This window comes from Haliotis asinina, chromosome 5 (genome assembly GCF_037392515.1).
Source record: "Haliotis asinina isolate JCU_RB_2024 chromosome 5, JCU_Hal_asi_v2, whole genome shotgun sequence".
Lineage (NCBI taxonomy): Eukaryota > Metazoa > Mollusca > Gastropoda > Lepetellida > Haliotidae > Haliotis > Haliotis asinina.
This window is the reverse complement of record NC_090284.1, coordinates 61,652,828-61,797,006: the sequence shown is the minus strand read 5'-3', so window position 1 is coordinate 61,797,006 and position 144,179 is coordinate 61,652,828. Positions and strand designations below refer to the sequence as shown.

General features: G+C 41.3%; 3 protein-coding genes across 4 annotated transcripts; 2 read left to right on the top strand and 1 right to left on the bottom strand.

Moving 5' to 3' along the window:
• The first annotated feature begins 75,312 nt into the window (after positions 1 to 75,312).
• Positions 75,313 to 93,027, top strand: LOC137284997 (calcium-activated chloride channel regulator 1-like). Its single transcript, XM_067817101.1, has 12 exons — positions 75,313 to 75,685; positions 77,837 to 78,122; positions 78,697 to 78,989; positions 79,766 to 80,011; positions 80,749 to 80,976; positions 81,553 to 81,739; positions 81,878 to 81,987; positions 82,150 to 82,377; positions 83,217 to 83,487; positions 90,090 to 90,263; positions 90,849 to 91,103; positions 91,626 to 93,027. The coding sequence occupies exons 1-12, from the start codon at positions 75,512 to 75,514 to the stop codon at positions 92,099 to 92,101; spliced, it is 2,928 nt and encodes a 975-aa protein (XP_067673202.1). The 5' UTR covers positions 75,313 to 75,511; the 3' UTR covers positions 92,102 to 93,027.
• Positions 93,028 to 101,083: 8,056 nt separating this feature from the next.
• Positions 101,084 to 106,425, bottom strand: LOC137284117 (major facilitator superfamily domain-containing protein 6-like protein B). Of its 2 annotated transcripts, none has more exons than XM_067815797.1 (2): positions 106,402 to 106,425; positions 101,084 to 105,733 (listed from the first exon to the last, which is right to left on the bottom strand). In XM_067815797.1, exon 2 carries the CDS (start codon positions 105,656 to 105,658, stop codon positions 103,691 to 103,693), a length of 1,968 nt encoding a protein of 655 aa, XP_067671898.1. In that variant the 5' UTR covers positions 105,659 to 105,733; positions 106,402 to 106,425; the 3' UTR covers positions 101,084 to 103,690. The 2 variants fall into 2 exon arrangements, with proteins under 2 accessions (XP_067671898.1, XP_067671899.1); XM_067815798.1 differs by having other exon boundaries at positions 103,677 to 105,733; positions 106,384 to 106,418.
• A 289-nt stretch (positions 106,426 to 106,714) lies between these two features.
• LOC137284995 (putative pyridoxal-dependent decarboxylase domain-containing protein 2) lies at positions 106,715 to 143,748 on the top strand. Its single transcript, XM_067817100.1, has 24 exons — positions 106,715 to 106,927; positions 108,831 to 108,907; positions 111,167 to 111,241; positions 112,092 to 112,169; positions 112,650 to 112,805; positions 113,137 to 113,326; positions 115,726 to 115,794; positions 116,093 to 116,171; positions 116,758 to 116,842; positions 117,812 to 117,932; positions 118,722 to 118,877; positions 119,090 to 119,140; positions 119,848 to 119,922; positions 120,336 to 120,399; positions 121,951 to 122,039; positions 122,547 to 122,652; positions 123,009 to 123,067; positions 123,240 to 123,352; positions 123,988 to 124,112; positions 124,538 to 124,656; positions 125,275 to 125,367; positions 125,759 to 125,855; positions 135,865 to 136,174; positions 139,212 to 143,748. Exons 1-24 carry the CDS (start codon positions 106,751 to 106,753, stop codon positions 139,255 to 139,257), a joined length of 2,610 nt encoding a protein of 869 aa, XP_067673201.1. The 5' UTR covers positions 106,715 to 106,750; the 3' UTR covers positions 139,258 to 143,748.
• The last annotated feature ends 431 nt before the right edge of the window (positions 143,749 to 144,179 follow it).

Sequence of the window (144,179 nt, the reverse complement as noted above, 5' to 3'; positions counted from 1 at the left end):
TTCCAAAGGGGTTGTGCATAGTATATCATTGGAAACATTGAAGAAGGTGTCCATTCCTCCTGGTATCTGCTTAGTGTTGGCCAATGGAGAAGCTAGCACTAGCAAATGCTAGAAGGAATGATCACCCCGAAGCAGCCTTTGTCCTCCACATGTCGTCTTTCAAGGAATCGAGTGATCTACCTGCAAGAGAAAATAGAATAGTTTGCAGACTGCTGTGACCAAAAGCCAGTGTGGATTGAATGTGTGCTTAGTATTTAATTCTTCACTCCACTGGACGTTATTCCTTGGCTATCATGCTAAGATAACAGATCCAATCAAGAGCTTTTGTCAGACGATCATCTTGTAGTCGGACACCACTCAATGTGCAGTGACATGTGCAGCTTATTGCCGTGTCAGCGTCTCCTCTCTGTCACGAGAGTGGACTATATCAGGAGAATGTATTTGCTACGTCCACAGTTGTATCTTGACTGCGATACAGACAAAGAGAGGAAGAATGGAGCTGGCTGATCAGACGTGCTACTTGATTCCTTGCATGTGTCTGGTGCTTGTTGGCTAAAGATGACTAGCACTAGCATATGCTGGGGGTTACTAGGCAACACTCCTCCTATTTTCTCCGAAGGCAGCAAGAAGAGGACCTTTGGAATTGTCAGCAAGGAAATGGGCCTGTATGCATCCCGCATCTGTTTTGTGCATGCTTGGATGATAGGCTAGCACTAGCACATGCTGGAGGTTTATATGCTCACTTATCAAGTCAACCATTGTGAACATTCCACAAAACTGATGCGGGAATCCATGGCTGCTTGACTTCCCCTTGCATCTGTTCTGTGCTGGTATATAAACCACAACTAGCACTAGCACATGCTGGGGGAAGTCAGCAGGCATTTCAACCGGTGTGCAGCTCCACCCTGCTTCAATACATTTAGTAGAAACCGAGGTCAAGTCACTGCTATTTGACATGTGCTTGCAAAAGTTATGGCTAGCACTATCAAATGCTGGGGATTTTTCAGGGTACTGTCTTCCAAAGGGGTTGTGCATAGTATATCATTGGAAACATTGAAGAAGGTGTCCATTCCTCCTGGTATCTGCTTAGTGTTGGCCAATGGAGAAGCTAGCACTAGCAAATGCTAGAAGGAATGATCACCCCGAAGCAGCCTTTGTCCTCCACATGTCGTCTTTCAAGGAATTGAGTGATCTACCTGCAAGAGAAAATAGAATAGTTTGCAGACTGCTGTGACCAAAAGCCAGTGTGGATTGAATGTGTGCTTAGTATTTAATTCTTCACTCCACTGGACGTTAATCCTTGGCTATCATGCTAAGATAACAGATCCAATCAAGAGCTTTTGTCAGACGATCATCTTGTAGTCGGACACCACTCAATGTGCAGTGACATGTGCAGCTTATTGCCGTGTCAGCGTCTCCTCTCTGTCACGAGAGTGGACTATATCAGGAGAATGTATTTGCTACGTCCACAGTTGTATCTTGACTGCGATACAGACAAAGAGAGGAAGAATGGAGCTGGCTGATCAGACGTGCTACTTGATTCCTTGCATGTGTCTGGTGCTTGTTGGCTAAAGATGACTAGCACTAGCATATGCTGGGGGTTACTAGGCAACACTCCTCCTATTTTCTCCGAAGGCAGCAAGAAGAGGACCTTTGGAATTGTCAGCAAGGAAATGGGCCTGTATGCATCCCGCATCTGTTTTGTGCATGCTTGGATGATAGGCTAGCACTAGCACATGCTGGAGGTTTATATGCTCACTTATCAAATCAACCATTGTGAACATTCCACAAAAAGAAGATGGAATCCATGGCTGCTTGACTTCCCCTTGCATCTGTTCTGTGCTGGTATATAAACCACAACTAGCACTAGCACATGCTGGGGGAAGTCAGCAGGCATTTCAACCGGTGTGCACCTCCACCCTGCTTCAATACATTTAGTAGAAACCGAGGTCAAGTCACTGCTATTTGACATGTGCTTGCAAAAGTTATGGCTAGCACTATCAAATGCTGGGGATTTTTCAGGGTACTGTCTTCCAAAGGGGTTGTGCATAGTATATCATTGGAAACATTGAAGAAGGTGTCCATTCCTCCTGGTATCTGCTTAGTGTTGGCCAATGGAGAAGCTAGCACTAGCAAATGCTAGAAGGAATGATCACCCCGAAGCAGCCTTTGTCCTCCACATGTCGTCATTCAAGGAATCGAGTGATCTACCTGCAAGAGAAAATAGAATAGTTTGCAGACTGCTGTGACCAAAAGCCAGTGTGGATTGAATGTGTGCTTAGTATTTAATTCTTCACTCCACTGGACGTTAATCCTTGGCTATCATGCTAAGATAACAGATCCAATCAAGAGCTTTTGTCAGACGATCATCTTGTAGTCGGACACCACTCAATGTGCAGTGACATGTGCAGCTTATTGCCGTGTCAGCGTCTCCTCTCTGTCACGAGAGTGGACTATATCAGGAGAATGTATTTGCTACGTCCACAGTTGTATCTTGACTGCGATACAGACAAAGAGAGGAAGAATGGAGCTGGCTGATCAGACGTGCTACTTGATTCCTTGCATGTGTCTGGTGCTTGTTGGCTAAAGATGACTAGCACTAGCATATGCTGGGGGTTACTAGGCAACACTCCTCCTATTTTCTCCGAAGGCAGCAAGAAGAGGACCTTTGGAATTGTCAGCAAGGAAATGGGCCTGTATGCATCCCGCATCTGTTTTGTGCATGCTTGGATGATAGGCTAGCACTAGCACATGCTGGAGGTTTATATGCTCACTTATCAAGTCAACCATTGTGAACATTCCACAAAAAGAAGATGGAATCCATGGCTGCTTGACTTCCCCTTGCATCTGTTCTGTGCTGGTATATAAACCACAACTAGCACTAGCACATGCTGGGGGAAGTCAGCAGGCATTTCAACCGGTGTGCACCTCCACCCTGCTTCAATACATTTAGTAGAAACCGAGGTCAAGTCACTGCTATTTGACATGTGCTTGCAAAAGTTATGGCTAGCACTATCAAATGCTGGGGATTTTTCAGGGTACTGTCTTCCAAAGGGGTTGTGCATAGTATATCATTGGAAACATTGAAGAAGGTGTCCATTCCTCCTGGTATCTGCTTAGTGTTGGCCAATGGAGAAGCTAGCACTAGCAAATGCTAGAAGGAATGATCACCCCGAAGCAGCCTTTGTCCTCCACATGTCGTCATTCAAGGAATCGAGTGATCTACCTGCAAGAGAAAATAGAATAGTTTGCAGACTGCTGTGACCAAAAGCCAGTGTGGATTGAATGTGTGCTTAGTATTTAATTCTTCACTCCACTGGACGTTAATCCTTGGCTATAATGCTAAGATAACAGATCCAATCAAGAGCTTTTGTCAGACGATCATCTTGTAGTCGGACACCACTCAATGTGCAGTGACATGTGCAGCTTATTGCCGTGTCAGCGTCTCCTCTCTGTCACGAGAGTGGACTATATCAGGAGAATGTATTTGCTACGTCCACAGTTGTATCTTGACTGCGATACAGACAAAGAGAGGAAGAATGGAGCTGGCTGATCAGACGTGCTACTTGATTCCTTGCATGTGTCTGGTGCTTGTTGGCTAAAGATGACTAGCACTAGCATATGCTGGGGGTTACTAGGCAACACTCCTCCTATTTTCTCCGAAGGCAGCAAGAAGAGGACCTTTGGAATTGTCAGCAAGGAAATGGGCCTGTATGCATCCCGCACCTGTTTTGTGCATACTTGGATGATAGGCTAGCACTAGCACATGCTGGAGGTTTATATGCTCACTTATCAAGTCAACCATTGTGAACATTCCACAAAAAGAAGATGGAATCCATGGCTGCTTGACTTCCCCTTGCATCTGTTCTGTGCTGGTATATAAACCACAACTAGCACTAGCACATGCTGGGGGAAGTCAGCAGGCATTTCAACCGGTGTGCAGCTCCACCCTGCTTCAATACATTTAGTAGAAACCGAGGTCAAGTCACTGCTATTTGACATGTGCTTGCAAAAGTTATGGCTAGCACTATCAAATGCTGGGGATTTTTCAGGGTACTGTCTTCCAAAGGGGTTGTGCATAGTATATCATTGGAAACATTGAAGAAGGTGTCCATTCCTCCTGGTATCTGCTTAGTGTTGGCCAATGGAGAAGCTAGCACTAGCAAATGCTAGAAGGAATGATCACCCCGAAGCAGCCTTTGTCCTCCACATGTCGTCTTTCAAGGAATCGAGTGATCTACCTGCAAGAGAAAATAGAATAGTTTGCAGACTGCTGTGACCAAAAGCCAGTGTGGATTGAATGTGTGCTTAGTATTTAATTCTTCACTCCACTGGACGTTATTCCTTGGCTATCATGCTAAGATAACAGATCCAATCAAGAGCTTTTGTCAGACGATCATCTTGTAGTCGGACACCACTCAATGTGCAGTGACATGTGCAGCTTATTGCCGTGTCAGCGTCTCCTCTCTGTCACGAGAGTGGACTATATCAGGAGAATGTATTTGCTACGTCCACAGTTGTATCTTGACTGCGATACAGACAAAGAGAGGAAGAATGGAGCTGGCTGATCAGACGTGCTACTTGATTCCTTGCATGTGTCTGGTGCTTGTTGGCTAAAGATGACTAGCACTAGCATATGCTGGGGGTTACTAGGCAACACTCCTCCTATTTTCTCCGAAGGCAGCAAGAAGAGGACCTTTGGAATTGTCAGCAAGGAAATGGGCCTGTATGCATCCCGCATCTGTTTTGTGCATGCTTGGATGATAGGCTAGCACTAGCACATGCTGGAGGTTTATATGCTCACTTATCAAGTCAACCATTGTGAACATTCCACAAAACTGATGCGGGAATCCATGGCTGCTTGACTTCCCCTTGCATCTGTTCTGTGCTGGTATATAAACCACAACTAGCACTAGCACATGCTGGGGGAAGTCAGCAGGCATTTCAACCGGTGTGCAGCTCCACCCTGCTTCAATACATTTAGTAGAAACCGAGGTCAAGTCACTGCTATTTGACATGTGCTTGCAAAAGTTATGGCTAGCACTATCAAATGCTGGGGATTTTTCAGGGTACTGTCTTCCAAAGGGGTTGTGCATAGTATATCATTGGAAACATTGAAGAAGGTGTCCATTCCTCCTCGTATCTGCTTAGTGTTGGCCAATGGAGAAGCTAGCACTAGCAAATGCTAGAAGGAATGATCACCCCGAAGCAGCCTTTGTCCTCCACATGTCGTCATTCAAGGAATTGAGTGATCTACCTGCAAGAGAAAATAGAATAGTTTGCAGACTGCTGTGACCAAAAGCCAGTGTGGATTGAATGTGTGCTTAGTATTTAATTCTTCACTCCACTGGACGTTAATCCTTGGCTATCATGCTAAGATAACAGATCCAATCAAGAGCTTTTGTCAGACGATCATCTTGTAGTCGGACACCACTCAATGTGCAGTGACATGTGCAGCTTATTGCCGTGTCAGCGTCTCCTCTCTGTCACGAGAGTGGACTATATCAGGAGAATGTATTTGCTACGTCCACAGTTGTATCTTGACTGCGATACAGACAAAGAGAGGAAGAATGGAGCTGGCTGATCAGACGTGCTACTTGATTCCTTGCATGTGTCTGGTGCTTGTTGGCTAAAGATGACTAGCACTAGCATATGCTGGGGGTTACTAGGCAACACTCCTCCTATTTTCTCCGAAGGCAGCAAGAAGAGGACCTTTGGAATTGTCAGCAAGGAAATGGGCCTGTATGCATCCCGCATCTGTTTTGTGCATGCTTGGATGATAGGCTAGCACTAGCACATGCTGGAGGTTTATATGCTCACTTATCAAGTCAACCATTGTGAACATTCCACAAAAAGAAGATGGAATCCATGGCTGCTTGACTTCCCCTTGCATCTGTTCTGTGCTGGTATATAAACCACAACTAGCACTAGCACATGCTGGGGGAAGTCAGCAGGCATTTCAACCGGTGTGCACCTCCACCCTGCTTCAATACATTTAGTAGAAACCGAGGTCAAGTCACTGCTATTTGACATGTGCTTGCAAAAGTTATGGCTAGCACTATCAAATGCTGGGGATTTTTCAGGGTACTGTCTTCCAAAGGGGTTGTGCATAGTATATCATTGGAAACATTGAAGAAGGTGTCCATTCCTCCTGGTATCTGCTTAGTGTTGGCCAATGGAGAAGCTAGCACTAGCAAATGCTAGAAGGAATGATCACCCCGAAGCAGCCTTTGTCCTCCACATGTCGTCATTCAAGGAATCGAGTGATCTACCTGCAAGAGAAAATAGAATAGTTTGCAGACTGCTGTGACCAAAAGCCAGTGTGGATTGAATGTGTGCTTAGTATTTAATTCTTCACTCCACTGGACGTTAATCCTTGGCTATCATGCTAAGATAACAGATCCAATCAAGAGCTTTTGTCAGACGATCATCTTGTAGTCGGACACCACTCAATGTGCAGTGACATGTGCAGCTTATTGCCGTGTCAGCGTCTCCTCTCTGTCACGAGAGTGGACTATATCAGGAGAATGTATTTGCTACGTCCACAGTTGTATCTTGACTGCGATACAGACAAAGAGAGGAAGAATGGAGCTGGCTGATCAGACGTGCTACTTGATTCCTTGCATGTGTCTGGTGCTTGTTGGCTAAAGATGACTAGCACTAGCATATGCTGGGGGTTACTAGGCAACACTCCTCCTATTTTCTCCGAAGGCAGCAAGAAGAGGACCTTTGGAATTGTCAGCAAGGAAATGGGCCTGTATGCATCCCGCACCTGTTTTGTGCATACTTGGATGATAGGCTAGCACTAGCACATGCTGGAGGTTTATATGCTCACTTATCAAGTCAACCATTGTGAACATTCCACAAAAAGAAGATGGAATCCATGGCTGCTTGACTTCCCCTTGCATCTGTTCTGTGCTGGTATATAAACCACAACTAGCACTAGCACATGCTGGGGGAAGTCAGCAGGCATTTCAACCGGTGTGCAGCTCCACCCTGCTTCAATACATTTAGTAGAAACCGAGGTCAAGTCACTGCTATTTGACATGTGCTTGCAAAAGTTATGGCTAGCACTATCAAATGCTGGGGATTTTTCAGGGTACTGTCTTCCAAAGGGGTTGTGCATAGTATATCATTGGAAACATTGAAGAAGGTGTCCATTCCTCCTGGTATCTGCTTAGTGTTGGCCAATGGAGAAGCTAGCACTAGCAAATGCTAGAAGGAATGATCACCCCGAAGCAGCCTTTGTCCTCCACATGTCGTCTTTCAAGGAATCGAGTGATCTACCTGCAAGAGAAAATAGAATAGTTTGCAGACTGCTGTGACCAAAAGCCAGTGTGGATTGAATGTGTGCTTAGTATTTAATTCTTCACTCCACTGGACGTTAATCCTTGGCTATCATGCTAAGATAACAGATCCAATCAAGAGCTTTTGTCAGACGATCATCTTGTAGTCGGACACCACTCAATGTGCAGTGACATGTGCAGCTTATTGCCGTGTCAGCGTCTCCTCTCTGTCACGAGAGTGGACTATATCAGGAGAATGTATTTGCTACGTCCACAGTTGTATCTTGACTGCGATACAGACAAAGAGAGGAAGAATGGAGCTGGCTGATCAGACGTGCTACTTGATTCCTTGCATGTGTCTGGTGCTTGTTGGCTAAAGATGACTAGCACTAGCATATGCTGGGGGTTACTAGGCAACACTCCTCCTATTTTCTCCGAAGGCAGCAAGAAGAGGACCTTTGGAATTGTCAGCAAGGAAATGGGCCTGTATGCATCCCGCATCTGTTTTGTGCATGCTTGGATGATAGGCTAGCACTAGCACATGCTGGAGGTTTATATGCTCACTTATCAAGTCAACCATTGTGAACATTCCACAAAACTGATGCGGGAATCCATGGCTGCTTGACTTCCCCTTGCATCTGTTCTGTGCTGGTATATAAACCACAACTAGCACTAGCACATGCTGGGGGAAGTCAGCAGGCATTTCAACCGGTGTGCAGCTCCACCCTGCTTCAATACATTTAGTAGAAACCGAGGTCAAGTCACTGCTATTTGACATGTGCTTGCAAAAGTTATGGCTAGCACTATCAAATGCTGGGGATTTTTCAGGGTACTGTCTTCCAAAGGGGTTGTGCATAGTATATCATTGGAAACATTGAAGAAGGTGTCCATTCCTCCTGGTATCTGCTTAGTGTTGGCCAATGGAGAAGCTAGTACTAGCAAATGCTAGAAGGAATGATCACCCCGAAGCAGCCTTTGTCCTCCACATGTCGTCTTTCAAGGAATTGAGTGATCTACCTGCAAGAGAAAATAGAATAGTTTGCAGACTGCTGTGACCAAAAGCCAGTGTGGATTGAATGTGTGCTTAGTATTTAATTGTTCACTCCACTGGACGTTAATCCTTGGCTATCATGCTAAGATAACAGATCCAATCAAGAGCTTTTGTCAGACGATCATCTTGTAGTCGGACACCACTCAATGTGCAGTGACATGTGCAGCTTATTGCCGTGTCAGCGTCTCCTCTCTGTCACGAGAGTGGACTATATCAGGAGAATGTATTTGCTACGTCCACAGTTGTATCTTGACTGCGATACAGACAAAGAGAGGAAGAATGGAGCTGGCTGATCAGACGTGCTACTTGATTCCTTGCATGTGTCTGGTGCTTGTTGGCTAAAGATGACTAGCACTAGCATATGCTGGGGGTTACTAGGCAACACTCCTCCTATTTTCTCCGAAGGCAGCAAGAAGAGGACCTTTGGAATTGTCAGCAAGGAAATGGGCCTGTATGCATCCCGCATCTGTTTTGTGCATGCTTGGATGATAGGCTAGCACTAGCACATGCTGGAGGTTTATATGCTCACTTATCAAGTCAACCATTGTGAACATTCCACAAAAAGAAGATGGAATCCATGGCTGCTTGACTTCCCCTTGCATCTGTTCTGTGCTGGTATATAAACCACAACTAGCACTAGCACATGCTGGGGGAAGTCAGCAGGCATTTCAACCGGTGTGCAGCTCCACCCTGCTTCAATACATTTAGTAGAAACCGAGGTCAAGTCACTGCTATTTGACATGTGCTTGCAAAAGTTATGGCTAGCACTATCAAATGCTGGGGATTTTTCAGGGTACTGTCTTCCAAAGGGGTTGTGCATAGTATATCATTGGAAACATTGAAGAAGGTGTCCATTCCTCCTCGTATCTGCTTAGTGTTGGCCAATGGAGAAGCTAGCACTAGCAAATGCTAGAAGGAATGATCACCCCGAAGCAGCCTTTGTCCTCCACATGTCGTCATTCAAGGAATCGAGTGATCTACCTGCAAGAGAAAATAGAATAGTTTGCAGACTGCTGTGACCAATGCCAGTGTGGATTGAATGTGTGCTTAGTATTTAATTCTTCACTCCACTGGACGTTAATCCTTGGCTATCATGCTAAGATAACAGATCCAATCAAGAGCTTTTGTCAGACGATCATCTTGTAGTCGGACACCACTCAATGTGCAGTGACATGTGCAGCTTATTGCCGTGTCAGCGTCTCCTCTCTGTCACGAGAGTGGACTATATCAGGAGAATGTATTTGCTACGTCCACAGTTGTATCTTGACTGCGATACAGACAAAGAGAGGAAGAATGAAGCTGGCTGATCAGACGTGCTACTTGATTCCTTGCATGTGTCTGGTGCTTGTTGGCTAAAGATGACTAGCACTAGCATATGCTGGGGGTTACTAGGCAACACTCCTCCTATTTTCTCCGAAGGCAGCAAGAAGAGGACCTTTGGAATTGTCAGCAAGGAAATGGGCCTGTATGCATCCCGCACCTGTTTTGTGCATACTTGGATGATAGGCTAGCACTAGCACATGCTGGAGGTTTATATGCTCACTTATCAAGTCAACCATTGTGAACATTCCACAAAAAGAAGATGGAATCCATGGCTGCTTGACTTCCCCTTGCATCTGTTCTGTGCTGGTATATAAACCACAACTAGCACTAGCACATGCTGGGGGAAGTCAGCAGGCATTTCAACCGGTGTGCAGCTCCACCCTGCTTCAATACATTTAGTAGAAACCGAGGTCAAGTCACTGCTATTTGACATGTGCTTGCAAAAGTTATGGCTAGCACTATCAAATGCTGGGGATTTTTCAGGGTACTGTCTTCCAAAGGGGTTGTGCATAGTATATCATTGGAAACATTGAAGAAGGTGTCCATTCCTCCTCGTATCTGCTTAGTGTTGGCCAATGGAGAAGCTAGCACTAGCAAATGCTAGAAGGAATGATCACCCCGAAGCAGCCTTTGTCCTCCACATGTCGTCTTTCAAGGAATCGAGTGATCTACCTGCAAGAGAAAATAGAATAGTTTGCAGACTGCTGTGACCAAAAGCCAGTGTGGATTGAATGTGTGCTTAGTATTTAATTCTTCACTCCACTGGACGTTAATCCTTGGCTATCATGCTAAGATAACAGATCCAATCAAGAGCTTTTGTCAGACGATCATCTTGTAGTCGGACACCACTCAATGTGCAGTGACATGTGCAGCTTATTGCCGTGTCAGCGTCTCCTCTCTGTCACGAGAGTGGACTATATCAGGAGAATGTATTTGCTACGTCCACAGTTGTATCTTGACTGCGATACAGACAAAGAGAGGAAGAATGGAGCTGGCTGATCAGACGTGCTACTTGATTCCTTGCATGTGTCTGGTGCTTGTTGGCTAAAGATGACTAGCACTAGCATATGCTGGGGGTTACTAGGCAACACTCCTCCTATTTTCTCCGAAGGCAGCAAGAAGAGGACCTTTGGAATTGTCAGCAAGGAAATGGGCCTGTATGCATCCCGCATCTGTTTTGTGCATGCTTGGATGATAGGCTAGCACTAGCACATGCTGGAGGTTTATATGCTTACTTATCAAGTCAACCATTGTGAACATTCCACAAAACTGATGCGGGAATACATGGCTGCTTGACTTCCCCTTGCATCTGTTCTGTGCTGGTATATAAACCACAACTAGCACTAGCACATGCTGGGGGAAGTCAGCAGGCATTTCAACCGGTGTGCAGCTCCACCCTGCTTCAATACATTTAGTAGAAACCGAGATCAAGTCACTGCTATTTGACATGTGCTTGCAAAAGTTATGGCTAGCACTATCAAATGCTGGGGATTTTTCAGGGTACTGTCTTCCAAAGGGGTTGTGCATAGTATATCATTGGAAACATTGAAGAAGGTGTCCATTCCTCCTCGTATCTGCTTAGTGTTGGCCAATGGAGAAGCTAGCACTAGCAAATGCTAGAAGGAATGATCACCCCGAAGCAGCCTTTGTCCTCCACATGTCGTCTTTCAAGGAATTGAGTGATCTACCTGCAAGAGAAAATAGAATAGTTTGCAGACTGCTGTGACCAAAAGCCAGTGTGGATTGAATGTGTGCTTAGTATTTAATTCTTCACTCCACTGGACGTTAATCCTTGGCTATCATGCTAAGATAACAGATCCAATCAAGAGCTTTTGTCAGACGATCATCTTGTAGTCGGACACCACTCAATGTGCAGTGACATGTGCAGCTTATTGCCGTGTCAGCGTCTCCTCTCTGTCACGAGAGTGGACTATATCAGGAGAATGTATTTGCTACGTCCACAGTTGTATCTTGACTGCGATACAGACAAAGAGAGGAAGAATGGAGCTGGCTGATCAGACGTGCTACTTGATTCCTTGCATGTGTCTGGTGCTTGTTGGCTAAAGATGACTAGCACTAGCATATGCTGGGGGTTACTAGGCAACACTCCTCCTATTTTCTCCGAAGGCAGCAAGAAGAGGACCTTTGGAATTGTCAGCAAGGAAATGGGCCTGTATGCATCCCGCATCTGTTTTGTGCATGCTTGGATGATAGGCTAGCACTAGCACATGCTGGAGGTTTATATGCTCACTTATCAAGTCAACCATTGTGAACATTCCACAAAAAGAAGATGGAATCCATGGCTGCTTGACTTCCCCTTGCATCTGTTCTGTGCTGGTATATAAACCACAACTAGCACTAGCACATGCTGGGGGAAGTCAGCAGGCATTTCAACCGGTGTGCAGCTCCACCCTGCTTCAATACATTTAGTAGAAACCGAGGTCAAGTCACTGCTATTTGACATGTGCTTGCAAAAGTTATGGCTAGCACTATCAAATGCTGGGGATTTTTCAGGGTACTGTCTTCCAAAGGGGTTGTGCATAGTATATCATTGGAAACATTGAAGAAGGTGTCCATTCCTCCTGGTATCTGCTTAGTGTTGGCCAATGGAGAAGCTAGCACTAGCAAATGCTAGAAGGAATGATCACCCCGAAGCAGCCTTTGTCCTCCACATGTCGTCATTCAAGGAATCGAGTGATCTACCTGCAAGAGAAAATAGAATAGTTTGCAGACTGCTGTGACCAAAAGCCAGTGTGGATTGAATGTGTGCTTAGTATTTAATTCTTCACTCCACTGGACGTTAATCCTTGGCTATCATGCTAAGATAACAGATCCAATCAAGAGCTTTTGTCAGACGATCATCTTGTAGTCGGACACCACTCAATGTGCAGTGACATGTGCAGCTTATTGCCGTGTCAGCGTCTCCTCTCTGTCACGAGAGTGGACTATATCAGGAGAATGTATTTGCTACGTCCACAGTTGTATCTTGACTGCGATACAGACAAAGAGAGGAAGAATGGAGCTGGCTGATCAGACGTGCTACTTGATTCCTTGCATGTGTCTGGTGCTTGTTGGCTAAAGATGACTAGCACTAGCATATGCTGGGGGTTACTAGGCAACACTCCTCCTATTTTCTCCGAAGGCAGCAAGAAGAGGACCTTTGGAATTGTCAGCAAGGAAATGGGCCTGTATGCATCCCGCATCTGTTTTGTGCATGCTTGGATGATAGGCTAGCACTAGCACATGCTGGAGGTTTATATGCTCACTTATCAAGTCAACCATTGTGAACATTCCACAAAAAGAAGGTGGAATCCATGGCTGCTTGACTTCCCCTTGCATCTGTTCTGTGCTGGTATATAAACCACAACTAGCACTAGCACATGCTGGGGGAAGTCAGCAGGCATTTCAACCGGTGTGCAGCTCCACCCTGCTTCAATACATTTAGTAGAAACCGAGGTCAAGTCACTGCTATTTGACATGTGCTTGCAAAAGTTATGGCTAGCACTATCAAATGCTGGGGATTTTTCAGGGTACTGTCTTCCAAAGGGGTTGTGCATAGTATATCATTGGAAACATTGAAGAAGGTGTCCATTCCTCCTGGTATCTGCTTAGTGTTGGCCGATGGAGAAGCTAGCACTAGCAAATGCTAAAAGGAATGATCACCCCGAAGCAGCCTTTGTCCTCCACATGTCGTCTTTCAAGGAATTGAGTGATCTACCTGCAAGAGAAAATAGAATAGTTTGCAGACTGCTGTGACCAAAAGCCAGTGTGGATTGAATGTGTGCTTAGTATTTAATTCTTCACTCCACTGGACGTTAATCCTTGGCTATCATGCTAAGATAACAGATCCAATCAAGAGCTTTTGTCAGACGATCATCTTGTAGTCGGACACCACTCAATGTGCAGTGACATGTGCAGCTTATTGCCGTGTCAGCGTCTCCTCTCTGTCACGAGAGTGGACTATATCAGGAGAATGTATTTGCTACGTCCACAGTTGTATCTTGACTGCGATACAGACAAAGAGAGGAAGAATGGAGCTGGCTGATCAGACGTGCTACTTGATTCCTTGCATGTGTCTGGTGCTTGTTGGCTAAAGATGACTAGCACTAGCATATGCTGGGGGTTACTAGGCAACACTCCTCCTATTTTCTCCGAAGGCAGCAAGAAGAGGACCTTTGGAATTGTCAGCAAGGAAATGGGCCTGTATGCATCCCGCATCTGTTTTGTGCATGCTTGGATGATAGGCTAGCACTAGCACATGCTGGAGGTTTATATGCTCACTTATCAAGTCAACCATTGTGAACATTCCACAAAAAGAAGATGGAATCCATGGCTGCTTGACTTCCCCTTGCATCTGTTCTGTGCTGGTATATAAACCACAACTAGCACTAGCACATGCTGGGGGAAGTCAGCAGGCATTTCAACCGGTGTGCAGCTCCACCCTGCTTCAATACATTTAGTAGAAACCGAGGTCAAGTCACTGCTATTTGACATGTGCTTGCAAAAGTTATGGCTAGCACTATCAAATGCTGGGGATTTTTCAGGGTACTGTCTTCCAAAGGGGTTGTGCATAGTATATCATTGGAAACATTGAAGAAGGTGTCCATTCCTCCTCGTATCTGCTTAGTGTTGGCCAATGGAGAAGCTAGCACTAGCAAATGCTAGAAGGAATGATCACCCCGAAGCAGCCTTTGTCCTCCACATGTCGTCTTTCAAGGAATCGAGTGATCTACCTGCAAGAGAAAATAGAATAGTTTGCAGACTGCTGTGACCAAAAGCCAGTGTGGATTGAATGTGTGCTTAGTATTTAATTCTTCACTCCACTGGACGTTAATCCTTGGCTATCATGCTAAGATAACAGATCCAATCAAGAGCTTTTGTCAGACGATCATCTTGTAGTCGGACACCACTCAATGTGCAGTGACATGTGCAGCTTATTGCCGTGTCAGCGTCTCCTCTCTGTCACGAGAGTGGACTATATCAGGAGAATGTATTTGCTACGTCCACAGTTGTATCTTGACTGCGATACAGACAAAGAGAGGAAGAATGGAGCTGGCTGATCAGACGTGCTACTTGATTCCTTGCATGTGTCTGGTGCTTGTTGGCTAAAGATGACTAGCACTAGCATATGCTGGGGGTTACTAGGCAACACTCCTCCTATTTTCTCCGAAGGCAGCAAGAAGAGGACCTTTGGAATTGTCAGCAAGGAAATGGGCCTGTATGCATCCCGCATCTGTTTTGTGCATGCTTGGATGATAGGCTAGCACTAGCACATGCTGGAGGTTTATATGCTTACTTATCAAGTCAACCATTGTGAACATTCCACAAAACTGATGCGGGAATACATGGCTGCTTGACTTCCCCTTGCATCTGTTCTGTGCTGGTATATAAACCACAACTAGCACTAGCACATGCTGGGGGAAGTCAGCAGGCATTTCAACCGGTGTGCAGCTCCACCCTGCTTCAATACATTTAGTAGAAACCGAGATCAAGTCACTGCTATTTGACATGTGCTTGCAAAAGTTATGGCTAGCACTATCAAATGCTGGGGATTTTTCAGGGTACTGTCTTCCAAAGGGGTTGTGCATAGTATATCATTGGAAACATTGAAGAAGGTGTCCATTCCTCCTCGTATCTGCTTAGTGTTGGCCAATGGAGAAGCTAGCACTAGCAAATGCTAGAAGGAATGATCACCCCGAAGCAGCCTTTGTCCTCCACATGTCGTCTTTCAAGGAATTGAGTGATCTACCTGCAAGAGAAAATAGAATAGTTTGCAGACTGCTGTGACCAAAAGCCAGTGTGGATTGAATGTGTGCTTAGTATTTAATTCTTCACTCCACTGGACGTTAATCCTTGGCTATCATGCTAAGATAACAGATCCAATCAAGAGCTTTTGTCAGACGATCATCTTGTAGTCGGACACCACTCAATGTGCAGTGACATGTGCAGCTTATTGCCGTGTCAGCGTCTCCTCTCTGTCACGAGAGTGGACTATATCAGGAGAATGTATTTGCTACGTCCACAGTTGTATCTTGACTGCGATACAGACAAAGAGAGGAAGAATGGAGCTGGCTGATCAGACGTGCTACTTGATTCCTTGCATGTGTCTGGTGCTTGTTGGCTAAAGATGACTAGCACTAGCATATGCTGGGGGTTACTAGGCAACACTCCTCCTATTTTCTCCGAAGGCAGCAAGAAGAGGACCTTTGGAATTGTCAGCAAGGAAATGGGCCTGTATGCATCCCGCATCTGTTTTGTGCATGCTTGGATGATAGGCTAGCACTAGCACATGCTGGAGGTTTATATGCTCACTTATCAAGTCAACCATTGTGAACATTCCACAAAAAGAAGATGGAATCCATGGCTGCTTGACTTCCCCTTGCATCTGTTCTGTGCTGGTATATAAACCACAACTAGCACTAGCACATGCTGGGGGAAGTCAGCAGGCATTTCAACCGGTGTGCAGCTCCACCCTGCTTCAATACATTTAGTAGAAACCGAGGTCAAGTCACTGCTATTTGACATGTGCTTGCAAAAGTTATGGCTAGCACTATCAAATGCTGGGGATTTTTCAGGGTACTGTCTTCCAAAGGGGTTGTGCATAGTATATCATTGGAAACATTGAAGAAGGTGTCCATTCCTCCTGGTATCTGCTTAGTGTTGGCCAATGGAGAAGCTAGCACTAGCAAATGCTAGAAGGAATGATCACCCCGAAGCAGCCTTTGTCCTCCACATGTCGTCATTCAAGGAATCGAGTGATCTACCTGCAAGAGAAAATAGAATAGTTTGCAGACTGCTGTGACCAAAAGCCAGTGTGGATTGAATGTGTGCTTAGTATTTAATTCTTCACTCCACTGGACGTTAATCCTTGGCTATCATGCTAAGATAACAGATCCAATCAAGAGCTTTTGTCAGACGATCATCTTGTAGTCGGACACCACTCAATGTGCAGTGACATGTGCAGCTTATTGCCGTGTCAGCGTCTCCTCTCTGTCACGAGAGTGGACTATATCAGGAGAATGTATTTGCTACGTCCACAGTTGTATCTTGACTGCGATACAGACAAAGAGAGGAAGAATGGAGCTGGCTGATCAGACGTGCTACTTGATTCCTTGCATGTGTCTGGTGCTTGTTGGCTAAAGATGACTAGCACTAGCATATGCTGGGGGTTACTAGGCAACACTCCTCCTATTTTCTCCGAAGGCAGCAAGAAGAGGACCTTTGGAATTGTCAGCAAGGAAATGGGCCTGTATGCATCCCGCATCTGTTTTGTGCATGCTTGGATGATAGGCTAGCACTAGCACATGCTGGAGGTTTATATGCTCACTTATCAAGTCAACCATTGTGAACATTCCACAAAAAGAAGGTGGAATCCATGGCTGCTTGACTTCCCCTTGCATCTGTTCTGTGCTGGTATATAAACCACAACTAGCACTAGCACATGCTGGGGGAAGTCAGCAGGCATTTCAACCGGTGTGCAGCTCCACCCTGCTTCAATACATTTAGTAGAAACCGAGGTCAAGTCACTGCTATTTGACATGTGCTTGCAAAAGTTATGGCTAGCACTATCAAATGCTGGGGATTTTTCAGGGTACTGTCTTCCAAAGGGGTTGTGCATAGTATATCATTGGAAACATTGAAGAAGGTGTCCATTCCTCCTGGTATCTGCTTAGTGTTGGCCGATGGAGAAGCTAGCACTAGCAAATGCTAAAAGGAATGATCACCCCGAAGCAGCCTTTGTCCTCCACATGTCGTCTTTCAAGGAATTGAGTGATCTACCTGCAAGAGAAAATAGAATAGTTTGCAGACTGCTGTGACCAAAAGCCAGTGTGGATTGAATGTGTGCTTAGTATTTAATTCTTCACTCCACTGGACGTTAATCCTTGGCTATCATGCTAAGATAACAGATCCAATCAAGAGCTTTTGTCAGACGATCATCTTGTAGTCGGACACCACTCAATGTGCAGTGACATGTGCAGCTTATTGCCGTGTCAGCGTCTCCTCTCTGTCACGAGAGTGGACTATATCAGGAGAATGTATTTGCTACGTCCACAGTTGTATCTTGACTGCGATACAGACAAAGAGAGGAAGAATGGAGCTGGCTGATCAGACGTGCTACTTGATTCCTTGCATGTGTCTGGTGCTTGTTGGCTAAAGATGACTAGCACTAGCATATGCTGGGGGTTACTAGGCAACACTCCTCCTATTTTCTCCGAAGGCAGCAAGAAGAGGACCTTTGGAATTGTCAGCAAGGAAATGGGCCTGTATGCATCCCGCATCTGTTTTGTGCATGCTTGGATGATAGGCTAGCACTAGCACATGCTGGAGGTTTATATGCTCACTTATCAAGTCAACCATTGTGAACATTCCACAAAAAGAAGATGGAATCCATGGCTGCTTGACTTCCCCTTGCATCTGTTCTGTGCTGGTATATAAACCACAACTAGCACTAGCACATGCTGGGGGAAGTCAGCAGGCATTTCAACCGGTGTGCAGCTCCACCCTGCTTCAATACATTTAGTAGAAACCGAGGTCAAGTCACTGCTATTTGACATGTGCTTGCAAAAGTTATGGCTAGCACTATCAAATGCTGGGGATTTTTCAGGGTACTGTCTTCCAAAGGGGTTGTGCATAGTATATCATTGGAAACATTGAAGAAGGTGTCCATTCCTCCTGGTATCTGCTTAGTGTTGGCCAATGGAGAAGCTAGCACTAGCAAATGCTAGAAGGAATGATCACCCCGAAGCAGCCTTTGTCCTCCACATGTCGTCTTTCAAGGAATTGAGTGATCTACCTGCAAGAGAAAATAGAATAGTTTGCAGACTGCTGTGACCAAAAGCCAGTGTGGATTGAATGTGTGCTTAGTATTTAATTGTTCACTCCACTGGACGTTAATCCTTGGCTATCATGCTAAGATAACAGATCCAATCAAGAGCTTTTGTCAGACGATCATCTTGTAGTCGGACACCACTCAATGTGCAGTGACATGTGCAGCTTATTGCCGTGTCAGCGTCTCCTCTCTGTCACGAGAGTGGACTATATCAGGAGAATGTATTTGCTACGTCCACAGTTGTATCTTGACTGCGATACAAACAAAGAGAGGAAGAATGAAGCTGGCTGATCAGACGTGCTACTTGATTCCTTGCATGTGTCTGGTGCTTGTTGGCTAAAGATGACTAGCACTAGCATATGCTGGGGGTTACTAGGCAACACTCCTCCTATTTTCTCCGAAGGCAGCAAGAAGAGGACCTTTGGTATTGTCAGCAAGGAAATGGGCCTGTATGCATCCCGCATCTGTTTTGTGCATGCTTGGATGATAGGCTAGCACTAGCACATGCTGGAGGTTTATATGCTCACTTATCAAGTCAACCTTTGTGAACATTCCACAAAAAGAAGATGGAATCCATGGCTGCTTGACTTCCCCTTGCATCTGTTCTGTGCTGGTATATAAACCACAACTAGCACTAGCACATGCTGGGGGAAGTCAGCAGGCATTTCAACCGGTGTGCAGCTCCACCCTGCTTCAATACATTTAGTAGAAACCGAGGTCAAGTCACTGCTATTTGACATGTGCTTGCAAAAGTTATGGCTAGCACTATCAAATGCTGTGGATTTTTCAGGGTACTGTCTTCCAAAGGGGTTGTGCATAGTATATCATTGGAAACATTGAAGAAGGTGTCCATTCCTCCTGGTATCTGCTTAGTGTTGGCCAATGGAGAAGCTAGCACTAGCAAATGCTAGAAGGAATGATCACCCCGAAGCAGCCTTTGTCCTCCACATGTCGTCATTCAAGGAATCGAGTGATCTACCTGCAAGAGAAAATAGAATAGTTTGCAGACTGCTGTGACCAAAAGCCAGTGTGGATTGAATGTGTGCTTAGTATTTAATTCTTCACTCCACTGGACGTTAATCCTTGGCTATCATGCTAAGATAACAGATCCAATCAAGAGCTTTTGTCAGACGATCATCTTGTAGTCGGACACCACTCAATGTGCAGTGACATGTGCAGCTTATTGCCGTGTCAGCGTCTCCTCTCTGTCACGAGAGTGGACTATATCAGGAGAATGTATTTGCTACGTCCACAGTTGTATCTTGACTGCGATACAGACAAAGAGAGGAAGAATGGAGCTGGCTGATCAGACGTGCTACTTGATTCCTTGCATGTGTCTGGTGCTTGTTGGCTAAAGATGACTAGCACTAGCATATGCTGGGGGTTACTAGGCAACACTCCTCCTATTTTCTCCGAAGGCAGCAAGAAGAGGACCTTTGGAATTGTCAGCAAGGAAATGGGCCTGTATGCATCCCGCATCTGTTTTGTGCATGCTTGGATGATAGGCTAGCACTAGCACATGCTGGAGGTTTATATGCTCACTTATCAAGTCAACCATTGTGAACATTCCACAAAAAGAAGGTGGAATCCATGGCTGCTTGACTTCCCCTTGCATCTGTTCTGTGCTGGTATATAAACCACAACTAGCACTAGCACATGCTGGGGGAAGTCAGCAGGCATTTCAACCGGTGTGCACCTCCACCCTGCTTCAATACATTTAGTAGAAACCGAGGTCAAGTCACTGCTATTTGACATGTGCTTGCAAAAGTTATGGCTAGCACTATCAAATGCTGGGGATCATTCAGGGTACTGTCTTCCAAAGGGGTTGTGCATAGTATATCATTGGAAACATTGAAGAAGGTGTCCATTCCTCCTGGTATCTGCTTAGTGTTGGCCGATGGAGAAGCTAGCACTAGCAAATGCTAGAAGGAATGATCACCCCGAAGCAGCCTTTGTCCTCCACATGTCGTCATTCAAGGAATCGAGTGATCTACCTGCAAGAGAAAATAGAATAGTTTGCAGACTGCTGTGACCAAAAGCCAGTGTGGATTGAATGTGTGCTTAGTATTTAATTCTTCACTCCACTGGACGTTAATCCTTGGCTATCATGCTAAGATAACAGATCCAATCAAGAGCTTTTGTCAGACGATCATCTTGTAGTCGGACACCACTCAATGTGCAGTGACATGTGCAGCTTATTGCCGTGTCAGCGTCTCCTCTCTGTCACGAGAGTGGACTATATCTGGAGAATGTATTTGCTACGTCCACAGTTGTATCTTGACTGCGATACAGACAAAGAGAGGAAGAATGGAGCTGGCTGATCAGACGTGCTACTTGATTCCTTGCATGTGTCTGGTGCTTGTTGGCTAAAGATGACTAGCACTAGCATATGCTGGGGGTTACTAGGCAACACTCCTCCTATTTTCTCCGAAGGCAGCAAGAAGAGGACCTTTGGAATTGTCAGCAAGGAAATGGGCCTGTATGCATCCCGCATCTGTTTTGTGCATGCTTGGATGATAGGCTAGCACTAGCACATGCTGGAGGTTTATATGCTCACTTATCAAGTCAACCATTGTGAACATTCCACAAAAAGAAGGTGGAATCCATTGCTGCTTGACTTCCCCTTGCATCTGTTCTGTGCTGGTATACAAACCACAACTAGCACTAGCACATGCTGGGGGAAGTCAGCAGGCATTTCAACCGGTGTGCAGCTCCACCCTGCTTCAATACATTTAGTAGAAACCGAGGTCAAGTCACTGCTATTTGACATGTGCTTCCAAAAGTTATGGCTAGCACTATCAAATGCTGGGGATTTTTCAGGGTACTGTCTTCCAAAGGGGTTGTGCATAGTATATCATTGGAAACATTGAAGAAGGTGTCCATTCCTCCTGGTATCTGCTTAGTGTTGGCCAATGGAGAAGCTAGCACTAGCAAATGCTAAAAGGAATGATCACCCCGAAGCAGCCTTTGTCCTCCACATGTCGTCATTCAAGGAATCGAGTGATCTACCTGCAAGAGAAAATAGAATAGTTTGCAGACTGCTGTGACCAAAAGCCAGTGTGGATTGAATGTGTGCTTAGTATTTAATTCTTCACTCCACTGGACGTTAATCCTTGGCTATCATGCTAAGATAACAGATCCAATCAAGAGCTTTTGTCAGACGATCATCTTGTAGTCGGACACCACTCAATGTGCAGTGACATGTGCAGCTTATTGCCGTGTCAGCGTCTCCTCTCTGTCACGAGAGTGGACTATATCAGGAGAATGTATTTGCTACGTCCACAGTTGTATCTTGACTGCGATACAGACAAAGAGAGGAAGAATGACGCTGGCTGATCAGACGTGCTACTTGATTCCTTGCATGTGTCTGGTGCTTGTTGGCTAAAGATGACTAGCACTAGCATATGCTGGGGGTTACTAGGCAACGCTCCTCCTATTTTCTCCGAAGGCAGCAAGAAGAGGACCTTTGGAATTGTCAGCAAGGAAATGGGCCTGTATGCATCCCGCATCTGTTTTGTGCATGCTTGGATGATAGGCTAGCACTAGCACATGCTGGAGGTTTATATGCTCACTTATCAAGTCAACCTTTCTCAACATTCCACAAAACAGATGCGGGAATCCATTGCTGCTTGACTTCCCCTTGCATCTGTTCTGTGCTGGTATACAAACCACAACTAGCACTAGCACATGCTGGGGGAAGTCAGCAGGCATTTCAACTGGTGTGCACCTCCACCCTGCTTCAATACATTTAGTAGAAACCGAGGTCAAGTCACTGGTATTTGACAAGTGCTTGCAAAAGTTATGGCTAGCACTATCAAATGCTGGGGATCTTTCAGGGTACTGTCTTCCAAAGGGGTTGTGCATAGTATATCATTGGAAACATTGAAGAAGGTGTCCATTCCTCCTGGTATCTGCTTAGTGTTGGCCGATGGAGAAGCTAGCACTAGCAAATGCTAGAAGGAATGATCACCCCGAAGCAGCCTTTGTCCTCCACATGTCGTCATTCAAGGAATCGAGTGATCTACCTGCAAGAGAAAATAGAATAGTTTGCAGACTGCTGTGACCAAAAGCCAGTGTGGATTGAATGTGTGCTTAGTATTTAATTCTTCACTCCACTGGACGTTAATCCTTGGCTATCATGCTAAGATAACAGATCCAATCAAGAGCTTTTGTCAGACGATCATCTTGTAGTCGGACACCACTCAATGTGCAGTGACATGTGCAGCTTATTGCCGTGTCAGCGTCTCCTCTCTGTCACGAGAGTGGACTATATCAGGAGAATGTATTTGCTACGTCCACAGTTGTATCTTGACTGCGATACAGACAAAGAGAGGAAGAATGGAGCTGGCTGATCAGACGTGCTACTTGATTCCTTGCATGTGTCTGGTGCTTGTTGGCTAAAGATGACTAGCACTAGCATATGCTGGGGGTTACTAGGCAACACTCCTCCTATTTTCTCCGAAGGCAGCAAGAAGAGGACCTTTGGAATTGTCAGCAAGGAAATGGGCCTGTATGCATCCCGCATCTGTTTTGTGCATGCTTGGATGATAGGCTAGCACTAGCACATGCTGGAGGTTTATATGCTCACTTATCAAGTCAACCATTGTGAACATTCCACAAAAAGAAGGTGGAATCCATGGCTGCTTGACTTCCCCTTGCATCTGTTCTGTGCTGGTATATAAACCACAACTAGCACTAGCACATGCTGGGGGAAGTCAGCAGGCATTTCAACCGGTGTGCAGCTCCACCCTGCTTCAATACATTTAGTAGAAACCGAGGTCAAGTCACTGCTATTTGACATGTGCTTGCAAAAGTTATGGCTAGCACTATCAAATGCTGGGGATTTTTCAGGGTACTGTCTTCCAAAGGGGTTGTGCATAGTATATCATTGGAAACATTGAAGAAGGTGTCCATTCCTCCTGGTATCTGCTTAGTGTTGGCCAATGGAGAAGCTAGCACTAGCAAATGCTAAAAGGAATGATCACCCCGAAGCAGCCTTTGTCCTCCACATGTCGTCATTCAAGGAATCGAGTGATCTACCTGCAAGAGAAAATAGAATAGTTTGCAGACTGCTGTGACCAAAAGCCAGTGTGGATTGAATGTGTGCTTAGTATTTAATTCTTCACTCCACTGGACGTTAATCCTTGGCTATCATGCTAAGATAACAGATCCAATCAAGAGCTTTTGTCAGACGATCATCTTGTAGTCGGACACCACTCAATGTGCAGTGACATGTGCAGCTTATTGCCGTGTCAGCGTCTCCTCTCTGTCACGAGAGTGGACTATATCAGGAGAATGTATTTGCTACGTCCACAGTTGTATCTTGACTGCGATACAGACAAAGAGAGGAAGAATGAAGCTGGCTGATCAGACGTGCTACTTGATTCCTTGCATGTGTCTGGTGCTTGTTGGCTAAAGATGACTAGCACTAGCATATGCTGGGGGTTACTAGGCAACACTCCTCCTATTTTCTCCGAAGGCAGCAAGAAGAGGACCTTTGGAATTGTCAGCAAGGAAATGGGCCTGTATGCATCCCGCATCTGTTTTGTGCATGCTTGGATGATAGGCTAGCACTAGCACATGCTGGAGGTTTATATGCTCACTTATCAAGTCAACCTTTGTGAACATTCCACAAAACAGATGCGGGAATCCATTGCTGCTTGACTTCCCCTTGCATCTGTTCTGTGCTGGTATACAAACCACAACTAGCACTAGCACATGCTGGGGGAAGTCAGCAGGCATTTCAACTGGTGTGCACCTCCACCCTGCTTCAATACATTTATTAGAAACCGAGGTCAAGTCACTGGTATTTGACAAGTGCTTGCAAAAGTTATGGCTAGCACTATCAAATGCTGGGGATTTTTCAGGGTACTGTCTTCCAAAGGGGTTGTGCATAGTATATCATTGGAAACATTGAAGAAGGTGTCCATTCCTCCTGGTATCTGCTTAGTGTTGGCCAATGGAGAAGCTAGCACTAGCAAATGCTAGAAGGAATGATCACCCCGAAGCAGACTTTGTCCTCCACATGTCGTCATTCAAGGAATCGAGTGATCTACCTGCAAGAGAAAATAGAATAGTTTGCAGACTGCTGTGACCAAATGCCAGTGTGGATTGAATGTGTGCTTAGTATTTAATTCTTCACTCCACTGGACGTTAATCCTTGGCTATCATGCTAAGATAACAGATCCAATCAAGAGCTTTTGTCAGACGATCATCTTGTAGTCGGACACCACTCAATGTGCAGTGACATGTGCAGCTTATTGCCGTGTCAGCGTCTCCTCTCTGTCACGAGAGTGGACTATATCAGGAGAATGTATTTGCTACGTCCACAGTTGTATCTTGACTGCGATACAGACAAAGAGAGGAAGAATGGAGCTGGCTGATCAGACGTGCTACTTGATTCCTTGCATGTGTCTGGTGCTTGTTGGCTAAAGATGACTAGCACTAGCATATGCTGGGGGTTACTAGGCAACACTCCTCCTATTTTCTCCGAAGGCAGCAAGAAGAGGACCTTTGGAATTGTCAGCAAGGAAATGGGCCTGTATGCATCCCGCATCTGTTTTGTGCATGCTTGGATGATAGGCTAGCACTAGCACATGCTGGAGGTTTATATGCTCACTTATCAAGTCAACCATTGTGAACATTCCACAAAAAGAAGATGGAATCCATGGCTGCTTGACTTCCCCTTGCATCTGTTCTGTGCTGGTATATAAACCACAACTAGCACTAGCACATGCTGGGGGAAGTCAGCAGGCATTTCAACCGGTGTGCAGCTCCACCCTGCTTCAATACATTTAGTAGAAACCGAGGTCAAGTCACTGCTATTTGACATGTGCTTGCAAAAGTTATGGCTAGCACTATCAAATGCTGGGGATTTTTCAGGGTACTGTCTTCCAAAGGGGTTGTGCATAGTATATCATTGGAAACATTGAAGAAGGTGTCCATTCCTCCTGGTATCTGCTTAGTGTTGGCCAATGGAGAAGCTAGCACTAGCAAATGCTAAAAGGAATGATCACCCCGAAGCAGCCTTTGTCCTCCACATGTCGTCATTCAAGGAATCGAGTGATCTACCTGCAAGAGAAAATAGAATAGTTTGCAGACTGCTGTGACCAAAAGCCAGTGTGGATTGAATGTGTGCTTAGTATTTAATTCTTCACTCCACTGGACACTAATCCTTGGCTATCATGCTAAGATTATAGATCCAATCAAGAGCTTTTGTCAGACGATCATCTTGTAGTCGGACACCACTCAATGTGCAGTGACATGTGCAGCTTATTGCCGTGTCAGCGTCTCCTCTCTGTCACGAGAGTGGACTATATCAGGAGAATGTATTTGCTACGTCCACAGTTGTATCTTGACTGCGATACAGACCAAGAGAGGAAGAATGAAGCTGGATGATCAGACGTGCTACTTGATTCCTTGCATGTGTCTGGTGCTTGTTGGCTAAAGATGACTAGCACTAGCATATGCTGGGGGTTACTAGGCAACACTCCTCCTATTTTCTCCGAAGGCAGCAAGAAGAGGACCTTTGGAATTGTCAGCAAGGAAATGGGCCTGTATGCATCCCGCATCTGTTTTGTGCATGCTTGGATGATAGGCTAGCACTAGCACATGCTGGAGGTTTATATGCTCACTTATCAAGTCAACCTTTCTCAACATTCCACAAAACAGATGCGGGAATCCATTGCTGCTTGACTTCCCCTTGCATCTGTTCTGTGCTGGTATACAAACCACAACTAGCACTAGCACATGCTGGGGGAAGTTAGCAGGCATTTCAACTGGTGTGCACCTCCACCCTGCTTCAATACATTTAGTAGAAACCGAGGTCAAGTCACTGGTATTTGACAAGTGCTTGCAAAAGTTATGGCTAGCACTATCAAATGCTGGGGATCTTTCAGCGTACTGTCTTCCAAAGGGGTTGTGCATAGTATATCATTGGAAACATTGAAGAAGGTGTCCATTCCTCCTGGTATCTGCTTAGTGTTGGCCGATGGAGAAGCTAGCACTAGCAAATGCTAGAAGGAATGATCACCCCGAAGCAGCCTTTGTCCTCCACATGTCGTCATTCAAGGAATCGAGTGATCTACCTGCAAGAGAAAATAGAATAGTTTGCAGACTGCTGTGACCAAAAGCCAGTGTGGATTGAATGTGTGCTTAGTATTTAATTCTTCACTCCACTGGACGTTAATCCTTGGCTATCATGCTAAGATAACAGATCCAATCAAGAGCTTTTGTCAGACGATCATCTTGTAGTCGGACACCACTCAATGTGCAGTGACATGTGCAGCTTATTGCCGTGTCAGCGTCTCCTCTCTGTCACGAGAGTGGACTATATCAGGAGAATGTATTTGCTACGTCCACAGTTGTATCTTGACTGCGATACAGACAAAGAGAGGAAGAATGGAGCTGGCTGATCAGACGTGCTACTTGATTCCTTGCATGTGTCTGGTGCTTGTTGGCTAAAGATGACTAGCACTAGCATATGCTGGGGGTTACTAGGCAACACTCCTCCTATTTTCTCCGAAGGCAGCAAGAAGAGGACCTTTGGAATTGTCAGCAAGGAAATGGGCCTGTATGCATCCCGCATCTGTTTTGTGCATGCTTGGATGATAGGCTAGCACTAGCACATGCTGGAGGTTTATATGCTCACTTATCAAGTCAACCTTTGTGAACATTCCACAAAACAGATGCGGGAATCCATTGCTGCTTGACTTCCCCTTGCATCTGTTCTGTGCTGGTATATAAACCACAACTAGCACTAGCACATGCTGGGGGAAGTTAGCAGGCATTTCAACTGGTGTGCACCTCCACCCTGCTTCAATACATTTATTAGAAACCGAGGTCAAGTCACTGGTATTTGACAAGTGCTTGCAAAAGTTATGGCTAGCACTATCAAATGCTGGGGATTTTTCAGGGTACTGTCTTCCAAAGGGGTTGTGCATAGTATATCATTGGAAACATTGAAGAAGGTGTCCATTCCTCCTGGTATCTGCTTAGTGTTGGCCAATGGAGAAGCTAGCACTAGCAAATGCTAGAAGGAATGATCACCCCGAAGCAGCCTTTGTCCTCCACATGTCGTCATTCAAGGAATCGAGTGATCTACCTGCAAGAGAAAATAGAATAGTTTGCAGACTGCTGTGACCAAAAGCCAGTGTGGATTGAATGTGTGCTTAGTATTTAATTCTTCACTCCACTGGACGTTAATCCTTGGCTATCATGCTAAGATAACAGATCCAATCAAGAGCTTTTGTCAGACGATCATCTTGTAGTCGGACACCACTCAATGTGCAGTGACATGTGCAGCTTATTGCCGTGTCAGCGTCTCCTCTCTGTCACGAGAGTGGACTATATCAGGAGAATGTATTTGCTACGTCCACAGTTGTATCTTGACTGCGATACAGACAAAGAGAGGAAGAATGGAGCTGGCTGATCAGACGTGCTACTTGATTCCTTGCATGTGACATGTGCTTGCAAAAGTTATGGCTAGCACTATCAAATGCTGGGGATTTTTCAGGGTACTGTCTTCCAAAGGGGTTGTGCATAGTATATCATTGGAAACATTGAAGAAGGTGTCCATTCCTCCTGGTATCTGCTTAGTGTTGGCCAATGGAGAAGCTAGCACTAGCAAATGCTAGAAGGAATGATCACCCCGAAGCAGCCTTTGTCCTCCACATGTCGTCATTCAAGGAATCGAGTGATCTACCTGCAAGAGAAAATAGAATAGTTTGCAGTGACATGTGCAGCTTATTGCCGTGTCAGCGTCTCCTCTCTGTCACGAGAGTGGACTATATCAGGAGAATGTATTTGCTACGTCCACAGTTGTATCTTGACTGCGATACAGACAAAGAGAGGAAGAATGGAGCTGGCTGATCAGACGTGCTACTTGATTCCTTGCATGTGTCTGGTGCTTGTTGGCTAAAGATGACTAGCACTAGCATATGCTGGGGGTTACTAGGCAACACTCCTCCTATTTTCTCCGAAGGCAGCAAGAAGAGGACCTTTGGAATTGTCAGCAAGGAAATGGGCCTGTATGCATCCCGCATCTGTTTTGTGCATGCTTGGATGATAGGCTAGCACTAGCACATGCTGGAGGTTTATATGCTCACTTATCAAGTCAACCATTGTGAACATTCCACAAAAAGAAGATGGAATCCATGGCTGCTTGACTTCCCCTTGCATCTGTTCTGTGCTGGTATATAAACCACAACTAGCACTAGCACATGCTGGGGGAAGTCAGCAGGCATTTCAACCGGTGTGCAGCTCCACCCTGCTTCAATACATTTAGTAGAAACCGAGGTCAAGTCACTGCTATTTGACATGTGCTTGCAAAAGTTATGGCTAGCACTATCAAATGCTGGGGATTTTTCAGGGTACTGTCTTCCAAAGGGGTTGTGCATAGTATATCATTGGAAACATTGAAGAAGGTGTCCATTCCTCCTGGTATCTGCTTAGTGTTGGCCAATGGAGAAGCTAGCACTAGCAAATGCTAGAAGGAATGATCACCCCGAAGCAGCCTTTGTCCTCCACATGTCGTCATTCAAGGAATCGAGTGATCTACCTGCAAGAGAAAATAGAATAGTTTGCAGACTGCTGTGACCAAAAGCCAGTGTGGATTGAATGTGTGCTTAGTATTTAATTGTTCACTCCACTGGACGTTAATCCTTGGCTATCATGCTAAGATAACAGATCCAATCAAGAGCTTTTGTCAGACGATCATCTTGTAGTCGGACACCACTCAATGTGCAGTGACATGTGCAGCTTATTGCCGTGTCAGCGTCTCCTCTCTGTCACGAGAGTGGACTATATCAGGAGAATGTATTTGCTACGTCCACAGTTGTATCTTGACTGCGATACAGACAAAGAGAGGAAGAATGGAGCTGGCTGATCAGACGTGCTACTTGATTCCTTGCATGTGTCTGGTGCTTGTTGGCTAAAGATGACTAGCACTAGCATATGCTGGGGGTTACTAGGCAACACTCCTCCTATTTTCTCCGAAGGCAGCAAGAAGAGGACCTTTGGAATTGTCAGCAAGGAAATGGGCCTGTATGCATCCCGCATCTGTTTTGTGCATGCTTGGATGATAGGCTAGCACTAGCACATGCTGGAGGTTTATATGCTCACTTATCAAGTCAACCTTTGTGAACATTCCACAAAAAGAAGATGGAATCCATGGCTGCTTGACTTCCCCTTGCATCTGTTCTGTGCTGGTATATAAACCACAACTAGCACTAGCACATGCTGGGGGAAGTCAGCAGGCATTTCAACCGGTGTGCAGCTCCACCCTGCTTCAATACATTTAGTAGAAACCGAGGTCAAGTCACTGGTATTTGACATGTGCTTGCAAAAGTTATGGCTAGCACTATCAAATGCTGGGAATTTTTCAGGGTACTGTCTTCCAAAGGGGTTGTGCATAGTATATCATTGGAAACATTGAAGAAGGTGTCCATTCCTCCTGGTATCTGCTTAGTGTTGGCCAATGGAGAAGCTAGCACTAGCAAATGCTAGAAGGAATGATCACCCCGAAGCAGCCTTTGTCCTCCACATGTCGTCATTCAAGGAATCGAGTGATCTACCTGCAAGAGAAAATAGAATAGTTTGCAGACTGCTGTGACCAAAAGTCAGTGTGGATTGAATGTGTGCTTAGTATTTAATTGTTCACTCCACTGGACGTTAATCCTTGGCTATCATGCTAAGATAACAGATCCAGTCAAGAGCTTTTGTCAGACGATCATCTTGTAGTCGGACACCACTCAATGTGCAGTGACATGTGCAGCTTATTGCCGTGTCAGCGTCTCCTCTCTGTCACGAGAGTGGACTATATCAGGAGAATGTATTTGCTACGTCCACAGTTGTATCTTGACTGCGATACAGACAAAGAGAGGAAGAATGGAGCTGGCTGATCAGACGTGCTACTTGATTCCTTGCATGTGTCTGGTGCTTGTTGGCTAAAGATGACTAGCACTAGCATATGCTGGGGGTTACTAGACAACACTCCTCCTATTTTCTCCGAAGGCAGCAAGAAGAGGACCTTTGGAATTGTCAGCAAGGAAATGGGCCTGTATGCATCCCGCATCTGTTTTGTGCATGCTTGGATGATAGGCTAGCACTAGCACATGCTGGAGGTTTATATGCTCACTTATCAAGCCAACCATTGTGAACATTCCACAAAAAGAAGATGGAATCCATGGCTGCTTGACTTCCCCTTGCATCTGTTCTGTGCTGGTATATAAACCACAACTAGCACTAGCACATGCTGGGGGAAGTCAGCAGGCATTTCAACCGGTGTGCAGCTCCACCCTGCTTCAATACATTTAGTAGAAACCGAGGTCAAGTCACTGGTATTTGACATGTGCTTGCAAAAGTTATGGCTAGCACTATCAAATGCTGGGAATTTTTCAGGGTACTGTCTTCCAAAGGGGTTGTGCACAGTATATCATTGGAAACATTGAAGAAGGTGTCCATTCCTCCTGGTATCTGCTTAGTGTTGGCCAATGGAGAAGCTAGCACTAGCAAATGCTAGAAGGAATGATCACTCCGAAGCAGCCTTTGTCCTCCACATGTCGTCATTCAAGGAATCGAGTGATCTACCTGCAAGAGAAAATAGAATAGTTTGCAGACTGCTGTGACCAAAAGCCAGTGTGGATTGAATGTGTGCTTAGTATTTAATTGTTCACTCCACTGGACGTTAATCCTTGGCTATCATGCTAAGATAACAGATCCAATCAAGAGCTTTTGTCAGACGATCATCTTGTAGTCGGACACCACTCAATGTGCAGTGACATGTGCAGCTTATTGCCGTGTCAGCGTCTCCTCTCTGTCACGAGAGTGGACTATATCAGGAGAATGTATTTGCTACGTCCACAGTTGTATCTTGACTGCGATACAGACAAAGAGAGGAAGAATGGAGCTGGCTGATCAGACGTGCTACTTGATTCCTTGCATGTGTCTGGTGCTTGTTGGCTAAAGATGACTAGCACCAGCATATTCTGGGGGTTACTAGGCAACACTCCTCCTATTTTCTCCGAAGGCAGCAAGAAGAGGACCTTTGGAATTGTCAGCAAGGAAATGGGCCTGTATGCATCCCGCATCTGTTTTGTGCATTCTTGGATGATAGGCTAGCACTAGCACATGCTGGAGGTTTATATGCTCACTTATCAAGTCAACCATTGTGAACATTCCACAAAAAGAAGATGGAATCCATGGCTGCTTGACTTCCCCTTGCATCTGTTCTGTGCTGGTATATAAACCACAACTAGCACTAGCACATGCTGGGGGAAGTCAGCAGGCATTTCAACCGGTGTGCAGCTCCACCCTGCTTCAATACATTTAGTAGAAACCGAGGTCAAGTCACTGCTATTTGACATGTGCTTGCAAAAGTTATGGCTAGCACTATCAAATGCTGGGGATTTTTCAGGGTACTGTCTTCCAAAGGGGTTGTGCATAGTATATCATTGGAAACATTGAAGAAGGTGTCCATTCCTCCTGGTATCTGCTTAGTGTTGGCCAATGGAGAAGCTAGCACTAGCAAATGCTAGAAGGAATGATCACCCCGAAGCAGCCTTTGTCCTCCACATGTCGTCATTCAAGGAATCGAGTGATCTACCTGCAAGAGAAAATAGAATAGTTTGCAGACTGCTGTGACCAAAAGCCAGTGTGGATTGAATGTGTGCTTAGTATTTAATTGTTCACTCCACTGGACGTTAATCCTTGGCTATCATGCTAAGATAACAGATCCAATCAAGAGCTTTTGTCAGACGATCATCTTGTAGTCGGACACCACTCAATGTGCAGTGACATGTGCAGCTTATTGCCGTGTCAGCGTCTCCTCTCTGTCACGAGAGTGGACTATATCAGGAGAATGTATTTGCTACGTCCACAGTTGTATCTTGACTGCGATACAGACAAAGAGAGGAAGAATGGAGCTGGCTGATCAGACGTGCTACTTGATTCCTTGCATGTGTCTGGTGCTTGTTGGCTAAAGATGACTAGCACCAGCATATGCTGGGGGTTACTAGGCAACACTCCTCCTATTTTCTCCGAAGGCAGCAAGAAGAGGACCTTTGGAATTGTCAGCAAGGAAATGGGCCTGTATGCATCCCGCATCTGTTTTGTGCATGCTTGGATGATAGGCTAGCACTAGCACATGCTGGAGGTTTATATGCTCACTTATCAAGTCAACCATTGTGAACATTCCACAAAAAGAAGATGGAATCCATGGCTGCCTGACTTCCCCTTGCATCTGTTCTGTGCTGGTATATAAACCACAACTAGCACTAGCACATGCTGGGGGAAGTCAGCAGGCATTTCAACCGGTGTGCAGCTCCACCCTGCTTCAATACATTTAGTAGAAACCGAGGTCAAGTCACTGCTATTTGACATGTGCTTGCAAAAGTTATGGCTAGCACTATCAAATGCTGGGGATTTTTCAGGGTACTGTCTTCCAAAGGGGTTGTGCATAGTATATCATTGGAAACATTGAAGAAGGTGTCCATTCCTCCTGGTATCTGCTTAGTGTTGGCCAATGGAGAAGCTAGCACTAGCAAATGCTAGAAGGAATGATCACCCCGAAGCAGCCTTTGTCCTCCACATGTCGTCATTCAAGGAATCGAGTGATCTACCTGCAAGAGAAAATAGAATAGTTTGCAGACTGCTGTGACCAAAAGCCAGTGTGGATTGAATGTGTGCTTAGTATTTAATTCTTCACTCCACTGGACGTTAATCCTTGGCTATCATGCTAAGATAACAGATCCAATCAAGAGCTTTTGTCAGACGATCATCTTGTAGTCGGACACCACTCAATGTGCAGTGACATGTGCAGCTTATTGCCGTGTCAGCGTCTCCTCTCTGTCACGAGAGTGGACTATATCAGGAGAATGTATTTGCTACGTCCACAGTTGTATCTTGACTGAGATACAGACAAAGAGAGGAAGAATGGAGCTGGCTGATCAGACGTGCTACTTGATTCCTTGCATGTGTCTGGTGCTTGTTGGCTAAAGATGACTAGCACTAGCATATGCTGGGGGTTACTAGGCAACACTCCTCCTATTTTCTCCGAAGGCAGCAAGAAGAGGACCTTTGGAATTGTCAGCAAGGAAATGGGCCTGTATGCATCCCGCATCTGTTTTGTGCATGCTTGGATGATAGGCTAGCACTAGCACATGCTGGAGGTTTATATGCTCACTTATCAAGTCAACCATTGTGAACATTCCACAAAAAGAAGATGGAATCCATGGCTGCTTGACTTCCCCTTGCATCTGTTCTGTGCTGGTATATAAACCACAACTAGCACTAGCACATGCTGGGGGAAGTCAGCAGGCATTTCAACCGGTGTGCAGCTCCACCCTGCTTCAATACATTTAGTAGAAACCGAGGTCAAGTCACTGCTATTTGACATGTGCTTGCAAAAGTTATGGCTAGCACTATCAAATGCTGGGGATTTTTCAGGGTACTGTCTTCCAAAGGGGTTGTGCATAGTATATCATTGGAAACATTGAAGAAGGTGTCCATTCCTCCTGGTATCTGCTTAGTGTTGGCCAATGGAGAAGCTAGCACTAGCAAATGCTAGAAGGAATGATCACCCCGAAGCAGCCTTTGTCCTCCACACGTCGTCATTCAAGGAATCGAGTGATCTACCTGCAAGAGAAAATAGAATAGTTTGCAGACTGCTGTGACCAAAAGCCAGTGTGGATTGAATGTGTGCTTAGTATTTAATTGTTCACTCCACTGGACGTTAATCCTTGGCTATCATGCTAAGATAACAGATCCAATCAAGAGCTTTTGTCAGACGATCATCTTGTAGTCGGACACCACTCAATCTGCAGTGACATGTGCAGCTTATTGCCGTGTCAGCGTCTCCTCTCTGTCACGAGAGTGGACTATATCAGGAGAATGTATTTGCTACGTCCACAGTTGTATCTTGACTGCGATACAGACAAAGAGAGGAAGAATGGAGCTGGCTGATCAGACGTGCTACTTGATTCCTTGCATGTGTCTGGTGCTTGTTGGCTAAAGATGACTAGCACCAGCATATGCTGGGGGTTACTAGGCAACACTCCTCCTATTTTCTCCGAAGGCAGCAAGAAGAGACCTTTGGAATTGTCAGCAAGGAAATGGGCCTGTATGCATCCCGCATCTGTTTTGTGCATGCTTGGATGATAGGCTAGCACTAGCACATGCTGGAGGTTTATATGCTCACTTATCAAGTCAACCATTGTGAACATTCCACAAAAAGAAGATGGAATCCATGGCTGCCTGACTTCCCCTTGCATCTGTTCTGTGCTGGTATATAAACCACAACTAGCACTAGCACATGCTGGGGGAAGTTAGCAGGCATTTCAACCGGTGTGCAGCTCCACCCTGCTTCAATACATTTAGTAGAAACCGAGGTCAAGTCACTGCTATTTGACATGTGCTTGCAAAAGTTATGGCTAGCACTATCAAATGCTGGGGATTTTTCAGGGTACTGTCTTCCAAAGGGGTTGTGCATAGTATATCATTGGAAACATTGAAGAAGGTGTCCATTCCTCCTGGTATCTGCTTAGTGTTGGCCAATGGAGAAGCTAGCACTAGCAAATGCTAGAAGGAATGATCACCCCGAAGCAGCCTTTGTCCTCCACACGTCGTCATTCAAGGAATCGAGTGATCTACCTGCAAGAGAAAATAGAATAGTTTGCAGACTGCTGTGACCAAAAGCCAGTGTGGATTGAATGTGTGCTTAGTATTTAATTCTTCACTCCACTGGACGTTAATCCTTGGCTATCATGCTAAGATAACAGATCCAATCAAGAGCTTTTGTCAGACGATCATCTTGTAGTCGGACACCACTCAATGTGCAGTGACATGTGCAGCTTATTGCCGTGTCAGCGTCTCCTCTCTGTCACGAGAGTGGACTATATCAGGAGAATGTATTTGCTACGTCCACAGTTGTATCTTGACTGCGATACAGACAAAGAGAGGAAGAATGGAGCTGGCTGATCAGACGTGCTACTTGATTCCTTGCATGTGTCTGGTGCTTGTTGGCTAAAGATGACTAGCACTAGCATATGCTGGGGGTTACTAGGCAACACTCCTCCTATTTTCTCCGAAGGCAGCAAGAAGAGGACCTTTGGAATTGTCAGCAAGGAAATGGGCCTGTATGCATCCCGCATCTGTTTTGTGCATGCTTGGATGATAGGCTAGCACTAGCACATGCTGGAGGTTTATATGCTCACTTATCAAGTCAACCATTGTGAACATTCCACAAAAAGAAGATGGAATCCATGGCTGCTTGACTTCCCCTTGCATCTGTTCTGTGCTGGTATATAAACCACAACTAGCACTAGCACATGCTGGGGGAAGTCAGCAGGCATTTCAACCGGTGTGCAGCTCCACCCTGCTTCAATACATTTAGTAGAAACCGAGGTCAAGTCACTGCTATTTGACATGTGCTTGCAAAAGTTATGGCTAGCACTATCAAATGCTGGGGATTTTTCAGGGTACTGTCTTCCAAAGGGGTTGTGCATAGTATATCATTGGAAACATTGAAGAAGGTGTCCATTCCTCCTGGTATCTGCTTAGTGTTGGCCAATGGAGAAGCTAGCACTAGCAAATGCTAGAAGGAATGATCACCCCGAAGCAGCCTTTGTCCTCCACACGTCGTCATTCAAGGAATCGAGTGATCTACCTGCAAGAGAAAATAGAATAGTTTGCAGACTGCTGTGACCAAAAGCCAGTGTGGATTGAATGTGTGCTTAGTATTTAATTCTTCACTCCACTGGACGTTAATCCTTGGCTATCATGCTAAGATAACAGATCCAATCAAGAGCTTTTGTCAGACGATCATCTTGTAGTCGGACACCACTCAATCTGCAGTGACATGTGCAGCTTATTGCCGTGTCAGCGTCTCCTCTCTGTCACGAGAGTGGACTATATCAGGAGAATGTATTTGCTACGTCCACAGTTGTATCTTGACTGCGATACAGACAAAGAGAGGAAGAATGGAGCTGGCTGATCAGACGTGCTACTTGATTCCTTGCATGTGTCTGGTGCTTGTTGGCTAAAGATGACTAGCACTAGCATATGCTGGGGGTTACTAGGCAACACTCCTCCTATTTTCTCCGAAGGCAGCAAGAAGAGGACCTTTGGAATTGTCAGCAAGGAAATGGGCCTGTATGCATCCCGCATCTGTTTTGTGCATTCTTGGATGATAGGCTAGCACTAGCACATGCTGGAGGTTTATATGCTCACTTATCAAGTCAACCATTGTGAACATTCCACAAAAAGAAGATGGAATCCATGGCTGCTTGACTTCCCCTTGCATCTGTTCTGTGCTGGTATATAAACCACAACTAGCACTAGCACATGCTGGGGGAAGTCAGCAGGCATTTCAACCGGTGTGCAGCTCCACCCTGCTTCAATACATTTAGTAGAAACCGAGGTCAAGTCACTGCTATTTGACATGTGCTTGCAAAAGTTATGGCTAGCACTATCAAATGCTGGGGATTTTTCAGAGTACTGTCTTCCAAAGGGGTTGTGCATAGTATATCATTGGAAACATTGAAGAAGGTGTCCATTCCTCCTGGTATCTGCTTAGTGTTGGCCAATGGAGAAGCTAGCACTAGCAAATGCTAGAAGGAATGATCACCCCGAAGCAGCCTTTGTCCTCCACATGTCGTCATTCAAGGAATCGAGTGATCTACCTGCAAGAGAAAATAGAATAGTTTGCAGACTGCTGTGACCAAAAGCCAGTGTGGATTGAATGTGTGCTTAGTATTTAATTCTTCACTCCACTGGACGTTAATCCTTGGCTATCATGCTAAGATAACAGATCCAATCAAGAGCTTTTGTCAGACGATCATCTTGTAGTCGGACACCACTCAATGTGCAGTGACATGTGCAGCTTATTGCCGTGTCAGCGTCTCCTCTCTGTCACGAGAGTGGACTATATCAGGAGAATGTATTTGCTACGTCCACAGTTGTATCTTGACTGCGATACAGAAAAAAAGAGAGGAAGAATGGAGCTGGCTGATCAGACGTGCTACTTGATTCCTTGCATGTGTCTGGTGCTTGTTGGCTAAAGATGACTAGCACTAGCATATGCTGGGGGTTACTAGGCAACACTCCTCCTATTTTCTCCGAAGGCAGCAAGAAGAGGACCTTTGGAATTGTCAGCAAGGAAATGGGCCTGTATGCATCCCGCATCTGTTTTGTGCATGCTTGGATGATAGGCTAGCACTAGCACATGCTGGAGGTTTATATGCTCACTTATCAAGTCAACCATTGTGAACATTCCACAAAAAGAAGATGGAATCCATGGCTGCTTGACTTCCCCTTGCATCTGTTCTGTGCTGGTATATAAACCACAACTAGCACTAGCACATGCTGGGGGAAGTCAGCAGGCATTTCAACCGGTGTGCAGCTCCACCCTGCTTCAATACATTTAGTAGAAACCGAGGTCAAGTCACTGCTATTTGACATGTGCTTGCAAAAGTTATGGCTAGCACTATCAAATGCTGGGGATTTTTCAGGGTACTGTCTTCCAAAGGGGTTGTGCATAGTATATCATTGGAAACATTGAAGAAGGTGTCCATTCCTCCTGGTATCTGCTTAGTGTTGGCCAATGGAGAAGCTAGCACTAGCAAATGCTAGAAGGAATGATCACCCCGAAGCAGCCTTTGTCCTCCACACGTCGTCATTCAAGGAATCGAGTGATCTACCTGCAAGAGAAAATAGAATAGTTTGCAGACTGCTGTGACCAAAAGCCAGTGTGGATTGAATGTGTGCTTAGTATTTAATTCTTCACTCCACTGGACGTTAATCCTTGGCTATCATGCTAAGATAACAGATCCAATCAAGAGCTTTTGTCAGACGATCATCTTGTAGTCGGACACCACTCAATGTGCAGTGACATGTGCAGCTTATTGCCGTGTCAGCGTCTCCTCTCTGTCACGAGAGTGGACTATATCAGGAGAATGCATTTGCTACGTCCACAGTTGTATCTTGACTGCGATACAGACAAAGAGAGGAAGAATGGAGCTGGCTGATCAGACGTGCTACTTGATTCCTTGCATGTGTCTGGTGCTTGTTGGCTAAAGATGACTAGCACTAGCATATGCTGGGGGTTACTAGGCAACACTCCTCCTATTTTCTCCGAAGGCAGCAAGAAGAGGACCTTTGGAATTGTCAGCAAGGAAATGGGCCTGTATGCATCCCGCATCTGTTTTGTGCATGCTTGGATGATAGGCTAGCACTAGCACATGCTGGAGGTTTATATGCTCACTTATCAAGTCAACCATTGTGAACATTCCACAAAAAGAAGATGGAATCCATGGCTGCTTGACTTCCCCTTGCATCTGTTCTGTGCTGGTATATAAACCACAACTAGCACTAGCACATGCTGGGGGAAGTCAGCAGGCATTTCAACCGGTGTGCAGCTCCACCCTGCTTCAATACATTTAGTAGAAACCGAGGTCAAGTCACTGCTATTTGACATGTGCTTGCAAAAGTTATGGCTAGCACTATCAAATGCTGGGGATTTTTCAGGGTACTGTCTTCCAAAGGGGTTGTGCATAGTATATCATTGGAAACATTGAAGAAGGTGTCCATTCCTCCTGGTATCTGCTTAGTGTTGGCCAATGGAGAAGCTAGCACTAGCAAATGCTAGAAGGAATGATCACCCCGAAGCAGCCTTTGTCCTCCACATGTCGTCATTCAAGGAATCGAGTGATCTACCTGCAAGAGAAAATAGAATAGTTTGCAGACTGCTGTGACCAAAAGCCAGTGTGGATTGAATGTGTGCTTAGTATTTAATTGTTCACTCCACTGGACGTTAATCCTTGGCTATCATGCTAAGATAACAGATCCAATCAAGAGCTTTTGTCAGACGATCATCTTGTAGTCGGACACCACTCAATGTGCAGTGACATGTGCAGCTTATTGCCGTGTCAGCGTCTCCTCTCTGTCACGAGAGTGGACTATATCAGGAGAATGTATTTGCTACGTCCACAGTTGTATCTTGACTGCGATACAGACAAAGAGAGGAAGAATGGAGCTGGCTGATCAGACGTGCTACTTGATTCCTTGCATGTGTCTGGTGCTTGTTGGCTAAAGATGACTAGCACTAGCATATGCTGGGGGTTACTAGGCAACACTCCTCCTATTTTCTCCGAAGGCAGCAAGAAGAGGACCTTTGGAATTGTCAGCAAGGAAATGGGCCTGTATGCATCCCGCATCTGTTTTGTGCATGCTTGGATGATAGGCTAGCACTAGCACATGCTGGAGGTTTATATGCTCACTTATCAAGTCAACCATTGTGAACATTCCACAAAAAGAAGATGGAATCCATGGCTGCTTGACTTCCCCTTGCATCTGTTCTGTGCTGGTATATAAACCACAACTAGCACTAGCACTAGCACATGCTGGGGGAAGTCAGCAGGCATTTCAACCGGTGTGCAGCTCCACCCTGCTTCAATACATTTAGTAGAAACCGAGGTCAAGTCACTGCTATTTGACATGTGCTTGCAAAAGTTATGGCTAGCACTATCAAATGCTGGGGATTTTTCAGGGTACTGTCTTCCAAAGGGGTTGTGCATAGCATGTCATTGGAAACATTGAAGAAGGTGTCCATTCCTCCTGGTATCTGCTTAGTGTTGGCCAATGGAGAAGCTAGCACTAGCAAATGCTAGAAGGAATGATCACCCCGAAGCAGCCTTTGTCCTCCACATGTCGTCATTCAAGGAATCGAGTGATCTACCTGCAAGAGAAAATAGAATAGTTTGCAGACTGCTGTGACCAAAAGCCAGTGTGGATTGAATGTGTGCTTAGTATTTAATTCTTCACTCCACTGGACGTTAATCCTTGGCTATCATGCTAAGATAACAGATCCAATCAAGAGCTTTTGTCAGACGATCATCTTGTAGTCGGACACCACTCAATGTGCAGTGACATGTGCAGCTTATTGCCGTGTCAGCGTCTCCTCTCTGTCACGAGAGTGGACTATATCAGGAGAATGTATTTGCTACGTCCACAGTTGTATCTTGACTGCGATACAGACAAAGAGAGGAAGAATGGAGCTGGCTGATCAGACGTGCTACTTGATTCCTTGCATGTGTCTGGTGCTTGTTGGCTAAAGATGACTAGCACTAGCATATGCTGGGGGTTACTAGGCAACACTCCTCCTATTTTCTCCGAAGGCAGCAAGAAGAGGACCTTTGGAATTGTCAGCAAGGAAATGGGCCTGTATGCATCCCGCATCTGTTTTGTGCATGCTTGGATGATAGGCTAGCACTAGCACATGCTGGAGGTTTATATGCTCACTTATCAAGTCAACCATTGTGAACATTCCACAAAACTGATGCGGGAATCCATGGCTGCTTGACTTCCCCTTGCATCTGTTCTGTGCTGGTATATAAACCACAACTAGCACTAGCACATGCTGGGGGAAGTCAGCAGGCATTTCAACCGGTGTGCAGCTCCACCCTGCTTCAATACATTTAGTAGAAACCGAGGTCAAGTCACTGCTATTTGACATGTGCTTGCAAAAGTTATGGCTAGCACTATCAAATGCTGGGGATTTTTCAGGGTACTGTCTTCCAAAGGGGTTGTGCATAGCATGTCATTGGAAACATTGAAGAAGGTGTCCATTCCTCCTGGTATCTGCTTAGTGTTGGCCAATGGAGAAGCTAGCACTAGCAAATGCTAGAAGGAATGATCACCCCGAAGCAGCCTTTGTCCTCCACATGTCGTCATTCAAGGAATCGAGTGATCTACCTGCAAGAGAAAATAGAATAGTTTGCAGACTGCTGTGACCAAAAGCCAGTGTGGATTGAATGTGTGCTTAGTATTTAATTCTTCACTCCACTGGACGTTAATCCTTGGCTATCATGCTAAGATAACAGATCCAATCAAGAGCTTTTGTCAGACGATCATCTTGTAGTCGGACACCACTCAATGTGCAGTGACATGTGCAGCTTATTGCCGTGTCAGCGTCTCCTCTCTGTCACGAGAGTGGACTATATCAGGAGAATGTATTTGCTACGTCCACAGTTGTATCTTGACTGCGATACAGACAAAGAGAGGAAGAATGGAGCTGGCTGATCAGACGTGCTACTTGATTCCTTGCATGTGTCTGGTGCTTGTTGGCTAAAGATGACTAGCACTAGCATATGCTGGGGGTTACTAGGCAACACTCCTCCTATTTTCTCCGAAGGCAGCAAGAAGAGGACCTTTGGAATTGTCAGCAAGGAAATGGGCCTGTATGCATCCCGCATCTGTTTTGTGCATGCTTGGATGATAGGCTAGCACTAGCACATGCTGGAGGTTTATATGCTCACTTATCAAGTCAACCATTGTGAACATTCCACAAAACTGATGCGGGAATCCATGGCTGCTTGACTTCCCCTTGCATCTGTTCTGTGCTGGTATATAAACCACAACTAGCACTAGCACATGCTGGGGGAAGTCAGCAGGCATTTCAACCGGTGTGCAGCTCCACCCTGCTTCAATACATTTAGTAGAAACCGAGGTCAAGTCACTGGTATTTGACATGTGCTTGCAAAAGTTATGGCTAGCACTATCAAATGCTGGGGATTTTTCAGGGTACTGTCTTCCAAAGGGGTTGTGCATAGTATATCATTGGAAACATTGAAGAAGGTGTCCATTCCTCCTGGTATCTGCTTAGTGTTGGCCAATGGAGAAGCTAGCACTAGCAAATGCTAGAAGGAATGATCACCCCGAAGCAGCCTTTGTCCTCCACATGTCGTCTTTCAAGGAATTGAGTGATCTACCTGCAAGAGAAAATAGAATAGTTTGCAGACTGCTGTGACCAAAAGCCAGTGTGGATTGAATGTGTGCTTAGTATTTAATTGTTCACTCCACTGGACGTTAATCCTTGGCTATCATGCTAAGATAACAGATCCAATCAAGAGCTTTTGTCAGACGATCATCTTGTAGTCGGACACCACTCAATGTGCAGTGACATGTGCAGCTTATTGCCGTGTCAGCGTCTCCTCTCTGTCACGAGAGTGGACTATATCAGGAGAATGTATTTGCTACGTCCACAGTTGTATCTTGACTGCGATACAGACAAAGAGAGGAAGAATGGAGCTGGCTGATCAGACGTGCTACTTGATTCCTTGCATGTGTCTGGTGCTTGTTGGCTAAAGATGACTAGCACTAGCATATGCTGGGGGTTACTAGGCAACACTCCTCCTATTTTCTCCGAAGGCAGCAAGAAGAGGACCTTTGGAATTGTCAGCAAGGAAATGGGCCTGTATGCATCCCGCATCTGTTTTGTGCATGCTTGGATGATAGGCTAGCACTAGCACATGCTGGAGGTTTATATGCTCACTTATCAAGTCAACCATTGTGAACATTCCACAAAAAGAAGATGGAATCCATGGCTGCTTGACTTCCCCTTGCATCTGTTCTGTGCTGGTATATAAACCACAACTAGCACTAGCACATGCTGGGGGAAGTCAGCAGGCATTTCAACCGGTGTGCACCTCCACCCTGCTTCAATACATTTAGTAGAAACCGAGGTCAAGTCACTGCTATTTGACATGTGCTTGCAAAAGTTATGGCTAGCACTATCAAATGCTGGGGATTTTTCAGGGTACTGTCTTCCAAAGGGGTTGTGCATAGTATATCATTGGAAACATTGAAGAAGGTGTCCATTCCTCCTGGTATCTGCTTAGTGTTGGCCAATGGAGAAGCTAGCACTAGCAAATGCTAGAAGGAATGATCACCCCGAAGCAGCCTTTGTCCTCCACATGTCGTCATTCAAGGAATCGAGTGATCTACCTGCAAGAGAAAATAGAATAGTTTGCAGACTGCTGTGACCAAAGCCAGTGTGGATTGAATGTGTGCTTAGTATTTAATTCTTCACTCCACTGGACGTTAATCCTTGGCTATCATGCTAAGATAACAGATCCAATCAAGAGCTTTTGTCAGACGATCATCTTGTAGTCGGACACCACTCAATGTGCAGTGACATGTGCAGCTTATTGCCGTGTCAGCGTCTCCTCTCTGTCACGAGAGTGGACTATATCAGGAGAATGTATTTGCTACGTCCACAGTTGTATCTTGACTGCGATACAGACAAAGAGAGGAAGAATGAAGCTGGCTGATCAGACGTGCTACTTGATTCCTTGCATGTCTCTGGTGCTTGTTGGCTAAAGATGACTAGCACTAGCATATGCTGGGGGTTACTAGGCAACACTCCTCCTATTTTCTCCGAAGGCAGCAAGAAGAGGACCTTTGGAATTGTCAGCAAGGAAATGGGCCTGTATGCATCCCGCATCTGTTTTGTGCATGCTTGGATGATAGGCTAGCACTAGCACATGCTGGAGGTTTATATGCTCACTTATCAAGTCAACCTTTGTGAACGTTCCACAAAAAGAAGATGGAATCCATGGCTGCTTGACTTCCCCTTGCATCTGTTCTGTGCTGGTATATAAACCACAACTAGCACTAGCACATGCTGGGGGAAGTCAGCAGGCATTTCAACCGGTGTGCAGCTCCACCCTGCTTCAATACATTTAGTAGAAACCGAGGTCAAGTCACTGCTATTTGACATGTGCTTGCAAAAGTTATGGCTAGCACTATCAAATGCTGGGGATTTTTCAGGGTACTGTCTTCCAAAGGGGTTGTGCATAGTATATCATTGGAAACATTGAAGAAGGTGTCCATTCCTCCTGGTATCTGCTTAGTGTTGGCCAATGGAGAAGCTAGCACTAGCAAATGCTAGAAGGAATGATCACCCCGAAGCAGCCTTTGTCCTCCACATGTCGTCTTTCAAGGAATTGAGTGATCTACCTGCAAGAGAAAATAGAATAGTTTGCAGACTGCTGTGACCAAAAGCCAGTGTGGATTGAATGTGTGCTTAGTATTTAATTGTTCACTCCACTGGACGTTAATCCTTGGCTATCATGCTAAGATAACAGATCCAATCAAGAGCTTTTGTCAGACGATCATCTTGTAGTCGGACACCACTCAATGTGCAGTGACATGTGCAGCTTATTGCCGTGTCAGCGTCTCCTCTCTGTCACGAGAGTGGACTATATCAGGAGAATGTATTTGCTACGTCCACAGTTGTATCTTGACTGCGATACAGACAAAGAGAGGAAGAATGGAGCTGGCTGATCAGACGTGCTACTTGATTCCTTGCATGTGTCTGGTGCTTGTTGGCTAAAGATGACTAGCACTAGCATATGCTGGGGGTTACTAGGCAACACTCCTCCTATTTTCTCCGAAGGCAGCAAGAAGAGGACCTTTGGAATTGTCAGCAAGGAAATGGGCCTGTATGCATCCCGCATCTGTTTTGTGCATGCTTGGATGATAGGCTAGCACTAGCACATGCTGGAGGTTTATATGCTCACTTATCAAGTCAACCATTGTGAACATTCCACAAAAAGAAGATGGAATCCATGGCTGCTTGACTTCCCCTTGCATCTGTTCTGTGCTGGTATATAAACCACAACTAGCACTAGCACATGCTGGGTGAAGTCAGCAGGCATTTCAACCGGTGTGCACCTCCACCCTGCTTCAATACATTTAGTAGAAACCGAGGTCAAGTCACTGCTATTTGACATGTGCTTGCAAAAGTTATGGCTAGCACTATCAAATGCTGGGGATTTTTCAGGGTACTGTCTTCCAAAGGGGTTGTGCATAGTATATCATTGGAAACATTGAAGAAGGTGTCCATTCCTCCTCGTATCTGCTTAGTGTTGGCCAATGGAGAAGCTAGCACTAGCAAATGCTAGAAGGAATGATCACCCCGAAGCAGCCTTTGTCCTCCACATGTCGTCATTCAAGGAATCGAGTGATCTACCTGCAAGAGAAAATAGAATAGTTTGCAGACTGCTGTGACCAAAGCCAGTGTGGATTGAATGTGTGCTTAGTATTTAATTCTTCACTCCACTGGACGTTAATCCTTGGCTATCATGCTAAGATAACAGATCCAATCAAGAGCTTTTGTCAGACGATCATCTTGTAGTCGGACACCACTCAATGTGCAGTGACATGTGCAGCTTATTGCCGTGTCAGCATCTCCTCTCTGTCACGAGAGTGGACTATATCAGGAGAATGTATTTGCTACGTCCACAGTTGTATCTTGACTGCGATACAGACAAAGAGAGGAAGAATGAAGCTGGCTGATCAGACGTGCTACTTGATTCCTTGCATGTCTCTGGTGCTTGTTGGCTAAAGATGACTAGCACTAGCATATGCTGGGGGTTACTAGGCAACACTCCTCCTATTTTCTCCGAAGGCAGCAAGAAGAGGACCTTTGGTATTGTCAGCAAGGAAATGGGCCTGTATGCATCCCGCATCTGTTTTGTGCATGCTTGGATGATAGGCTAGCACTAGCACATGCTGGAGGTTTATATGCTCACTTATCAAGTCAACCATTGTGAACATTCCACAAAAAGAAGATGGAATCCATGGCTGCTTGACTTCCCCTTGCATCTGTTCTGTGCTGGTATATAAACCACAACTAGCACTAGCACATGCTGGGGGAAGTCAGCAGGCATTTCAACCGGTGTGCAGCTCCACCCTGCTTCAATACATTTAGTAGAAACCGAGGTCAAGTCACTGCTATTTGACATGTGCTTGCAAACGTTATGGCTAGCACTATCAAATGCTGGGGATTTTTCAGGGTACTGTCTTCCAAAGGGGTTGTGCATAGTATATCATTGGAAACATTGAAGAAGGTGTCCATTCCTCCTCGTATCTGCTTAGTGTTGGCCAATGGAGAAGCTAGCACTAGCAAATGCTAGAAGGAATGATCACCCCGAAGCAGCCTTTGTCCTCCACATGTCGTCATTCAAGGAATCGAGTGATCTACCTGCAAGAGAAAATAGAATAGTTTGCAGACTGCTGTGACCAAAAGCCAGTGTGGATTGAATGTGTGCTTAGTATTTAATTCTTCACTCCACTGGACGTTAATCCTTGGCTATCATGCTAAGATAACAGATCCAATCAAGAGCTTTTGTCAGACGATCATCTTGTAGTCGGACACCACTCAATGTGCAGTGACATGTGCAGCTTATTGCCGTGTCAGCGTCTCCTCTCTGTCACGAGAGTGGACTATATCAGGAGAATGTATTTGCTACGTCCACAGTTGTATCTTGACTGCGATACAGACAAAGAGAGGAAGAATGGAGCTGGCTGATCAGACGTGCTACTTGATTCCTTGCATGTGTCTGGTGCTTGTTGGCTAAAGATGACTAGCACTAGCATATGCTGGGGGTTACTAGGCAACACTCCTCCTATTTTCTCCGAAGGCAGCAAGAAGAGGACCTTTGGAATTGTCAGCAAGGAAATGGGCCTGTATGCATCCCGCATCTGTTTTGTGCATGCTTGGATGATAGGCTAGCACTAGCACATGCTGGAGGTTTATATGTTCACTTATCAAGTCAACCATTGTGAACATTCCACAAAAAGAAGGTGGAATCCATGGCTGCTTGACTTCCCCTTGCATCTGTTCTGTGCTGGTATATAAACCACAACTAGCACTAGCACATGCTGGGGGAAGTCAGCAGGCATTTCAACCGGTGTGCAGCTCCACCCTGCTTCAATACATTTAGTAGAAACCGAGGTCAAGTCACTGGTATTTGACATGTGCTTGCAAAAGTTATGGCTAGCACTATCAAATGCTGGGGATTTTTCAGGGTACTGTCTTCCAAAGGGGTTGTGCATAGTATATCATTGGAAACATTGAAGAAGGTGTCCATTCCTCCTGGTATCTGCTTAGTGTTGGCCGATGGAGAAGCTAGCACTAGCAAATGCTAGAAGGAATGATCACCCCGAAGCAGCCTTTGTCCTCCACATGTCGTCTTTCAAGGAATTGAGTGATCTACCTGCAAGAGAAAATAGAATAGTTTGCAGACTGCTGTGACCAAAAGCCAGTGTGGATTGAATGTGTGCTTAGTATTTAATTCTTCACTCCACTGGACGTTAATCCTTGGCTATCATGCTAAGATAACAGATCCAATCAAGAGCTTTTGTCAGACGATCATCTTGTAGTCGGACACCACTCAATGTGCAGTGACATGTGCAGCTTATTGCCGTGTCAGCGTCTCCTCTCTGTCACGAGAGTGGACTATATCAGGAGAATGTATTTGCTACGTCCACAGTTGTATCTTGACTGCGATACAGACAAAGAGAGGAAGAATGGAGCTGGCTGATCAGACGTGCTACTTGATTCCTTGCATGTGTCTGGTGCTTGTTGGCTAAAGATGACTAGCACTAGCATATGCTGGGGGTTACTAGGCAACACTCCTCCTATTTTCTCCGAAGGCAGCAAGAAGAGGACCTTTGGAATTGTCAGCAAGGAAATGGGCCTGTATGCATCCCGCATCTGTTTTGTGCATGCTTGGATGATAGGCTAGCACTAGCACATGCTGGAGGTTTATATGCTCACTTATCAAGTCAACCATTGTGAACATTCCACAAAAAGAAGATGGAATCCATGGCTGCTTGACTTCCCCTTGCATCTGTTCTGTGCTGGTATATAAACCACAACTAGCACTAGCACATGCTGGGGGAAGTCAGCAGGCATTTCAACCGGTGTGCAGCTCCACCCTGCTTCAATACATTTAGTAGAAACCGAGGTCAAGTCACTGCTATTTGACATGTGCTTGCAAAAGTTATGGCTAGCACTATCAAATGCTGGGGATTTTTCAGGGTACTGTCTTCCAAAGGGGTTGTGCATAGTATATCATTGGAAACATTGAAGAAGGTGTCCATTCCTCCTGGTATCTGCTTAGTGTTGGCCAATGGAGAAGCTAGCACTAGCAAATGCTAGAAGGAATGATCACCCCGAAGCAGCCTTTGTCCTCCACATGTCGTCTTTCAAGGAATTGAGTGATCTACCTGCAAGAGAAAATAGAATAGTTTGCAGACTGCTGTGACCAAAAGCCAGTGTGGATTGAATGTGTGCTTAGTATTTAATTCTTCACTCCACTGGACGTTAATCCTTGGCTATCATGCTAAGATAACAGATCCAATCAAGAGCTTTTGTCAGACGATCATCTTGTAGTCGGACACCACTCAATGTGCAGTGACATGTGCAGCTTATTGCCGTGTCAGCGTCTCCTCTCTGTCACGAGAGTGGACTATATCAGGAGAATGTATTTGCTACGTCCACAGTTGTATCTTGACTGCGATACAGACAAAGAGAGGAAGAATGGAGCTGGCTGATCAGACGTGCTACTTGATTCCTTGCATGTGTCTGGTGCTTGTTGGCTAAAGATGACTAGCACTAGCATATGCTGGGGGTTACTAGGCAACACTCCTCCTATTTTCTCCGAAGGCAGCAAGAAGAGGACCTTTGGAATTGTCAGCAAGGAAATGGGCCTGTATGCATCCCGCATCTGTTTTGTGTATGCTTGGATGATAGGCTAGCACTAGCACATGCTGGAGGTTTATATGCTCACTTATCAAGTCAACCATTGTGAACATTCCACAAAAAGAAGATGGAATCCATGGCTGCTTGACTTCCCCTTGCATCTGTTCTGTGCTGGTATATAAACCACAACTAGCACTAGCACATGCTGGGGGAAGTCAGCAGGCATTTCAACCGGTGTGCACCTCCACCCTGCTTCAATACATTTAGTAGAAACCGAGGTCAAGTCACTGCTATTTGACATGTGCTTGCAAAAGTTATGGCTAGCACTATCAAATGCTGGGGATTTTTCAGGGTACTGTCTTCCAAAGGGGTTGTGCATAGTATATCATTGGAAACATTGAAGAAGGTGTCCATTCCTCCTGGTATCTGCTTAGTGTTGGCCAATGGAGAAGCTAGCACTAGCAAATGCTAGAAGGAATGATCACCCCGAAGCAGCCTTTGTCCTCCACATGTCGTCATTCAAGGAATCGAGTGATCTACCTGCAAGAGAAAATAGAATAGTTTGCAGACTGCTGTGACCAAAGCCAGTGTGGATTGAATGTGTGCTTAGTATTTAATTGTTCACTCCACTGGACGTTAATCCTTGGCTATCATGCTAAGATAACAGATCCAATCAAGAGCTTTTGTCAGACGATCATCTTGTAGTCGGACACCACTCAATGTGCAGTGACATGTGCAGCTTATTGCCGTGTCAGCGTCTCCTCTCTGTCACGAGAGTGGACTATATCAGGAGAATGTATTTGCTACGTCCACAGTTGTATCTTGACTGCGATACAGACAAAGAGAGGAAGAATGAAGCTGGCTGATCAGACGTGCTACTTGATTCCTTGCATGTCTCTGGTGCTTGTTGGCTAAAGATGACTAGCACTAGCATATGCTGGGGGTTACTAGGCAACACTCCTCCTATTTTCTCCGAAGGCAGCAAGAAGAGGACCTTTGGTATTGTCAGCAAGGAAATGGGCCTGTATGCATCCCGCATCTGTTTTGTGCATGCTTGGATGATAGGCTAGCACTAGCACATGCTGGAGGTTTATATGCTCACTTATCAAGTCAACCTTTCTCAACATTCCACAAAAAGAAGATGGAATCCATGGCTGCTTGACTTCCCCTTGCATCTGTTCTGTGCTGGTATATAAACCACAACTAGCACTAGCACATGCTGGGGGAAGTCAGCAGGCATTTCAACCGGTGTGCAGCTCCACCCTGCTTCAATACATTTAGTAGAAACCGAGGTCAAGTCACTGGTATTTGACATGTGCTTGCAAAAGTTATGGCTAGCACTATCAAATGCTGGGGATTTTTCAGGGTACTGTCTTCCAAAGGGGTTGTGCATAGTATATCATTGGAAACATTGAAGAAGGTGTCCATTCCTCCTGGTATCTGCTTAGTGTTGGCCAATGGAGAAGCTAGCACTAGCAAATGCTAGAAGGAATGATCACCCCGAAGCAGCCTTTGTCCTCCACATGTCGTCATTCAAGGAATCGAGTGATCTACCTGCAAGAGAAAATAGAATAGTTTGCAGACTGCTGTGACCAAAAGCCAGTGTGGATTGAATGTGTGCTTAGTATTTAATTCTTCACTCCACTGGACGTTAATCCTTGGCTATCATGCTAAGATAACAGATCCAATCAAGAGCTTTTGTCAGACGATCATCTTGTAGTCGGACACCACTCAATGTGCAGTGACATGTGCAGCTTATTGCCGTGTCAGCGTCTCCTCTCTGTCACGAGAGTGGACTATATCAGGAGAATGTATTTGCTACGTCCACAGTTGTATCTTGACTGCGATACAGACAAAGAGAGGAAGAATGGAGCTGGCTGATCAGACGTGCTACTTGATTCCTTGCATGTGTCTGGTGCTTGTTGGCTAAAGATGACTAGCACTAGCATATGCTGGGGGTTACTAGGCAACACTCCTCCTATTTTCTCCGAAGGCAGCAAGAAGAGGACCTTTGGAATTGTCAGCAAGGAAATGGGCCTGTATGCATCCCGCATCTGTTTTGTGCATGCTTGGATGATAGGCTAGCACTAGCACATGCTGGAGGTTTATATGCTCACTTATCAAGTCAACCATTGTGAACATTCCACAAAAAGAAGGTGGAATCCATGGCTGCTTGACTTCCCCTTGCATCTGTTCTGTGCTGGTATATAAACCACAACTAGCACTAGCACATGCTGGGGGAAGTCAGCAGGCATTTCAACCGGTGTGCACCTCCACCCTGCTTCAATACATTTAGTAGAAACCGAGGTCAAGTCACTGCTATTTGACATGTGCTTGCAAAAGTTATGGCTAGCACTATCAAATGCTGGGGATCTTTCAGGGTACTGTCTTCCAAAGGGGTTGTGCATAGTATATCATTGGAAACATTGAAGAAGGTGTCCATTCCTCCTCGTATCTGCTTAGTGTTGGCCAATGGAGAAGCTAGCACTAGCAAATGCTAGAAGGAATGATCACCCCGAAGCAGCCTTTGTCCTCCACATGTCGTCATTCAAGGAATCGAGTGATCTACCTGCAAGAGAAAATAGAATAGTTTGCAGACTGCTGTGACCAAAAGCCAGTGTGGATTGAATGTGTGCTTAGTATTTAATTCTTCACTCCACTGGACGTTAATCCTTGGCTATCATGCTAAGATAACAGATCCAATCAAGAGCTTTTGTCAGACGATCATCTTGTAGTCGGACACCACTCAATGTGCAGTGACATGTGCAGCTTATTGCCGTGTCAGCGTCTCCTCTCTGTCACGAGAGTGGACTATATCTGGAGAATGTATTTGCTACGTCCACAGTTGTATCTTGACTGCGATACAGACAAAGAGAGGAAGAATGGAGCTGGCTGATCAGACGTGCTACTTGATTCCTTGCATGTGTCTGGTGCTTGTTGGCTAAAGATGACTAGCACTAGCATATGCTGGGGGTTACTAGGCAACACTCCTCCTATTTTCTCCGAAGGCAGCAAGAAGAGGACCTTTGGAATTGTCAGCAAGGAAATGGGCCTGTATGCATCCCGCATCTGTTTTGTGCATGCTTGGATGATAGGCTAGCACTAGCACATGCTGGAGGTTTATATGCTCACTTATCAAGTCAACCATTGTGAACATTCCACAAAAAGAAGATGGAATCCATGGCTGCTTGACTTCCCCTTGCATCTGTTCTGTGCTGGTATATAAACCACAACTAGCACTAGCACATGCTGGGGGAAGTCAGCAGGCATTTCAACCGGTGTGCACCTCCACCCTGCTTCAATACATTTAGTAGAAACCGAGGTCAAGTCACTGCTATTTGACATGTGCTTGCAAAAGTTATGGCTAGCACTATCAAATGCTGGGGATCTTTCAGGGTACTGTCTTCCAAAGGGGTTGTGCATAGTATATCATTGGAAACATTGAAGAAGGTGTCCATTCCTCCTCGTATCTGCTTAGTGTTGGCCAATGGAGAAGCTAGCACTAGCAAATGCTAGAAGGAATGATCACCCCGAAGCAGCCTTTGTCCTCCACATGTCGTCATTCAAGGAATCGAGTGATCTACCTGCAAGAGAAAATAGAATAGTTTGCAGACTGCTGTGACCAAAAGCCAGTGTGGATTGAATGTGTGCTTAGTATTTAATTCTTCACTCCACTGGACGTTAATCCTTGGCTATCATGCTAAGATAACAGATCCAATCAAGAGCTTTTGTCAGACGATCATCTTGTAGTCGGACACCACTCAATGTGCAGTGACATGTGCAGCTTATTGCCGTGTCAGCGTCTCCTCTCTGTCACGAGAGTGGACTATATCAGGAGAATGTATTTGCTACGTCCACAGTTGTATCTTGCCTGCGATACAAACAAAGAGAGGAAGAATGGAGCTGGCTGATCAGACGTGCTACTTGATTCCTTGCATGTGTCTGGTGCTTGTTGGCTAAAGATGACTAGCACTAGCATATGCTGGGGGTTACTAGGCAACACTCCTCCTATTTTCTCCGAAGGCAGCAAGAAGAGGACCTTTGGAATTGTCAGCAAGGAAATGGGCCTGTATGCATCCCGCATCTGTTTTGTGCATGCTTGGATGATAGGCTAGCACTAGCACATGCTGGAGGTTTATATGCTCACTTATCAAGTCAACCATTGTGAACATTCCACAAAAAGAAGATGGAATCCATGGCTGCTTGACTTCCCCTTGCATCTGTTCTGTGCTGGTATATAAACCACAACTAGCACTAGCACATGCTGGGGGAAGTCAGCAGGCATTTCAACCGGTGTGCACCTCCACCCTGCTTCAATACATTTAGTAGAAACCGAGGTCAAGTCACTGCTATTTGACATGTGCTTGCAAAAGTTATGGCTAGCACTATCAAATGCTGGGGATTTTTCAGGGTACTGTCTTCCAAAGGGGTTGTGCATAGTATATCACTGGAAACATTGAAGAAGGTGTCCATTCCTCCTGGTATCTGCTTAGTGTTGGCCAATGGAGAAGCTAGCACTAGCAAATGCTAGAAGGAATGATCACCCCGAAGCAGCCTTTGTCCTCCACATGTCGTCATTCAAGGAATCGAGTGATCTACCTGCAAGAGAAAATAGAATAGTTTGCAGACTGCTGTGACCAAAAGCCAGTGTGGATTGAATGTGTGCTTAGTATTTAATTCTTCACTCCACTGGACGTTAATCCTTGGCTATCATGCTAAGATAACAGATCCAATCAAGAGCTTTTGTCAGACGATCATCTTGTAGTCGGACACCACTCAATGTGCAGTGACATGTGCAGCTTATTGCCGTGTCAGCGTCTCCTCTCTGTCACGAGAGTGGACTATATCAGGAGAATGTATTTGCTACGTCCACAGTTGTATCTTGACTGCGATACAAACAAAGAGAGGAAGAATGAAGCTGGCTGATCAGACGTGCTACTTGATTCCTTGCATGTCTCTGGTGCTTGTTGGCTAAAGATGACTAGCACTAGCATATGCTGGGGGTTACTAGGCAACACTCCTCCTATTTTCTCCGAAGGCAGCAAGAAGAGGACCTTTGGTATTGTCAGCAAGGAAATGGGCCTGTATGCATCCCGCATCTGTTTTGTGCATGCTTGGATGATAGGCTAGCACTAGCACATGCTGGAGGTTTATATGCTCACTTATCAAGTCAACCTTTCTCAACATTCCACAAAAAGAAGATGGAATCCATGGCTGCTTGACTTCCCCTTGCATCTGTTCTGTGCTGGTATATAAACCACAACTAGCACTAGCACATGCTGGGGGAAGTCAGCAGGCATTTCAACCGGTGTGCAGCTCCACCCTGCTTCAATACATTTAGTAGAAACCGAGGTCAAGTCACTGCTATTTGACATGTGCTTGCAAAAGTTATGGCTAGCACTATCAAATGCTGGGGATTTTTCAGGGTACTGTCTTCCAAAGGGGTTGTGCATAGTATATCATTGGAAACATTGAAGAAGGTGTCCATTCCTCCTGGTATCTGCTTAGTGTTGGCCAATGGAGAAGCTAGCACTAGCAAATGCTAGAAGGAATGATCACCCCGAAGCAGCCTTTGTCCTCCACATGTCGTCATTCAAGGAATCGAGTGATCTACCTGCAAGAGAAAATAGAATAGTTTGCAGACTGCTGTGACCAAAAGCCAGTGTGGATTGAATGTGTGCTTAGTATTTAATTCTTCACTCCACTGGACGTTAATCCTTGGCTATCATGCTAAGATAACAGATCCAATCAAGAGCTTTTGTCAGACGATCATCTTGTAGTCGGACACCACTCAATGTGCAGTGACATGTGCAGCTTATTGCCGTGTCAGCGTCTCCTCTCTGTCACGAGAGTGGACTATATCAGGAGAATGTATTTGCTACGTCCACAGTTGTATCTTGACTGCGATACAGACAAAGAGAGGAAGAATGGAGCTGGCTGATCAGACGTGCTACTTGATTCCTTGCATGTGTCTGGTGCTTGTTGGCTAAAGATGACTAGCACTAGCATATGCTGGGGGTTACTAGGCAACACTCCTCCTATTTTCTCCGAAGGCAGCAAGAAGAGGACCTTTGGAATTGTCAGCAAGGAAATGGGCCTGTATGCATCCCGCATCTGTTTTGTGCATGCTTGGATGATAGGCTAGCACTAGCACATGCTGGAGGTTTATATGCTCACTTATCAAGTCAACCATTGTGAACATTCCACAAAAAGAAGGTGGAATCCATGGCTGCTTGACTTCCCCTTGCATCTGTTCTGTGCTGGTATATAAACCACAACTAGCACTAGCACATGCTGGGGGAAGTCAGCAGGCATTTCAACCGGTGTGCACCTCCACCCTGCTTCAATACATTTAGTAGAAACCGAGGTCAAGTCACTGCTATTTGACATGTGCTTGCAAAAGTTATGGCTAGCACTATCAAATGCTGGGGATCTTTCAGGGTACTGTCTTCCAAAGGGGTTGTGCATAGTATATCATTGGAAACATTGAAGAAGGTGTCCATTCCTCCTCGTATCTGCTTAGTGTTGGCCAATGGAGAAGCTAGCACTAGCAAATGCTAGAAGGAATGATCACCCCGAAGCAGCCTTTGTCCTCCACATGTCGTCATTCAAGGAATCGAGTGATCTACCTGCAAGAGAAAATAGAATAGTTTGCAGACTGCTGTGACCAAAAGCCAGTGTGGATTGAATGTGTGCTTAGTATTTAATTCTTCACTCCACTGGACGTTAATCCTTGGCTATCATGCTAAGATAACAGATCCAATCAAGAGCTTTTGTCAGACGATCATCTTGTAGTCGGACACCACTCAATGTGCAGTGACATGTGCAGCTTATTGCCGTGTCAGCGTCTCCTCTCTGTCACGAGAGTGGACTATATCTGGAGAATGTATTTGCTACGTCCACAGTTGTATCTTGACTGCGATACAGACAAAGAGAGGAAGAATGGAGCTGGCTGATCAGACGTGCTACTTGATTCCTTGCATGTGTCTGGTGCTTGTTGGCTAAAGATGACTAGCACTAGCATATGCTGGGGGTTACTAGGCAACACTCCTCCTATTTTCTCCGAAGGCAGCAAGAAGAGGACCTTTGGAATTGTCAGCAAGGAAATGGGCCTGTATGCATCCCGCATCTGTTTTGTGCATGCTTGGATGATAGGCTAGCACTAGCACATGCTGGAGGTTTATATGCTCACTTATCAAGTCAACCATTGTGAACATTCCACAAAAAGAAGGTGGAATCCATTGCTGCTTGACTTCCCCTTGCATCTGTTCTGTGCTGGTATACAAACCACAACTAGCACTAGCACATGCTGGGGGAAGTCAGCAGGCATTTCAACTGGTGTGCACCTCCACCCTGCTTCAATACATTTAGTAGAAACCGAGGTCAAGTCACTGGTATTTGACAAGTGCTTGCAAAAGTTATGGCTAGCACTATCAAATGCTGGTGATCTTTCAGGGTACTGTCTTCCAAAGGGGTTGTGCATAGTATATCATTGGAAACATTGAAGAAGGTGTCCATTCCTCCTGGTATCTGCTTAGTGTTGGCCGATGGAGAAGCTAGCACTAGCAAATGCTAGAAGGAATGATCACCCCGAAGCAGCCTTTGTCCTCCACATGTCGTCATTCAAGGAATCGAGTGATCTACCTGCAAGAGAAAATAGAATAGTTTGCAGACTGCTGTGACCAAAAGCCAGTGTGGATTGAATGTGTGCTTAGTATTTAATTCTTCACTCCACTGGACGTTAATCCTTGGCTATCATGCTAAGATAACAGATCCAATCAAGAGCTTTTGTCAGACGATCATCTTGTAGTCGGACACCACTCAATGTGCAGTGACATGTGCAGCTTATTGCCGTGTCAGCGTCTCCTCTCTGTCACGAGAGTGGACTATATCAGGAGAATGTATTTGCTACGTCCACAGTTGTATCTTGACTGCGATACAGACAAAGAGAGGAAGAATGGAGCTGGCTGATCAGACGTGCTACTTGATTCCTTGCATGTGTCTGGTGCTTGTTGGCTAAAGATGACTAGCACTAGCATATGCTGGGGGTTACTAGGCAACACTCCTCCTATTTTCTCCGAAGGCAGCAAGAAGAGGACCTTTGGAATTGTCAGCAAGGAAATGGGCCTGTATGCATCCCGCATCTGTTTTGTGCATGCTTGGATGATAGGCTAGCACTAGCACATGCTGGAGGTTTATATGCTCACTTATCAAGTCAACCATTGTGAACATTCCACAAAAAGAAGGTGGAATCCATTGCTGCTTGACTTCCCCTTGCATCTGTTCTGTGCTGGTATATAAACCACAACTAGCACTAGCACATGCTGGGGGAAGTCAGCAGGCATTTCAACCGGTGTGCAGCTCCACCCTGCTTCAATACATTTAGTAGAAACCGAGGTCAAGTCACTAGTATTTGACATGTGCTTGCAAAACTTATGGCTAGCACTATCAAATGCTGGGGATTTTTCAGGGTACTGTCTTCCAAAGGGGTTGTGCATAGTATATCATTGGAAACATTGAAGAAGGTGTCCATTCCTCCTGGTATCTGCTTAGTGTTGGCCAATGGAGAAGCTAGCACTAGCAAATGCTAAAAGGAATGATCACCCCGAAGCAGCCTTTGTCCTCCACATGTCGTCATTCAAGGAATCGAGTGATCTACCTGCAAGAGAAAATAGAATAGTTTGCAGACTGCTGTGACCAAAAGCCAGTGTGGATTGAATGTGTGCTTAGTATTTAATTCTTCACTCCACTGGACGTTAATCCTTGGCTATCATGCTAAGATAACAGATCCAATCAAGAGCTTTTGTCAGACGATCATCTTGTAGTCGGACACCACTCAATGTGCAGTGACATGTGCAGCTTATTGCCGTGTCAGCGTCTCCTCTCTGTCACGAGAGTGGACTATATCAGGAGAATGTATTTGCTACGTCCACAGTTGTATCTTGACTGCGATACAGACAAAGAGAGGAAGAATGAAGCTGGCTGATCAGACGTGCTACTTGATTCCTTGCATGTGTCTGGTGCTTGTTGGCTAAAGATGACTAGCACTAGCATATGCTGGGGGTTACTAGGCAACACTCCTCCTATTTTCTCCGAAGGCAGCAAGAAGAGGACCTTTGGAATTGTCAGCAAGGAAATGGGCCTGTATGCATCCCGCATCTGTTTTGTGCATGCTTGGATGATAGGCTAGCACTAGCACATGCTGGAGGTTTATATGCTCACTTATCAAGTCAACCTTTCTCAACATTCCACAAAACAGATGCGGGAATCCATTGCTGCTTGACTTCCCCTTGCATCTGTTCTGTGCTGGTATACAAACCACAACTAGCACTAGCACATGCTGGGGGAAGTCAGCAGGCATTTCAACTGGTGTGCACCTCCACCCTGCTTCAATACATTTATTAGAAACCGAGGTCAAGTCACTGGTATTTGACAAGTGCTTGCAAAAGTTATGGCTAGCACTATCAAATGCTGGGGATTTTTCAGGGTACTGTCTTCCAAAGGGGTTGTGCATAGTATATCATTGGAAACATTGAAGAAGGTGTCCATTCCTCCTGGTATCTGCTTAGTGTTGGCCAATGGAGAAGCTAGCACTAGCAAATGCTAGAAGGAATGATCACCCCGAAGCAGACTTTGTCCTCCACATGTCGTCATTCAAGGAATCGAGTGATCTACCTGCAAGAGAAAATAGAATAGTTTGCAGACTGCTGTGACCAAAAGCCAGTGTGGATTGAATGTGTGCTTAGTATTTAATTCTTCACTCCACTGGACGTTAATCCTTGGCTATCATGCTAAGATAACAGATCCAATCAAGAGCTTTTGTCAGACGATCATCTTGTAGTCGGACACCACTCAATGTGCAGTGACATGTGCAGCTTATTGCCGTGTCAGCGTCTCCTCTCTGTCACGAGAGTGGACTATATCAGGAGAATGTATTTGCTACGTCCACAGTTGTATCTTGACTGCGATACAGACAAAGAGAGGAAGAATGGAGCTGGATGATCAGACGTGCTACTTGATTCCTTGCATGTGTCTGGTGCTTGTTGGCTAAAGATGACTAGCACTAGCATATGCTGGGGGTTACTAGGCAACACTCCTCCTATTTTCTCCGAAGGCAGCAAGAAGAGGACCTTTGGAATTGTCAGCAAGGAAATGGGCCTGTATGCATCCCGCATCTGTTTTGTGCATGCTTGGATGATAGGCTAGCACTAGCACATGCTGGAGGTTTATATGCTCACTTATCAAGTCAACCATTGTGAACATTCCACAAAAAGAAGATGGAATCCATGGCTGCTTGACTTCCCCTTGCATCTGTTCTGTGCTGGTATATAAACCACAACTAGCACTAGCACATGCTGGGGGAAGTCAGCAGGCATTTCAACCGGTGTGCAGCTCCACCCTGCTTCAATACATTTAGTAGAAACCGAGGTCAAGTCACTGCTATTTGACATGTGCTTGCAAAAGTTATGGCTAGCACTATCAAATGCTGGGGATTTTTCAGGGTACTGTCTTCCAAAGGGGTTGTGCATAGTATATCATTGGAAACATTGAAGAAGGTGTCCATTCCTCCTGGTATCTGCTTAGTGTTGGCCAATGGAGAAGCTAGCACTAGCAAATGCTAGAAGGAATGATCACCCCGAAGCAGCCTTTGTCCTCCACATGTCGTCATTCAAGGAATCGAGTGATCTACCTGCAAGAGAAAATAGAATAGTTTGCAGACTGCTGTGACCAAAAGCCAGTGTGGATTGAATGTGTGCTTAGTATTTAATTCTTCACTCCACTGGACACTAATCCTTGGCTATCATGCTAAGATTATAGATCCAATCAAGAGATTTTGTCAGACAATCATCTTGTAGTCGGACACCACTCAATGTGCAGTGACATGTGCAGCTTATTGCCGTGTCAGCGTCTCCTCTCTGTCACGAGAGTGGACTATATCAGGAGAATGTATTTGCTACGTCCACAGTTGTATCTTGACTGCGATACAGACCAAGAGAGGAAGAATGAAGCTGGATGATCAGACGTGCTACTTGATTCCTTGCATGTGTCTGGTGCTTGTTGGCTAAAGATGACTAGCACTAGCATATGCTGGGGGTTACTAGGCAACACTCCTCCTATTTTCTCCGAAGGCAGCAAGAAGAGGACCTTTGGAATTGTCAGCAAGGAAATGGGCCTGTATGCATCCCGCATCTGTTTTGTGCATGCTTGGATGATAGGCTAGCACTAGCACATGCTGGAGGTTTATATGCTCACTTATCAAGTCAACCTTTCTCAACATTCCACAAAACAGATGCGGGAATCCATTGCTGCTTGACTTCCCCTTGCATCTGTTCTGTGCTGGTATACAAACCACAACTAGCACTAGCACATGCTGGGGGAAGTTAGCAGGCATTTCAACTGGTGTGCAGCTCCACCCTGCTTCAATACATTTAGTAGAAACCGAGGTCAAGTCACTGGTATTTGACAAGTGCTTGCAAAAGTTATGGCTAGCACTATCAAATGCTGGGGATCTTTCAGCGTACTGTCTTCCAAAGGGGTTGTGCATAGTATATCATTGGAAACATTGAAGAAGGTGTCCATTCCTCCTGGTATCTGCTTAGTGTTGGCCGATGGAGAAGCTAGCACTAGCAAATGCTAGAAGGAATGATCACCCCGAAGCAGCCTTTGTCCTCCACATGTCGTCATTCAAGGAATCGAGTGATCTACCTGCAAGAGAAAATAGAATAGTTTGCAGACTGCTGTGACCAAAAGCCAGTGTGGATTGAATGTGTGCTTAGTATTTAATTCTTCACTCCACTGGACGTTAATCCTTGGCTATCATGCTAAGATAACAGATCCAATCAAGAGCTTTTGTCAGACGATCATCTTGTAGTCGGACACCACTCAATGTGCAGTGACATGTGCAGCTTATTGCCGTGTCAGCGTCTCCTCTCTGTCACGAGAGTGGACTATATCAGGAGAATGTATTTGCTACGTCCACAGTTGTATCTTGACTGCGATACAGACAAAGAGAGGAAGAATGGAGCTGGCTGATCAGACGTGCTACTTGATTCCTTGCATGTGTCTGGTGCTTGTTGGCTAAAGATGACTAGCACTAGCATATGCTGGGGGTTACTAGGCAACACTCCTCCTATTTTCTCCGAAGGCAGCAAGAAGAGGACCTTTGGAATTGTCAGCAAGGAAATGGGCCTGTATGCATCCCGCATCTGTTTTGTGCATGCTTGGATGATAGGCTAGCACTAGCACATGCTGGAGGTTTATATGCTCACTTATCAAGTCAACCTTTCTCAACATTCCACAAAACAGATGCGGGAATCCATTGCTGCTTGACTTCCCCTTGCATCTGTTCTGTGCTGGTATATAAACCACAACTAGCACTAGCACATGCTGGGGGAAGTTAGCAGGCATTTCAACTGGTGTGCACCTCCACCCTGCTTCAATACATTTATTAGAAACCGAGGTCAAGTCACTGGTATTTGACAAGTGCTTGCAAAAGTTATGGCTAGCACTATCAAATGCTGGGGATTTTTCAGGGTACTGTCTTCCAAAGGGGTTGTGCATAGTATATCATTGGAAACATTGAAGAAGGTGTCCATTCCTCCTGGTATCTGCTTAGTGTTGGCCAATGGAGAAGCTAGCACTAGCAAATGCTAGAAGGAATGATCACCCCGAAGCAGCCTTTGTCCTCCACATGTCGTCATTCAAGGAATCGAGTGATCTACCTGCAAGAGAAAATAGAATAGTTTGCAGACTGCTGTGACCAAAAGCCAGTGTGGATTGAATGTGTGCTTAGTATTTAATTCTTCACTCCACTGGACACTAATCCTTGGCTATCATGCTAAGATTATAGATCCAATCAAGAGATTTTGTCAGACGATCATCTTGTAGTCGGACACCACTCAATGTGCAGTGACATGTGCAGCTTATTGCCGTGTCAGCGTCTCCTCTCTGTCACGAGAGTGGACTATATCAGGAGAATGTATTTGCTACGTCCACAGTTGTATCTTGACTGCGATACAGACCAAGAGAGGAAGAATGAAGCTGGATGATCAGACGTGCTACTTGATTCCTTGCATGTGTCTGGTGCTTGTTGGCTAAAGATGACTAGCACTAGCATATGCTGGGGGTTACTAGGCAACACTCCTCCTATTTTCTCCGAAGGCAGCAAGAAGAGGACCTTTGGTATTGTCAGCAAGGAAATGGCCCTGTATACATCCCGCATCTGTTTTGTGCATGCTTGGATGATAGGCTAGCACTAGCACATGCTGGAGGTTTATATGCTCACTTATCAAGTCAACCTTTGTGAACATTCCACAAAGAGGAGATGGTATCCATGGCTGCTTGACTTCAACTTGCATCTGTTCTGTGCTGGTATATAAACCACAACTAGCACTAGCACATGCTGGGGGAAGTTAGCAGGCATTTCAACTGGTGTGCACCTCCACCCTGCTTCAATACATTTATTAGAAACCGAGGCCAAGTCACTGGCATGTGACAGGTGCTTGCAAAAATTATGGCTAGCACTATCAAATGATGGATATTTTCCAGGGTACTGTCTTCCAAAGGGGTTGTGCATAGTATATCATTGGAAACATTGAAGAAGGTGTCCATTCCTCCTGGTATCTGCTTAGTGTTGCCCGATGGAGAAGTTAGAACTAGCAAATGGTAGAAGGGGTGATCACCCCGAAACAGCCTCAAAAGTAGATGGAATCTACAAAAATGTTCTACAATAGTAGATGGACTCCATGATTGCTCGTTGGAGAATGATGAGTATGACTGCTTAACTCATCTGGAAATTTTAATACACGATTTGCACAAAATATATAATAAGCGGAATACTGTTCTGAAATGTCTGACTGCTCAAGGTAGAATATCAGGCTCCAAGATAATAGGACGGGAAATCCATTTCAGACAGTTGATATTTACTGATTGGTACGAGAACAACTGACTAACGATACAATGATTTATGTTTCGAGGTGATTGGTGAAATGAAAACGTCTGCCTGGAATCATTTCATAAAGTTAGATGTGACACCAACAGACAAGAAATGCGCTTCCACTTGGTCTTTTTTAATAATTTACACTGCAATAATTGCCCATTAATTCAAAGGTACCGCTGTGCCAGTACAAAATGGAGCGTCAGAACACATCTAAAGGTAGTATAATGACCGGACGAAGAGACCATAGCGTTGCCCAGGATATAGGGCATGTCATTTTTTATGACAAACAAAAATGACCAAATACTTTTTATTTTATTCCTTTTTGTAACAAAGGATATGCATTTTGTCATGTATCCGGGTGCAGAAATCTAACATCAGGTGTCTGCTGTGCGCGAAATGTCATTTACGAAAATATTGTTTCTGGAGCAGTTGAAAAGAATAGACCTTTTTCGAATTCCTGGCAGATATTTATGATTTTCAAGCTGAATTTTGAAGTAAAACACAATCTTTTTCTCTCGTATACAAGGAAATTGTCTTTCCTGTAACAGTTCCATAAAAGTATGAAATAATCAGTGATATCTCATCTTGTGACAGTGAAACTCCCTATCATGCTCATTAACAACTTGAACGTGCAAAACAAGACAAAACTTTTAAAGAAAATCAAGTAGAAAAGGTAAACATTTGCAAGTATTTTGTACGGGTCTCTTTAAAGTAACATCAATTAACAAAAGAAACAAACAATTTTCCAAATATATGTGTTTCTCTTTGCATTTGGAACCATGATTACAACACAAGGATGTTGTCTGAAATGGGAAAAAGGGATTAGCCATTATTTTTTTCTGAATTTACTTTTGCACTTTGTCTCTCAAATAACAGTCGTTTCTGTAACAGCTATTTTGTTATTGGAAAGACCATCAGTGTTACTTCAAAGAAAAATATCTTGATTAGTCACATACTCTTTTTATTTTAATGCCAATACCATTAACAGCTTAATTATGATAAAGATCTAAGGTGTATATATGCAGAAACTGAAACATGTTTTGTACTTTCTCTTCTGAATGCAGCTACACTTTTTTTTTTAAAAGGTTGTTACTGGAGAGACAAGTTATGTAACTTTAAAGACAATTCAATACAAATTTGAAAATACCCAATCTATCTAGGTCTTTGTTCATCTAGATTTGCTATGTCCTTACATTAGGACCATTTCCTTAACAATTTGTATGTTTCACACCTTTCAAAAATACCTGTAATGTAAAGGACTTATTTTGTTACAGCAAAGACAGTTTAATATAAATGATCTCTCATTTTTGTTTTTCTTTCCTGATTTATTCAGATGTGCACTAAGATATAAGACAAATTACCTTATGCATAACACAGAAGTCTGTTCTTGAAACTCCATTTTAAAGACTGTTATTTGAAAGACAGTGTGTGACTGATCATACTGATTATGACACTGTAATAATCAGTCTGCAAAAACAATCAAAGCTTTGAACATCCAGTTTCCAAAATAAAGTTAATTGGTGATAATCTAAAACAAAAAATCAGTGAAACATTTATTTCTGTATGTTTTTCAGAACTGGCAAAATGGGTATGACAAATACAGAAAGTAATTTTGTTGATTTATTTGTTACTTTGACAGCTTGAGGCAGATGATGAAACTTTGATACTTTATCAGTAGCAAGCCTGTTTAACAGTTTGACGCAGATGATCAACTCTTGGATTGTTTTGTTAGTTGTAAACCTAACTTTGATACATTTGTTACTTGTAAACCTGTTTGACAGTTTGGTAAATTCATGACAAATACTGTCAAACTTGTCACTAATTTCTATTTCCTGAGTTCCTAAAAGAAACAAATTTCAAGATGGTAACAGCTACTTTAATTGTTGTTTATTTAAAGCACGAAGTCTATAGTTTTTTAATTCTTCTTTGTCTGATATTAAATTGTTCTGAAATGTCTTTCCAGTAACAATGACATGCCTTTAGGCTAACAAATAGGCAAAGTTCTAAAACATAGACAATATGTTTTGGTCTACAAGTATGGTAAAGACAATACTGATTTATATGTACTAAGCTTATCATCAATGCCACTGATGTGTTCTTATCCTAACTAAATATACAATCGAATTGTCATTGTTAGTCACCCTATTTGGAGATATGGATACAACATGTAACACTTACTATACTTCTGAGGGTAACACGCAAAGAACTCTTTCTTTCATTACAGTTAGATCAAAGATTTCAAGGGGTTTTTTTTCAAATTTATTTCACATATTTTCTTTCCAATAACATAGAGTGTCTTTGGCATAACGATACTGTCTTTCATATAACAGGACTTGAAAGTAAATGTTTTATGATCTAAAGAGTAAGACATTGTCAGAAATCAATCAGAAATATCAAAATATTGTCTTCAAATCGCCTTCAGTGCAATATGTTTTTATGGCAGACAGTTGAGGTGATATCAAGAACATTGAAAAGTACCAGCAGGTTTCACTTTTTCATCTGACACAGTGTAGATCAGGTTTATTTCATAAACATGGAATCATAGAACTTAATTTTTTAATTTAAGTGTGTGTAACAAAATAACAGGTAAGGTAGAATTTACAATGCAATATCTTTAGGTATCAATTTATTTTTAAGAAAATATAAGTATTTCTGTTGTTACAGGAAAGACATTGTGGATTTGACCTTATTAGTTTAATTAGTCTTCATGACGATACTGAACATAATTAATCCTCAAATATTATTGATATGTGAACCTTAACAATGTAGTTTGCCATTTGTGAAAATAGTGATTGATTATTTTGTATTTGAATTATGTTGCCTTTTGTACATCAAATAGCAGCAACCTTTGAGAATGACACGACTCACGATGTGAATTGCTGTCCCAATGTACCGATATCTCGCTATTGCAGAACCATGAGTGTTTGGAAAGTTCTGGGCCTAACTACGATGGATTGCGTCGTAGTATCATGGTACTTAATTATGTTAGAAAGTGTCTGGGGCGGTAGGGTAGACTAGTAGTTAAAGCGTTTGTTCGTCACGTACGCCGAAGAACCGGGTTCGACTTCCCACAATGTACGAAGACCGTCTAGGGTGTCCCCCGTCGTGATATTACTGGAATATTGCTAAAAGCAGCGTAAGCCCATACTCATTCACTCACTCACTCGAAACAGTCTGTCAAAGATGATCGAATATCTGGAAACAATTTGCGCAGACAGGTTCTTCTTTCGTAAAACGCCTTTCTTGCCAGAGAGTTCTTTCTTCCATTTCGTGAGGTGAAAATCTGAAATGTCATGGTGAGAGATTTATGGCGTGGTGCTCTATCCTGAAAATCAACTCGTTCAGTGGGGTTTCTTCCTTAGAAACTGCCAGGCTGCACTCTGCATTCCTCTTAGTTTGGCCCGCACGATTCAGACACACCTCATGTTGCCAGTGAAGGATTATGTTGTTGGTGCTTAATGCCCAACTCAATATTGGGTACTCTTGAGAACTCACTCTGATGTAGATCTGAAAACGACACACATAGGTCTTTTAACCAAACTAAAGCATTGATGCTTTCCAGCAGATTTAATCATACCATTCTCAAAGATTTTATAAAAACATCAATTAAACTGAGTGAAGTATATTACAATTTGCTTTCTATACAGTTTCACAACGACTATATTGCAATTTGAAAAATATATAATGTTGTGTCCATTCCAATACTATACTCTCTCAACTGGAAAAAAGGGTGAGTGTGGTTATGCCCCTTTGTCCCCTGGCACTTCAACCAATATCCATGTTATAAACCACTTATTTGCTACTTCAGAGTCGCATATTCAGACTGTCTGCATGCGGGTGTTATATTGTTCACTGGTATACAAAGCAGATCCTCCCTCTCACATTCACATCTGTATAAGGCTTCACTGTAACCCGCTTACGTACCTGAGAAAATCTCCGAACAAACAAACCGCAGCACATTCTCCCGTACCTTTACAATTTACAGTACATAAACTGAAAAACATAACCATATGATTCTAATATGTGACACACCTGTATTGGTGAGACGGACATGTGTGGGAACACATCTTGGGTGGTTCTTCATCACTTTCTTCAACTGAAGGAACGCTAAAGTTGCTACGCTCACTGCAGACAAGATCGTGACCAACACTGCCACCACGAGGGCTGTGTGGACAGCATGGTTGGTTGGATCTAAAGAAAACGAGTATGCCCAATCAGGATAACCATCACCGCTATTGCGCAAAGTTTATATCCATTTATTGAGAGGGTTATCGGTCTGAACTGGTAAAGATATTGAATATCGGTATGCAGCGGAAATTAAACTAAAACATACACAAATTGTATCTTATCTTTCAAGCAAATAAACGTGAAATGCCCCTTTAGCCAACTAAACGTGTAATCTCATTTTAACCTGCTAAAGGTGTAATCTCCTTTTAGCCAACTGAACGTGTAATCTCCTTTTAACCAACTAAACGTGAAATCCCCTTTCAACTCAACGAAATGTAAAACATAACTACAAGCAATAAGCTTTAAACCTAATATGAAAAACTGTCTACTTATCAAACGTTAAATGTTAATATGTAACCCTCTCAAGTATGTCTTGTTTTTATTTCTCTTTCTATTTTATCTCTGCTATTACAGTTTAAAACATCAGTTCGAGAGAGCTACCCATTAATCTGTCACCAGCGCTTTCAACTTGTATCCTTGTCAAGGATACACCATCTCATGTTGCACAGGATCTCCTGCTGCACGAGAGGTTAATGAGAAGCGGTTGTATTTATGCTATGTAACAACGATATCGAGAACATCCGTTCTTCAGACCCTTCAGAACAAAATATGGTTTGCTAATGGATATACCTAAAACTTCATACTTCACACGTGTGAACACACGTAATGTGAAGCATTGCTACTTACCAGGCACCCATGAAGTGAGCACCTCTGCATCACTAAGCAAGCACCGCTCATTCAGACATAGACATGATGTGACAGTAACTTAAAAAATCGCCGAATCGCATCGTACATGAAATACACTTTCTTTCCTAGTTTATCGTGTGTCCTCCCCAAATATACTGTCACAACAATTGGCAACCGCCAAAATATACATGCATACACACATTACACACAATACACACATAGATTACACACAATACACACACATTACACACACCACACACGCACGCACAGGGGCACACTACAGACACACAAACACACAGAGAGAGAGAGAGAGAGAGAGAGGCACACATGGGAATCACTTTAACATTAACATTACTCAGAAGCGAAAACGTCTCAATTCTTCATAATCCATAAGACCTGGTGTTGATTGTTTCACATGTATAATTATATATTTAGAAAAGTGGAGATGTAATATATATTGATGTACATATATATGCATACGCAGTATGTCTGATATTGAAAATCATGATTTATATAATGAATTAATAAAACCTTAATTAATACCTCATGTTGTCTTTAATCTATCTGTGACATGTCATTATTATCAAGTGCACAGCTTAATTAAGCCATATGCAACCAACCATAAAATGTGTCGTTTTAAGGGCTCTGTCTTGTGGGAGGTCTGTCTTATGGGAAGATACCAACAAAACCCACTCACTCACCCTTACCGAATTTCTATAATGTAATCATCAAGAGGATTAATTCATTGACATGAAAGTATATTTACGTTCAGTTCTTCCGTCGTCTGCTGGGGCTGTTGACGGGACAGGTTGGGGGCTGTGTGTTGAACTCTTCGTCCGTGCTGTTTCAACTAAAATATAAGGACAAAAGTTTAGAAACCGTGGTGTTTACTGCCATGTGTTTTAATGGTAGAAATACACCAGTATGTGAGCATAAATATATTTCTGTGTTTAAATATACGTGTGTGTGTGCGTTTGTTTGTGTGTGCATGTGTGTGCGCAACGCGTATTTGTGCATGCGTGTGTGTTGTATATAGCATGCACCTTGTACACGTGTTCACTGCTAACATTTTGCGATGCAACCTTCCGTGTTTGCGGTATCATCACTGGTGAATTGACATAGCAGAATGTGTACCTGGGCATAAATCCATGCACTTCTTGAGCGTCCCATGAACTTCCGCCTGATGACAGAGCTCTGCACAACTTCGACATCCGCCCCAGTCAACGTCATAATAATAATCAGCATGGCAGGCTGTGGGATCATAAGTGACAACCACTGATAATATATAGCCTTTGGCAGCGGGGAGAGTGATAAACCATCAGTGAAAAGAAGACTAACTGGGTTTGTTTAAAACATTATTATTCATAAATATATACGATGGTTAATGGATGCAATTCAGATTTATGATTAAAATTCATAAGAGGCATTCGATTCGGAAAATTATCAGTTTATCCGTTTTGCTTTCAAGTTGGATTTTCAGATGATTTTATGAGCCTCATACATATATGCCTCAAAGAAACGTCTTTATGGGAAAGAAACGGTGAGCGAGCTAGGTACTGATTGTTATCATAATTACAGTAAGTGAAACAGTGGCGCCCATTGTGTGAACAAATATTTAGATAATGTTTCCAGTTAATAAACTCTACGTTTCGTAGCATAGCTGAGATGGAAGATATTATTGTAAATAAGAAAGAAACCAGAGGTATCTATTTCCCTGGTGATTCTACACGAGTACTTGAAACAGAACGATTCTGCTTTTAATACAACTGTACATTATGAAAATCAAACCAAACACAGAGGCCTGAAATAATATGTCACTACTTAGGTTAGCAATGCCTTGAATGATAATAATTCAAAACAGACTTCTATGACGTTCATGGGATTGACGAAGGTTTGTTCAACAAGCATGATATTATTGTGTATGATAGTAACAGTAACTCAAAATTATACATTTTGTCGAAACATTACATATTTGCAGACTTCGGGTGGAAACATGTATTACAGAAGAGGATCAAATTTGTAACTTGCACTCATACATTATTCCAAGCAAAGAAAAGAGCATCATAAATCCTCAGTGACGTGATTCAAATATATTTATTGTGTTTTTCTCATTGAGTAAACATGTAAACATGTGAAATACGAACTAAATTCGAAATACAATGTAGAGGGTACAAAACGAAACTACCATGGTGTAATAAATGCATTTAGATATATATTGGACAAATTGTGTACAATATAGAGTAGTATTAATATATACTGTACAAATTATTACACTATTCGTGTATGTTTACCTGTATTGAAAGACTTTCCTGACATATACGGTAATCTGGTTAATGAAAGTAAACAGAGATTTTTTTAATTTGTTTGGGTTTTTTTTTTGTTGTTGGTGTTTTTGTTTGTTTTTTGGTTTTTTGGGGGGTTTTTTGGCTTAATTTTATGCAAATCAGTTTTTAGTCTTTTCCAGGTGTCATTAATTTTAAAATGGATGACAGTTATGAAGATGTCATTCAGGAGATAAACATCATGTGTTGGCCCGGGTGTTATTTAGTATTTGAAGCTCGGTAATATTCATCATCGTTCATAACATAATGCCTTGTAAATGAACATTACTTCCAAATCAATCGTAAAGATTATATTTACTTTTCTGGTAAAATTGATATAACAGACTCAAAACTATTTTACTGTTCATGCATGACACCGTTACAAAGAAATGGGTCTAGATGAAAGCCTTTATAGCGGTGCTTTGGGAATGGTCTCAACTTTGTCTTCACTGTCGATAAATACTACTCTTACAAATAAAATGTTATGATGTACGTAAGTTTACCTAACTTTTATTCTCACTTCCAAGTATTTGAAGACAGAAACTTTAAAGGCGGAGATGCGATGATTACCACTCCAGAAGGTGATTAATGTACATCACAGTGCTTCTCCCTATTCCGACCAGCATGCCTTACACGTGGCAATGTGGACGAACACGTAACGGCATGGTTAACGTAACGTAAATCCATAACGAATGACTGCGAATGGAAGGTACTGGTGCCACGTTTTAAAGAATTTAGATCCTTCGTCTACGTAGAAGGCACTTTCTTCTCTAGGTGTGTGCCTGTTGGGTATACACCAAAAGACAGAATCACGAGTATGATAATAATAGTATACCCCGAGGTGAAATTACCTCCTACGATAGTATCATCAATGATGAAGTGTTTGGGTCTAAAAATAATCGGGTCGGGACCAGACAGTCCTGAGACCACGGTTCTATATGTGTCTGCGAGCCTGACCACCCGATCCCCCAATCCGAGCATGGGTTGAAGAAATGAATATCATACAGGCAGATGCTACGAATATGGCACCAATACGCTTCCGTACAATTCAGCTGCAGATACCCATATACAAAGTATGGTCGACAAAATGTATAATGACTCTTGTACTGAAAAGAGTTTCTGTCCCATTTCAATTTTTAATGCTATGTTTAAGTTTTAATTTTATTACATTCATTCTGAATTGAACTGTAGATCCATCGCTATTCGTCTCCATATTGCTATTGCATTTGCTCTCATACTGGCTAACTGCGTGAAATAAATCGATGGGACAACATCATCATTCGAATTTAAAGAAAACAATCACGATCCTTTTGTCAGAAATGGGTTAAACCCTGGCCGGACAGACACACAGCCAGGGTGCTACAACACAGCCTCCTTCAAATCCTGATTCTTCTTCAATCAGCATGTTTGCTTCTTACGACAGCGAGATCCATTTGACCTACATATTTGTGATATATATATCTAGCAGAAAAAAATCACAGTATCGATCGGATATATGTGTTTAACAACCTGAACGGACAATACAAATACGGTGTACATCTATGGTATGTTCGCCGATAACTCAAACTTTTGTTATATAGAGCTAATTATACCTACAGTATTCAAAATGACGGGCGGAAATCCAAGTATGATTGTCACTTGAGATATTTAATTGAAGATCTATGCATCAAATGTCCAACGTTGACGAGTAAGTGAGTTCCTGAAACGTTAGGGATGATATAATGATGGGTACAAAGCTAAACCCTTACAATTAGTGGATTTAATAAGTGGCAAATATTTTGTAAAGTTGTACAAAAAAGGAAAACGATACAAAATTCACAAAACTTTGCTTTGCAGTGTCAAAACACCTCATCCATGCAGCATCAGGTGTAGCTATTTATATCACCATTTCCTTCAACACCAGAGGGATGCCAACGCCCTTGAGTCAAGGTCACCCTGTTACACTAATGATAAGGGAACAGTACATGGCGAGGTCTTGTCCAGCAAGTTCAATAATGTCTAGAGTAACATTTATAGACCTAGTGGTTAGCTCATATAAAATATACGCATGGAAGACGAATAAGACATCCAACTGAACCCGAGAACGATAGCCTGCTCTGCTTCTATAAAACTAGCAATGTAGACTGGCCAAACCATTCTAAACCTAACCTGGACTCTTATTCAAGCTATCCTCTGGGGCCTGAGTCTAGATTTGGGAAATGATCTCAACCTCAGCGATAGCTCATGGGTTAATTAAATTATTGAAAGATAAATATTTGATGAGAGGTCATGTATCCTGAATGCAGAACTCCTGCTTAAGAATAATATCCTTCACTTTCGCCCTTGACTTGGTCACCGGAATAGTCACGAACATAGGTGCCACTGCGGGCAACCGGTAGCAGCCCCTCCCAGTGGGAAATCTAAGGCGTATCAACACAGCCAGGTAGTGAAATCAGTCATTTCGTGACATGACTAATGGGGTCAGCCATTTCTCGTCTTTCTTTTGTAACAACAATCAATATACTTAAGTCATTTCATGAAATGTCATTTCATCTATATGTGGTGGACATGCGTTTTTGAGGAGTGGCTGCTCTGGACACAGCATGTGTCAAACAAACAGGAGTACATGCTTCAAAACCAAGCTGAAGTGGAATAGTTTCTGACACAGTTTAAAAATGAGTGATGTTGCAATTGTGATCCATTTTTGTTGATTAAGCTTTTAACTAAAATTCCACGAAATGACTAAGTATATTGATTGTTGTTATACAAAATGACGCGACCCTGACCCTGTACGTCATTTCACGAAATGACTTGAACTTTTTAGTCATTTCACGAAATCACCGACTTCACAATGTGACTGTAACATAGCCAGCTGATCTTCGAGGGTACACATTGGTAACCCCAAACGGTGATACGCAAGTCGCCAACCTGTGGCAACCACAAACAATAATAAGCAAATTTTCAGGCACTACACCATAAACCAATTGGTACCGTGGGTAGACTACATACATTAATACAGTATATTGTTAGTGGCGGGAAATGCCCGTGACGAGGTAAGTGCCATAGCTTTGTACAATCGGAGACAGGTTCGGGACAATATCTTGGGCACTTTATTGAGATAAGGCTTTTTCACAGTAATCGAGTATTTGTTAGTATATTCCCTGAATTAGGTTAAGATTATCTAAAAACGTCTTGAAACCATCAATGAAATTTCAACAGCTAATTATTGTTTATAAAGACAATCAGTACTGTGAGGTGCAGTTTGGCTGCGTGTAATTAAACACTCCACAGTTAATGTGTAGGATCAAGTATCACGTGACATATGACGTCATATCGCTCCATGAGAATTATTTTGTTCTATCCACCAAATTTTAGGTAGGTAGAAATTTGAGTTTGAAGTTTGGACATAATGGTATTATGTAATTTTCAATACTATACCGTTGCAAATGGCTTTTTTGGTATTTATTCCTTTTGACATTAACAAAACTAATCTTCTTAACGCTCATTTAAACGTAATTTGAGGGAGACAGAACGCTTGAACTAAAATCTTAAACTATCCTACACTTTTTAAAGCATATTTTCACTATTATAGTGTTCTATTTCCTTCTTCATTATCTTTGTAATCTATAATTCAGAAATAATTGACTACACTGAAAGCATACGTATTGATAAATATGAGAATTACGTGGATTTGTTTGTTTTCTCCAAAGATGTCATTAATATTCGAGGCAAAGAATAAGATAAAGGTTCAAGTTTAGTTAATACTTTTATTTACAATACATTTACGTAAATAAAACAACTCAAAAACAAGAGATTATATGAATAATCTCAGCTCCTCAAACGTTTTGTTCGATGAAAAGGATAAACTTAAGTTAGGCATTTAACATTTCTAAACGATAACGAACATGGTGACTCAAACATAACCATCAACACCAAAATATCACTAAGCACTAATTACTGTACCACCTATGGCTGTATTACAATTTAGTTTTTTATATTAAGGTTTCTCACCAGATTTGCCTGGTTCAAGAGTTAAACACCCGGAAGAGACTGAATCAAAAGGACATGCATCTCTGAATGTTAATATTATAAGTTGCCTGGAACCGCAATCATTACCAACTACAGAGTGAAAGAGGTCTTGCAGATATATTGTAAAGCATTGTCTCATGAGATGTTGAAATACAATCCATAAAGACCGTTAACCTGTCCAAATTGTCATTAACTGGTCGGTTAAATTCTCATCGGCGACGTTATTTCTGAACAGACTTAAACGGAAATTACAGAACTATGAAATGATTAAGTCAGTTTGACCCGGTCTCCCCTAATTGACAGAGACTATGGATTCTGTTGTTAAGATTAATAGTTTCTAAAATCTAAAAGCTCGGAGAGATAGTCTTCAGGCCATACGTGTACGTTATATTGATACAGAGCTGGTATAGTATCTGCAAACCTTGTGACCTGCAACCGGGACAGTCGCCTCCAGTTGTGCACGATTCGGAGCAAGGTTGACAACTCTGTGTACTGCTATTAAAGTATTCTCCGGGGCTGCACGAATCATTGCTGTCACCCACACACACATACAAGCAGAAACACAGGCCAGAATAACGCAAATCCATGACGCAACTACTCGTTACATATTGCGCAGTTTGTTTGTAAACATGACCTAGATTCATTTCGGTTACGGAAAGAGGCGAGTGGTGCAGACTGGTTCCCTGGGTCTGATGCGCCGGCCTGCACATGGCGTCTGTCTGCAAATAATCGAGTTAGGACCAGACAATCTAGTCCAGCATTCCGACTTCAGCGACTCACACGTTCGAGTATTTGAGAACAATTTTATGTCCAACATCTTAAACGTTTGCATGTACATCATTCTGGGTGCCCGGGCTCGTTATGATCATGTGACTGGTCGATTGTGCAATGTCATATGTTATTCATTCATAATCAAATGGTTGTATTGTCTTTGAAAATTTTAGACATAATTCACAGTCCTTCCTTTGAATACAATAGATGGTTATGATAATGAAAAACTCAAGGATATATAGTCCGCCTTGAAGAATATATTTCCATTTGTTGCAAATTTGGTGTCAGGAATTAACATAATGGGTATCCGGGTAGGGTAGGGTGATAGTGGGTTGCGCAATCGCAATGTATCTTTCTTAAATGAATTCTTCATTCGAACTGATTCTTTGTTTGAAAATGTCATCAATCCTAAACAGTGACACTGATAGTGTGATGTCCTGAGCACGGCCTGTCACCTTCAACACAAGTGATGGTATGCGATGTGTTGTATCCCGCAACGAAGTACATCACCTTTATCATGATAAGTGTTATCATATGATGTGACATTTAATCCTGTCGGTGTAGTATATCCATCTAACACCGTCATCAGCAGAACTTTGATCGTATCGACACTGATAAAACCGCTCTGGTGGACAACGTAAATATACAATACACCGGTTGTCTTCGGAAGCTCTCCACCACAGAAAAAACAAAGGACCAATTTTTTCTATTGCGACATAATGTGAAGAAGTGGTTACATTGCGATGGAACCGCGTGTACTATCGATATTCCTGCTGCTGGTGTACCTATTCGTGAAGCAGACTCGAGCGATAACCCGTCCTACAGCTATAAAGCTAGAGAACAATGGATATACCAAGGTTTTGTTTGCTATCCACCAAGACGTCACAGAGAGCCAACAGCTGCTGGACGCTATCAAGGTGATGTGATGAATGATGTCAGCATGTCATGACATAATATGGATAGTATTACTATTCTCATTTATTCAGCCACTGTGGTATTTACTGAACTGTTTCGCAAATTTTTCACACACGAATGGACTGCACAGAGATATGTCTATTTTCATATAACGAATTGCTGCGAAGATCATAGGTAATTATTTTTAATGTTACCATGGTCTTTACAGTTTTCTTTCTGTCTTAATCGGGCGATTGGGTAGCCAAGTTGTTACAAAATTGATTCGTCGCGCTGAAGACCTAGGTTCGATTCCTCTACATATGTGTGAAATCCCGTATGGTCTCAGACCGAGATATTGCTGGAATACTGCATAAAACCAAACTCACTCACTACAAAGAATAAAGAATAACTATGGCCCGTCGCAGTTGCATTGCTTGTTCAGAATACGGAACATGAACAATCATCACTGGTAACAAGTGGCTATGGATGACTTAAGAACAGTATAATCCTGTTACAACATTGTTTTTGAACGAACTCGCTCGGTCTCAAACGTGTACGCGAATGCTAGCATATATCAATTTTATTCGACGTACATGATTTACTGTCAGTATTGTTAATTTGACCTTGACGCGTCCCGATCATCCATTTGTCCACTATAAGGGTGAATGTCTGTGAGAACGGGTGTGACTGAATCTACAACTCATTAACACGTGCTAAACATTCCAAGCTGTATTTTTGAGACACAAAAAATAAAAATGTGTTCCCCCCTCGTTACTTTTTTTTCCATAAAAAATTACAGAAGTCCTACCGCCCTCGTCACTTTTGAAAAAAATGTGCCCGAGAAACATTTAGTTATGTTTATGCAGCCTTAGGCACATCTGAATTGAGCTAATGCGTCATCCGACAACTCTCTGTTTTGATATGAAGCTGTCATTATAGATAACGTCACGCTTAGCTGATAGCGATAATCATAAAGATGACAATGCATAGCTTTCATAGTGTATGTTCATTAAGTAATCTAGTGTGAAAGTCGTTACTGTACACGTTCTCCATGTATATACTACTTAGGTTTCTCGGCTTGACTCCAGGCCACTGTTTACATGCGTACTTATAAACTTGTTAACCAACACAGTATGCATATAAGCCTCGCAAGCTGATCAAATTCGTATTTGAAAATAGAGTGTAATTTCCCATCAAACGAAAAAGAAAAAAACATAACTTTGTTAGAGAAAAATGGTCGACCGTTCTCAGAATCGAAAATACTTCTAGAAGGATTGCTTTCCTGGCTGGTACTGCGGATCCACTCATCTGTTAAGCAAAATCTCTTTAACTGAATGGGATTCTGAAATATGAATTTAAACCATTACATAATCCAGTGTTTTACACATTTTGCATCATTGGGATCCCGCGTAATAGTATTAAAATAAGAAGAGAAGAAATAACTTAATGCTTTATCAAATACTCAATTTTCCTGCACCTTTATCCGATGTCAGATCCGTAACACGATTACACTGCCAGCGCTTCATCAATACTGTCGACCCGTGAAGTTCCGGGATAGAAAAGGCCTTCAGCAACAAATGCTTGCTACGACTATGCTTGTCGGAAGGGGCAACTAACGGTATCGGGTGGTCAGGCTCGCTGGCTTGGTTGACACATATCATCGGTTCCCAGCTGCAGGTCGATGCTCATGATGTTGATCACTGTATTGTCTGGTCCAGACTCCATAATTTACAGTCCGCCTCCATATAGCTGTGATATTGCTGAGTGCAGCGTAAAATTAAACTCACTCACTCACTCATCAATACTGTGACCACAAGCATTTATTGCCACTGACGCTATTGATGCTATACGTTGATGGCGCCATCCTTCAAAGTTCGAATCCGTATTTGCCATGAGAGATATTCTTGGTTTGTTAACACTAGCGGGTTTTACGGAAGACTTAAGACATTCTCCTCGTTCGGATGGCAGGTAGTGACATACTGCTCAAAGCGGCGTTTAGTCAAACTCCTCACCCTACCAGCCAGTCAGACAGTCATGCACCAACTCGAATCACCCTGTTGCTCCAAAACAGTCACACCAATAATATACATTTGACTTGTAGTGATGTACCGATATATTTCTGCTGATATGTTAATACTTACCTACATGCCACTGAAGCTAAATTGTTTTGGTAGGACATGATAACGAAGTCCTCAGCCTTCATGTACACGGCAACACGTAAACGCGCGTACTTCAAAGAGGTTACCATCCTTGTGCCGTCGACATGGACGGGAACCTACAGCGACGCCACATCCGAAGTGTACACAAACGCCGACGTTGTTATCGAGAAGGCTAACAGTCGGTACGGCAGCGACCCCTACAGCCGGACATACAGTGGGTGTGGAAAGTCCGGCATCAGGGTATACCTAACGGAGTCATTCATGACGAGCTCTTCAGCAGTTAGACAGTATGGACCAAGAGGTGAGTGAGAACAATTTTACGACGCCATCAGTATCACAGGTGCGACAACTGGAATGGGCTTCACTGATTCAGCATTTGCCTCTTTGGTATGAAGTGTGAATGATGTAACCACCTGGTTTTCGCTGTTTTCGTAATATTCCAAAAGCAAAGCAAGAACAACAAAATCAATGGATTTCGTACAATTTACTAGCCACTGATACGGTTATACAGGCATATATATCGTGAACAAATATGCCTTTTGCTATATAATTCCTCTCGTTTCAACCGGTGATAAGCAATACTGCAACCAAATACGTATTTCGTGACTTAAGAGCTTATATAGAGAATCAATAATTCTCTGCCGATGTCAATGTGTGTTATGGTATTACTCGGGTACTATTCGGGAGGGGAACTCAACAAGTCAACATTCAAGCGTTATTAGCGTCATGGCGACCCAGCCATTTATGGGTGTGCTGGAATCTGTCTGGAACACTTTATTACATTAAAATTCAATAGCCATCATTTCCAAAGACTTTTGTGTTTTATTACTTTTTTCTTCACATTACCATCTACCATTTCATTGTCATGGTTACAGAAAAGGTTCTCGTTCACGAATGGGCCCACTTCCGGTGGGGTGTGTTTGACGAGTATCCACAGCTAGGAGAGCAGAAGTTCTATTTTTCTCCATCGACTGGTAAGATGGAGGCCGTGCGTTGCAACATCGAGATCTACGGTCAGATATATATACGATATCCCAACGGCACACTTGTCTTCTGTCGCGACCTTGACCCTCACACTGGCCGTTTCCCTGATGACTGTGCTTACAGACCAGATTATCGCAGAACTAAAAGTGTTTCTTCAATCATGGATAGAGTGTTCATCCGTTCGGTAAGCTTTAGCTTTGTAATTATTTTGAATCACGGACTGTTTATTATTACTATCATTCCATAAAACTGTATGAAAGGAAAGCAAAACGTGTTAAGAATTGTAAAATGTGAACGTCAGTTGTATAAGCTGATATGAGAATACACAATATAGAACAGCATACGAGTTTGAAGAACACGTTGTTTTTCTGTTTATGACATACCCTTTTCACGACATCTATCTGTAAACGCCAACTGAAAATTCTGCATTGTGCTTATCGTGACCTGAGTATCACTCCGCGCAAAGGACGCATCACTCAGATATACGTGAGTTTGCATTCCTGAACCAGCCATGTGCCAGGTAGTGATCACGAAAGAAACAGAACAGAATAACAACTTCCATTTAATAAACATGACTAATAACTCGGAGGCATCCGAGCTACGCCGAACATTAGAAATAGTAGATCGGGTAGCAGCGCAATACGAATATCGGGGTGCAAATTCACGGTATTGCTATCTTGAGTTTAAATGGGTATGTAAGGAAAAATAAAGTCCTTGAATCATTTTGTGACGAATAAGTATGTGCCTCTGAGTTCTCTTACCAACAGATGTTAGACGCCTGTTTTCAAGCTATCTTCACAATCAATGTTAGTGTGACAACTTACAGGGATATTACAAAACACATTTTTGCAATATATTTTAGATTTATAACAAATACCACTTAACCGTTGCGGAATAGCCCAGCAAATACCTAATGTCCGAGGTTGATATTGCCCTGATGACTGTCCAACTGTTATGCAGATCGTGGACTTCTGTGACGATGACCAAAGTAGCCCCACCAAGGTTCACAATAGGGAGGCCCCAAACAAACACAACAGGATGTGTGGTCAACGCAGCACGTGGGCGGTCATCTCAGAGACGGATGATTTCAAGGGGGGGAAAAATCCCCCAAGAGACGGGATAAATACCACGCCCAACATTATGATCGTCAAAGCAACCACAAAGAGACGTGTGGCGCTCGTGTTGGACACGTCAGGCAGCATGATGGTAATGTCTCAAACTACTAAAGAAAGTACAAATCTATGTTTGGTGATAGTTACAAATGAGTCAGTTTAGGTTTAAGGCGCTTTTAGCAATATTCCAGCAAATTCGCCGCGGGGAACACCAGAAATTGCGTGGGGAATTGAGCGATTCTTCAGTCAAACAAACGCTTTGATCACTTGGCCGTGAACACCGTGAACAGCACTGGCGTCATCTGGACACGACGACAAAACAGCCACAGATTCTGACCACTCTAATATTTGTAATAGGCTTTTACGCATGCGTGAATTAGAGGGAATTAATGCAACATCGGAATCACTTCATCTGTATATTAAGACTTTAACTAGGGCGGATGCTTTAGATAAGCTTACCCCTTGAAGATCCCAATTAGGATTGATCTTTAGTAACACCTGCTTGTCGTATGAGGTGACTAACGGGATCGGGTGGTCAGTTCGCTGACCTGGTTGACACATGTCATCGAATCTCAATTGCGAAATCGATGCTCATGCTGCTGCAAACCAGATTGTCCAAACTCTGTTATGTACAGACCACTGTCATATGAATGGAATATGGGTGGTCGTGCGTCTAGAGCTGAGACGCGTGTTTTCTGTACTAAATCGCGGATAGTTTTATTAAAGAAATGCAGTATAAATAAAGTAACACTGCCATGAAGTGGTGTTCCCTTATTTGTTTCCCTCAGTATACGTTTTCACGTTATCAAATTTTACATTTTGTTCTCAAAGAATGATGACAAGCTTACCCGACTACGGCAGACGGCATCCAATTTCATCATGAACGGCGTTGACAGTGACGCTGACGTCGGCATAGTCTCCTTCGGCAGCAGAGCTGACATCATCAGTCCCATGACGCCGATACTGAACAGCACAGCAAGACAAGACCTGAAACGATCCCTACCACGGTCTGCCCTTGGGGGCACCAGCATCGGTATGGGGGTCAGGACAGCGCTTAAGGTAAGTTATGTTGTCATTTCACAGTTAATCCATTTCTCAGATTATGTTCTTGAAGTATTAATAACATATAATTTGTATTTCCTTGTTCGACCAGAAGACCGTGGACATAATTATGTCTCAGTCACCAAACACATCCACTTAGAGTTGAATGTGCTTTCAGATTAGATCAGCTGCATATTGTATTTCTAATGTCATAATATATTCAGTCCAGTGTGTCAGTCCCTTTGTAATGTATTGGTTGGATAGATGGACAAATGCGCTGATAGAACCAGCTATACATCAACTGTGTGTTCTTTAAATGCATCTCGAGAAATGCTGAGGATGATGAAAACGGCAATTTCAGTTTCAAAGTTCATCGCCTGCTTGCTGTAAATAACAACGCTAGAGAAAGCTGAGGAAGGTACTACTTAGGCCATTTTCAAGAAGTCTTGTTGTGATTGTAATAGAAAATAGACTGTAGTCACATTGAACAGTTTCCTAGTTGCCACCGTATACCTTCTTATGTTGTGTAAGGTCACAATACATAGCTTTCTTTAGCTTTCTGTGTTTCTATTTTGTGAACTGTACCCCTGGTAGATGCTGAAGGACAACGGCGGGAACGCTAGTGGGTCTGTTATAGTGGTGTTGACCGACGGTGTAGAGACGGTGCCCCCTTTCCTGAAGGACGTTCTACCGGAAGTCAAGCAGGCAGGTGCAATTGTCAGTATCATGGCATTCAGCTCCAACCCCGATGACAACTTTGCCAGCTCCGCAACAGACACAGGTGACAATTTTATGGACATAAACATGATTTTGCCTAAGGCTTGAACGGTTCAGTTTCACTGAACTGATTATCTAAGAGCACGTCCGTATGTTTGAAAAACAACAACTTGGAGTTCTAGTCGACCTTTATGTCCGCCAGGGGGCAAGTTCTACTACGACAGCAACCAGGCTGGTTCTACCTCTCTTGGCGACGCCGTCTTTGACATCTACACCACCTTCAGGCACGACAGAAACGACAACGCTGTCCAGGTAACATGAAGGAACTATAAAGAAATATTATTAATTTATTAATTTGGAAATGTCCAACGATATTTTCTGGAGCTAGTAATAATTGGTTCAATCACAGTTTAAGGTTAACCTCACATAGACATGAAGCGAAAGCAATAAATGTACACTTTCCACCATTTACAGTTGCTGAGCAGAGCCGCTGGCTTGGTAAAAGGCGGTAATATTTCGGGTTCGATTAATGTTGACGTTGACATCGGCAGAGACACACATTTCTTTATGACGTACATAGAAAGTGAGCCTGACGTCACCATTACGTCACCAACTGGGAGGATATACAACAAACTATATCCCGAGTACTCGTGTGATCAAGAATTCAAGACTATAAAAGTTGCCATTCCTGAAATTGCTGAGGTAAGCGAAAGGACATCAAGTTACGGGACATTGTACAGTATCACTGAATTATCAATTATCGCAATTATCACAAATAACCACTGCTGCTGACGTAGAAAACGTAAGCTATGAAAGTTAATGTATAGATGGTACCTTTGAGTTTGAAGTGCAAAGAAAGCGACCAGCAGAAAGATGCAATGCTCACTGAACGACATTGCTTGTTGTACTCATATATATGAAGCTTTATCTGTTAGTATATAGCCCCACGACATTGTTTCACAGTGCGTTGCTGAACATATTGACGTCATGAATCAATTAACTAATCTCTCTGCAAAGAATCGACACATCTTTTCACACTCAAGGCAATTTTGCTGGTTATTACATGAACATATTGGAAGAATAATGTTGGATAAAATTGTCGATAGTTTCTATCTTCTCGACGAATGTCTGTGTTAATATCCGACACTCTGTCTGACCTACATTTGATCAAGGACATGACGACAGCCGTTGTATTGCCCGTATGGCCAGGTCTCTGATTGTCGACAATATGTGCGATCACATTGGACGCCATTGTGTTGCCTTATGGCCTCATGTCAAAGCACGGCATTCATTTGAAATAACGATCAAATTCTACAAAGCACACCTATTGGTCGTACAGAGAACTACTTTGAAGCGTAAATGGGATGCTAGAACCAATTTAAACAGTTTTGTTTAATTTCGAATTCGGGTTTGAGTAAATTTGTATCAGTTTCGGAAATGATGATTGGGTTCCAGCGACGGGACATAAGGAATCAGATATCACCATACGAATTTGAACTATGATAACGTCACACCCGTTCAACCATTCACTCTTTTCCCAGAGTGGTCGGTGGAAGTATTCGATTATCAACAGAGACTCCGACTATCAGAAGGTATCCATCATGGTTGTGTCCAGACCTGTTGATCCCAAGAGGACACCCATCAGAGTGGAGACGTCGATCACGTCCAGCAACACCAGCTGGCCAACACAGGTTATCCTGTACGCTGACGTGAAAAAATCTGTACATCCTGTAACTGGACTGAGAGTACAAGCAGTCGTTAATAGGCCTTTTGCAACGCCTTACGTTGTCCAGCTTTTGGACAATGGCGCAGGTAGGGGTTATATTTTGGTTTGTTACATTAGGCATTTGATAAGGCCATTCACTGTAATCCTACTGGTATGAAATCGAAAAAGTATAGGATGAAGCACGCCGAAAAAGTAAGGCTTTTTTCCCAGAGGGAAATGCCGTAGATGTAGAGACAAAGTCATATCAATCTTCAAAACAAGTAACAATTGAAAGTTCGGGGACAGAGGGACAATACTGAAATAAAATCCCGTGGCAGAGGGACAATATTGAATTAATATCTCGTGTTAAGGACGATAATAAAGTAATGCCCCCTCATGGATGGGTATCGGGATATGCCTAGAAATACTGCCTCGCGAGCACTACAGACTGACGTGACTGGAGGTTTATAAGTTTAGTTTACCTTACTCGCGACACCGTTGGGATTCCGAGTTGCAACAGGTCCCCAGGAAACTTTGATGATGATGATGTATAATACTGATTATAGTTGTCAGGTTCGGTGGAATGGTTCACAGCGTGTGATGGTAGGCTGTGGCTCACAGTATCACTTTTCTATATCCGTCTAAAGAAATCTAAATTAGGCAATAAATCAATGCATATCCATATTTAAAGGCACCCGTGAACGGCCACCTCCTCGTGGTGGGTGCTGGGTCACGCCAAGAGCCGTTCAAACCCCCGTGTGGACCCGGGTCAACTAGGTCCATAGCACCCCATTGCTGGTCGCAAGGAGTGACCGAATTGGGCAACCTGTTTGCCGTGGGTTGCGTCCCGTGTCGGTGGAGGACGGTAGTCTGGTGGTTGAGGGCAGTAGGAGCCTGAACCGTGTTCCTGCTGCTCAACACACCACTTTGGCCCTTACTTCACCTAGACGGGTGGTAGAATCGGCCCGATTCTATCAATCGGCTGGTCACGCCAAGCCCTGTGTATGGACTTGTATGTCATTACACACATTTAATTTGCAAATGTTTTACTTTTGGACTTGGTACATTTGTTTATATCAAATGTTCACGATTTTTCACACTGATGTTTTGAACTTTGCCTAGAGTCTTATGCCCAGAAGGCGGTGGCTCATGGGCCAATCTGGTGGATTTGTTATTTATAACTCTTCTGCTGGAGTATATCATCCGAGTATCCTTGGTGCTACAAGTTGGAGACACACTTGTTATTAGCATTGTCCTTGTGATACTCCGTGGTGGGTGGGGAGCTCGGATGATGAACCTTAAAGCACTAGCCATGGCTTACGAAACCCCTGTCACCAAGAAAAAACGTCCTCTTGACACAGAACCTGATATTAATGAACTCAGACCCTCCACATCTATTGACCATTGGCCACGTTTCATAGTACTTGAGACCGTTGACAAGACACCCCTGAAGCTGAACCCTTTTGCCATTTCAAAAGGCATACAAGGCATAGCAGGAGATGTTAAAAACGTTAGACGTTTGCGTTCAGGGTCTCTTCTCATTGAATGCAGTAAGAGACAACAAGCAACTAATCTCCTGTCAGCTAAATCTTTTGTCGGCATTCCCATATCAGTCTCTGCCCACCGAACACTTAACACCAGCAAAGGCATAGTGAGAGACCGAGACTGCCTTTTTGCTGATATGCTGGAGATTGATATTGCCTCAGAAATGAAGGAACAAGGTGTGCTATATGTAAAACGTTTCACTACCCGGAAAAACAATGAGATCCAACAAACAAACACATATTTGTTCTCTTTTTCTACTCCGACTGCTCCCACATCAATAAAGGCTGGTTACTGTCAACTCAAAGTGGAAACGTACATTCCAAATCCACTGAGATGCTTCAAGTGCCAAAAGTATGGGCATGGCGTAAATACTTGCACATTGTCTGTTGTGTGCGCTCACTGTGGTGAGAAAGCACACACAACAGAAGATTGTGACAGTGATTTTAAAAAATGCACCAACTGCTCAGGTGACCATTCATCTTCATCGAAACAGTGTCCAATATGGAGAGAGCAAATGGAAATAAACAGAATGAAGTATACCCAAAACATCTCTTTTTCTGAAGCGAAAAAACTGGTGAAGAGATCTGATCTTCCAGAAAGTTATGCTACAGTAGCAAACGCATCATCTGTGCGCAGCTCTAAAATCACAAAGTCATCTACAAGCTGCCAAACTACCTTGACTTGGGTCAACAGTGACTATCCACAACTTCTATATCCAGCTATGTCATCACAGACTGAAGAATCACTTCCTGGAACATCAAAGTCTTCTTCTGATCATAAATCATCTTCGCAGTCACGCACTGAGTCTCAATCTACAACTGATAGACAACAAACTGCTAAAGGTAAATCTAAGCCTAAGCCTGATGTTTCAAAACAACAAAGTGGCAGAGCTCCCAAGGGGTCACAAAATAAAGTTCAGTTGTTTAATACATACGGGTCTCTTGAAGACATGGACATTTCTGAAAACGTCCATTCTAGGGCACATAGCTTGTCGCCCTCCAAAAGAGTGCGGGGTAGATCCCCAATATCCCCCCAAAAGATAGTTTATTCCAATAATATTGTACAGTGGAACTGCAGAGGACTGAGGACTAATTTACATGAATTACAGCTATTAGTCCAAGATTTCACACCCTCAGCGATATGTCTCCAAGAGACATATTTAAAGCAAACAGATACGTTTGACCTTCGTCATTTTAATGCATATCATTCTTTTTCACCTCCGGGTGATAGAGCTACTGGCGGGTCTTCCGTTTTAGTCAGACAAAACGTTATTCAAAGCCCTGTTTCACTTAATACTAATATGCAGGCTGTTGCAGTGAGAATAAACTTACACGTGGCGTTTACGCTATGCTCTCAAATTGTTGGAGGACTTTTGTTCTGACAAGGACTTATGTATTTATAATGATGGTTCCAACACATATTTACATCCTGGTACAGGGACGTATTCTGCTCTCGACTTGTCATTGACAAATTCCGAACTATTAAATGAATTCGAATGGTCAGTCCACGATGACCTATGTGGAAGTGACCATTTTCCTACTATATTAAAAGCTGTAACTCCATCTGATGTTCCTCCATCATCAAGGCGGAATTTTAAAAAGGCTAACTGGGCTTTATATGAAACACTGTGTGCTGAAAAACTTAAACCCGAACGTTTTATTGACGTTCCTGATGCTATCAAATCTTTTTCTGATGAACTGAATTCCATAGCTGATGAGTGTATACCAAAGTCCTCTGCAGTTCCACACATAAGAAAATCATGGTTCAATGAGTGCAAACAAGCTAGGAACGCACGGAAAAAAGCAGAACATTATTTCCGTCGCCATCCTATGGTGCATAATTTAAATAAATTTAAGATTTTAAATGCTAAAGCACGGCGCACTTTTAAACAGAACAAACGCCAATCTTGGCAAAATTATGTATCCAAAATAAATTCTCGGACACCCATGTCCAAGGTATGGAACATGGTCCAGAAAATCAAAGGTAAAGGTACTAAATCTACTGTCCATCATCTTAAACATGGAGATCAATTGCTTACTGATAAATCAGATATTGCTAATAAACTGGGTGAAACCCTTGTTAAACACTCTTCCTCTTCAAATTATGTACCTAAATTTCAGCAATATCAAAAACAACAAGAAAAGAAAACTATTAATTTCAGTTCTGATAATGGGGAAGATTATAATGAAACGGTTTCTATTCATGAACTCCATACTGCTCTTGATCAAGCTCATGACACTGCTACAGGAGCTGATGACATACATTATCAACTCCTGAAGCACTTACCAGAATCCTGCCTAGAAACGCTTCTCAATATTTTTGATGATATTTGGACATCAGGTAACTTTCCTCCGTCATGGCGTGACGCCATAGTAGTACCAATACCTAAACCTGGACGTGATCATACGGATCCGTCCAATTATCGACCTATTTCACTAACTAGCTGTGTTTGCAAGACCATGGAACGCATGATAAATAATCGACTTGTTTGGTACTTGGAAACAAATAATCTTATCACAGATATACAGTGTGGTTTCCGTAAAAACAGAAGTACTGTCGATCACTTAGTGCGACTGGAATCATTTGTTAAAAACGCACTAATTAATAAACAACATGCTGTGTCTATCTTTTTTGATCTTGAAAAAGCATATGACACAACCTGGAAACATGGTATTTTGAGGGATTTACATGACTTTGATTTGCGAGGTCGTTTGCCTCAATTTATTGCCAACGTTTTAAATGACAGACAATTCCAGGTCCGTGTGGGTTCTACCCTGTCTGATCATTACAATCAGGATCAGGGTGTTCCACAAGGCAGTATTTTATCTGTCACTCTTTTTAGCATCAAGATCAACAGTTTATCAAAAGTTTTAAACGATTCAATTGATGGATCGCTTTTCGTGGATGATTTTAATATTTCTTGCCGAGGTAAAAATATGCATACTATTGAACGGCAACTGCAGTTGTGTTTAAACAAAATAAATAAATGGTGTCTTGAAAACGGCTTCAAATTTTCGAAGTCCAAAACTAATTGTATACATTTTTGCAGAACATATAAGCCACATAAGAACCCAGAACTATCTCTAGATGGCACTCCCATCAAAGTTGTAAAGGAGGCCAAGTTCTTGGGATTAATTTTTGACTCACATTTAACGTTTCTACCACATATCAAATCCCTCAAAACTAAATGCCTGAAGGCACTTGACTTGTTGAAAGTCGTTTCAAATTCTAAATGGGGAGGGGACCAAGCTACCCTCCTGCAACTTTATCGATCACTGATCCGGCGAAAACTTGATTATGGCTCCATTGTATATGGTGGAGCCTGTAAAAGCAACCTGAAACTTTTAGATTCTGTTCACCATCAAGGTCTAAGACTTTGTCTTGGCTCCTTTCGAACTTCACCTGTTGACAGCCTGTACGTTGAGGCCGATGAGCCATCTCTTGAGCAGCGACGTATCAAATTAGCTTTACAGTATGTAACAAAAGTATATTCCAGTGAGTCAAACCCTGCATATAACTGTGTTTTCAGTACTCTGTGTGAGGACTTGTACAATATGAAATCTTCGCTTGTACCGCCTCTTGGTTTAAGAATTAAACCATTTCTTGCTGCCGGCATTGAGCTGGAAAATATAGCTCCTTCCCGTCTTCTCTCTTCTCCTCCTTGGCAGTTGGTTAGGCCCCAAGTGGACCTAACACTGACAAAGTTTAAAAAATCAGAAACTAATGAATTACAGTATAAACAAGAATATAATGAATTGAAACATAAATATAGCAGTTATAAATCCTTATTTACAGATGGGTCCAAGGACGGTGGCGCAGTAGCTTGTGCCTCTGTCATTGGATCCAGAACAATATCTTCTAGATTACCAGACAACAGTTCTATTTTTACCGCTGAGGCTAACGCCATATTAACAGCTCTTAAATATATTCAAAGACGCCATAAACATAAACAATATATAATCTATTCCGACTCTCTTTCTTGCCTTCAGGCTATTAAAAATCTTTCTTGTAAACATCCACTTTTAATAGAAATCATTGAATTATATAATGATCTTGCTACTGGCCAATACGACATCGTCTTCTGTTGGTTACCCAGCCACGTTGGCATTTCCGGTAACGCAATGGCCGATCTTGCTGCTAAGGCAGAACTTAACAAATCTGTGACACCACTTCGTATTCCTTATTCTGACTACAAAGCTAGCATTAGAGCTTATACTCGTGATCTGATGCAGAAGAAGTGGGACACCCAAGTAGGTATAAATAAACTACATGAAATAAAACCCTACATTGGTTATACATACTTGGGTTGTCAGTCCAGATTTGAAGAAGTCATTTTGCGACGATGTCGTATTGGCCATACAAGATACACTCATGCATACCTTTTAAAAGGTGAGGATCCTCCGTTTTGTATCCCTTGTGATGAGAGAGTCACGGTCAAGCATATTCTGCTTGACTGTGTTGAATTCTCCATCACAAGGGATAATTTTTTCAATGTCAGAACTATCAAGGACCTTTTTAGCACTGTTAGTTGTCATTTAATCATTGGTTTTTTAAAAGAAATTGATTTTTTGTTGGAATTTTGAAAATTATGTTGTGTAAATAGATGCATTTTAATGATTGGTAGTTTGAATTAGTAACTTGAATTGTTGGTGGCTGTACCCTCAAAGGGGGTTGAAGTATTGTAAAATTATTGTCCTCCTGAGAGGGTACGTAAGTCCACAAACATTCACAGTAAATTTAAGTCTACCAGGATTTTAATCGTAGCATTTGTGTTCTTTTAATTTCGGCTAACTTTTCATACAATCGCCAGCAGCTGAAGGGATGGTGTAAATCCAACTAGGGACCATGCAGGTAGCAAAGGTACTGTAAGTCCCCATGGTTCCTAGTGTGGTGATCTACCTTCTGTTGTTGGCGATCTATAGTCTGTTTTTATATTGTATTGTCTAAATAGTGCTATTAGTTTTAACTTTCCATGCTAGTTTTAATTGAAATGGTGATATTCTAGTTGTTTTACTGTCCTTCGTTGACGGGTTTTTATGATTTATATATGCTCTTTTTCATCGTTGAATGTTCTCGACACGATATGGCTGAGATATTGCCGATGTGACGTTAAGAATTAACTCACTCACTCACTCCATATTTAAAGCACAAACTTGCATTCCAGGCGCTGATATAACTAAAGACGATGGAGTATATTCACGATATTTTACTAAGTTTTCCGGAAACGGTCGATACAGTGTTCGTATAGAAGTAACCGGAAAGGGCACCGTCAAGACATACCAACATCCTTCCAACACAGATGGCCATGGTTTCCTACTGGAGGACGATACTCACTCAGGCCAGTATCCTAACATGCCGATTGGCATCACTGAAGATGCGCTGGGGAGAAATGGTGTTCACTTGCAAAATGCATCATCAGCTACTTCAAAGGACATAAGTCAGTCTGAAAATACAGGCCATATATTGACTGTTCGCCTCCCTAAAACAGCTCCTACTAAAAACGCATCTTTTATTGTCTTTTGTATATTTACATTTGGTGTTCACAATATATGGTTCACTTCCCTTTAAAAACAATATTTGAAAATAATCAGATATTGTGCCTTAGCGTTTTAGAACATTGGCCTTAGGTAACTCATGCTTGTCATGAGAGGCAACTAACTGGATCGAGTGGTCACGCTCGCTGACTTTGCAGACATATATCATCGGTTCTCAATCGTATCGACGCTCATGCTGTTGATCACTGGATTTCCTGGTCCCGACTCGACTACTTACAGATTGCCGCTATATAGCTGGAATATTGCTGAGTGCTGCTTAAAACTATATTCACTCACTCACTCACAGAACAACATATTTAACGACAGAATATGGTCAGTTTTGAAGGTGCTGCCTGGTATGATAACAGATGATGCGTTTTGTTATTCAGAACGCATTGTCCGGAGGTCTGTCTTCTTGTACCCTATGCCTTCTCATATCAATCGGGTAACACCTGGAGGAGCATTTGTTGTCAGCCACCCCAACCTAACCAAATCCTTTATGCCATTCGACGCGGCAATGCTTAAACGTGATGACCTTCCTCCGGTCAGGATAACAGACCTCAAGGTCATGAAGACGTCACACCGAGCAGGCACTGTAGTGTTGTCGTGGACGGCGCCGGGGGATGATATCGATTACTATACAGGTATGTAACATTGATGATTTACGTGCCTCTAGTTCACTGTAAACAAATGCTGAAATGAGTTTTTTGGTTTGTGATTAAGACTACATAGATATTCTGGTATAATCTATATGCAAGTACACTCTACTTCATACGAATTAATATTAGAATTAATGTAATAAAGTTTGACTGTATAAAATGCGTGTCTTTACTCGACACGTCTCTCAACGGGACTGTTACCTCTGACTGGGCAGTCACAATGCGATTATAAAAATATATTTTACATGTATGACATTGTTCGATGACATTCATATAGAGTTACTGACATTCATCCATTGGCCAATAATCACTCTTCACCCTTCATGTCTGACGAGCCCAGATGAGCAGAATTTCAGATGCCAAACAAAATTATACAGCATGAATTACAGATCCTGAACGTTGTTACTCATTTTGTAATATCTTCGTGTATTAATAACATTATTACAGAGGAAACTATAGTCTGCTTCATTCTTAGGATGTGTTGTCATGTTTCACATTTAATTTCAGCCCAGCGTTACCAGATTCTTTTAGCTCCAAATGCGGACGACATGATCAACAACCACGCCACCGTCAGTTTAGTCTCCCAAAAGGAGGTTCTGTTTGGAGATCTAGGAAACCCCAAGCCAGCTGGGTCCCGGGAAGTGTTCAAACTGAAAATGGACGTGCCACCTCTGACCAATGCGAGTTTTGTGTTCTCCATCAGGGCAATCGATGACGTTGGAAACATGGGAGATAACTCTAACTATGCCACTACGGCTTTTGGGTTTGTGCCAGACTACACAGATCCAGACTACGTACCACCAGACATGGCTAAATCGGATCCGACTGGGCCCTCAAGCAGCCAAAAACTGGTTATTTCAGGCCTTGTTGGATGTTTTGCAGCACTCTTAGTGTTGGTGATAATGGTGTCGCTAGTGTTGTTCAAGTGTGGACGAAAACAGAACTATGCTGATGAGAAAAGACTGAAAGGTGGATTAGTATAGAATTCCTCATTGAACTGAAGATTCGGACATATTCTGTGACTTGTCAGTCACCATTAGATTTCTAAACTGAATTAAATTTTTAGGGTAGTGAATGTTGTGGGGGATATTTGTTGCTGTGAATGATCATCAGCACACAAATACAAAAAGACGCTGCTCCAGATAATTCATGATCTGTCACTTCATATATTCTGTACATTGCTCCAGCAGCATCCCAAACGTATAGTTTTTATTGGAAACGTCGATTGCTTTTTTTTTATTTTTTACGTTAGTATTTTTATTATTATTTTATAAACCCTTTGCCCGTTTGTCTAGTATTTAGATGAAGGGGGCTACCCACGGCGCAGGGCATGTTTAACCTTCACAAACACCTGGTGTCATCATTGATTGTCAGAGATCCATAGTTTACATAGTGTTCATTATTATTCTGCTTTTCACACCGAATGGAATCTGTTTAAGCTGATACTTTTAGGTTATGTATTTAGTTACATCAGATATCGCAGGAGTAAACTGTTATATGAAGCTTTCATCATTATCAATGGGCAGTACCGCAACTATACCATGGCTGCATGTGGACAGTACCGCAAGTTGCAGATAATGAACTATTATCACCTGTTACCTAATCGTTGGTGTGTATATCAATAGTTGTTCCATTGATCTAGTTTTTGTTTGAAGGCCTAAAATAATGCCAGTATTGGCTGATCAGCCATAAACACCTCCTCACCATGTAACTTAATTACAACCTGTTATTCCAAATTTCTATTTTTTCGAAAATCAAATTTGCAATTGTGCACTTACATTGAGAATGTGTGATAGCCGACGACCATTGAAGGATGTAACCTGCCCCGGAATCCCAACAGGGTACGATGTGTAAATTATGAGGTGGGGGTTCAGTACAACACACGTATATTAAACCTTTATTTGATGAAGTGTGAGAGCATTTACGCCACATTACGCAGTATTCCAGCAACTAGCTTCGTACATCGAACGTGGATCTTCGGCGTAAGTACTGAACTCGAATCACCTGGCTTGACCATCGTTGTTATGGAACACGGGATGGCGGACTTCTCAGTATTCTTGTCTTTTTGCAGGTGTATGGCCAGCGAGGTAATGGTTAAGAGGTTTTCACTTACATAGCGATGCCCATGTACAGTACTTGCCCACGTTATACCATTATGCAGTTTAAATGGTAGCATGCATACTGACCTACCCTTATCGAGGTAATCCACTATACTAAGGAGATGATGGTGTGGATTCTACACGATTAGGTACACATCTGGACGGTTCAGGTCTCACCTGTCACCTGGTTGGTTGACATGCGTCACGATAACTGGAAACCGGGACCCATGAACATAGTGTGCATCGACAAGAACGTTACTTATGGGATATTCAAGTACAGTAACACTCTTCAAAAGAACACACAACCTGTTGTTCACACATTTTATGAATCGTTCGTCCTATCCCGAACGCTTAATGATAACGCTTAATACATTCGTGATCAAATGCCCTTTCAGTCGGAATAAAAAAATCCAAGAGAAGCATATCCAACAGCAACAAAACAGAGGACGGCTTTCCGCAAATTCCATCCGCTTTTTAGCATTAGTCTCAGCGGGGATAAATCTACAATCTCTATATAGGCTCCCTGTTTATACGTATACCAGATTTCCTTTAAAATGTTGAATCGGATACAGTAAGAATTCAGTTGCGTTCCGCGTACAATGGTGCTAAATCCTGTAACTGTTCAAAATCCAAAAAGGCTCTGCACCCAGTATACCTACTGTTGTAGTAACGCAGTGCATTGAATTAATAGGAAGCGGTTTAAGTCCCAGATAACATCCTGAAAATTCGATCTTAAATCCTGCACACAATACATCAAGCCCATCCGAAAGTAATTTCGATCAGGGCAGGGGTGTGTTTAACAAAGGCGCCCACACTGTGTATTCCTAGCTTGGAAGCGTATCCACCAGCTGTGATACTGGTGGGTAGACAGACTAACCAGTAATGCTGATATGTGACAGCTGCCTACCTACTGCATATATCATGGCAACATGTGGCCAGACAGCTCTAGGTCACACAGTCTTGAATCATCCACTACTTCTATCAACAGGTTGAACCATGTATTACTGTCATGACTTCCCTGGCGTTTATGCTCCCCACCACTTGATCCAATACACTTTGATTTCAATAATGTGACCAGGGAGTCTATACATACAACCTTTAGCGTCTTCACATATAACCTCTCCCAGATGTGAAGTAGTTTACTGCTTATACTGTTTGATATAATCTGTTATCAGTCACTATGCCTATTCTAATTTCAGAACATAAGAAACTATAACAAGCTTTACAGGGATTTGTAATTTATCACAGTGACACATCTACATTTCACATATATTACCCATGGGTTATTGCACTGAAGTTGAATAAAGGAATAAAATACACAGACAGTCGTCTGAGTGAGTGATTATGGTTGTATGTTGCTTTGAGCAGTATTCCAGCAATATCATGTCAGGGGACACTAGAAATGGGCTTCACATATTATACCCATGTGATGAATTGAAGCCAGCGAATGCTTTAACCACTAGGCTACCCATGTGCCCTCATCTGAATATATAGTTGTTCACTACAATGTTACAATTCTCCTAGTAATATATTTCCCTAACCTTTGGACTTCTTGATTTATGTGCACCCTACCCTTCTCCAAAATCCTGGATTCGGTCCTGAACGAATAAGATTAGTTTTAGGTCACACTCAGCACTATTCCAGCTATATGGTGATCTGTAAATTGACAAGTTTGTACTAGACAATCCAGTGATCAACAGCATGAGCATTGATCTGTGCAATTGGGAACCAGTGTCAATTCCACACCTGCAGTATCTCTTATAGTTCACCTTCCCCAAATGACATCCTGAGTGTTTATGAGTCCTCAAATCTGTACATTTGTTCAAAATGGACTCAAAATACACTGATATATTCTCCACACATCTAGCACATGAACTATTCATGCAGTACATAGATCACTAGAAAAATATTCTCACAATTCAGCATCCAACACCAAACAGGAAACACTTGTGTATTTGTTAAGCAATAGCAAGGGTAATACATGTGTTCTTACATAATGTACCACCAATATAGGTGTAAATTAATTACTGAATCACCATTATTTCATATTCTGTTGAGGCAACTATTTAAAAACATGTTGAATCACCACAAATTTGCATTTTGCAAATTTGTCAGTGCTGTGAGTATGGTGTATTCATGTGAAGGAATCGAACCAGGGCCTTCAGGGCGATGAGGGAACTCAGCTTCCATAGTGCCCCTGCTGTTAGTAATATTACTTATAACCAGGATGATTTTGAAAGTAATTTCCTTCAATAAATATTCCAATACTTTTCTTCTTCAATCAAAAGTTATAAGGACTGTAATGATGTCACAAGCATTGTTCACTCACTGAGAAAAAAAACAAAACATAATTCAAATAAAGTATTAATAGCTTTATTTTTCTTATTAAGAAAGATTCAATTCATTTTTCATTAAACTATCAGAACATATGGAATACATTTCATAACATGTTCAAGGAAAAACAGAACAAATGTAAAAGTTATTGCTGTCAGCAGTAACACAAAGGCCCCTTCACACACTTGAGCAAGTATAAGCGTCCAATTATGCACAAAACTCACACCTCCTTTCTGTTATATCACCATGTGTACTATGGAATGTCAGTTTCTTCCTCGTTTTCATCACCTCAACTGTCCATAAACGGAAGTATATGCTGAAGATTACAGCTGACATAAAAAACACTTAAGTTATCAAACTTTTGACTGGCTGCAAACAGTCACAATAACACTAAAAATGGTGCATACTTTCTTTTCCCTGTATTTTATATGGTCTGACTGAACTGAGTCTTCTCACTGAACACCTTCTTCGATTTTGTTTTTGGAACTGTCATCTTGATGGAAATACAATATGGCATCGATGCCACACTGCAGGTACACATATTCAGTATATATTCTACTTCTTCTAATAAGTGCCAGGGCATCAATGTGTTAGGAATCATTAGTTAATAAATCTTATTTTGGATCAAGGGAGAATACATGTTTAAAAAACATACCTGGCACTTATTAGAGATCTGGCACTCATAGAGGCCCGGCACTTTTTTCTTAAACCGCTCCTTTACCCCTGCCACTTATTACAGACAGGTCGCTTATTAAAGGAAATATGTTACATAAGTCATAGTAATGCTTATTGTAATTACACAGCCAAATACTGTAAGAACTGGAAATCATACTAAATGTACTTCAAAGATAATTCATAAGCTTGTACCATATACTAAAGTATTTAAACATTGTGTGCCTGTGTGTGTGGCTCTAGGCATGTGCATGCAAGTCACATTGTGTCTGAATGTATGGCTTAGTACACATAAAAAGCAAAGGCAGGTAGTATCTTTGTCATGGAGTGCTTGCTAAAGTAATCCTCTTTCAAAGCAACAAAAAAACAAATCAACAAGAATATATCCCCAAACAAAAGACAACATAAAACCAGAGATTTGCAGGGAATACATACAATAATATGTATGGACATATATGTATCTAACTGGCAAGAGATATAAAACAAATAGAATATGTTAATATCAATATCTTGTATATTGGATTTCATCTGAACATATAGAACTATGGTATAGAAAAGAAACACGAAATGTAAATATTTCACAATCTGACAATAGTTTACACTACTGGCCACAGTAAATCAAAGTGTATGGAGTACACTCCCTACTAATATTTAAGATACACGCATAAACTTGATACAGATTTCCCTAAATGATTGTCAAAGAAACTATGAGGAACTCAGGCAAGTAATGAAATTTATATTCTTAAACAAAACAGACCGGGACCACATGCACAAAGCTATCTTAGCACTACATCTCTTGTAAGTCTGTGTTAGAGTATGGTAGTTACGATCATCACAGAGCTAAGGTCACTTTGTGCAAGTGGGCTTGTGTTGAAGTTCCCAATGCCGTAATTCATAAAGCTTTTCATTAATGTGAGGAATCAGATGAATGGTACTCATATTGCATGACATAAACACTAAGAACTGGATAAGTGATAAAACTTAAAAAGTTTGACATGAACACAATGAACTTGATAAGTATGTCACTTATTAAGCATGACTGAAACTAAAGGAACTTGATCAGTAAACTATACATTCTCTTCCCACAGAGGTTACTTGTCATATCTTCCTACGAACCTCTGTTCTAATACAGCCATATTTCGCAGTTCTCATAAAATACCCTAGCGGTAAAAAATGGCAGCAGATTTATCTCCCTTTTTTCTGTCCAATCAGAACACGTGTTACATCGACCTAGATTCAACTTGACAAATGCAAGCAATGTGGAGAAACAAACATGACATGACTGAGTTCTGTCTAGAAGAAACAATTGAGTATCGCACTCGGGAAGAGGTTCTAGTTTCCATGATGCATCCGGAAATTACCGAGAACTTGCGAACAATCACTTTTGAAACAAGGTCGCTGATTGCACTACTAAATCTGATTGCCTCCAATCACGAGTCTTGAACACTCGCACCATGAAAGGGTCATATTAGAACAGACTTTACGTAGGAAGATATGGCAAGTAACCACTGTGGGAACAGAATGTAAACTATAATACAAGCTTCTAAAAATTTGTACTGCTCACTACATACAACATGACATCTCATATAATGACAAATAGGAAAGTAGTATTTTCTGACTTGCTGATATCAGGTATAATATAAGGCACTTGCCTCCAGGAATCTGTATGTTATTGGATATGTTTTGTAAAGGCATGTTTTTTGCACACTGGAATGTTTTTCACCAGCATATTATCATTTGTGGGCTAATCATTGCAAGGAATTCAATATAATATGCTATTACAACATGACATTATTTCATCTTTACAAAAACATAATGTCATAGTCAGCGAAATGTTGTTGATTCTAAAATATTGTTAATGGCCATATGTTTTATACTGAGATATAAGCAGTAAAGAAAATATGGGACACTATCAGCTCTGGCTAGGTCAAAATCGTACACAGCTTAATATAACTGTTACTCAGAGGAACTTGAACAAGACATACTGACATAAAAGATTATTTACAACTTTGCTAGCTGAAAATACTTTCCACAACCTGTTAAATACACAACAATGAAGCTGAAATATCTTGACAGACATAATCTTACACAATCATAACACAAAAGTATCACAAATCATATATAATTGCACTTAAAGTAACAGAGGAAAATGTCATGTGATACATGTAGCCGGTAAACACAAAAAGGTAAATACCATCAATTAATACTGACCATTCAAATCTGAAAGTAACATTTCCCCTTTACATTAAACACTGTACACCTTTCATCTACTCGGTGTTTTGATACAAACTAAACCAAAATACAAGAAAAAGCATAGATAGACGTGAGATTTTAACCAAGTCACAAAAACTTAAAAGAAATGGTTTTTTTCTTCATAACCAGTGTGTACTAGCTGATGGTTTACATGTCTCAAAAGTGAGACAAGCATGCATACACTATCAACTTGCTTCCAATGAACTATCGAACAAAAGCAAACAACAAAATGCAACTATATAATAGATTTCTTTCCTCATAATACTATAAATGTAAGACCAATACAACCATTCAAAATTTAATTTGATAAGAGCCAAAGCAAAAGTTGTTTCACCCAAAATAAATATGATTCTGATTATACGAAAATACTGTTTGCACAAAGCTGCAGTTAATTCTCCATATCATTTGATGAGAATATAAATATATGAGTGTTTGTCAGCACCAAAACAGATATATATAGTTGGTTAGTATAAGAATTATATTTCTGCACCAAAACATAGATATTGTATAAAAAAACCAAAATAACTGAGCTGTCAGAACCTGCAAATCAAACAGATCTTGCTTTCAAATGTTACTGCACTGTGGTGATGGCATCAACATAACCATCATTCTCCATGACAAAAATATCATACCAGTCCTTAAACTATTTCAGACAATGCCAATCCCAGACAATCAATAAGATGTATATCATCTGTTGGACATGGTTTGACAATAAACACAAGATCAGGAGCAGATCCCATTTTGATTAGCAATGAAGCTGGGCTAACGCTCCATGTTAGTATAGATCCAGGAATGCATTGCTCAATGATGACAGTTGTCGTGTCAATGCAAAAATTCAGTTTATCATTAATATGCACACATAAAACATGTTGCAACCTTTTCAATAACCATGTTTCATAAGAATTCATATTACTTTTAAAAATACATATGATGGTTCAGTCTGACGGAAAGATTCAACCTGCTTCTGCCGTTTTAACATATGTGTACATACATGTATGTATGAGGCTCTCTCTCAGTAATCTCAATAATAATTCATTACTGTAATCTAGTTTTGTCTCTGGTTTAATACACATTTTCACACTGTAAATATTTTCATACAATATAACATAATTATTATGCCTGTTTTGTTATCAACATGTTGTTTTGAAAAGAAATATATGACTTGAAATAATTACCTTTCGATTGTCAACTAAAGCACTATAATGCATTGTGTGGTGTATAATGTGTCTAGTAAGCTGAGGTAACCATGAACTTTGTTTACTAATGAGACAGCAAAGATGAGAGAAAATGGCTGACAAAAACCGAAATTACTACTGATGACATTCAGACATCCTGAATTTCCAAAACACATACCATGCTTTCAACAAAGAGACAATGGTGTGAAGTCATCACTGCAAGATTCATATACATTGGGAACACACATGTAATAAATGAAGGTCAACAGTCACAGTGTAATGTGAAACTTATCAATAATTCTTACAAACATTAACAACTCCAGGTCCTGATGTTGTGCTACTGCCTGGTACCATCATGTAAACTGACAGATGGAGACAGAATGCAGCGAGCAGTATCAGCATTCTGAGTTTGTTACAAGTTCACTTGGTGTATTTAATAAACTGCCATGCATGATACCTTAAAGAGAAGTAGAGTAGAGATGAATGAAATCACCTGAAAACATCCGATGCCACATAAAGCGGCATAGTTTCTGTAACATAACAGCCTTGTTTCAAGGTTATCTGTTACCATGGTTACACTGACATGATCAGTTTCATGACTGCCATAACTGATAGTCATATATACAGGTAACCAGTTCCTATGCTTGCATGGAGAATGCAAATAATAAGGGTCATAATGGTAGACCTACGCCCTGAACGAGCTTCAAACACAACCTTGTAACCAGTTTCATCAAGCTGATCCAAATGTAACTATGAATAACATGGAACAAATTCATGAGTGCCCTCTCCACATCTCCAGTGGCTACTCAGAAACAACTAAAGGTGAAATTCTGTCCAGTGGTAAATGATTATGGAAACCACACATGGTCACGTCAGGAAGTGAGTATATTCTACTAAACAAAAACTGACCTGTGGTAAATGATTGTGTACTGTTGGCAAGGGCAGCACATGGAATGATGTTTAGGATCGTGAAGGTATCAAAACATAGACAAATTTGTTGCAATAAAGTAGCAAAGTACATGCAGCATGAGAATACATCACATAGGAAGGCCACTTTCATTATATATGACATAAAATATTCATGTAAAAATATCTGATTCACAACCAGTGTTTGATATGGAGTGGATGACATGTGATATAAACTTCAAAGTCAATGAACTATGGGCATTGAGACTTTTGAAAATTCCTCTATGAAAATGTTTGTGGTTCACAATCTAAAACATTTGGAACAGTACTGTCGGATATAGGAAAAACTGATTTTTCATGTTTATCTCAAAACTTATGCAGTTGATATGAGAAAGTCTGAAATATCCGTAAAGATAAGTTTGGCCTAACTACAGTTCTAGTGGTAGGGAGAAACCAGGACCTTACAGAGAAGGATTAGAGCAGAAATGAGCAATCCGAATTTTTTTTTTAGTTCAAAGGGAGTTACTTGGAACAGACCATGGGTTTATGAAAATTAATGTGCACTGATATTACATTAGAAAGGGCACTTTTCAAATGCCCATTTTGAAATTAGATGTGGCTTCATTATAAAGGATAGGTGACGTAAAAAATAATAATTTTCATGCTGAAACCATTGAGGACGTAGATACCATGGTGTCTCACTATCACTATGAAAAGAAACAGGTAGGAGGGGTGGTCTCAAAAGCAAAACTAGGATGGGTGAAGTAGACAATGGTTAGGGTGAGGCTGGAGTCAGCTAAGATATGATAATCCAAAAGGAAGTACATGGCATGTCCTAACATATACTAGTATAAAAAAAATCCAGTCCTGTCTATAATTGGATGGTCATGCCACCCATGTACTTTGAGTTTGAGACATTTAATATAATGTTTTTCAATGGGTATCATAGTCTCTTACATATATAACATAAACTTCATGAAAGAAAGAAATGTAAGATGTTAATCAATAGATGAGACATGTTAAACACACATGAAAAAGCAAAAAATATCTTTGAGATGACAGCTTGTGCCAGTAGGCAGCTCATGCATTTCATGCCATGAATCAACGGTCCATCCTCATACCTGGCTGAGCGATCTAATTGCCATCTATAGTCTCATCTATTGTTTTCAGTAGCTATTCATATTTTTTCTAATTTATGAACGATTTTACAAGTAAACATGCTTTTCTGGATATCCTCTTACACATCCCTAAAACAGAGCTGAAAAAGTGCCGGTAGTCATGGTTATCTGAACAATATTAAACAATGCTGGTCAGGAAGATCTGTGCACTTTTGTACTGTGCACTATTCAGAGCTCAAATCTGATGAATATTCAAATGTCACCCATGCAGAAATGGGAAGTATGTATATTTCTGAACGCCTTTGGTTGGAATGTCTCATTTTCATGGGTAGCTCATAACATACTACATACACAAGGATTGGGAAAGGCAAGGGCCATGGGCCATTTTGCACATTAGAATGAAAAATGGCCCGTTAAAATTTGGAAGTTTACCATTGATACAATGGCAGAGGCCCATTCAAAATTCAGGAAATGGCTAATTATCCTTAATATAGCCCTCTGTCAAAGACTCTTTCCCAATCCCTGCATACATATTATGTTTTCAATTCATCACACTTTGTGAACACGCTCACCCACAGAAGTCACAGTGTTCACATCCACACTGAACTAACTGAACCTTATGAGCTCCCAAAACCACTTAAGATCAAGTCATGCTACAGGCACATGGTCTAACTTAACACAAACAAAAACAAGAGTATACAGCATATTCACCCTACCAAGTACCCAAGGACAGTAAATACTGGACTGTTGGAATGCAGGTTCATACACCAGCATACCATTATGGTCTCAGGTATGCTGAAGTTTAACACCAGTCCATCCCATGGAGAAAATACTGAACTTTCTCTCAGATGTCTGGCAGATTTACAATAAAAAAAGAAGATAAATAAAGGATTTAATACCACATCATCAGCAAATACCCTAACAAAGGTCATCTATGCTAGGTTTTGTTCATGGTGATGCTTATGAGCAGGAGAGTATAATTTTATACCGCTTGACATGAAATAAATCTGAAGCAGTGCCATGGTGGATGAAAAATAGGCTTTTGTTTTGCCAGTGTGATGATGGTCACAGGACAGTCTGCATTTTGAAACTGGTCCAAGGGCACTAACTATGATGAATATGGTGCATCCTAACACGATTAATACATCTTAGTTTAACTTTCCATAAACACATATCTACAATTCTATGACAGACAGGTTTCCATATTTTGTACACACAATGACTGCCTGCTGATTCCACACTGCTACACATCCTCCAGTGTCACTCAACAAATACAAGCCATCTTCTTCAACCAACCAAATATATGTAGTTCCGTGCCTTCAGCAATGTATCAGAGAAACAACATGAACACATTTATCATATACACAGCTCCTTACCAAAACATGACATCACCACCAAGTAACATTAACAAAAATACCCACCAAATTTACGGACACACAACTGGCAATAGCATTATATCTAAGAAAATTTACCAAAAAATAGTCCAGTTTGAATCTGGAATTACAATCACATTTCTTTTCCATACAAATAAGAGAGATTCAACGTATTTCAGCTGGTTTTCAGAAAAAAATAACATGTATAATACTTAACAAGCACATGTGTAAGCATACAAATGCAACAAGTAAAAAATGCTCATCCTGAAATGTTATACATGTTCAAGTTTTGTCTCTAAAACATCAGTAATTGTCATGTTACATTAGTCAGCATTGTTCAGCTGTCAAACATAAGTCACATGCCCTTGGTTCCAACTGACATGATGATCTCACCTTTCACATCAGAGACTCCACATGTTCAAAGAGAATTATGGCTCATGCTGATAACTGATATTAATGAAATATTTTCAATTAAATAGTTATATGTGCTATATATGTTGCAAATTCTCTTTTTCGAAATGAACTGACATTACTCCAACTATATACAGCCATGAAATAGTTACCATGACTACAATCAAAATCAAATAAATACATAAAATACAAAACAACTGCTAAATGATCATGTTGATAATACCAGATCTATTACTGGTCCTTCAGAGCCATTTCCAGCCAGTCATCAGCATCTCCATCAGAATCATCCATATCATCTGTTCGGAGCAAACGCACATATTTGATCTTTTCCTTCTTTGGAAGGCAAAGAGAGATGACCAGGTACACCAACGCCCAAATCCCAGTAAGAACACTTCCAGTCCAATACAACACAGGGGTGCCAAACAAATCATACAATATGCCCGAAAACACACTTCCTGCAGAAAAACCAACACCAAAGTATACAGACGACAGGATGGATCGGATACTTCTGTCAACAGCAGGACCCACATTAAAATCTTCATAGCTGAGAATAGCGTACCACATAGCAGTATGGGTGAATGCATGCAATAATTCAGCTGGTAGTACTGCCCAAGGCACCACCAAAAAGGAATAATACAGTGTACGAACAGTCATTGCTAGGAGGGAAAGTGTCACGACACCAGCATTTCCGATTTTATTCACCAACTTGCTGCTGAACATGAGCATTGGGATTTCAACAAAGGCGCCAATGGTGACACATAGTCCCATGTTCACTTCCTTTCCTCCACGGTCCTGGATGAGCCAAAAGAGGTAGTTGTGTACTGACGCATAGGTAGCTCCCATAATGAGCAAAGTGACCACGTAAAGGAAACCACGGCAGTCACAGCAGATTATTTGCAGTCCTCTTACAACCTTACTCTTGGTTCTCTTCTTTTCAGGAGGTGGCACCGGGTAGAAAAAGGCAATCAAAAATGTCAGTCCAATGAAGACACCAAACACATAAAAATGGATGAGAAAATGATGGATCTTGTACGGAAGCAAGCAATCAGAATAATCGACAGCTAAGGTGACAATAAGCGGGAATAGTGTGAATGCAATGGAGCCTGATAATCTCTGTTTCCCATACTTCTCAAGATCATCAACTCTGTCCAAGAAATCAAACCAGGAATCATCAGCCACTTTTTCGATTGGAGAACACATGAACTCACCTAGCATCACAACCACAAGGACAATGAGGAACATCTCCATCTTTCTCTCCTCGATCTCAGTTACTAGATTTGCCATCTTGCCCTTGAAAGAGTTCCATGTGTCATGGATATCTCTTGTGTGCCTGTTTTCTCTGTGGCTAGTCCTTTCTCCAGAATTCATCAATTTGGGCCAAAGTTCATCAAACACAGTCTGTGATAACCCCGTGTCTGGGTACTGTCTGGTAATCAAAAAGAACACCTCCTTAGAAGTGAGTTTATTGTCCTTAATGTCCTTGATAGAGTATCCTATCTTTTTCAACATTTTTTCAATGAGGCCAATGATTTTTGCATCGTTATCTGCATCTGTATCATTAACTGACTTGTGCTGGTTAGATGCAGTTGAATCAGTTGCTGAAGACTCTTCTACTTTGACAGTCGTAGATAGTGGAGAAGCTGTAGAAGAGGTTTTTGTTGTGCTGGTCTGTTTCGTCGTAGCAGCTGCTTTAGTTGTAGTTGTAATAGTCGTAGGTACACTGGTTCCTCCTTCACCCAAAACAGATGCAGTAGTTAGTTTATCAGCTAATGATTGATCCTTCACAGCATTTTCAAGATGGTTACTAACTGGCAGCTGTGTTGTTAAGGTGGTATTGAGATATGACTTACTAGTGTTGCCACCATGTCCATCCCTGGGTGCATTACACATAGCTTCTGCATTTTTTAGATGACTGAACACAAATGAAAGTGAGAGATATGTTGCTGCCATAATGAACAATGAGAACATGAGAACAGTTCTCCTTTTGTTGTAGGCTATTGCACACTTGGACCATAACGGTGCCCACACAAACCCAGTTGCAGTCTTAGCAGCCATTATGATGCCTGTTTCTGTGGCAGACAGGCCGATGAGACGGAAAAAGATAGTAAGAAACGGTATGAGTGATGCCTTTGCTGCTGCAAAACAGAAGTGGAACACATTGCACACCAGAACAGATCTTGTCAAGTTGACAGTCTCCATCTTTGTTTTGAGTCCTCTAAAGTATGAGATACTCGTGGGTTAGGTACGTCTGGTTTCAGAAAAGGAGAGTATTACCTGAAAGCAAAAAATAAGCAGATATGTAGAATAAATGTTACATGTAAATATACCATCCCCCGTTTCATTCACTCATTTTTAGAAAAGAGTTGAGTATATTCTCTTCTGTATCTGCAAACGCTTTTCTCTTAAAATGAAGATCAATGATCAACATTCACTCGCAGTTTTTATGTACAAAATAAAGATCTTAACAGTAAAGATGAAACTGGCCTCTACCAGCCATCCCACAGACACTAAAAATGCTTGATTCATAATTCATAAACACATCTCCTTGCGAATAATTATTCCAGTTCTATTAGATGACTCACCCTCAGTACAGTTTTATAAACAGCTATATCTACAATATATGCAAGAAACACTTACATGGAAGTACAGGAATGTGCATACGGACGCATTTTGTTTGGCCAGAAATCATAGACTAATGCTTATAGTGTGAGAAGCGCTAGGCATTTTTGGTAAAATTCTGTGGCATCTATGATCTTAATACTTGAAAATTGCCTGTCTTCAGTTACTAACGCCAACAAAAACGCTAATCGGAATAGCAGTTTTACTGCCAAAATAACAACACCCAAACAACACCAGAGGGATGTACACCAGAATGGTTCTCGGATACAATGGTCATAAAATTTTCCAAGTAAATGTGTACAAACCGAATGTTTCAAGCCTACCTCTGCACCGCTACCTGTTGATTCGCAAGTTAACAGATGTGGAAATGTCGTAAAAGGATTAAATGCATTTTACAAAACAACATCGAACAAAATTCAATGACATTTCCCGTTTCAATTATAACGTTACTTACTTATCACTCTTTGATGCATATGGGACCACCTATGGGAAATATCCGTTTACGACCGTTGTGTTTACAACATATCGGAACGGTTTACGATCACCTAAAACCAAGCTCCAACACAGTGTTTTTCTATACTAACACGTTGCACTCTCCGTATGAAACAACTCTGTCGCAGGAAACGACGCATCTCTGTTAGGAGCTTGTGTGCCAGCGTGTAATAACTTGCAATGGCCGATTCGTCATCTGCAACTGAGAATTCCAAGGTACAACAGGCACCTGACAGTAAGTCGACCGACGTGCCAACCATGGAAAGAAGTGCAGAGGTGCCCGAAAAACCAAAATCGAAAGGTTTCCTCGACCGACTCGATGAAAGCTCACGATATGCTGAAAGGAAATTTCAAGGCGTAAGGGTCCATTAATTTTCTTCTGCTTATGTGATCTCTTTCAATGTTTGGGTATCGCGTTGCCATATCTACAACTGTAGTATTTCTCTGTTCATCTTCACATTCTGTATCTTAAAGAGCTAGGAATCCAGCTCATTTGTAGCTTGCATCGTCTCGCCCTGTGTATTTGATGCTTTGATGCACCAGGAAATGGTCAATAGATTATTTGAGCTGGTGTGTGATCATTGAGGGCATTCCGATAAGGCGTTGCAACTGTTGACGTTTTTTATCTTTGAACTTTGATTATGCTTTTTTTTAAATTTTATTAACTTTTGCCCAGGAATGGAAACTTATGACAATAAGACTAAGACTTACTGAATGTGTGACCTGGTTGACTTGAAACATTTAGCTTCACAACAAGTGAGAAGTCATGAAGTCAGATGAAGGATGTAAGGCATGAATAGCAAACACTTTAACCATCAGATCATGCCAAGAGCACAATCAGTTTCAAATCAAATTCTTTGATGATGGGATGAATAATCTTACTCATAATCATGATAATTTTCCAAGTATGTTGAAACATAAGTCAGATTACTAAATACAAATTAACAGCTGTTCCTCCAAATCCATGATAATTTAATACATATTCATAACTAACAGTAATTGGGTCAGAGGTTTCTTTTAATTTCAAAAGTATGATTATTAGGCATTTACTTAGTGAAATGTTGACTGAACAAACATCATGCACACTGTGTGAGTAACAACATGGACAGATAACAGAAAGCATAAGCATTAATCTTACATTCAAACTGATGTTTTTAAATCATAGTCACAGTCATCAATTAATAACTACAGTCGTTTCCCGTTTATCCAAACCTCAGATATCGGGAAAACTTACTTTCTGAACGAAAATTCCTTAAAACGAATTCACACCGTAATATTACTCACTTATTCGGAAATCTGGTTTCCATAACCAGACCGTCATTATATGCATTTTTGTCTCGTATATCCGAATGGCTGAGCACTTCTCAGTATGTTTACACACGCAAATACCAATTGGCCTTGTGTGCCCCAACATGAAAGAAGACTGCAGTTTTTGAAGCATGAGAAGATTTACTACCTGTAATTAGCAAGAGTTAATTTTAAGGTGTTTCAATTTGCCCGTCAATGACAAAATGTTAATTGAAAATCATTTACTTTTGGCGATGGCATTGGTATCACAGATTTTGCTTATTCTGTTGGCTGGTTAACACGGTTTATGGCTAGACATAGTGTATCAAAATATGAAGTTGAAGCAGCAAGTGATTGTTGATGTGTTATCAATCAATATAGATTATGTCCGAGGCCTATTGTGTTCGTTTCTTTGTTTTTTTGTACATGTACATATTGTCCGTGGTTGGGATATCCGAAAATATGTGTATCTGGATGATTTCAAGAAAAACACAAGTGTTTGGATACATGGGGCCATGAGTGTATATGACATTTTCAGCAGTGTACCTAGTCTGTACTAAGATCTTACATTTAAGTCCTCTGGCCTAAAGCCTGGCACTTGAAATGGATTAATTAAGAATTGATTCATCCAGTATTTCGGCCCAATTATTTTGCTGTCTTTTTTTTCATTGTAATATTTCTTTTTGGTAATTAAAAACCCAATACCCTTACTGTGTATTTATAGCCATGGTAAGGAATTAAAACTCTCTTGACATGCTAAAGGTTTCAGCTGTGTTTCTGTTCCACATATTTTGAGCATGTGTTTTAAAAATGTCATGGAAACATTTTGCTGCTTTTTTATGTGATGACTTACAATATACATAAGAAAGTTACAGAGAAAACATACTCCATATATGGAATTGTTATTTTCTCACATGTGATAGATTATCATGTGCTGAAGTATGCTACACTGTTGCATATTGGTACTTTTCAGGGCTTCATGTCCCCCATGCTGGCAGAACTTGAGAGGAATGTGGCCAAAAGTAATGAAGTCCTGGATAGAATCAATCAGTAAGTATACCATGATTCTAGGCTGTATGTTGTGAGTGGCTACATGTTATTTTCTGTACTGGTCTGTCAGAGGGCTTGTTCAGTTGATTTTTACTCAGACATTTAGTGTTATAATATACTGAAATCTTACTGAATTTTGCAACACCAAGTATCAAGGTGTGAGCAGGTCCAGATCTCAAAATGAAATGCAATGAAATTCATATTGAAGGATTTCCCAATTTATATTCCCTTCCAGTTTGCTCTTGTCACTATCAGAGAGGAATACACAAAATCTGTAGTCTAGACTGCTAGTAGTCTAGACTGCTAGTAGTCTGACTTCCATTTTCGAAGAAGCTGTGATGGCTGAGTGGGTTAGATGGCTGACTTTGCCAGTTATTAGATGGGATGACTCTGAGGGTGTGCGTTTTAATCCCTGATGGGACTCAACAAAATCCCAAATATCACATGTTACATTTAACCCCTTTCTAAATCACATCGTGTATTCAAAAACTTTTGAAATTTCATGAATATTTGATTTTAGTGATCACCAAAAATGAATTGAATTCATTGAATGGATAGGTGTGGTTCAGTTCACCGTACACGCAAGTTAATTGTGCTATTGTGTAATTAAGACAGCCTTAATCAGGTAGTGAGACTAGTTACCATGCAGACAAATTGTCAGCATACACAGTGAGTTTTTTTTTAACATCTTCAAGTTGAATGGGCAGTAAAGATGAGGAAGATTATATATAAGAAAGTGATATCAAATCTTGTAGATGCAGGAGTACATTAACAAACTATTTGTTCCCGGTTATGCCTTTTTCGCTTAGTAGTTATAGCATTTGCTTGTGACACTGATGGCCCATTTTTGATTCTCCACATGGGTGCAATGGATAAAGCCCATTTCTGGCATACACTGCAGTGATATTGCTGGAATGTCACTAAAAGCAGCGTAAAACCATCCACTCTCTCACTACCAGGTACCAGGCCCATTGGGATACTGTAGTGTCAGCCCGGAAACCCGGAAATTTCAATTTTCCCTTCTTCCGGGAAAGCTAAAAGTTAAGTTTCTGGTGCAAGTAGTACCAACTGCTTATAACTGCAACATATTTGATTTATGCAATATCTTTGGTAAATAGCTTAAGTAAATTTGAGTCTCATATGTTCACCTAACATTCCAGACTTGCCTAAGTACTTTCAAGACTTGATTAAGTCTATTACCTGACTGAGATAATGCTGTTCAGACCCCCTGGGGCTTGTTTCAACACAACTATTTAATGATGCTGTAAGCCTGAAGGTCTCACTTGCTGTTGATCTGACTCATAAAGAGACTTGTTATCTGTTCTTTCTTCATCCTGAGGCAGTATTGGTCATAAGCTGTTACCAGGTGGTGATAGAGACCTTGATAGTGTTACTTCTTGCTGCAAGTCAACCCAGTTGCTGTAGAAATAATATTACCAGGAGTAATCTTATCATAATCAGTATAATCTTTAAGAAGATATTTCTGAATTGCAAAGACCAATTAAGGCCTGCTCCATTATCCATATATTACCCTGCCTGGATTGTATGAGCCTTTGACAAAGACATAAAACATTATTGCAGAAGATCCATTTAAGTTCTTGCTGTGGGGCTTGGAATGGTTGTTGAAAAATAGTTCGTTCAGAAACATGACACAAAGTAAGAAATTACTGGTAGTAGTATGGAAAGTTTTTTTGTGGAAAATACTCTGTGACAATGTTTGGGCCATTAGTATTAATGAATAGACTATAGAATGGAGCTCAGTAAGGGGTTTTGATACAGCCACTCTTTTTCCTTCAAATGGAATTCGAATGGAATCCCTCCAAGTATACTATAGAGTCTGGGACATTGCTATTGGGTATGAGTGATATATGTCAGATGGTTAATTTGACAGCAGGCATTTTCATATGATATGTTCATACCTGTCATCAGTATATCTAGTCTGTAAATATATATCTTTCATGGTTTATTGTGGGGAAAAGTATGATCAATAAACAGTTCAAAGCACGGTAACCACATCAATAAGAAAGAAGAATGCAAAAAATATTGTATGTGTGCGTACGCGTGTGCGCTTCATGTATGCATGTAAAACCTATATTGTTGTGTAGGGGGAAGTTTTCTTAAATAGGACAGTAGGGAAGGGTCTTTATCATTAGTCCAGTCCTCCTTTGTAATTAATAACAAGTCTCTCGTCGAGTTATACTTCATTTAGTATTTAGAAGATAATGGTCATGATATTCAGCCTGAGGTATGTTATTTCAGAAAGATGGACGAAGATCGACAGGAGAGGATCAAGTCAAGGCTGACATCTCACATTCCAGAGGCGATGAAGGGAGGGTAGGTCTTCAGTGTTTGTCGAAAAGTTAATGGCTACTGCTGTATAAACCTCATTATCTCATTTATGTGAGCATTTAATGGAAACTGGAATAGTCCACACAACAGGCTATTCTGGTTGTGAGAGGTGTGTTGCATGTATTCTCCATTGCTGTTCAACCTGTGATGATCTGGTTTTGAAATGGTTTTCAAGGTCCTACATTTGTCGCAGGAGGCAGCTAAAGTGATCAGGCTTTAAGTCTCGCTGAGTTGACATGAACGCAGATTGTCTGACCACCCCCATATTGCTGTAATATTGCTGAGGGCAGCATTAAACAACAAAGAAAATCTATTACTGTTGATTAATGCTTTATTTTGATTCAAACCAGGCACGGCTCCTGTTGTCAGCTGCAGAGGTCATGATAATTTTGTTTTGTAGTACAGTGGATTTAAGTGTTTGATGTTATAAAACATGGCACCCGTGAAGGTCCCGGGGTAGAATAGGCCTTCAGCAACCCATGCTTGGTTCATAAAAGGTGACTCAGCTTGTCGTAAGAGTGATCAGGCTCGCTGACTTGGTTGACACGTCATCGGTTCCCAATTGCACAGATCTATCCTCATGTTGTTGATCACTGGATTGTCTGGTCCAGACTCGATTATTTACAGACCGCCGCCATATAGCTGTAATATTGCTGAGTGCGGCGTAAAACTAAACTCACTCACTATAAAACATGACTTATTCATTGTATTGAAAGCTTGTTACAGTTTTGGTGCGTCATTTTGCACCAGTAACCATTGTACCAGATATTTTAGTATTGAAGTTTCAAACATTTTGAATCAGTGGAATTTATCTTAAATTTCCTGCTTTGTTCAGTGGACAGAAAATAGAAGATATTTTAAAAGCAGTAGAAGAACTGATCTTGTATGGAGATTCAGATACAGCGAAAGACAGGTGAGTAACGAGGGGGCCAGAGTTGTGAGGGGAGTAGAATCTGGATCAGTAGGCAGTTGATTTACATACACAGGGGCATTACAATTCACTGTGTTTGGTCTCCTGTGTTGATGGTGTGAGCATGGATTCTACTCAGTTCTTACCTGTGCCCATTTGTACGTCCAAGTTGTACTTACATTGTCAACAGTGATCACTTACACTTGGAATTAGTTTTAGGCATAAACCAGCATAAGCTTTCTTTTAGAATAATTGCCCATAAGAGAAATACTACAAAGAACTGGAGAAGTTCCACATGAGGTCATAAGTTGTTACACTGTAACTTTCGCATCACTTACATTTGCGCTGTTTAGATTACACCAAGAAGGATATTCTGTTACACTAACCTGCTGTAGTGCTGTGTGTGCCTTGAAACATGAACTCCATGTGGATGGATTGATGCATGTTATATTGTGTCGTGTCTTGTCATGTCATGTTGTCCAGGGAGGTGCTTCTACAGAAGCTGGACGATCATGGTCAGGTGGCAGTCATGGCCCACAGTTTGACTGCTTATGTCTCAACATTGGACGAGGAACATTTGAAGAAGTTCACGGCTAGGATTACTTCAGACTGTCAGCTCTGGCTGTCCAGACTTTTCAGGTAGGGACATGGTCAAGCAGGGTCCTGTCGGTGAGTTACAATCATTGGCTGATGCTTATGTATATGTACTTGCAGGTACTGTAGCTCTAAGGATGCTTTGTGCAAGTGAGCCGAATGGAAGAAAGTTTTCATTTTTTGTATTGGCTTGTTTCCTATCGATTTGAAATTGAATTTCTGTCTTTGTTGATATTATCATATGCATATGTAAAAGCCCTGAAGCAATGATAAATCTTCACGAAAATGTGTTTTTAAATAACTATTGTGTTTAAGAAAATTTAGATAAACATGCCTATCTATTTGCCCTTACTTGTGTTTGTTAAATTTGTATCAGATTTGAAGATTCATCTGTGGTTTACCATGAAGATCCACGAGACGGTCTTGTCAAGATATGTCGCCTGGCTCTTTATCAGAAATATCCCAAGTATGCCACTGAGGGGTTCGAGGCTTTGTACTCTCGGCCACCTGTCATCTACATCAGTGCTGCATCTCGACCCGGGCTCGGACATTACCTGTGTTTGCAGGTGAGACATTTTGGAAAGTACCAAAATCAGGAGTCACATATGTTGGTACTAGACGTAATGTGTGACAGTCTTCTGGTAGGAGAAGCAGATGTTTAGTGTTAAAAATGGCTGGCTTTGGAGGGCAGCTCTCAATATTGACTACATGCAGTTGGAAGCTAATGTTTAAGGCTAAGTGAAGATGATAAAGCACTTAAGGTTATGGATAGCAACTTATTGTTAACTGCATAGAGCTATTGTTTAGAAGTGAGCATTTAGCTTGAAAATTGATTAAGAATCTGCACTAAGATGTTGCTTCAGTAAGCAAGAATTTGTTATCCATAAAGTTTTATTGCTTTATTGTTGACTCACAAACTTCTAGAATCCCGATAAAACAAAAAGTGGAGATGCTATTATAAATAAAGATTGAAATTTGTTTATGTACTATTATATCAGTACAGATAGAGGTCTTTTAAATGTTTACTGGTATTCGTGGTACTAGAGGTACAGCAATACAATGAGGTCGTGACATACAGTCATCCCTCACAATAACGTGCCTTGCGATACCGCGGATTCAGTTAAACTGCGGGTTAATCCATGGCTCCCATAAAAAAAGTTGAACTGCGATCACACCCCTTCACGAAATTAGCTCATCAACAAATCCGCTGCTGCGCTCTTATGAATTATGTGAACTAGTGAAATTCAGTGCGGATGGCAACTGACAGTGTTTATTGTACATATCCATTGTGTTTCAGTTGCTTAAAACATGCAGGGTTTTCTCAGTACAGGGTTTAATCATAACATCATCGTAGTAGTAACTTATGAAAGACAAGACGTGCTATCAGTCGAGTTATGATGAGTACTTACAATGTTTGCTGTGATGCAACACACTGCGCACTAGCGTGGTAAAACGCATTCATCCCAGAACGTATTGTGTCAGAAACCACATTTTATTTGATTAAGTTCAATCCCAATTTTATTTATTAAAACTGTTGACAGAAATAACCAAAACACTGCAAGAGAATGGCATTACCTCCTTCCATACGCGTACAACTTCTACTTACCACATTCTTGAGGGTCCGTTTTTCGCGCTTACCACTATAACACCAATTTCACATTATTCTTAGCAATCACGAACAGATTACAGTCTCGTAATCCATGGACTCCGAGACCCGTGTTATTTACTCATTAAAATCATTTTCAACAAGTTGAAACAAGTTGCAAGTATCATGGGAAGTCAGTGGTGACTTGTCAAACTGTCTCCTACATAAAATGTATCCAGACTGGTAACGGCTTGTATTCATTGTTATATTAAATATGGTTGCAGAAAACATGCTTTATATACTAGCCAGATAGCAGTGTAAAATAATCTGTTACAATAACTGCTTAATATGTGAAATATTCTAATAATGGAACAGAAGGTCTTTGATGTAATATTATGGGATCATTTTTACCAGTACGTTGGATCAAAACATGTGTGCACAGCTGATCGCTGTTTCCGGCTTAGTTGAATAACAGCAAAGATGTATATTCACGTAAATATACGTCTTTCATAACATGTGGCATAACAGGAACAACAATAAAATTATCATGTGTGGTGATTTTTGGTTGTAAGTTTCCCGTACATGTTTTCATTTTCAAAGTTTGTTTATTTTCACCTTCAATGATGCAATACATTTTTGACTGAGCATAATTCACGAAATAGCAGTTTTGTTATGTCCTTGGAAAATACGATCTTACTTGGCCTTTGTTCCACATTATGTAATAGGTACTATAACGCGAAATGTCTAATAACTAGGGGGGTTGGGGGGAACCCCAAGACCCTCGTTATGGCGAAGGGTGACTGTAGTATGTATTGTTAACCATTGTGTCATTAGCCTCGTATTGCAGTACAATACGATGCAGCCATGTCGTTACACCAGTACATAGTATCTATGCAGCTACTAAACTGAAAGTCCAGTTAGAGTTAGTGAATGAATTTGGTTTGCGCTGCTTTTAGCAATATCATGGCAGGGGACTCCAGAAGTGGGCTTCCTCATTGTATCCTTGTTGAGACTCAAACTCGTGTCTTCGGCATGATGACTGAACGCTTTGGCCACAAGGCTACCCCACCACACTAAGAGCAGTTAGAAGATACAGTGAGGAGCCACATGGACGCTGTCCCCAAACTGTCTGTTCTGTAACTGTCAGACATGAAGGCAACTTCTATGGGTTTTTTTTTTTTCGATTTTCTTCCTTCCTGTTATCATGTCCAGAACAAGTAGATCCCTTTCATGTTCAGCGTTTTCTGCTGAAGAATGTTACCACAAATTTTAAATATTTGTTTAAGTGGTTTATGTTCAGCCAGTTATTTTGTTAATTGTAAAGTGTCTTCATCACCTTGATTGGATGGCAATGTAAAGAATGAAGTTTGTGTGTTTCAGCTCGGCTTGCCCCTGTCGTGTATCTGTACAGTTCCGTGTAACACAATGTTTGGATCCAGTAGCAAGATGGTGAGTTGTGATGGGTTATAGCATCTTCCAGCAGTCATGACAAGGCAGATTATTAAATTTTTCTTTCTCATGTTCTGTTGTTGAAAATTGTAACACCACCTGACTCTCCATGAGTCTATCATGTAATGATGACATCTTTATCAAACTGTTCTGCTCTTAGACCTGAATTTATGAATAGGTTCATACTTATGATTATGATTTGCAAGAGAGTATATCTTTTTATTGTTTTTCATATTACAGCAGTGCTGTTGAGGGGCTCAAAGTATCCAATAGACATAATAATTTCTTTGCGTTGCAGGATGTGGCCATGTTGGAAAAGCTGATACAGGATGACATAGCAGCAGCAAAGACTCCAGTGCTCCTGGTGGCTTTTGCAGGTATGTGATGTACTGGAAACGATAAAATAAATTCTATTGTCCCGGAAGGGAGCCAGTACAAAGCATATATCAACAAATAGTTTATAGAATATATACACAATTGTCAAGCTAATCAGAGTATCATAATCAAACATAATCAAAGTGATCATAATTACAATTGCTTCATCAGAGATTTCACTATTACAATTTTGGGGGAGATTCAGAAGTTTTATGCTGTATGGGCAAATGATTTTGAAGATACTAGGCATGAAGACGGAAAATTAAAATGCTAGTAATTAATGTTTGGTAGAATAATTTTTAGATATTAGTGTCTACATTAGATAGCTGCTGCCTCAGGTGGATGGCTGGAAAGTTGTTTTTGTTCCTTTACCTGGTACTTGCTGCTGCAGTCAAATGTACCTGATATATGTCTTTATACCACTCAAATAGTTTCTAATTTGCAGACTTTACATATTTTGAAACTTGTAATGACTCCTGTGTTCCTCAGACACGTTGTTTCATTGTCATCTGTATGGAGTAAGATATAAGGTGATGAAAAGATTGCAGTGACCTTTTATGGTTTTTGACCCATTTCTCTTTATTTCAGGTACACCTGTGGTTGGCCATGTTGACAAACTTGGAAGACTTCAAGAAATTTGTCAGGCCAACTCCATCTGGCTACATGTGGAAGGGTAGGTCTTTCTTGAGTAGCATACTGGTCATATTGTTCATAACCCTGTCACACTTAAGGCCGCATACTGTTGGAATGAAAACTTCTGAAGATTCCCGGGAAAACGAACTAAACTGTAAAACTTCCATCCCATTTTTCAAATGAATGTAGTCTGGATGCATTCCAAATATTCAGTTGATTCTTGTAACATTCCTAAGTGTTTTGAAATAAATATTTCAAGGTACAATTGCAGTGGAATAATATTGAATAGCGTTTGAGATGCACTCGAACTGCATTCTAAGTATTCATGTTGCATTGTAACTGCATTCGAAGTATTTTTGCTGCATTCTAAGCAATCAGAACATGTTCAATGGAGAACAGGGAAGACAAGTCACTTCAAATCCTGTCAGAACATCTCTAATGTGCATAAGTGAGAATGTATCTCGATTGCTGCTTGACTACAGGAGGAATATTCATCAAATATATCAGAATATTTTGATTGAAGTTGGAATACAGCTCAAATGTACTTTGGATACACCTTAAATACAGTCAGAAAGTCCTGAATGCTCTTCGAATGAGCCCTGATCTCAACACGACTGAAACATGGCCACCTGTCACTGAAACATCAGATAGCAATTGTCATAGAATATTTATATAGCGCACATATCCATGCAACTAGTGCTTGCTCAGGGCACTGGCAGTTGTTTCCCTTGATCATTGGATGTCAGTCTCAAGGTCACATCGTATTAGCAATCTCAACTCCTTGGGGAGTATACAACTCTTGCTGCCACTAGGTCCACCTAGTTTATTGTGGCTCTGGGAGTCGTATTCTTACAAAGATTGATAAAAAATATTTGTATTATGCTACCCTTTGTTATATTTTATAACATGTCTATCCAAGATGCCCTCTGTCAAAATAGTAAGGACCTCTTCACTCATATTTGAACACTAACTAAGATATCATATGCTTTGAAATATGACTATTTTTCAGAAACAACTTGGCAACCCTGACAATGTTCTCAGTGCCTACCTCTGTTCAGTCTGCCAAGTCTGGAGACAGCCTCACTATTAATGTCAGCAACTGGCTGGGCATCCCAGCTCTTCCTCATGCAGTATCCTTACAAAACATCACGTCAGGGGTTTAGACCTGTTCTTTAGTAATTGTTAATGTACAAGATGAACACATGAATTACCGTGCTTCTATTTGATAATATTGCTGTAATATCATTGGCGACAGTAGTTACCATTTCACTGAGCTGATCTCTCTTTCTTCCTCAGCAAGAGATAATTAAACTTTTCATAGTGCATTTCTTATTATTAATCAAGGCCTGTGGTTGTTTCATATTTTATGAAGAAATGAGCTGTGTGTTTGTTATATTTGAAAAAGTTTGCAAATTATGCAGCAGTTATAAGGTTTCTATTTTTTTCTAAAATGCACTTGTCACACTTCTGTTGACTCTAAGAAGGTAACTAATCCTGACAAATTTTCCACTTCCCTTATTTTATTACTTAATCATGATGATGTAATTATGAAAGAATAACTAAACATGGTATTTGATGTTAATATTTACTGGACTATTTATCGAAAAGTGATAAATAGCAAAGCAAGATGACTCTACTCTATTGTCATTGTGAAATTTTGATGGCTGCATTTGGAGCAGATATGAAATGAAATCCAAGTTTATATGCACTTTGAAACCATGAGTGGAAATAATGTAGTAGCCTATGAACAAGTAAGATACCATTATTTGACTGCCAGAAATGAACTAACTTGTCCCTGGCATCAGGCAATAGAATTTTGTAACCCTGAGTTGTTGAAGTATGATTAAAACAAATGCATTTATGATGTATGTGAAGTGTTGTGTGCTGTGTTTAGAATATTTTCCTTAACCTTGCCCCTGACATTGTACAAATCAACAGACCCAACTCTTGACCATGCAGCTGGCCTCAACACGTTCGTGTCTGAGCTCAAACTGAGTTGCCTCCCTTTGTGGATCTGCCTGCAGAGTCTTGGCCATGATGGTATTGTAGCCAGAGTGAAGCATTCATGTGACTTGGTGAGTCAACATTCAACTGACATTCTTCACTTAGTTGTTCAATATTTATCTAATAAGTAATATTTAATACTATCTGTAAGATTCAAATGTTTCATTTTCTCTCCACTCACTAGAGATTGCCAGGATGTTTTGTTTGAGTTGTGATAGGGATTTACGGTGTTTCTGTGAACTGGTTTCCTATTTCTTGTCAATCCATTTCTATCATATTTCAGGGCAAAACACTGACAGAGTTGTTAGGAGATATATCTACAATAAAACATGTGGTGAGTAACTTGTGTGTGTCTGGTGTCAAAGCTGGACAACCAATTGTTGTGTGTCCAGGTGAAAACAATTCTGAACTGTGTTAAAAATATCACCAACAAAACTGGGGCATTTGTCCTGAATCTGTATTAAAACCTACCACAGCATTGATTTTTATGGAGAATATTTGTATGGTATGGGCTTGTATTATTAAAGGGAGTTAACTCCTGAAGGAATGAAAGAGGGAATCCTTAAGTAAACTGTCATGAGAGTACTTCAGAAAGCAACCCATTATGGATTTGTAACCTGAACATGATGTCAGTTTGCAAACTTTCTGTCAGGTCAGATTTTCCATGTTTAGGAATAATACTGCTGGGATGCCAACTCCAAACCAGGCCACCAGCCTTGTACTTGTACTCAGTGAGTGAGCGTGACTCCTGATGTGAGCGTGATGAAAGTTCTTAGCAAAAGGTTCTGTGAATAAACACACTACTGAGCCAGATAACCCCTCCCACCTTGTATTGTACAAATTTGTTGTAAAATGTAAAGTGGTCAGCAAAAGAAACAATATGTCTGTCTCAAACATTCTTACATATAATTATGTCCTGGGTATTCGGATTGTTCTCAAGACAGTCAAGTGCATTGTTTCATATTTTAATTGTTCCAATGTGTGTTAGGGGTGGATTGTTGTGACTGAGAGTGAGTGTTGTTACTGACTGTGGTGTTTCAGAATCTAGAAAAGAAGGAAGCTAAGAGGACTGTCCGGTCATTTGGGGAACTCATAAGTCAGGCTATCAGTGCATTGGTGAGGCGTTCTTTATATATACACTTTGTAATAGTGTTAGGTCTTGCTGCATTAACATGAATACCATCAGTCATCTTCTTGTCAAAGAAATTGTATCAACCATGACAATTTTCAGTTAGATATGGCATGCTTGACAACTTGGTTGATAGCATGCCCTCACGTTTAAAAATATGCATTGATTGTCAGATCCAGATGATATTATCTTCAGGCCAGCATAATATAGCTGAAGTATTGCTGCATGTGGTGTTAATTAAACAAATATGTTGTTAACCTTTTGTAAGATTAAATAATTGTCCATATTCAAAAAAGATTATTTGAATAATTTTAGTTATTTGCTTAGGATGTTGGTGTTTTTAGTTATGTATGAATTAATACCCTTTATTGTATGGGTATATTCATGTTTGTTATTTCAGGTTGTGTTTGAGATAGTTACCCCTACCATAGTGTTTCGCTATTGTGAAGATTCCACTGCTGCAGGTAGGGTATTTGCTATATCTCCTTTACTATATTGGCCTTCATTTACCCATGCTTGTTGCAAGGGGTGACTAACTGGATCTGGTGGTCAGGATCGCAAACTTGGTTGAAACATGTCATCGGTTCACAAATGCACAGATTGATGTTCATGCTGTTGATCACTGGATTGTCTGGTCAAAACTCAAATGTATACAGATTGCCGCCATATAGATGGAATATTGCCGAGTGTGGCGTAAAACTAACCTCACTCCATCACTGACTCCAGCAGACAGAACACTCTGTGTTCCTTTCAAATATGTACTGGAAATTGGACAGTTAGCACAATGACAGACTGTAAAGTGTGATATAGTGACACACCTTATGTACAAAGGTGAGTCCAAACCTTTCGAGCATAAAATACTTCTGATATGTGCATAATAAAAATAATTGTATGATACTGAAGAATGATTATTATCATTCAGATATTGACATACATATGTCAATAGTTTCCAGTTCTTGTACTGCTGTCAGTTGCTCTTCAATGTGCTTGGCAGGTGACCCTGGAGGAACAAAACCTTTATGACTGCTGTATACTCAAGCTTTTCTATAAGTGCCTTTTCAATAGGGGTACTAGTGATTAGATGTGAAATGATATATTTGTATGTCTCCAGGATCGGTTGTGGTCCCCCATAATGTGTGACATTGATATGGATGTCTCCAGGAACTGTTGAGTCCCCCATACTATTGTATGACATTGATGTATATGGATGTCTCCAGGATCAGTTGTTGCCCCCTACAGTTGTGTGACATTGATATATATATATGTGTATGTCTCCAGGAACGGTTGAGACCCCATACTAATGTGTGACATTGATATATGTGATTGTCTCCAGGATCGGTTGTGGCCCCTTACAGTTGTGTAACACTGATGTATATGTATGTCTCAAGGATCAGTTGTGGCCCCCTACAATTGTGTGACATTGATATATATTTATGTCTCCAGGATCAGTTGTTGCCCCCTACAGTTGTGTGACATTGATATGTATATATGTGTATGTCTCCAGGAACGGTTGAGGCCCCATACTAATGTGTGTCTTTGATATATGTGATTGTCTCCAGGATCGGTTGTGGCCCCCTACAGTTGTGTGACATTGATATATATTTGTCTCCAGGATCAGTTGTGGCCCCCTACAATTGTGTGACATTGATATATATTTATGTCTCCAGGATCAGTTGTGGCCCCCTACAATTGTGTGACACTGATATATATATATATATATATGTCTCCAGGATCTGTTACGGCCCCCTACAATTGTGTGACATTGATATATATGTGTATGTCTCCAGGATCAGTTGTGGCCCCCTACAATTGTGTGACATTGATATATATTTATGTCTCCAGGATCAGTTGTGGACCCCTACAATTGTGTGACACTGATATATATATATATATATGTTTCCAGGATCTGTTACGGCCCCCTACAATTGTGTGACATTGATATATATGTGTATGTCTCCAGGATCAGTTGTGGCCCCCTACAATTGTGTGACATTGATATATATGTATGTCTCCAGGATCGGTTGTGGCCCCCTATGCTGTGAATGGGGAGGATAAACAGGAAGAGGATCAGGAGGCTGTGTACTACGACGCTCTCAACACATGGGTAGGTTCCCAGCAGCAGTAACTATGAAATGATACAATAACTGTCCATCATGACAAATTGTGTGAGCTCTGAATCTTTAGCAAAGGACTTCAGCAGTGTTAATAGATGATATTTATATTTCTTTATCCTGACTTAATTGCCTATGTCCCTTTTTTTTTGATGGTTACATGGAACTTGAATCCCCTAGTTCCCTGAAGAAGCATAAAATCACTCACTGACGAGTTGAGTGGTTAGAAATTGGAGTTACATATCTTAGTGTCTTGTCTGGCTGCCATCCTGTGGCAGTTTGCCCTTAGTGAGATGCCATTGTATATGTTGCATATGGATGCATTGATATTAAATGTAATGGTATATGAAGGAAGATCATGTAGTATTTTGTATATCACGCCCCTGTCAACCTTTGCCACCTCACTCAGACACTGGGGGTTGATATATAGCTTCCTGTAAGATCCTTTCTGTAAGTCTTTGGATGTTGTTAATATGTGATTGTTGGCTATATTTCCCCAGCTTGCAGAGACGCTTCAGACCAGTTGTCCAAAGGTTCCAGTGCAGGCTGTAGAGGTGGACAAAGAGGGTGTGTGTATACGATACGCACCACTAGAGACAGCACAAGGTAGGCATACAGGACTGAACAGGTAGCAGCTTTGACTACAAATATTTAATGTATAAAAGGTATCACTTTGGAGTTTTGTGTGGATTTTAGTAATACTGTAGCTGTATCAAGGGACACCCAGGTTGGTACTTCGAACTGGTCTTTAACGATATAACTTGATTACCGATGATGATGATGATGATGATGATGATGATGATGATGATGATGATGATGATGATGATGATAATGATGATGATGACGATCATGATGATGATGATCATGATCATGATGACGATCATGATGATGATGATGAGTTTGTACTGTTGTAGTTTGTACACTTCAAGTATTATTTGCATTTTAATTGTTTTATGTTTCAGTACGAGGCACATCAGAAGAGGATGTGAAGCAGTTTGTAGTTTGTATGAAGGAAAACCTTGTAAGTTTATTCTGTGTTTACTAACTATTTCTGTGTTGCCAAATGATGTGACATGATATTGCAGGAATGTTGCTAAAGGTGATGTAGAACTGTTGAGATTATCAGCATGTTTGGTCTTGAAATTTCACCAATTTTTCACTAAATGTTCATGACTGTCTCCTCTTTGTTCCAGTCCGTGTTAGATGCGACATGTCTCCAACGGAAGAGATTCCGATCTATTGTGGCATCTCATAACAATCTAGCTCTGGTGGACATAGATAACTGGGCTGGTCTCGGGGCTGTCAGGTGGGTCTGCTGCTTAGGGTTGAGCCCCACTGGGATGGTGAAACATCATCACTGGTGTATCAGTTATGGCCTTGACTACTTTAGGGTGCTGAGTAAAAGTCAATCATTGGTCCTCATTGAGTGGTCACATTTAAGGGTAATAGTTATGGAAGAGTGGGCGATAGTTTTGCTACAGTGTGGAAATAAATGAAACTGATTGAAAGTTGTCTTGTTCAAGCAGTACTAGCTACAAATGTTTAAGAGAGAAATACAGTTTGCACTGGTCCTCTGTTAGATCTTAATTTTTTCAAGCCGAGTGTATGATTTGAGATATACTGATTCAGCATAAAGGCTGAGCTGTCTCTAGCTTTAGATATGTTTGTGTGATGTTTAATTCGGCACCACAAGTACATCAATACTTCAGTTGTGTCGATGTAGTTTAGCAGGCATCAATGGGGGGAAAATGTGCATTTGGACTCTTGCAGTACATATATGATGACAACATGGAACTTGCAACTCTTCACTTCCTTAGCAAACATCAGAACTTGCTAAGTTTATCCACATTATTACAAGAAGACACAGTTTTGAACATCAGTATGTACAGTGATGTTTAACTGATTTGAACAGGTGAAAGTTTTATATTTTCAATCCTTTAGGTTCATCCCAGAGGTGTGGATCAACAAGATGGGTGACCTACCCGAAAATGGGAAGAATGAGGTTAACAATCTCAACAGTGAACTTGTCCATAAACTCAAGGCCATGGACACAGCGTTCTCCACAGGTAAATGTCATCTCACAGATATAAGTTCTTGTTAACAGCTGAATTATGAACCAGACTGAGCTCAGAATATTAATGGAACTACTTAGTTAACCGCTTGATAACCTCTTGATTACTTCAAGAATGCACAGCAGTGCGGTAGCCTAGTGGTTAAATTGTTCGGTCAATGTGTCGAAAACCTGGTTTCAATTCCCCACATGGGTACAGTGGGTGAAGCCCATTTCTGATGTCCGCTGCTGTGATACTGCTAAAGGAAAAAACTCTCTCACCTCTAGAATGCATTAAAACTAGTTATTTGTGAGGGTTATGAAAATGGATAAGGTAACTTGTAATGCCAATGATGTTTTATTGACCTTAGGAAATTGACGAGCCTCCTCTGAGGTTAAAGTTTGTTGTGTTAGTGATGGTGTATGACTTATTTGCTGCAGGCCACACAGATGATGACTCGGTGTGTGTGAGGTTTGGGCTTATCACGGAAAGCACTGACATAGAGGAGCTGGTCTCCCTCGTCTACACCACAGGCAAGGAGGTGGAAGAGTCATCTAAGGTAGATAACTCTTACTTATATTTGTAACATGATTAAGAGATTTATGCAGTTATTACTGTAAATGTAAAGGTTGTAAAGCCTGAGTATTCTTTCCACTTGTAACAATTATCTTCTAAGTGGGACAGTATTGGATAATGAGGGGTCAGTAAAATATATCCTGAGTTACTCAAGAAATCAGTTATGTTACAATTTACTCTGAAATAGACATGGTTATTTTTCTTTTGTATTTTAATATTGCCTTCTATGTTACCATTATTGTTAATGTTTCAAAATGTGAAATTTTTAATGACAAAAATAATTATTGTTAATAGATTTTCACATAGATTTATAGTACATGCGAAAATGTGATGCAGTTAAAAAGGTGCAAGAAGATATCCTGCTATTTTCCAAAGATTCTACCTATGTGTTTATTGATGATGTTATTAATATTATTAATTGGTAGTGCGAGATATTTTTAATGTCAAGGACATTTCTTAATCCATATGACTGATGCATGTTTTGTGCCCATGTTCTCCACCTGGCTCTCAGTCCCCAGTTCCTTGAGTCCATCCATTCTTTAATCCATATGACTGATGCATGTTTTGTGCCCATGTTCTGCACCTCGTTCTCTGTCCCTAGTTCCTGGAGTCCATGTCGGAAATGATCATGAAGGGCATTGAGGAGGCTAACAAGGAGCTTCAGAAGGAGACCGAGGAGAAACTTGTACAAGAGGCAAGTACAGCACAAACATAGGGAATCCTGTAGCAGACGTTAACACAGTACTAGACAAAATGGATAAGAATATTTTTAAGGGAAAAGATCTGAAATTTGTAATCTTATGACATGTAAGTTCAGATATATTCCTCTGCTGCGGGATTACCTTTTCAAACAAAACCTCAGAATCGGTTTTGATCCTTCTCATAGAATGTGGAAAGAATTTGATCTTATTTCATTAAATGTTCAATGTTAATGAAATGTTTATGTTTGTTTCATTTTAAATGTTTATGAAGGTATTTCTCATATTTTCATACTGATGACAAAGAGTAAAGAAATCTAGATTTCAGTGTGACACAGCATTGTGAGATTGTAATGGTGCTGACTGCCATTTCATGCCATGTTGTAGGGTGTATTGAGACAAGTCCCTTTGGTGTCTTCACTGGTGAACTGGTTCTCTCCTCCGAAAGAAACAACAAAAGGAAGAACATTTAACTTGTCATCAGGTAAGACTTACTCTCAGTGTACATAATTCTACCTTGTTTGTGTTGAATCTTCAGGACATGTCCCTTGTGGTGGTTCCTTGGTAAGACTGATTACATATTGAATGATCCTACCTGGAACGTAGTAGACAATTATGTGGCACTCATGGATATTCTGAGTTACAGCTGGTCCCCAGCAGCAATCTAGGATGGTTATAAGAAGCAGCTTAATGGATTCATTCAACTTGTTGAATGACTTGATTTACATGTATGTTCATGATATCAGTCACTGGACTATCTGGCTTAGACTCAGTTACAAAAGCTGACTGTTACTGAGAGTAGTATTAAAGAATGAACTCAAACTCTCACTCACGCACGCACATGCTCACAGACAGATATAACATTTAGGCTTTCTTTGTTACATATTGTAAACTAGTATTAGTACCAATGAGTTGTGCACACAGATAGCAGCTCTTGTCTCCTGTCTCCTGTGATAGAAGCCGTGCAATACCAGCATATCAGTGTGTTCATAACCCAACTACATGCTACTTGGCCCAAATATTCCGCCATTGGTCACAGAGGATGATAGAAAAGGTTATGCCAGATTACTAATTTGATAATTTTTGTATTGCCAGCTACTTGACATTATCTCATGCAGCATACTGAATACTATGACTTTCATCTGGCAGCACAACCACTTGTTCCTTCAGTATGTATATGACAAATCACGGAACGGAGCTGAGAAATCTCCAAAGATGGCTGAGCGTGTTTCAAGTACTACTGACATTGTTTCCGATAGGGATGCCGTGTTTATTTTATTACCGCTGCAATTGTTTTGCGAGTGGGCTGCGTTTACATTTGAAATGCAATTCCTTCAAATTTGCCGTAATTCCTTCCCTTACTTAGGGGGGCCTGTACCTGTATTCACTTTTATTCGCATGTGTGAATTTTCATGATTTCAACATATCCTTCCCATGTCCTGAAGTAGATGCAGCCAAATACACAGGAAGCTATTACATGGCAAATGTTTCAGGAGTTGGCCGTATATATAATATATGAAAAACAGTGTGCACATTATGATTATACTGTTAGTCTATCACTGTTCTCTGCAAAAAAACAAAACTTGCTAAATATTGTACATATTTTATTCAAATTTCCTTTAGTTATTTCTTTAGAAGAGCTGAGTTAGCCGAGCATAATCTTATGATTAATTCATGACTAGTCTAATTAATTATAATGGGGTATTTTGATTGGAGAGGGAATCCAAGGGCTTAGGATGGCGTTATCGTAACCCACTGTAACACAATAATCAAAGAGGCAGTGAAATTTGTTAAGCCAGAGATGTGGGTTGCTGCCTGTGTCTGTGCTCAGAGCTTTGCCCAGTAACCTACATGAAATCATATGACTGCTCTGTATCATAATTATCAAGCTCTGCCAGCAAGTAGTCTTTGAGATAACTTGATATTACTTCTTTTACGTTTCTTGATGGTTTCTAAAAATGGTAATACAAGTGTCTTCCTTTCCAAACTAACGCCTTTGTTGAACCTGTGATGTTTTCTCTCAAGATATTTAAATAAGAGTTTGCCTTTCTATCTCTTAAAAAGACCCGACTTCGATTCCCCACATCGGTACAATGTATGAAGCCCATTTCTGGTCTCTCAATATTACTAAAGGTGATGTAAAACCAAACTCAACTTACTCACTCACTCTTGTATGAAGTTTTAATTTTGACCTAAATGTAATTAGTTTCAGATACAACCATTTTTAAGATATCGTCAAAACTAGGTCATACTGACCTTTTTGACTCTTTGAACCAGGCAAATAAGGCTTGTGTTCATGTTCAAAAACAATGGTTTGATAGCCTGGTCTATTCAGATGTTTTCTTCATTTTGTTAATGGTAAGAATTTGCTGTGACAAAAGGTTTAAGAAATCCCCTGTGAACCAGCAAAACAGAACAAAGACATGTCTAAAACATTCAAATATTGAGAGCAAGTTTTACCAAGTCACAAGTCCATTTCACAATTCCGATTTCAAATACAATACAAATCTAAAACAGTGGGTCACAAAATATATCGCAAACTCACCAAAGTCTTGACTTATACAGAGAGTGAGAAACAGTTATGCAGAATTAAACACAGCGAGCAGTGAGGTAACGGATATGCAGATCAAGCGTTGATGCAGAGGCAGAATTATATACTCCAGTAAACGTTTCCGTGTTCGTCAACAACATGGCAACTAGCATTTATATATACATTCAGTCATTTCCTGAGAGTTTGAGCATGTACAGCCATCGCCACTAACTTGGAATGCTCTAGAAGAGTAGTAGCCTGGTGGTTATGGTTTTTAAAGGGAGGTAACTCTAAAGTACTGCCTTAGAGGCATGCAACTTAAATAATTATCTGTAGGAAATGTGACCCATAATAACCAACACTAAAACCTTAAATACTGTGACTAAAAATTATTGCAATAAAAATTAAGAACAACTCAAATCAACTCTCGTAACTATTAAGCCAAGGCTGGCTTTCAACATATTTGACTAACTTTGTTTTATCCTTTTCATTGAACAAAACTTTTGCTGAGCTGAGATTTTTCATATAATCTCTTCTCTTTGAGTTGTGTTATTTACGTTAATATTTTTGTAAATGAAAGTATTCACCAAACTTTAACCTTTATCTTATTCTTTGCCTCGAATATTAATGACATCTTTGGAGAAAACAAACAAATCCACGTAATTCTCATATTAATTATTACGTATGCTTTCATTGTAGTCGATTATTTCTGAATTATAGATTACAAAGATAATGAAGAAGGAAATAGAACACTATGATACTGAAAATATGCTTTAAAAAGTGTAGGATAGTTTAAGATTTTAGTTCAAGTGTTCTGTCTCCCTCAAGTTACGTTTAAATGAGTGTTAAGAAGATAAGTTATGTTGATGTCAAAAGGAATAAATGCCAAAAAAAGCCAGTTGCAATGATATGCTTTCGTTGTATTTGATTATTTCTGAAATATAAATAACAATGATAATGAAGAAAAAAATGGAACACTATAAAAGATTTTAGCTCAGATTTTCTATCTCAAGCATGAAATCCTCGTTTTCCCTTAATTTATGTGTAAATGAGGGTTAGGATGATTAGTTTTCATTAAAGTCATTCGGAATAAATACCAAAAAAGCCATTTCCAACCACATAATATTGAAATTTACATAATACCATTATGCCAAAACTCAGTTTCCACAAATGTGAAAAATAACAGATAGAACAAAATAATTCTTATGGAGCGATATGTTTAGGGGGATGCAATTAAAAATTGAAGTTAAAACAAATTCAGCATTTGACATTTAATTTTTGTTTGCTGACTTACTTTAATATTATAGAAGTTAAGTGCAAATGGCTGTTTTCATTCTTTTAAGTCATCTTATGTAATGTGAAAGTAATGATGATTGATTTTTAAACTTTGTACTTAATGGCATCAAGCCAGCCATGTCCTTTTTAAAAAAACAAGTAGTTTGGTGCATTCGTACATGAAGACAATTGATAAATTTCTTACACAATAAGATTTCTTATTGTTAAGTCAGAGCAATTTTATTTCTTGTTTTACAGATATGCCTATCCCGGTTTTTTTCAAGAATAAGAACAAAAAATAGAATTGATATTTCACGCTCAAAAAATTAAAAACTAATGCTTTTGTTGGCCAAAATATAAATTTATCAAAAACATTGCCCATAATGCACTTCATAAATTGCCTAAAGTAAAATATTTTCAGTATTCAAAAGGAATGTTACATTTTTTTTTACACAATTTTTTTTAATTTGCCTCCTTCCTTTAAGTTTCTGAGGGTAAAAAACCCATAAAAATAAGAAATAGAATTCCTTTAGTCATATTGATATTTCTTATTTATCAACATGATAAAAACAAATATAATAGTAACTATGTGTGGGCATGTGTGTATATACACTGACCTGAACATATGTTTACACTACTGCAAGTATACTGATGGGTTAATGTACACAGTTCTTCCCTGAATCTGTCTGTCTTGAAGTGCTGCCTAAACCATACTGAAACATTAGCAGACAAATCGGATTAGATAATGTACACCTCAGAGCATTGAAGTACTGAATTCCTGGCATGGGAGTCTGGCTACATGTAACACTAGTTGTGTACACCCCTAGGGTCTTGTTGGTTCCATGCCTACCTCGTCAGCCCTCGGGCCCTCATCACTCTCTCTGAGTATAGGGTAACAGTGCTGTCAGGTGTTGTTGCAGTCAGCAGTAACTGTATTAACAAACATTGGTAAGAAAAACAACATTGTTGTCGCCTTTAAAGGGACAAGTCTCACTGTTATTTTTTATGGTCTTTTCATTGTTGACCCGTGAAGGTCTCGGGTACAATGCTTGTCAGAAGAGGCAACTAAAGGGATCGGTACTCAGGCGCGCTGACATGGTTGACTCATCACATTGGTTCCCAATTGCTCAGATCGATGCTCATGTTGTTGATCACTGAATTGTATGGTCCAGACCCGATTATTTACAGACCGCCACCATATAGCTGGAATATTTCTGAATGTGGCCTAAAATTGAACCCACTCACTCACTCACTCATTATGCATTGTCATCTATCTTTAAGTTTAAAAATATTATATGCTGCAGTGCTGATAGCAACTTTTTCTGCAAATAATTGTAGTATGCTCTCTTTACCAAAATAAGCGTAGATTCTATTTTTAGCTTCCAACCATGTAGGGAATGCCAAGTGTATTTGCAAATTCCATTAAGTACTGTTGTTAAGAGCTGAAGTGAAAAATGAAATAACAGAAAATATTAGATGTCTGATGATGGATCTTATTTTTTTTCAAATTAAAATCCAGGGTGAATATGTTGAGCATGACAATGAAAGTGCAGTGAATCAGTGGGTTTGCTACTTTTTGTTCACTTACAGATGGTTTGATCACCTATGCCAGAAATAACAATTTCCCCTGCAGGATATCTATATCAGTGTAGCCATAGAAGCAGCATATGCCTTCCAACAAAGCCATGGTATTGCATTATGTGCTCCAGGGAGGGATGCTAAAACTGACTTGTGTAGAGAGATGGTGTAGTCTGATCTCATCAGACATCAGACGGTGATGAAACATCCAAGAATGTAGTTCAGACAGTTCCAGTTTCTCCCTTCTTCAGATTTTTATTTGTAGTTATGACATTTTAATTACTGTCATTGTTTCATGTTTTGCTGGACAGTGAACTGTTTTCACCTTGCAGCAAGTTGAATATTGGTGATCAACTATTCCATCAATGTCATCATGGGCAGTAGCTAGTGTGGGTCAACAACCTGGGCTGATTAAACATATCAAAGTGCTGGCTATTAAAATGCCAGGTTTGGATATATTCAATTCTTCATATCTCATTTTAATAATGAATTCAGGTAGAAATACTACGTATTTGAATAATCCTTGAATATTCCATTATTCTAGTTATTGAGAACAAGTAAATGAAAAGGCTTTATTATACTTGAGTGCTCACTCACCGGCTCAGACTGGGTTCGGAATCGTGGCTGCTTCCTCTTAAGGGAGGTAAACCCTAATACAAAATATTTCACTTTTGATTTGCGATTAAACACTTACAACTTTGTTTAATTGTTTTTTTCTTAATCAGCAATGCATTTTATCATGAATAAGTGATAACTGTATTTTAGTTATGTTTGATTGCATGTGATCTATAAGCAAGTAAGTTTATTGAAATATTTACTCTGTTCACCCAGCAGAATGGACCAGGAAACCGACTGATGGCAGTGATGATGTATGAGGTTGTCCTCATATTTACTTCTTGAAATGGGTACTATCGTTCAGTGCTGGTATGAATCTTAGTAGGTAGGGGTGGAGGGTGGGGTAGAAATTGAAAATGTTTTAAACAACAGTATCTGCACAATATTCTCAGGCAATGGATTAGTGATAGCACTCAACTCAAACAGCACAGTGTATATGTCAGAATGAAGCAATGGAAAGGTTGTAATCCGTAAGTTTAAGTCATTCATCAGAGTAGGTAGGGTAGCTTAGCGGTTAAAGCGTTCTCTCATCACACCAAAGATGCACTTTCAATTTCCCACAAGGGTACAATGTTTTGAGCCCATTTCTGGTGTCCCTAGCCATGATATTGATGGAATATTGTTAAAAATGGCACCAAAACTATACTCACTCACTCATTCACTATTCTTTCATCATACCCACTTGTCCAATACAATATTGTGAAATGCTTTCCTTGAATATTACTATGTTATATTATTGGTGTTTCATTGATCTCATGATATCACTGTCAGAGCTGTTAGTGATTGCCACATTTTGCTAGTTAATCCCTATCACAGAAATTGGGTTTCAGCTGATCTAATTTCCAGGGAATTTAATTACAACATGTGGGCATTCAATCCCTGTAATTGGAAGCTGTGATGTTTACAGTTGGACATATAATCCTCATAATCAGTGCTTATATGCAAAATGTTCCAATAGGGACTGCGGAAATGCTCAATCATGTAGTAACCATCAGTTTCATTATTGAGTTACCATGGCTGCACTTCAAGTCACATGAACTTGAGCTGTCATATTTCACATAACATAATCTGTCATATTTCATAAGTGGTGGTTGTGCAATAGCCATGAAGCACTGCTTGACACATCAGTACACCTTTTGTTGATCATTCGTCATTTTGAAGCAAAACAAACGTGATGAAATTTTTACATTTTAATATGTAACATTGTATTTGTCAAGCAGTTTATTGATTATTGTTCCAAAAAGCAAAATATATTTGATTTTGCAGTCTTGGCTGTAATCATGTTAATGTGCGTTTAAAATTTGATCATGAATATTCATGTAAAAGATCTCTGTGTTTGTTTGCATAAATATCATGGTGACCTCATGAATTTCTTTCCATACAGTGTAACTTAAGTTTTTCAATGTGTTACATAGATGTAAATGTTGTATGAAAAATATATTATAGCGATCAGTTTCTCAGTAATTTTAAATTTCATTGTACTATTTGAGTTTTACCAAAACTTGATTGTCCTTCCAGTTGTAGTGAAGATATCTTAGATTTTGAGATCATCATCATTTGTGGTAAATGACTATATGTTACTCATAAAAACTTTAAAATTCAATTAAAATGTTGTACTGTATTTGAACCCTTTCTTTGTATTATTTATATGTTGAAAAGTGTTTCAAGGACTAGTGTCTTTATAAGGTCTTCAAATTTGTTTACATCATAGAATGAATTGCAAGGGATACAGCACACCAGCTTGTTCATGGTATGCATGCTTGTATCTATGTGGTTACACAAGGGCCTAGATTTTCAAAGCTCGTTTAATGTTAAGATAGTTGTAGGTCCCATATGTTAACGTTAACTTAAGACTTTCTTTCCCAACATTTTTTCGTTTCGTGAATCCTTTGTATCATCACAGCCACCTATTTCTGTAAACCACATTCCCTCTGTGGAAAATGCCACAATGTATATATTTATTTATATCTCTAAATACCTAAAGGATATGATATATATTGTCACACCTCTACCGCATGCCCTCTGTGAAAAGTGCCACAATATCTTACATTTCCACTTATTTATATGTGATGTGATATTGCCTTGCTTTCTGTAATGTACCTGAGAACAGAGATGAAATTTTAAAAAAAAAAAAGAAAAAAAAGACTTAAGACTTCCTTAGCACCAAGAGAGCTTCGCAGATATAGGCCCTAGACAATGGTTAAGCAGTAGTAGTCAGTAGAATGTCTTTAGTTAAGTTAAACTGTTCAATAGAACTTTAATGTTCTTCCTACACATGTTCTAAACCATAAATATTTTTTGAGGTCTGTGTTCATGAAGGAATTACTTTTTCACCATATCAGTATACTGCTTTCACAAATGTCCGGTACCTGATTATAAAATCAATATTACATTCTCTCATTTTAAAATGGATCGCCTAATGCAATTACTGGTGATTGCGTGCCTAAGAGTGGTCACTGAAAGTAGGAGCAAGGCAGGAAGAATGGCCAGAAATTGTGCACGTCAGTGCCGCAGTGTTTATAGTGCTATAAGATTAGATGGCCCCCCCCTTTGGCGTAAATGGCAAAATTTACCGGTGATGTCTTCTACAAGATCTTACTCCTCAGGGCAGTGGAGTTTTCAGCAGATTTTCAATCTCTTGATTGAATTGCACAAAGTCTCAATCGCACCATTTCACAGGTGCTCTGAACTCTCCATCTTTGAAACGCCTAGATTGCATCGCCAAGCATATCAATTACTGTTATTTGAGGGAGATATTTCAGTGGACCAAAGCGATTTGAAGGAAATGACAGATAACTTACACCACTTTAAAGTGGGCATCCATATCCACCACCTAGTTTATAATGCCCTGGGATTTAACACTGTTTCAATTACATGCTTCACATAATCACGGAAGTGACAATTCTTAGGGGCAAATAGCACACCAGAGATTATGGGTAATTACTCGGAGTGAGGGTTTTGCTTCACAAGTTATTGGGTTAAGTTAGTTTAAGTCAAATAGTAAGCCAGGCCTTTGGTAGTTTGACGCTATTTCAAGGAGTAGGAATATTACTCATAGTCTGGAATTTCCAAAGAATTTGTGATAATTGAGATGAAAGAGTTGGGAGAAAGTTTTCCTCTAGAGACACCTGGAACTACACACTGGTGGTTTAAACCTTTAGTCAGTTTCCTTGCTTGAGGGATATGCCAGCGCACGTTTGAAGTCACCATCATCATCAAGCCATCAGAGTTGTGTTTCTTGATTTACTGAAGCGTTAGTCAGTGCCATTTCTTCTCCATGGCAGAGTGGTGGGTAGCCTCGTGGTTAGAGCATTTGTTTGTCACACTGAAGTTCCAGGTTCGATTCTCCACATGGGTACAATGTGAAGCCCATGTCTGGTGTCCCCCAGTGTGATATTGTTGAAATTTTACTAAAAGCGGCGTAAAACCCAACTCACTCAATCACTCTTCTCCATTGCCGCACATCCTGACATGACATTTATCATACTACTCAGGGACTCTCTGGCCACATGTTATGTCTTACGAACATAAAAGTATCTAACAAAATCAATTGCATTTTGTCCATATTGTGGTGACCTGTGTAGGTGCTGGTTGTGACTGGTGTTCAGTATTCAAGAGTTGTCATTAGAAGTGATTGCGTATGATGTAAAAGGAAAACATGATTCATTCACCCGACTCTGACATTGTCACTAGCATTGTGTTGCACATGCATAGCTCTATGTACAATGACATCAAACACTATTGCCACGATTACTCACAGACTGCTGTGATATAGCTGAAATAGTGCTGCATCATACACAAAGCAACCATGTACACTGTTGGGACACAATCCCATCACCTGCCTTCCACAACATGCCTAACATAACAACAACATGTTTAACATAGATGTTAAGAGAACGGACAATAGCAATAGTTCATTGCAGTGTACATAACAACCACTTAATGCAAGTTGTATATCTTTCACCTGGCTGACAATCATTAACCAGCAAAAATTTATGTTTATTTCCAGCAAATATATAAAGTAGTTACAATCATCTTATGTCTCTGTAATAGTGCTTACTCAGTTGTAAGACAAGGCATTCCCTTCCCATAAACCTCATGTGTTCTTATCATAAATAGCTAGGTAATCATACTAACTGGCACCAAAATTTAATGCACCCTGCTGTGTAATATCATGAGATGGAGAGGTAGCCTAGTGGTTAAAACATTCACACATCATGTCAAAGACCATTTTTCGATTCCCATTTCTGCAGAGTTCATTTCTGATGTCCACGGCCATGATACTGCTTGAATATTGCAAAAGGCAGCATTAAACTAAACTCACATACTCAGTCACTATCATGATCAATATACATGGTTTAAGGATCGAACCAGAATCTACACAGTAATGACGAAATACCTGTTGAATTTGAAATAATTTCCTGGGCAACCAAACTGAAATTTAATGTCAAACTGATGTGGTTTACTACTAACAATCACTTGAACTTTGTTCCAGGTAAGATACTGAGCACAGAGAACACATACAAGTACCACATGCAGATTCAGGAAGATGGTGGAGGGAACAATGCTGTACCTCAGCTGTCACCACGGGGGAAGGATGCTCCCAAACCTGAAACCGTGACCATCAAGACAGCAGGGGAAGTGAAAGCTGAACTTATCAACCAATCAGCTGCCTTGCAATCAGTTCAAACCAGCCACTCAGCTGCCAGTCAGCCAGCTCAACTAAGCCAGTCCATTCCTTCTCAGCAAGATTCGTCAGATGTAGGCATTGAAATTGGAAAAGATGTAGTGGCAGAGAAACCAAGGTAAGCTCTTGAGTGTGTAAATAATATCTGGGATTAAGCATTGTTAACTGTGTACACCAACATTCCCACTCACTCCAAGAACATTCTGTGGGGACGTAACTGCATGCACCAACATTCCCACTCACTCCAAGAACATTCTGTGGGGAAGTAACTGCATGCACCAACATTCCCACTCACTCCAAGAACATTCTGTAGGGACTTAACTGCCTACACCAACATTCCCACTCACTCCATGAACATTCTGTGGGGACGTAACTGCATGCACCAACATTCCCACTCACTCCAAGAACATTCTGTAGGGACGCAACTGCCTACACCAACATTCTCACTCACTCCAAGAACATTCTGTAGGGACGTAACTGCCTACACCAACATTCCCACTCACTCCAAGAACATTCTGTAGGGACGTAACTGCATGCACCAACATTCCCACTCACTCCAAGAACATTCTGTAGGGACGCAACTGCCTACACCAACATTCCCACTGACTCCAATTACATTCTGTAGGGACGCAACTGCCTACACCAACATTCCCACCCACTTCAAGAACATTCTGTAGGGACTTAACTGCATGCACCAACATTCCCACTCACTCCAATTACATTCTGTAGTGACGTAACTGCCTACACCAACATTCCCACTGACTCCAATTACATTCTGTAGGGACGCAACTGCCTACACCAAGATTCCCACTCACTCCAAGAACATTCTGTAGGGACTTAACTGCATGCACCAACATTCCCACCCACTCCAAGAACATTCTGTAGGGACTTAACTGCATGCACCAACATTCCCACTCACTCCATGAACATTCTGTAGGGACTTAACTGCATGCACCAACATTCCCACTCACTCCATGAACATTCTGTAGGGACGTAACTGCCTACACCAACATTCCCACTGACTCCAATTACATTCTGTAGGGACGCAACTGCCTACACCAAGATTCCCACTCACTCCAAGAACATTCTGTAGGGACTTAACTGCATGCACCAACATTCCCACCCACTCCAAGAACATTCTGTAGGGACTTAACTGCATGCACCAACATTCCCACCCACTCCAAGAACATTCTGTAGGGACTTAACTGCATGCACCAACATTCCCACTCACTCCATGAACATTCTGTAGGAACTTAACTGCATGCACCAACATTCCCACTCACTCCAAGAACATTCTGTAGGGACTTAACTGCCTACACCAACATTCCCACCCACTCCATGAACATTTTGTAGGGACTTAACTGCATGCACCAACATTCCCACTCACTCCATGAACATTCTGTAGGGACTTAACTGCCTACACCAACATTCCCACTCACTCCATGAACATTTTGTAGGGACTGAACTGCCTACACCAACATTCCCACTCACTCCATGAACATTCTGTAGGAACTTAACTGCATGCACCAACATTCCCACTCACTCCATGAACATTCTGTAGGGACTTAACTGCCTACACCAACATTCCCACTCACTCCAAGAACATTCTGTAGGGACTGAACTGCCTACACCAACATTCCCACCCACTCCATGAACATTTTGTAGGGACTTAACTGCATGCACCAACATTCCCACTCACTCCATGAACATTCTGTAGGGACTTAACTGCCTACACCAACATTCCCACTCACTCCATGAACATTTTGTAGGGACTGAACTGCCTACACCAACATTCCCACTCACTCCATGAACATTCTGTAGGGACTTAACTGCCTACACCAACATTCCCACTCACTCCATGAACATTTTGTAGGGACTGAACTGCCTACACCAACATTCCCACTCACTCCATGAACATTTTGTAGGGACTGAACTGCCTACACCAACATTCCCACCCACTCCATGAACATTTTGTAGGGACTTAACTATGTATACCTATATTCCCACTTGCACCAGGAACAATCTGTAGGCACTTACATTTTACACCTCCCATACTACATTCCCGCTCCTACATGCTGGAACATTTCCTATTCACTTGTCACACCTGGATTGCAGCTGTCCCTCCTCCCCACCCCACACCTTCCTCCACTCCCCTTCCAGCAAGTCTTCTGCTGTTAGTCAGTCAGCGACCTCACCTTTAGTAACTACTCTAATCTCACACAGTTGATGCTGTGGGTTTGATTCATCACCTTATTGATTGCACTGTTTAGTTGTCAATCTAAGTGGTAGTCAATGAGAGATTAATGATCAACTAACACTCATTAGTGTTATTGGTAGCCAGAATTAGAAGCCTCCGAACACTGCCAGTATTTACTGATGACTACTTAACAACAAGAGGGTGAACTTGGGTCTTACTGGGAAATGAATAGCTTGGTTACAGCAGCACTTGTTGTAATTGCTCCCAGGAATAACTACATGATGGATATAGATTGAGGAAGGCTTAAAGGATTTATTCCAGTTTCAGTAAAAGCTAATGTATTTTAAGATTCTGTACTTCGAAGCACTGTTATTTAGCTTGTTGACAATGGAATGTGAAACTGATATCAAGAAGTAGGCATGGAGGGCACAAAATTCACTGTACAGAGTTGCAACCCTTACGTTTACCAGGAACCTGTTATTGTACTGTCCCATTATCTTTTTGTTTATGTTCTTTTTTGTCAGAATAGTACCTATTCTTATCAGTTTTGCTGAAATGGTTAACATCTGTCTCAGATTTTCATCAGTTAGAGTTTTCAAAGCCTTAATATTTTGAGACCAATGAAGGTCAAGTTTAGAATAATGGCCATGAGTAACCCATAATTGTTGTGAGAGGCACCTATTGGGATCAAGTGGTCAGGTATGGTGACTTGGTTGACACGTCATTGGTTCCCAAATGTGCAGATCGATGCCCATGCTGTTGATCCCTGGATTATCTTGTCCAAACTTGATTATTAAGAGACAGCCACCATATGGCTGAAATATTGCTGAGTGTGGCATAAAACTAAACTCACTCACTCACTCTCTGTGTCTTGCACTTCTCGTCCTTTACTTGTAATAGTGCAGTTGTGTTGTGGAACCAGTCAGACAGTCTGTAAGTTGTGCTTCTCTTGTTACAGGTCAGCAGGTGAGGCCAAGGTTGTGGAAGGGGAGAGCAAGTCATAGAGAAGCCTGGGAGGACCATCTCCTCCAGCCACACTCTCCATCTGGGCTACTCCAGTATTGCTATGCATAATGACACACTAGGACTTAATGTACATACATGTTCTCACAGTACACCAGCTAGTGGCACCACCTTGGGGCATCCTGCTTGAAATCCAACACCAATATCTGGTCATCATATATTTTGGGAAGAAATAATTAAATCAGTTTTGTGTAGTAATAATATGGTCATATCGTAAGGGTAGGTTAAAGCTTATGTCTCTAATGTATCTTACTTGATCCGTGGTTTAAATGAAAGGGTTCTTTAAGGGACAGTTTGGTATTCATATAGCTATATTTCATGGACTATATAGTGGGAGTGCAAGGATCTAAGATGAGGGAGGCAAGACCTAGGGGTCTTGCATATGAAAGCTATGTGTTCCTGAGAGTATTGTTATGCTCTATTTCAGTGTATATGTTTCATCGGTTTATTTCTGTGAATTGCATCAAAGAATACTCTGCTTGTTATGTCATTTTATTGTTTGAATGAATGGACATGGGAGTGTCAGTGAAGTTGAACTCTTGGGAAATGTGCGGGATTTCCTATGTATGGACATGTCATAACTTTTCCAGAATTTCATTATATGATGCGGTTTTAACTGGGCTTTTAATGGCAGTGTTGACAAATGAAGTATCTTCATACATTCCTACATCAGATACAGCCCAAATCATTAATTTTAACATGAACACCACATGAAGGACATGTTGAATTTAGTTGAACATCATTAAGAGCAGGTGTTAATGTAACAGTGCTAAATAGGGAGTCAAATCAATACTTGTAAATATGGGCTTCAAATGATTATTTATTTTCCGGATTTATTTGTAAATATTATTTGGTGTAAATATCACTGGAACACCATGTAACCATGTTATCATATAGTTTGTGAGGGAGTGATTTGCTTACAGGTTTTTTTAGCGTTGTTTGAGACATTGTGTACGTTCATCGGTTGTTAGGCTACATGTTTGAAGGTGGCCTTTCTCTTGCTGCCCATGACATCTTGTGATTGCAATAACCATGGTTTTGTCATTGTTCATCCCACCTTTCCCCTGTATATTATTTGACAGCATGTTGTCAGTGGATGCCAGATGTGTTACTCTGTAGTGCAGTATGTGGAGTCTGAGTAGATATAGCTTTCTGTTGAGAGTACCACTTGATGACCGACAAACCCAGTACTTAGAGTCTTTGATTTCTGAGGGTTTTTTTTTTTTTGTTTTGTTTTCGTGAGAAAAAAAACACCATACTCATCAGAATGTTTATTTGTCAAGGGTATCTTTGTTACTTTGACATCCTTCCTTCTCTCCTCTACTCGCATTTCTGGTGAGTTCTCTCCAGCCATGATGTTGCTGGAATATCATGGTTTTAAACCCAACTCACTCACTCACTCTTCTACTCATTGTAACAGATTTCAGAGGAAGTAAACTGATGACCTATTTTGAGCATTTGATCTGTAGATAGTTTGAACCATAAATCTATGGTATCTGCAGCCAGTATCAGCCATGCTGACACTGAGATACTAAACATCCATGGATGTGGGGTATGCCTCTTGGTGTTTCTTAATTCATTCTGTTTCATCCTAGTCCCAAGAGGATTTGCAAAAGAGATTATTGCAATGTATAAGAACAAATATACGTCAGCCTGATATCTTGCCATAGGTAATATATCAGAAATAAGCCTGACTAATGCTCTAGTGTATGTGTAATGTATGGTAGATAGATGATATCAACATTTGTGGTGTTTCTCGGAATTATGGTTCTTCACTATCCAGACAATGAATCTGAAACCAAATATCTTTGAGAAAACTGGCACAATCATGAAGGTGGGTTGTGATGTGTCAAATTATTGTTTAATAAAGTTTATTTCTTGTTTTACAGATTTTTTTTCCTCAGAATTCTGACAGGTAGGAGGGGAAAAAATATAAGTAAAATCACCAGTCAGTATAACATACTACAACAAGAATTTTACTTTTTGCAGTTTATGAAGTATATACTAGTATTGGGCAAAAAACAATCTTATAAAGAAATTCTTGTAAATTTTGGGTGGCTGATCAAAGCATTAGGATTTTATGTTTTTTAGCCAGGAAAATTGATTCTTATTTTTTTTTCTATTTCTTGAAAAAATACAACCGACGGATCCGTAAAACAAGAAATGAAATTGGTCTGGCCCAAGATTATGTCCTTTTGATGGTTCCAGTGTGAAGCATCCATATTCTCTGTTACTAAACACACATGCTTTCTGTTGACAACACAACCATGTTATATGACGAGAAGACTCATGATTGTCTGACTCCAAGGAAATAGAGTTGTTATGTTTGGACAATCAACACAGTCAATCAACACCATTGTACCTTAGACATGAAGCTAATTTGTGTAGGAGGTTGTTGTTCACTAGTAATCACTGCTTGCCTTGTACTGCTGTACAGCTGTACAGCTGATGCTAGCAGACAGTTACGTGGAAATATGTGGAATCAGTTAATGAATCAACAGTGTTCCTCAAAACAAAATGTTAAATGACATTCAAACGGGCCCTGATAACTTGAACTGTTACAACACCCACTCAGACTTGGTAGTATTGATAATCATTAGCAAGTATGACATGCAATATTTGTCAGGGTGATAATTATGTGGTGATCCATCTTCTTTAGCTCTTGGTTTGGGAAACAATATCAGATCAAATATTGAATTACTGTGTCTAGGATGCTTAAGCGATGAATGATAGAGGACAGTGTGACAGAGAATGCAAGGATTGATAGTCAACGATTATGGCAGTGATGAGATATTCTCAGTCACTCATTTATCTGTCCTTATTTTTTAAAAACAACTTTAAATACACCCAAGGTCTTGCAGTAAGAACTCATTTACTGTAGCCATTGAGGGTCAGATGTATTTTGTGTCTTGAAATGAGATATCCAAGCCAAGGCACAGGTGTAATCCTGTGAAACCCTCTTTCTGTCAGCTGATTAACTGCCTTCCTGTCTTTTAGAGACTTGTAGGGATTTGTGTTTTTTCCCAACATCTATCTCTCCCTCTCCAATTCCTGACACTAATTCTATTTATGCTTTTGGATACCTTAGACATTACATCAATTGACATTGGTCAGGTACTGGTTTTAGGGGACCGCAAGTGACATTCTATTTCTTAGCTTAAGATACATAAGACACCAGAGACAGTTGGTGGGTTGTTTATTATGGATAAGCAGCTGATTGTAAGTGGATAACTGATCCTGGTTGTTTCCTGACTGGGTTGTCTAGATGTGATAGATTCATCACATCATAATCAACAAGATTATAATCTGACAAAAATGTGTCTTAGAACTGATGTTTTAAATTTAATGCATCATTTGCATATTGAAGAACAGCTGATCGATGAGTTTTCTATGCATTTGCACATTTCTATATTCTGAAGACCCAAGTATATACAATATGGCTGTCGTCAGTGAATGTACAATTTATGACACGATTACAATTAACACCATGTGTCAGTGTGAGACAGAAAGGATTGGAACAAGGGTGTCAAGGTTACCTTTAACTATTGTTGACCTTCAAAAGTTAAGTATTCTTGTTAATTGTCATGGCTCCCTTATGCAGTGCAGTAGCAACAAGAAAGAAGTCTCACATCTTGTGAAACTTATACTGTGGACATGTGAACTATCAGTTCCAGGAACACCCTTACCTACCAGCAGTATGAGGGAGAGCTGTTAAGGGTGGGTGATGCCACCTGATCTCAATAAACAAATCACCCGTGTCACACATGACATGGACATGAGCAGTTTCTTTTTAATTAGAAAAATAGTTCTGGGTACCAGTTGTATCGCTGGATGATATTTTACAGATGTCTGAAGTGTGGTCATGGTCTGGAATAATTGCTTCTATCATCCTTTGAAGTCTCTTTTTAATCAAACTTTAAGAAGGAGAAGATATTTCAAATTGTTTTGAAAGGTTGTTTTCAAGATCAGATTTTAAGATTAAGAGTTGTTTATGAACTTATTTGTTAGATTTGACGAGCGTGAACATACTTTCATCTCTATATGATTTATTAAGAAAAGCCAAATTAAATCTTTCTATTTCATGCCCAGATTATTGTTTGAGATGTTGAAGATTTTATAATTCAGTATCTCAGATGACCGTTACTTAGGTTTTTGAATGTGATATTACTTATAGCTTCAAAAAATCTTGTTTTGTGTAAATTCATATTTTAGTGAAATGATGTTAAAACTACATTTTGTTGGAGCATTTACCCTGCTTGAAACATGAAATGTGATTTAATTTATTGTTTCCTTTTGTTATCCTTATATTTCACAGTTTTGTGTATTGTAAACTTTTTCATTTTTTTCATATGAATGGTATACTTTTAAGAATTTGTTGGGACATTTGTATATATTTCTTGGTGGTCCAAATGCCATAGGGACAACATATTGAAACAAATGTGGACTTTGACGAATAAAACGGTAAAAAGCTACTTACTAGCTGTTGAGTTTTCTATAACCATACGGATTTCAGTGAAACAATAAATGTTGGAATAACAGCCATGACATAACCAGGTCATCTAAGAGGCTAGAAAAGGTGGTTCTTAACCTTTGCCATCCGACATTGAAGGAATAGAGGAACATAACATTATTATTAAAATATTAAGTATTATATACTTAATATCTTGAACTCCATTTCACCTCATTCCTGAGTCGGTTGTTTATATAAAATACTTCTGATTTTTGATGGCACTGAGGTTAAAATGTTGAACCTGATTCCGAACAACGATCAGTCATTACAGCAAACCCTTTCACCAACCACCACAACCACCACCTCAGCACAGAAGGTAAAGACAGAAATGTTACAGGCTGCTTTGTCATCATGATGAACAAAAGGTCCCACTATGAACACAGCATTTCATGC

Coding starts and splice junctions, on each gene's coding strand:
- LOC137284995 (XM_067817100.1), top strand. CDS start 106,751: ATGGCCGATTCGTCATCTGCAACTGAGAATTCCAAGGTACAACAGGCA. Junction 111,242..112,091: donor CCAGAGGCGATGAAGGGAGG/GTAGGTCTTCAG, acceptor TGCTTTGTTCAG/TGGACAGAAAATAGAAGATA. Junction 123,068..123,239: donor TTTGTATGAAGGAAAACCTT/GTAAGTTTATTC, acceptor TCTTTGTTCCAG/TCCGTGTTAGATGCGACATG.
- LOC137284997 (XM_067817101.1), top strand. CDS start 75,512: ATGGAACCGCGTGTACTATCGATATTCCTGCTGCTGGTGTACCTATTC. Junction 78,990..79,765: donor ATAGAGTGTTCATCCGTTCG/GTAAGCTTTAGC, acceptor ACTGTTATGCAG/ATCGTGGACTTCTGTGACGA. Junction 80,012..80,748: donor ACACGTCAGGCAGCATGATG/GTAATGTCTCAA, acceptor TTGTTCTCAAAG/AATGATGACAAGCTTACCCG.
- LOC137284117 (XM_067815797.1), bottom strand. CDS start 105,658: ATGGAGACTGTCAACTTGACAAGATCTGTTCTGGTGTGCAATGTGTTC.